At 40.2% G+C, this 143,859-nt stretch overlaps 1 protein-coding gene across 1 annotated transcript; it reads left to right on the top strand.

Moving 5' to 3' along the window:
• The first annotated feature begins 45,197 nt into the window (after window positions 1–45,197).
• Window positions 45,198–136,804, top strand: bmt2 (base methyltransferase of 25S rRNA 2 homolog). Its single transcript, XM_048549446.2, has 5 exons — window positions 45,198–45,395; window positions 65,511–65,652; window positions 91,600–91,779; window positions 125,980–126,094; window positions 131,563–136,804. The coding sequence occupies exons 1-5, from the start codon at window positions 45,215–45,217 to the stop codon at window positions 132,190–132,192; spliced, it is 1,248 nt and encodes a 415-aa protein (XP_048405403.2). The 5' UTR covers window positions 45,198–45,214; the 3' UTR covers window positions 132,193–136,804.
• The last annotated feature ends 7,055 nt before the right edge of the window (window positions 136,805–143,859 follow it).

Below are 143,859 nucleotides of genomic sequence, written 5' to 3'. Positions count from 1 at the left end.
GTTGAACTTATATGCCAGTTTTTGTGATTTATGCATGAGGATTCCCAAATCCCTCTATCTTTCTCCGTTTAAATAATTTCAGCTTCCCTATTCTTCCTGCCAAAGTGCACAACATCACATTTCCTTATTTTACATTCCATCTGCTAGGTGTTTGCGGACTCACTTATCCTTTCTATATCCCTCAATGTGTCATTCTGATTATTTGCCTTCCCACTCATTTTTGTGTCATCAACAAACTTGGAGATAGTACATTCAATTCCCTCATCCAAGTCATTATTATATATTATAAATAATTGTGGCCCCAGTGTGATCAGCTAGGGGCAGATTGCCATTCTGAAAATGCCTGCTTTATCCCAACTTTCTGTCTCCTATTAGTTAGACAATCATCTATCCATGCTAACACACTACCTCCATCACCATAGATACTTTTTAAGTATAACAGAAGTTGTTGGAAAAGCTGTGCAGAACTGAGGCAGGGTGACCGGACCCAAAACGTTAACTCTGATTTTTTTCTGCACAGATGCTTCCAGACATGCCGAGCTTTTCCAGCAACTTCTGTTTTTATTCCGGACTTACAACATCCACAGTTCTTTCAGTTTCTACTTATTAAATAAGCTAATATATCATGGCTGCGGGGAATAGTATTTATTCCCCTCACTAAACTGTGTCCTACCACTGCTGCATTCCTATTTCAACCTCTTCTTGTATTGCTCACTGTGCCACATTTATCCTGTCTGCAGTCCCTGATTTCATCCACTCAGCTTTAAGAACTTCTTAACTATTGATCAATTGCGGGAGTCAAGAACCCTCAAATATTATTCTGTAGGTCCTCATATCTGACTGACCTGCAGTTGTACCTTCTGTCATGGATCACATTGTGGATCAAATATTAATTTATATTACACTAGTTTGGGAGTTATTACCACCACCTGGACCAATCTGACCAAGTAAATTTTCCACTTCCTTGGATCCAAAGTTCCTTGAGCTGCAAATACCTAATATAGTTGTGGTCACCTTGAATCAGCTTGGTGTCCAGCAGCTCCCACATGATGCAGCAGCAACTCAACACCCATTGTGCCATTGCTGTCATGTTTTATTTATTTATTTATTTATTTGATTACTCTAGAATCACTGCTTGTTGCACTTTATTGTAATTACTCTTTTATAAGAACACAAGTATCAATCTTGTACTTGGCAAACCATTTTTAATAAATGAGAGAAGAAAAAGAAGAGAGATCTAACACAAACTGAAGATCTTACTTTTATTTTAGAGGCTATAAATAATGGCCAATTTTCCATACCAATCCGTTGCTTTCCCTGCACGTGTAGCATGCTATATTTTCTGATGTCATTCAGCTGCTGGTCTCAATGTAGATAGGTCTCTCAATCTACACCCTTTATCCTTTTCTACTCAACTCCCCACTCTGGAGACTTTAATTCTCATAGTAAACTTTACTTAAAGCATTTCTTTCCCCCTCTACACCAAATTCTCACCTTGAACCAAATTTCCGTATATATTCACTTTGCCTTTGTCTCACTGAGGAGAAATCTCCAGTTGCACTGATCAGGCACCCTCCCTGACCTACATTCATCTGAGGCATAAACAGCCAATGGGAAGATGTATCACGTGGTTAATTAAATAAATTAGAGATTGCATAGAGCAAAGGAAGTGATTTGTAGGGATACTAGAAGTGATAAGCTTGAAGGTTTGGGGAAAAGTAGAATGCAGAAAAGGAAGACCAAGAAACTAATAAAGAATGAGAAAAGAAAAAATTAATGCCAGGTAATGAGAAACATAAAACAGATGGTAAAAGCTTCTTTAGGCATACAAAAGGGAAAGAAAAATACTGTGAGAAATGTGTATGTAATACAGATTAGGACAGGAGAATCATAGGGAACACAAAAATGGTGTAGAAACTAAAGTTATTTTTCATCTGAGTTCATTGAAAAAGTTACAGAAAATCTCCCAAAAATACTGGACAATGAAAAGAATTGTAAACTGAGCAACTGAAACAAATTATCGATATTAGCAGATAAGCAGTACTTGAAAAGTTAACAGGATTTGCAGTTGATAAATCCTCTGAACCAGATGAGCTACAACTTTAGGGATTTGAAAGAGTTGGCTGGAGAGACATTGGATGCAGTGGCAGTTACTTTTCAACATTCTAGAAAGTAATAAATGTAACCTTACTCTTAAAGAAGAGACAAAGAGGAAGAATTGAGAACTACAGATCTATTAGTTTGACATAAATATTGGAAAGACACAATAAAAGATGTGATAGCTTCATATTTAGAAATGAATGGCTAAGACTGGGCAGAGTCAAAATGGGATATCATATTTGACAAACATTTTGGAGTTTTTTTGAGAATCCTATTTGTAACATTGATAAAGGTGAACCAGTGGATGTGATATTTGTAGATTTTCAGAAGGCTTTTGATAAGGTTCCATTTAAGAGGCTAATAAGTAAAATTAGAGCACATGGAACTGGTGGTAATATATCAATGTGGATTGAGAATTGATTGACAGACGGAAGGCAAAGGTTGTGAATCATGCTCAGAGTGATTGGCTCTTTCTAGTGCATGCCACAGAGAGCTGCACAAGATCCACAATTGTTCTTGATCCATAAAAATGATCCACATATGGAGATCAATTGTAAGATTTCGACATTTGCTGATGATTCCAATTGGTTAATAAATATAAGTTATGAACAGGATGTAAGGAGGCTTTAAGAGGACTTAGATAGGCAACGAGAGGGGGTAGAATGTGGGAGATTGATTGATTAGTTATGAAATTATTCAGCTTGGCGTAAAAATAAAACAGAAAAGTAGTGTAGTTCTTAGAGGTTGAGAGGTTCAGTTATCCAAAAGGGACCTGTGAGTCATTATTCATGAGTCACAAAAAAACTAGCATGTAGGCAACCAAACAATTAAGATGACATGTGCTTGTAAACCATCACAGAAAAATTTGAGTAGAGAAGAAAAGATGTCCTTGTGTAATTGGATAGAAGCTTATTGAGACCAAACCCGGGAATATTTTATAGAGCTTTAGTCTCCTTCTTTAAGGAAGGATAAGTTTGATATAGAGAGAATGCAATGGAGGTTCACCAGATAAATCATTGACAGAGCAGGAATGTTGCACAAGGATAATGTGAGGGCACTGTCTTTGTATTCCCTAGAGTTTTGAAGAATAAAAATTACAAAATTCTCCAGGGCATGACAAGGTAGATGTAAGTAAATATTCCCTCATTAGTGAGTCTAGAACCAGAAAACATAATCTCAGGATGTGGGGTAGACTAGTTCAGGTTCAGATCAGGAGAAATTTCTTCACTCTGATGGTAGGGAATCTTACTTATTCTCCACTCAAAAAGGCTGTGAAAGCACAATCATTGAGCATGTAAAGACAGATATCACTCGCATTCTGGAGGCTAATGACATCAAGAGAGATAGTGTGGGAAAGTAGCATTGAGGTGCATGATTAGTCTTGATATAACTAAATGACGGAGCAGGCATGAGGGGCTGAATGGCTAACTTCTGTTTCTGTACTATGTTATCTAAGATCAGTTGAAGGCAATTAAACTGAAACACTAACTCTGTTACAAATAGACCAACTATAATCTTATTGAATGATAAGCTTGATGGGCTGAATGGCCTATTCCTGCTCCTGATTCAAATATTCATTTGTTCCTTTCTTCACAAGTGCTGTCAGACTTCCTGAATTATTCCAGCATTTCTGTTTTATTTCAAACTCTCACATTTAGCAGAGTTTTTATTATCAAGGAAATTAGAAAGCATCTAATATTATTTATTTTTAACCTGTTTACACATGGCTGTAAAGATTGGGATATACAGATGGATTAAGGTAGAGGTTGAAATATTAAAACAAACCTTTAATTTTTTTACTATATTCAAAGCTTTTTAATGGTGCTTTTTAATCACTGGTTAGAAATTTGACATTCCATGAATGTGAAATTAGTTTCCACTGCCAGTGAAGTTTTCCAGCAGTGCAAATTGACTTAATCCACCATTTAAAAATCCAGTTACACCTTATTCACTAAGGTATAGCTTTGTCTTACAACAAAATTAGAGCAGAGAAAGTGGAAATTTGCATCAGTTCAAGACATTTCTAAAGAGTTCGATCAGCAAGGACTTCAACACAGCATTGAGTTGAGGAGCAGAGAATCTGTGATAGTACCTTTTAAATTTCTGTGTGTTTGTGTTGTCAGTTCAAATTGTTATTGATGAGTGCTGTTGTTTTGCCATCATTACAGCCACAAAATTAGGGCTTTCTTGTTGTCATTGCATAAAGGCATTAGAGATTTTTAGAGTAAGCAGCCTATTCTGGAATAATTAAACCAATCAATGCAACCATGTTCAAATGTGCATATAAGTGATGAAATGCTTACCATGATTATTTCACAGTTTCACATCTTGGTGAGTGATAATGTTTGTGCTACTGTAAATTTGGTGGCCATCAATTCTTCAGGGAATAAATCAAGTTTTCAGGTGTGGTGGTCTCTTTTGAATTTATTAAATGCATTTACTTTCACTGACGTTTTCTTCATTTCATGAAATAAGAGTTCAATGAAGGTTGTATACTACCTTTATTCACACAAACTAATCATGCAAATATGATAACTGCAGTACTTTTAACTTTAAGCATTAAGTTCGCTAAAATTTCAGCGTTGAAGACAAAATCCACATTATTCAGTGTTTTAACATGCACCAAATTTTAATACTTAAGTTTCTTATGGTAAGTAAAGAACATTTAGTTACTGCCATGACTTTATCATTGTACCTAATGAAGTGCCACTCATTCATTGGGACCGACAATGGGACAGAGGCTTCCCAGCTCTTGAATAACATGGGGACCATGAAGAGAAATTTGGGAAAATGGTATGAGATGTCCAATGAGAACCTTAATATCAATATCAAAAAGTTGCATCTTCCAACTACAGTGGACATGCGATTTTCATATCACCCTCAGTGCTATCTAACCTCACATCATGAATGTGCAATTTCACATTTCCCCATCCACCAAGAATTCTTAACATGAATGTCAGAATGAATAACTGGTAACTCCAGGTCACTTCTTACTCCACCTGATCTCTGTCTTTGACATATGGCACCAACATCTTTGGGTACAAACTATTGATAGCAGCTGCATGCTCCCCATGTCCATGGGTATTGGCATCTAACACATACCAGCTGCAATTCAGTTATGTAGTTAGACCAACACCAGCAACCAGGTTGTACCAAAGTGATGCTTTGCCACTCTCTTAGCAATCAATCTCTCACTTTGTGCCTATTTTAATGCCCACAACATCTCTGCCTTGCATTGCCATTTGGCACTTTTCCCCCTTCAGCTTTCCCTTAAGTTACAATTCATTTGGCTTGCCTTACCATTTGGTGCAGAGATAAATCCAGTCAGCTATAAATCCAGTCAGCTTGTCTGGTTGTCAGTGATCATCAGCCATTAGGTAGACATGTTGCTGTACAGTACCTGCCTATGTTAGTCTTGCACCTGCAACAGCGTTAACAAACCTCCACAGCAAACACAGTTCGTGTGCTTCAACCAAATGGCCATGTCCCAATGTTGACAGGGAGTAGTTGTCACTCAAGTCAAGGGACATGTGCTGCCATCATTCAGGAAATCCAGGTACAGTCACTCAAGGGCACAATCTGCAATCATTTCAGAAGCTTAGGTGCAGTGAGTCATCTGCTTGGGAAAGTCAGGGTCAAGGGTCCTTTCTCATTGCAGTCTGAGGAGTGGAACACAGTCAATGCTGCAGTGCCAGTTCAAGCTGTCAAGGATTTCATGCTTCATCAATCAGGAGCTGTATGGGGACCAATCAGGGGTCTGTTCAGTCATCAATCAGGGCATGTCAGTAAGAGGGGTGGCCACAGTCAGTCGTAGGGCTCAGCAGAATGAAAGTTAGGAGGTTTACCAGATGACACTGCGGCAGTAAAGGAGTAGAGGAACACAATGCTGGGGATTGGAGGCAGCAGCCTGGGATACAGAAAGGAAGAGAATGGTGAAGGTGAGATATTCAGCATACAAAGTGGAGTTGACACTAATACATGGGAGGACATGGCAAATGGTAGGAGGGGGTTGTTGGCAGACACTACTAGTATGGCTTTGACAGGGGTGATCAGTCTAAACTCTAGAGACGGCTTAGGAGGTAAGGATGAGATTTACCGTTGTAGTTACAGATGGTGGGTGAGATCAGGTGGTGGGAACAATGCACTGACTAGGAGCCTCAGCTACATCCAGCGTGGACACAGTCACTGTTTGTTTTCTGTCCCAACAAATGGATTTTACTTCTTATGCTTCAAGGGGCATAGCTCCAATCATACACTTACCTGGTACAGGTTGAAATGTGATGCAATCTTATTTTCATGCACATGAAAGGAGTGCAGTGTACAAGGTCACAAACTGTCTTGACTGTATCATTTATCTTTGCAGATTGCAGGTAATCATAAGCAGAAGTACTCACAGGTGACCTTAAAATTGGCACCAGGACCACAAAGCACATAACTAATGTAAGACCACATAAGTTGTAGAAGGGCACAAAAATGTTATTCAATCACCTTGAATTCTAAGTATAACACAATCTGATACTCAATGATGCCTTTCTTCGATGATGTGGAGCTGGGAGCTCAAGGTTACAGTATTTATGCAGCACTTATGATCCCTAACGTCTCTTTACAGCATGACTGCTGATCCCATTCTGCAGAATAAGGTGCAATGTCAAAGTACATTATCAAGGAACTCCATGGGCCTCCTAGTTGAAGAGCTGCAATCCCACTGTGTAAAGGAATATAGGAAACTGCCCTTTGAGATAGATGCAAATGCCAACTGCTCGGATTACTAAGGAACTTCTATTTCTTAATGTTTCCCCATACATGGTTATTGCTGCAATGCAACAAAGATCCAGAGAAATTGAGGAACAGCAGGTGCACTAGCATGCCCAGGACAACAGCAACCTCCAGCTGATGCTGAATAGCCTCTACATGAGGCAGTTGCAGCTGAATGTCCACTCAGGATATACAGAAGTTACAGGGAGATGCCACTTCCTGCAGATAAGTGAAGCGCAGTCTCAACACAGACTGTGGATTTTCCGAGACACTGTCACAGAATGATGCCAGTTGCTAGAGGGATATCTGTGACATGAAGGATAAGGGTGGCCATCCTATCCCAGCGGGATTGGATCTATGCTCAGCCTCAGTTAGGGAATTTTGTGACAGAATTTCAGCCATGGTTGCAGATGGAAGCCCTTTTCTTCCAGTAACTGTCCCTGAAAGGTCTCTGATCATCATTGAATCATAGAATACCAACAGTGTGGAAGCAGGCCATTTGGCCCATCAAGTCCCTCTGAAGAGCATCCCACCCAGACCCACCCACCCCATCCTGTCCTTGTAACCCTGCATTTAACATCCCTGAACACTACGGCAAATCCAACTAACCTGCACATCTTTGGACTGTGGGAGGAAACTGGAGTATCCAGTAAAAACCCACACAGACCTAGGGAGAATGTGCAAAATCCACACAGACATTCATCTGAGCTGGAGTCAAACCCGGCTCCCGAGTGCTGGGAGGCAGCAGTGCTAACCATCGAGCCGCTGTGCTGTCCCATTAGAATTGTGTTGAATGTTTATTTCGTTTTAAAGAAGCCAGTGGGGACATGTGTGGGATCTCTCAATCATCTCCCCACAAATGTATCAAGGCTGTTATCAATGCTATTTATGCAAAGTCACACTGCTTCTCTACGATAAGGCCTATACTTTTATAATATAGCTACTTTTCCTCAGATGCAGAATGCGATAGGCTTTTGAACATCATGTTGAGAGGGCCATATCATGACACAGCCAATATCAATAGAAAAGGACTGCATTTCATCAATGTGCAAATCATTTGTGACAGTCAAGTACCACATCTTAGAAGTCTGCACCAGATACATTGGAAGTTACTACGATGCCTACATCCATGTTCCTACTGCACTTAAGGGGCCAGAGACCTTTCAGGGACAGTTACTGGAAGAAAAGGGCTTCCATCTGCAACCATGGCTGAAATTCTGTCACATATTCCCTATTTGAGGCTGAGCATAGATACAATAAAGCCCTTTCTTCAACCAGACCCATCAAGGAGCAGACAATGGACCTCCTGAAGAAGAGGTTCCAATGCTTGGATCAACATGAGAAAAGCCTTACTGTACACTCCAGACAGAGTATACTACACAATATTAGCAGATAGTGCTGCACAATTGGAAAGAGGAGATGTTATGGAGTCTGAAGCACTGAGACAGCAGCAGCAGTCTTCTGAGGAGGAAGATAAGGATAGTGAGCAGGAAGAAAAATACTGCCTACATGACTGAGAGCAACATCATTAAGCACCACAAGGTAGACAAGACTTAACTGGCTCCCAGCTCCAACTGAGGTGCTGAAGACAGTGATCATTCATTGTCTGTAAAACTGTTGCTGCTCGTCCTAGGTTTTGGTACCTAATTAATGAAACAAGTTTTGGACAATGGTGTGAGAAAACTTAGAAGACCCCTCAGAGAAAAATCCTCCCTGAAACTCAATGAAAATGACAGAGCCAATATTTGACATGATTCAGCATACAATTTCAGCCTTTATAAGAATTTCTATGAGTCTAATTTACAAAGAATGCTGCAATGTATTTTTTTCTCGATAGGAAAATTTCAGCAGACCCATGTTGATGACTTGCAAGCTGTTCCTGCATGTCATTGGGTCATGGCCTGGCTCTCTCAATGATTGATGATTATGCATATCTGGTACTTTCTTGTGTTAACGTTCTAGAAGATGGGCATGAAAATGCAAAGGAAGGATATGAAAATATTGCCGACACTCAATAAAGACAGGATGATTTTGCTCATTTTTTAATTTTATGTTAATGTGAATGGCACTATGCATGGCAACAGTACACTTCACTGTATTGTATTTTGAATATACATGACAATAAATGATTCAAAAGCTCTGGTTTCATGTACATTGCCTTGAGAAACTATTTCCACAGAGACCTTGTATGCATTTTATAAAGATTGTTGCCTTTCAAAAAAACCATAACTGCTTTCGGCAAGCACTGATTTTACTTATTTAAAAGTGCGATTTCTCAAACCAAACTCACCGCATTAATGACATACATATGTAATTAATGTGGAAAGGTTGGTTTGAGATATCTCCTTATTGTGTCTATCACATCCAATTTTCACCCCATCTAACCACACTCCCTTTCATAAAACTTAGAACATAGAACATTGAACACAGAAATTTGTAGGAACAGGCTTTTCAGCCCACCATTTCTGAGATGACCATGATGCCATTATAAACTAATTCCATTTGCCTGCACATGATCTGTAGCCCTCTATTCTATTCACATGACTATCCAAATACTTCTTAGCCATTGCTATTCTATCTACTTCTACCATCTCCCTTGGCAACACGTTCCAGTCACCCTCACTTCTCTGGCACATCTCCTTTAAACTTGCCCCCTTTCCCCTTACACCTATGGCCTTTAGTATTTGATACTTCCATCCTCAGAAAAAGACTCCAACTATCCACCCTATCTATGCCTCTCATAATTTTAGGTACTTCAATCATGTCACCCCTCAACTTCTGATGCTCTAATGAAAACAAATTTGTCCAACCTCTCCTTACAGCTAATGCACTCCAATCCAGCCAAAATCCTGGTAAGCCTCTTTTGCACCCTCTCCAAAGCCTCCACATCCTTCTTAGAGTGTGGCAACTGGAACTGCACACAATACTTCACATGTAGCCAAACTAAAATTTTCTTGCCAACATCACTTGCCAAATTCATATTCAGTGCCCCAACTGATGAAGGCAAGCATGCTGTCTGCTTTCTTTAAAGCCTTATCCACTTCTGTTACCACTTTCAGGGTGCTATGGACTTCCACTCCGAGATCTCTCTGTATGTCAATGCTTCCATGAGTCCTGCCATTTACTGTAAATTTTCTGCTTTTGAATTTACTGCATTTGAATCCGGCCTCACAATTGTCCAGATTAAACTCTTATCTGCCATTTCTCCACCCAACTTTCCAACTGATCTATATTCTGCTTTATCCTTTGATAACATTCTTACTATCCACAAATCCACCCAGTTTTACGTAATTTGCAAACTTATTAATTACACCATCTATATTTTCATCTAAATCATTTACACATATTACAAAAATCAGAGGTCCCAGCACTGATTCTCATCAAATGTTTTTGAAGTCCATGTAGACAACATCCCCTGCCCTACCCTCATCAATCAACACTGTCACATCTTCAAAAAAACTCAATAAATTTCTGAGACCAGACCTTCCCTGCACAAATGCTGACTATCCCTAGTAAGTCTATTCTTTTCCAAGTGCAAATTCCTTGCCACAATAACTTGTCATTCATTGGATATACAACCAAAGACCAGCATCTTTTGCACCTGCACCATCTTTAAAAGGCCACTGTGTTTCTGGACAAGCATTGGCAATCTGACATTAGCCATCACCAGCAACATCGTGGTGCATCAGCCACAAAGTCATGCTGCTCAATAACATGCTCCAGAATATGAATCCCAGATCACCTGAACATGAATCAAATGGAATGCCTGCTATGCATGAATTTTGCAGTGCTGTGATATGGCCCTCTCGGTGCCACACGTGCAGTCGAGGGCGCTTGAGGGAAGCTAGCTATGTTTCTGAATCCAACTGCCAGCCTCAACACTGACCTTGTCACCAATGTAATGGTGGGATCTTGTGCACTTTGCCAAGATGGCGGCAGGGTAGGTCATTCCATTCAGAGCTCCACTCTGCTCACCGTTTCCCTTTCCTTTTCCTTCCTATTTCCTTCTTCTGTCTCATCTCTCCTCGCTGTGGTAATTCTATTCACCCACAACTGTCCACAATTTTAACTTAACAAAGGATCGAGAAGACGTCGGGTCACACCTTAGAACAACATGACGTAAACTGAACGCTCGGGCCATGAACTGCAGCGATGGTGGATTGAGCATGGGCTGGAACAATGTCAGCAGCTCGAGCAGTCAGTGAGACAGCAACAGCGAGAACTGTCAGTGAGACAGTGACGGTGAGAGCAGTCGGTGAGATAGCAACAGTGAGAACAGTCGGTGAGACAGCGACGGTGCGAACAGTTGGTGAGATGGCGACAGCGAGAACTGTCGGTGAGATGGCGACGGTGAGAGCAGTCGGTGAGACAGTGACAGAGAGAGCAGTCGATGAGGCAGTGACAGAGCAGTCAGTGAGTCAGTGACAGGGCAGTCGGTGAGACAGTGACAGAGCAGTCAGTGAGTCAGTGACAGAGCAGTCGGTGAGAGTGACAAAGAGAGCAGTCAGTGAGACAGCAACGGCGAGAGCAGTCGGTGAGACAGTGACAGCAAGAGCACAGTGATGGTGAGAGCAGTTGGTGAGACAGTGATGGTGAGAGCAGTCGGTGAGACAGTGACAGAGAGAGCGGTCGGTGAGAAGTGACAGAGAGAGCACAGTGATGGTGAGAGCAGTCGGTGAGACAGTGACGGTGAGAGCAGTTGGTGAGACAGTGACGGAGAGGACAGTTGGTGAGACAGTGACAGAGAGAGCTCAGTGACGGTGAGAGCAGGCCGGTGGCAGCTACATCACAATCTCCGAGGACTCCGAAATAAAGTTTCAGGGACACAAGATGGCACCGGCAAGCAAGAAGTTGGTTTGAAGTGTGTCTACTTCAATGCCAGGAGCATCCGGAATAAAGTGGGTGAACTTGCAGCATGGGTTAGTACCTGGTACTTCGATGTTGTGGCCATTTCGGAGACATAGAGCAGGGACAGGAATGGTTGTTGCAGGTTCCGGGATTTAGATGTTTCAGTAAGAACAGAGAAGATGGTAAAATGGGGAGAGGTGTGGCATTGTTGGTCAAGGACAGTATTACAGTTGCAGAAAGGATGTCTGGGGACTCGTCAACTGAGGTAGTATGGGCTGAGGTTAGAAACAGGAAAGGAGAGGTCACCCTGTTGGGAGTTTTCTACAGGCCTCCGAATAGTTCCAGAGATGTAGAGGAAAGGATAGCATAGATGATTCTCGATACGAGTGAGAGAGACAGGGTAGTTGTCATGGGGGACTCCAACTTTCCAAATATTGACTGGGAACGCTATAGTTCAAGTACTGTAGGTGGGTCAGTTTTTGTATAGTGTGTGCAGCAGGGCTTCCTGACACAGCATGTAGATAGGCCAACAAGGGGCGAAGCCATATTAGATTTGATACTGGGTAATGAGCCCGGCCAGGTGTTAGATTTTGAAGTAGGTGAGCACTTTGGTGATAGCAATCACAATTCTGTTATGTTTACTTTAGTGATGGAAAGGGATAGGTGTATACCACTGGGCAAGAGTTATAGCTGGGGGAAAGGCAATTACGATGAGATTAGGCAAGATTTAGGGAGCATAGGATGGGAAAGGAAACTGCAGGGGATGGGCACATTAGAAATGTGGAGCCTATTCAAGGAAAAGCTCCTGTGTGTCCTAGATAAGTATGTACCTGTCAGGCAGGGAGGAAGCTGTAGAGTGCGGGAGCTGTGGTTTACGAAGGGGGTGGAATCTCTGGTCGAGAGGAAGAAGAAGGCTTATGTTAGGATGAGATGTGAAGGCTCAGTTAGGGCGCTTGAGGGCTACGAGGTAGCCAGGAAAGACCTAAAGAGAGAGCTCAGAAGAGCCAGGAGGAGACATGAGAAGTTGTTGGCGGATAGGATCAGGGTAAACCCTAAGGCTTTCTATAGGTATTTAAGGAATAAAAGAATGACGAAAGTAAGATTAGGGCCAATCAAGGATAGTAGTGGGAAGTTGTGTGTAGAGTCAGAGGAGATGGGGGAAGCACTAAATGAAATTTTTTCGACAGTATTCACTCTAGAAAACGACAATATTGTCGAGGAGAATACTGAGATACAGGCTACTAGACTAGGTGGGATTGAGGTTCACAAGGAAGAGGTATTAGAAATCCTACAGAGGGTGAAGATAGATAAGTCCCCTGGGCTGGATGGGATTTATCCTAGGATCCTCTGGGAAGCCAGGGAGGAGATTGCCGAGCCTTTGGCATTGATCTTTAACTCGTCATTGTCTACAGGAATAGTGCCAGATGACTGGAGAATAGCAAATGTGGTTCCCCTGTTCAAGAAGGGGAGTAGAGACACCCCTGGTAATTATAGACCAGTGAGCCTTACCTCAGTTGTTGGTAAAGTGTTGGAAAAGGTTATAAGGGATACGATTTATAACCATCTAGAAAAGAATAAATTGATTAGGGATAGTCAGCATGGTTTTGTGAAGGGAAGGTCGTGCCTCACAAACCTTATTGAGTTCTTTGAGAAGGTGACCAAACAGGTAGATGAGAGTAAACCAGTTGATGTGGTGTATGTGGATTTCAGCAAGGCGTTCGATAAGGTTCCCCACAGTAGGCTATTGTACAAAATGTGGAGGAATGGAATTGTGGGCGATATAGCAATTTGGATCAGAAATTGGCTTGCTGAAAGAAGACAGAGGGTGGTAGTTGATGGGAAATGTTCATCCTGGAGACCAGTTACTAGTGGTGTACCGCAAGGGTCGGTGTTGGGTCCACTGCTGTTTGTCATTTTTATAAATGACCTGGATGAGGGCGTAGAAGGATGGGTTAGTAAATTTGCAGACAACACTAAGGTCAGTGGAGCTGTGGATAGTGACGAAGGATGCTGTAGTTTGCAGAGAGACATAGATAAGCTGCAGAGCTGGGCTGAGAGGTGGCAAATGGAGTTTAATGCAGACAAGATTGAGGTGATGCACTTTGGTAGGAGTAACCGGAAGGCAAAGTACTGGGCTAATGATAAGATTCTTGGTAGTGTAGATGAGCAGAGAGATCTCGGTGTCCATGCACACAGATCCTTGAAAGTTGCAACCCAGGTTGAACAGGACTGTTAAGAAGGCATACAGTGTTTTAGCTTTTATTAATAGAGGGATCGAGTTCTGGAACCAAGAGGTTATGCTGCAGCTGAACAAAACTCTGGTGCGGCCGCACTTGGAGTATTGCGTACAGTTCTGGTCACCACATTAGCAGAAAGATGTGGAAGCTTTGGAAAAAGGGTGCAGAAGAGATTTACTACAATGTTGCCTGGTGTGGAGGGAAGGTCTTACGAGGAAAGGCTGAGGGACTTGAGGCTGTTTTTGTTAGAGAGAAGAAGGTTGAGAGGTGACTTAATTGAAACATATAAGATAATCAGAGGGTTAGACAGGGTGGATAGGGAGAGCCTTTTTCCTAGGATGGTGACAGTGAGCATGAGGGGGCATAGCTTCAAACTGAGGGGTGAAAGATATAGCACAGATGTCAGAGGTGGTTTCTTTACTCAGAGAGTAGTGAGGGAATGGAACGCTTTGCCTGCAACGGTAGTAGATTTGCCAACTTTAGGTACATTTAAGTCGTCATTGGACAAGCATATGGACGTACATGGAACAGTGTAGGTTAGATGGGCTTGAGATCAGTATGACAGGTCGGCACAACATCGAGGGCCGAAGGGCCTGTACTGTGCTGTAATGTTCTATGTTCTATGTTCTATGTTCTATGATTTACAGAAGCTACACTGGTACTGAGCCTACCTCATGGTCAGGAAGTGGAGTCAGGTCCTGAAGCTCTGGGACTGCTGTGCCTCCCAAACTTCCTAAAGGGCATTGCAGCTGTGAATTCTCCCTGAGCTGGGTGCTCCTCATCCTCTGTGGGGACTTGCTGCTGTGTCTTGGCTTGATATCGGTCCTGCTCCTTCTACATCCATCTTCCTCTTCTTAAGTAGATATTCTCAGCAACTGACATGCCACCAGCTGCAGGTCCTGTCACTTTCAGTGGAAAGGTCCGAAATAAAGAAGAAATGAAAGAGCTTCTTAAACATGAGAACACTAACAGGTGGTGAAACCTGTAGGTGAGGGCTCAGCACATTTTGCCACACAGAGACGCATGTCTAATGCTGGATATCGGGGGACATGTCTGGATGGGACATCTACATTCCACTTCAGCATGCGCAGTAACCTGCTGAAAGAACTACACTGGCTAAGGGACCACCACATGCAGTGAAAAGTGGCCACCTGCAACACAACATCAACCTCCCAACACTGCATCCTCATCAATCGCTAAACTTGCATTCAGCACACACCTCCACGACACTTGCATGATGGAGGAGAATTCAAACTTTAATGGCTCACACAGAACCCTGTAAGAGTCTGAATATTTGTTTGCCTATGGCCAGCACTGGCCTTTTATATCATTACTGCTGATAACATCAACATTGTTTATATGCCCAAGATTAACTTGCCAGCACCAATGACAAGTATCCAATCGCCTTTAACCAGCATCTGACCTCTAAGCAGCTTCAAACTTAATCCATATGAAATGGTCAATGCGATGATTGCAAATCCAAAGTAGGTGCACGTTGCAAATGGCAGCTTCATATTGTGCTCACTGTAATAAATGGGCAGACTCCCAAACCAGCAACTCCCAGACTAACAGGGACACAATTCCTCTCAGTGCTTTAGCTGGCCCTGCAGGACTGACTGTTAAACACCTCTTGAACTCTCATGGAACAGACCCCCAAACAAGTGAATATGACTGAACCAAAGGTCTGTGTGCGTGCGGACTATGGTATCAGCACCCTCTGACAGACAGTGTCACCCCCATTGATTTCACTGACAATTAGCCCCTAGCAGTTTCTGCCATGTAAATTTGGTTGAATGAACGTGCATGTGCAGTGTGTTTCTCCTGTCGGCATCTGGCACATACTGTGGATGTTACATTGCCGCCTCAACATGCTGTACAGCAAGATGTTCCCACCACCACCACCAAACCGTCCCCCACCAAGTTCTTCCAATGCTGACAAACAACCTAAATTTGTTTGTACTAGTCAACCCTTTAGAATGGCAATCCTTAGCTCTGGCTGAAACATCAATGCACTAACAGGCATGACAAGGAATGGTAAGGCAAGTCAAGACAATGGGGTGCAAAGGAAGGCATGGATGGCATGCATGCAAATAGATGCTAAATGAATGAGCTCTAAAAGAGCAAAGAAGTTGAACCCAGATGCTGTCTGCTCCATTCTGTGAGCTGGGTTCCTTTGCATGCACAGAAACCATCCCTGCCATCTTAATGCTGGTTGCCGTTGGAACCTGTTTTGCCCATTTGTGCCTCACAAACAGCCTGCCACTATATCTCAGAGGTATCCTGATGGCTGAGATAGCTTAACAGATGCCAGATTCTATTATCCATTCACAATGGAGTTTGTGTAATCGGTGCCAGTGGCTAATGCCCTGAGCAGTTACTGCTTCTTGTCCAAGGTTCAAATAAAGTGGCATACTGAAACAGCTCAGATACATGCTTTGGTTTCCTTGTTAAATGTTCCTGATGTTGGGCTTATTGGGTGAATTTGATACAATGAGAGACCAGGTATTAATGAGGTGAGTACAGGGATAGACAATAGCCTGGTGGTATTATTAATCCAGAGGCCCAGATAATGTTCTGGGCATCCAGGTTCAAACCCCACCATGGCAGATGGTGGAATTTGAATTTAATAAAAATTTGGATTTAAGAGTACAATGATGACCATGTTGCTGATTCTCAGTTAAATGCATCTGATTCACTAATGTCCTTTAAAGAAGGAAATCTGCCATCCTTATCCCGTTTGGCTTACATGCAACTCCAAACCCATAGTGCTCTCTGGGAAAATTAGGAATGGACGATAAATACTGACCTGGCCAGTGATGTCAATGTCCCATGAATGAATTTTAAAAATTTGTGGTGTTAACAAAGAGTTTAACAAGCAGTAATGACCATTATTGGTATCCTGACACTGCCCAGCGAGAATCTTGTCCAGCCAGTTGTGGAAAGCTGAAATAATGGATCGAGATGATTTTCACATCACTACACATGTTGCCTGATTCTGCCACCAATCTCACCACAACCCACATCGCTCACTCCTCTGGTTGATACCACCATAAATATCATCAGTGTCCTGGATTCCATAATCATTGGTGAAAAGGCAATGTTTGCCAAGAACCTCAAAGAAAGCTACACACAAAGCTCTAGAGATTTTTGTGACAGCAATTTATTTTTTTCCAGATGTGAATTTGAATCTGTTACCAAGTGGATCAGCATGCACCCTGCAACAGTTATGCCATCATAGCACAAACAGCTTATTATATTGAAAATTTGTCACAGGCTGATTATCTTTCAGACATTTTGCAGTATCAAAATAAAGATTTATACTGTCACATTATAAATTGAAATATATTGTACTTAAAATAAATATATTAGTAAACAATGGATTTTTTTTTATTACAGTAGACCAAATGGGGGAGACATGGGGATCAATGAGGAAATTAGCTTCCTTTGTTGCCATCATTTGCAGGTCACCTTTGAGTAAGTTGCAGTGTTTCCTGAAGTCAGGATTCCAAGCAAATCAACTGGAAACAAGTGAGAGATCTTTTTCATGCAATGGGTTGTGCATAATTGAATGCACTATCATAAAGGGTGATGAAAACAAAATGGTAGTAACTGTAAAAAGGAATTTGATAAATGTGCAAGCGAAGAAAATCTGCAAGGCCTTTTGGCAAAAGCAAGAAAATCACCACTATTCACTTAGTGCCTACACAAAGAGCCAGCGTCAATAGGTTAGATAAGTGGCCTTCGCCTGCGCAGCTCTGATTCTAACCTGTCTGGTAACTGCGATTATTATAATAGCTCACCATTTAGATAAACCCCAACATCAACCTATTATTTAAAGCCTTGATTAAAAAAAATGAACAAATTTGAAATTTTGCTTTTAACAAACAGTGACTTGTTGAATAATAAAATGTGAGGCTGGATGAACACAGCAGGCCAAGCAGCATCTCAGGAGCACTGTGCTCCTGAGATGCTGCTTGGCCTGCTGTGTTCATCCAGCCTCACATTTTATTATCTTGGAATCTCCAGCATCTGCAGTTCCCATTATCTCTGTGACTTGTTGAATATTGCTTTCAGTCCTGGTCTCCCTGCTGTCGGAAAGATAATATGAAACTTGAAAGGGATCAGAAAAGGTTTTCAAGGATGTTGCCACAGTTAGAGGGTTTAAGCTGTTGGGACAGGCTGAATGGGCTGGAACTATTTTCCCTGGAGCATCAGAGGCTGAGGGGTGACCTATTAGAAATTTGTAAAATCATGAGGGGCATAGATAGGGTGAATAGTCAAGATACTGACCCCAGGATAGGGGAGTCCAAAACTAGAGAGCTAAGGTTTAAGGTGAGAGGGGAAAGATTTTAATGGGACCTAAGGAGCAGCTTTTTCATGCAGAGGGTGGTCCGTGGAAGGACTGAGCTGCCAGAAGAAGTGATGGAGACTGGTACAATTACAACATTTAAAATGCATCTGGATGGGTGCATGAATAGGAAGCGCGTAGAGTGATATGTGCCAAATGCTGGCAAATGGTACTAGATTAATTTAGGTTATCACCACAGATTTGGTGAAAATATGGTTCTAAGATTATCCTGGCAAAGTCAACAGACATTGTATAACATAATAGCATGAAAGATACCAACTAGGGTGTCAAAGATGTTTCACTCAGTGTGTACTGGTATGTGCTGCATGTATCATCCATTTGTCAAGAGGCTGGCTGATGTCAAATACTATAAAAGTTGGAAAGCCATGATTCCTGACCTTGGATGACATGGTACCTGCAGAAGAAGAAAGAAAAAATTGACATTGAACGTGAAAACTCATCTGTGCATTATAACATGGTTATAACGTTTCCGTAAGCTTTTTTAACGACAATTTTGCAATTTAAAATGATAACATTTCACCTCAGTTCAGTAATTTTTCTAAAGTTACTATTTGCCAGAACTTCAATGGTACACCCTGTGAAGGTGGAGGATATCTCCGAAAGTTTCTGCATTTCCACATTTAACTGTGCATGTGTGGATGCCAGATGTTGCTGTCAGTCTCACAGTTGTACTGATGTTAATTGTAACAGTCTTGTTGTCATTACAACCACAAAATCCTGGTTATAGCCATCGTTAACACTTGAAACTGCGCGGAGTCTGTTTTGGAGGAGCAAATTCCCACACCACAGGAATAACTGATGGAGCTATCCACAAAACACATGTTGGGAAGAAAATGGCAAACTTGATGTAATTATTTATCATGATTATTTATTATTATTTATGCCATAGAGTAGCTCAAGATAGCTGTATATTTAATTCGAGTCTAAATTGGATTCAAGTGTAGAATTCCAGTGCACAAAACCACATTCCTTTCATTCACATGACATAAAATTTTGGCAATTCTCAGCAAGACTAATATTGTTGCCCGTTTCAAACTCAGAATGGTAAATGCAATCAGTCCCACTTATGGTGTAAAGAATTACATGTTTTGGAAATCTGGTCCTTCTTACACAAATACATTTTTGCTCAGTATTTTCTGTAGGGTTTACTTAAAGTAAATTGCTGAACCAATCATTAATTGGGTTGCACAATTTATACAAACGCTGATGCAGAGGTAATGTTGACATAAACATGTCTTTTCTTGAAAATGTTTATGTTATTGTCCTTTTTAGTTTTTGATTTTCGAAAACTTCTTCATGACCTGTTAGTACCATCCAACAAATAAAATACAATTTGGTTTCACTCATTTACAGTTTTGTTTGCTCAAAGCATGCAACAAAGAAAATGTGAGTAAGAACGCTAATTCATTACATGATGTGCTGTAAGAAAGTCTGTCAACAAAGTATGTCTAAAACACAAAAGATTTTAAGGCATCATATGAATGGTCCTCCCGGATTCCTGTACGCAATGAGAATTGCCATCTTTTTACTCACTAAATTTGGTAAATAAGGGCAAATATTATAATAAAGACCTTTCTAGAAGAACATAAAAATATAGCAGGTTTACTGCATAGAGGCAGACATCCCCAGTCGATCTTCATTGCTAAAGTTTGGTCCTGGCAACATCCTTCTGAATCTCCTCTGTAACCTCTCTAGTACAATCACATTTTTCCTGTAAGCACTGAAGAAACCTGTATTCAGTCCTCTGGCAGCAGTCTAACCAGTGTTTTGTACAACTCAAGCATCCTCCTTTATTCTACAGTCTAGTTATTGCCCCTTGACATTCTATGGCATTACCATTGCTGAATCCACCACTATACCTGCATCAGGGTTTGTACAATTTATACAGCCTGGGGTTAGCAGTGACCAGAAACTGAACTGGTCTACCCATATGAATACAGTCGCTGCAAGAGCAGGTGCAAGGCTAGGAATCCTGCAGTGAGTAACTCACCTTGTGATTCATCAAGGCCTGTCCACCATCTGAAGGCAGAACTCAGAAGTGTAATGGGATATTCCCTACCTACCTGGATGAGTGTAGCTCCAAAAAGACTCAAGAACCTTGACAACATCGAGGGTAGAGCAGTCCACTTGATTGGCACCACAGGTACAAACGTTCACATTTTCAAACACCACGTCCAGTATCAGTTTTCCACTTACACAGTACACTGCAGATATTCATCAAGGCTCCTTAAACACAGCATCCAAACTGACAATCACTACTGTCCAAAGGACAAGGGCAGCAGATAAATGGGAACACCACTAAATTCCTTTCTGAGACACTCACCATTCTGTTTTGGAAATATATCACCGATATCACTGGATCAAATCTGAAATACCCTTACTAGAGTATTGTGGGTCTTCCTTCACTAAATGGACTGCAGTGATTCAGAAAGACAGCTCACCATCATCTTCTTAAGAATAACCAGGGATAAAATAAAATGCTGACCTTGCTGGGGAAGCCAATATCCCATGAATCAAGAAAAATAAATACTTCTTGCCTCAGCTAATAAATGGAATTATCTACATACCTTCTTAAATGACATTACTGGACTCTGCTACTACCTTCTGGAATCAGCCGACATGTACTCCAAGGTTTCCTTGTTACTCCACACTTCTCAGTACCTTACCATTTATTGTATGCCCGCTACCTTACTTGCCCTCCTAAATGCATTATATCACCCTTCACCCATTGAATTCCAGTTCACACTTTATTTTGCCAATTTGACCAGTTCAATGATACTTTCTTGAAATGTCAGGTTTCATCCTCACTAGCAATCAAGTAGTCAATTGTCACATCATCTGCAAACACATGCTTCCCATACTTAAGTCTGAATTATTAACGTTTACCATGAGCAGCAAAGGAGCTTGCAATGAGCCCTTCAGAAACCATTGAAAAGAGCCTTCAAGTCAAAAAAGTGTTCTACCAACGATTACTCTTTGCTTCCTGTCATGGAGTCGATAGGAAAGATGCAATATATGTCTCTCTTTTGCAGAAGTTAATACGTCCACAGAGACTTCCTCAGCACCATCTTGCTGACATCATCTGAAAGCAAAGTGAAGCAAGGATTTAAATAGAACAAATATAAAATAGGCTTTTACAGTGCCTTGTAGGTCAGCAGGATTTTTAAAGCAATTATTTTTATTTTTCATTGTATTATCCTTCTCATTGCTGTGGTTCAAACCAAATGTTCACAATGGGTGTATCAGGATAAAATGGGAAAATAACACAAATGTTTTTCATATGTATCATTCATGTGACTAACTCAGCATTCAAGCATTAATGTGATTTATCGCTAAATCAGTTTAAAAGACAATGGGAAATGAGCAAAAAAGCAAACCGACATCGAGACAGCTCATCATATGTATTACATATATATCTATTCATACTGTGCAGTGAATTTTTAAAAATTGAAGTTAAAAATTAGAAGAACACATTTTCAAAGTTTGTTTATTACACTTAAATCTCAATGAACTTGAGCAACAAATAGGTCGTGTTGCAATAAATGAGATTTGCTTCTTATACATTTTCTTGAAAGTCGTGAACACAGCTGCAGGCGTCTGTTCTAGTGAAAGAAATTGCCATTTTTTAAAATTGGTAGCGTTTGAGGATGGGTCTCTTATGAGTTGTTTCTCAAAATAATCAGGTTCATATCATTTCATGTCAGACATTCTCAGATTTATTATGCATACAATAGTAACTGTAATTGAGAACAATTAATTATGCATACAACAGCTATGAGTAAGACAAAACCATAAGTGTTTTAGCTGGGAAATTCAAAATGTTACAGTTCCAATGTCAGGATATCTTATTAGCCGAACTTTTGAATTCTAAAATACACAGACAAGAAATTAGTCTGCACTTATTTTTGGAAGTGGTGTTTGCATTTTGCAATTTGCTATACCTGTTACCACAGAGGCAGGTAACATGCAAATTTCACGCTGCCTCCACTTTTGAATGATTTCAGCATGATTCACTGAGTAGCTGCACACTCAAAAAGGGGTTTAATAATATGAGGCTAGCAGCTGCACTCCCACCCTTGAAGGCAGGTCTGCCTCTTTTAAAGGGAAGCTCTACTGGATCAAGGCATGCTATTACTGTTAATGCAATTTTGAACAAGGCAGATGGAAGATGAGGGCAGGCAGAGGGCTTCCAAGTTCACCAGGAGGTCTCAGTCATGGATATTGTCAAAAGTAAAATAACAATGATGTTGTTGGGGTGGGTGGGGGGGGTGGGCGGCAAGAGGTTCTCCCAGACAGACGCTCCAGTGGAAGTGGAAACAGATAGCAAAGGATACCGATAGCCTGAGTCCAGCCCTAAGGATCTGGCTACTGTGCTGAAAGAAGTTCAACTACCTAATGTGGGTAGGTCACTGACTGCATCTTCACTTGACATCTCACAGTAACCAAGCAATAGCCTCTCACGGTATTCAGCTCAATGCACCATGTCACTGTCACTCTACCAGCAGAAGTCCATAGTAATCAGAATTCATACCTGGCATTCATATACAAACACTTTGCAATAATGTCAAAATCAGCTCATCCCTTCTGCTTTCATATGCCCTTAATTATTCAGGCATTGGCAGGAAAATCAGCCAATACACATTAAAACACCATCATTGGCATTCTTCCATCTTACAGGGCAAGGCCATCAAAAAAAGAGTGAGCAGCAGAGAAGCAGTGAGGGGAACTGACATTATTTCATTGACTTAGCTGAAGGGAGGAAATAGACTTCACACATAGGATGCGCTTCAACGGGGCCCAGTACCTTCAAAGTCACAGAGACAATACCGAATGAAGTTAGGTTGTTGCTTTGTCCCCTTCCCAATTATAGCCTTACTATCATCCTCCTATTTATCACATACAATTTGTCCGATGGTGTGAACATGGATCTTATTTTCTTCCCTCTCACCCTCCAATCTGACTCACCCCAGTCCTCTTGTATTGTTTTTTTTCAGATTTTGATCCACAAAAATGCCATCCACCCAACCTTAGCCTGCTCATATGGAAGACAGAGAGTTAAATACAGCTTCACACCAGTGTTAAGGAAGCTGTCGTTTTTGACCTGACACTTGGAGCCATCAGCTCAGATATTGCCATTGCCTATACCTTAAACAATAGTACAAAGTTGGGACCTGCAAATACTTTTCACCAAGCATGAGTGGCCTGCAGAAAGGGTAACACAAGTGCGAGGGTCCTGGAAAGCAAGGACACAAGTGGGTTCTAGTGCAGGGACTCAGGTGAAAACATTGTTGGGGAACACACAGGAGAATGCAGATTAGATTGTACCTGAACATGCATCGTGCATTGGCAGGTCTGCCCAACAGTCTGTTGTCACTGGTGGGAACATGGAAGTGTCTGTTTCCAATGTAGCAGAGGTTAGAGCCTCTGCTCACCAGCATAGAAGTGGTGGTCAGCTCCATGGCAACACGAACAGAACATTGCAAATTTACATGCTGACATAATCCAAAGTGTGAATGCTGCAGTGGAAGTTCAGACTGAGATTATTCCAAAATAAAAATGAAGTGCTGGACAATCTAATCAGCTCTAGCACTTTCTATGGAAGGAGAATCATGGTTAATATTTCATGCTGAATATGACTATTTTTCAGATGTATGAGGTTCTTACTCGCTCATAGGCAGGATCAGGTTCCTGTCATTAATAACTGGGGATCTCAAAGGGGGCTTTCATAATAGTTCAGCAGTCTGCCATTCCAATAGATTGCTAGGATTGGTGAGTGGCCATTCCATGGGAGTGGCAATATCACTGTGGAACAGATGTCTGCTACCTTTTGACAAGATGACACTCTTTGTGGTCTCACCATTGCCATCTGCCAGTGCCTTTGCTTTCTCCTCTCATCTATTCAGCCCAGTTCACTGCTGCTTATTTAAAGGTAGTTGAAATTGGGGCCATGTGGTCAGAGCTCCTTACGCCTCTGGGGGCAGTTTTTTAAGAGTCCCCAGTATCAGATTAAGAGGGCAGCATGCTGATAAAATGTTAAAGGCTCTAATAGGGCAGGTCTCCTAACTACTCCTGCCATTGACATGGTTTACAGTCGTGTGAGTGGCAGCAGCTCAAACAAACGGCATGTGGCCAATTCAATCTAAAAGTCTTCCTAGAGTGTCTTCATCTCAGCTCCAGGCCAATAGAGATCAAAGCTGAATGGGCACAGCCTCCTTGTGGCCTCTCAGAAACTGTAAGACTCATGAAGGGTCCTATTACCTGCAATAATTGGTGTGACTTTCCCGATTCCATGAATGAAGGAGGTTCCCATCTGAACGTGTGTTCAACTGGCTTGGCAGCTGCAGAAAAATGAATTGTCCTCTCCCCTTGCAAGGATGCCTCAAATGAGGGGTATTTTCATTATCCTTTTCCTTCAGCAGTGCCCACCTTATTCAATGAGGTGCTAACCTAATGGCATGGAGAGGAGGCCTGGAGGTGGCCATTTAAGAGCCTATCTCCAGGAAGATTATCACTGCAGTCACATAAGGCCTGCTTATCATCTCAGAATCTATACTTACCTCTGTTCTGAGAAAACTCAGGCGTGGAATCTGACTATTCTAGCAAACCAACCTGCCCACTCAATCTGCTCGTTCTTGTGGAGGGGAAGGATGATAGACTCCCCAATACTGGAGTAGATGACCTCAATAGCCTCTTGATGGATATGTACTCAGATATGTTGAAGATGTATCTATGCTCTCCTTGAGGTAAATGTTCAATCCTACCATGATCTTGGCATTTATTTCATGTATTGTCCTCGCCTGGTGTAAAGCTTCAGGTTGGATTGTAGAAAGTGGCCATTTCCTTGTTGTAACTAAGTCACCTCAGGCACTTTTTTGGTCAAGTGGAGACAGGAGAATTGCCACCTAAGGTAGGTAGGGCCTTCTAGGAGCACCTGTTGTCTTGCTTTCCCTGCTGTTTCTCCTTGCTGTGTCCCCTGCTCCATCTGCTGGTCATGTTGCAGACCAAGAGGTACTGCCGCCGCAGTGCCTTTTCTGCAGTCGTTAAATCTTGTGCCCTCCCTGATTCTAAAGGATCAGCTGTCCAAGGCATTTACAAGAATAAATCATAGTACTTTCACAGCTTTCACAGAACGAAGCCAAAAATGCCTAGCCTACAAACTGGTATCCAGATTTTTAAATGCTGCTGCTGAACACCTAATCATTTCTTTTTTGTTGTTTGATTTAACCTCATGTCTAAAATCGTCAGTTCTAAATAACTGTTTTATAAAATGTATACGTGCAAAGGTAGAATTCTCGTGACTAAAACTTTACACTCCTTTTGTAGCTTCAGAAAGAGACTGTCAGAAGGATCAAAAACTAGCTTGAGGCTAAGATACATGGGTCTTAGTATAATATTAACAGTTCTACGGCCTTTGTAAGTAGTAGTGTATATCCACGCAAGTGCTACTATAATAATGGCTTATAATATAGTGGGTGTAAATTCCTACTCCCAGAGGTGATGACCATAGTGGTAAGCATCATAAGTTAATTGGGGAAGAGTCCAAAGCCAGGTCATCGCCATCAAGATAAACTTCCCCATTTAAGTCCTCCCTCCTTAGATAGTAAGACACTTGTCTCACCATCCAGTGATGAGAAGCTTAAATACAAACATTTATATTTTATTAATTATCCTACAGTCTCAAATTAACTTCCTCTTCTCAATTAAGTGCTGCCTGATCAAAACACTCAACGATTCAGAAACTCAATTGCTTAAACCAAGTATGTGTCTGTCTGTTTTGTTTTTCAGTCTCCATCCCAGGTATTTAGCTTCAGCTGCCTCTACCATAATGTCCTCAATCATCCTGGTCTTCAATTTCACTGTAATCTCTGCAACTGCAATAGGCATATCTATGGGGACTGAGACATGATGTGTCCTTGGCCCCTTGCTCCACCCAACTCAAAAACAGCAACACAACAGCTTTAGCATCATAGTCGGCATTTTAGCAGACAAGGTCAGGTAGCAGCTCTTGTCTCTGAAGCACAAAAGGCAAGCAGGCAGATTATGACTGAAAGGGACACTTGAATGCAGATGACATTGGGGGAATATGAGCCTGCAGAAAACCATGAAGCACCAATGGAAAGTTGAGGTGTTTACATGCTGCTATACAGAAGAGTATTACATCAGTATCAGAGGTGATGTATGTGCCAGCTGCCCTCACAGCAAATACATGTGCATGAACAGTATGAAAGGTGAAGGAGAGGCATGCTTGATGGGGTGAGGGCAGGCTTCAGTCAGTCAGGGTTTACTGCCACAGTCACTTTTAGTTCAGGACGTTGGCCAATGGTCAGTATAGTAGGTCGTCCACTGCAAGTCTTCATGTTTGACATCTTTTCCGTCAGCAGATTGGGTCAAGCAAAACCAAATAAGGTATGGCTGGTCAGTCAGTTGGGGGTTTTGTGCACTTTCACTCCAGGAGGTGGGCTGTGGTTAGTTATGGGGTGTGGATCATATATATTCCAAGGGTTCTAGGGATAATGCCTTTGTCAAAGTTACATACACCCACTTGAAATAGGGGCAGAGTAGGCCAGGAGGCCCCTCGATCCTACTCCCCTATTCAGCAAGATCATGGCTGATTCATTGCTACTTTAAATTCACATTTCCATCTAATCTCAGTAACCTTTGATTTCTTTGCCTAACAAAAATGTATCGACTTCTGCTTTAAAATGTTTAAATGATCCTGCTTCCATCACTTTCTAAGAGAGAGCATTCTAAAGTCATACAACCATCTGAGAGAAAATAATTTCTCCTCATTCCTGTCCTAGAAGGTTGATCCTTAATTTTGAAACAATGCCCCCTAATTCTGGACTGTCCACAAGACGAAACATCCTTTCCACATCCAGGTACATTCTGGGTTACTCACGTCGACCAACAGCATGGTGGCTCAGTGGCTAGTAAGGTGCTTCACAGCACCAAGAACCACAGCACCAATTCCACCCTTGGCAACTGTCTGTGTGGAGTTTGCACATTCTCCATGTGTCTATGTGGATTTCCTCCGGGTTCCCCGGTTTCCTCCCACAGTCTAAAGATGTGCAGGCTCGGAGAAATGGCCATGCTAAATTGCCCGTAGTGTTCAGGGGTGTGTGGATTAGGTGGATTATAGGGGGATAGGTCAGAGCGTGTGCTCTGAGGGTTGGTGTGGACTTGTTTCCACACTGTAGGGATTCAATGATTAAAAAATTAGGGGAAGCAATGGCCTAGTGGTAGCACTGGGCTGTTACTCCAGAGGCCCAGATAAAGTTCTTGGGATCTGGGTTCGAATCCCGCCTCGGCAGATGGTGGAATTTGAATTCAATAAATATCTGGAACTAAAGTCTAATGATTGCCATGAATCCATTGTTGATTGTTGGAAAAACCCATCTGGTTCACTAATCTCCTTCAGGGAAGCAAACTTCTATCCTTACCTGGTCTGGTCAACATGTGACTCCAGACCCAAGCAAAATGGTTGACTCTTAACTGCCCTCTGGGCAATTAGGGATGGGCAATAAATGCTGCCTTGCCAGTAATGCCCTCATCCCATGAATGAATAAAGGAATCTCGTGCCATTTGCCAGCGTTTGGCCCATATCCCTCTGAACCCTTCCTATTCATATACCTATCCAGATGAATTTAAATGTTATAATTGTACCGGCCTCCACCACTTCCTCTGGCAGCCCATTCCATTCATGCACCATCTTCTGCAAGAAAAAGTTGCCGCTTAGGTTCTTTTTAAGTCTTTTCCCTCTCACCTCAAACTTTTACTCTCCAGTTTTGGACTCCCCCACCCCAGGTAAAAGACCTTATCTAATTACCCTATCCATGCTGCTCATGATTTTATAAACCTCTAAGGTTATCCCATAGCCTCTGATGCTTCAGGGAAAATAGCCCCGGCCTACTCAGCCTCTCCCTATAGCTCAAACCTTCCAACCCTGGCAACTCCTTGTAAATCTTTGCTGAACCCTTTCAAGTTTCATAACATCCTTCCTATAGCAGGGAGAGTATAATTGCACATAGTATTCCATAGGTGGCTGAACCAATGTCCTGTATAGCCACAACATGACCTCTCAACTCCTATACTTAATGTACTGACCAATAATAAAGGCAAGTGTACCAAACGTCTTCTTCACTACCGTCTCAACCTGCAACTCCATAATTGTACCCATGATTGTGCAGTGGCGGAGTTAGACTGTGTGATGGCCCTGTCAGTGTGAAGTGTGATGCCGCTTACCCTTGAGGAGCACAGGAGATACTTTATTTTCTTGTGGAACTGTATGGACGAGTGGCACTGACACATGCAGCAATTTCCTCCCAGGCTAGAAATGGTCAGATCAGATCACTTCTTGGTGCCATCCCCTAGAAACAGGATGGGCCACTTCTCAATGACTCAGTCCGGTAGCATTCACAATGCAGCATCATTAAACCTCCGAAACAGCTTTGACTTCTTGGCAAGCATTTCTGAGTTTCTGGAGCAACCACCTTATTACAGAGAATGACATATTGCCTTGTTGACCTTTAAATATGGCACAAAAACTTTCGAAACCAGAATGTCCAGTTCACTCACCAAAACTGATTCATGATCTAACTCATGCAACAGTTAGCAGGGAAGCATGCAATCATCTGAGTTAACACACCCTGGTCATTGGAAAACTTCATGCCATCAGAGATTCATACTTTAATCTTCAAAATCAAAAATCCTGATGACTGCGGTCTCGAAAAAACTCCAGAAGTTGTAACTGTCTTTAAATTTCAATTTTCAGATGTGGTTGTTTTTGCAAACATTTTGTTCAGAGCAATTAACAGTTACTTCCAAGTGGGTCGAAGAATTCCTAGATGGATCCCGTTGCAAATTAAATCCTTTTTCATAGCACCCTTGCATTCAAATTAAAGGATCTCTCCAGTCCTGTAACAAGAGATGACAAGGTGCAGAGCTGGGTGAACACAGCAGGCCAAGCAGCATCAGAGGACAGGAAAGCTGATATTTCAGGCCTAGACCCTTCAGAAATCCTGGAAATCATTTTCACTCTTTCACTGGCTCATGTTACCATTTAATTTACACAACACACAACACTAACAATGGGCCTGGGAAAGAATAGCAAATTTTGAGCAAGATAATAAAATGTGAGGCTGGATGAAGACAGCAGGCCCAGCAGCATCTCAGGCGCACAAAAGCTGATGTTTCGGGCCTACACCCTTCATCATTGAAAGTTTTCCCATTAATCATTCCATTCTGATTTATTTTCATCTACAGAGATTTGAAAGGCTGTAATTATCAAAGTCATTCCATTGAACTTAAAGAATTTCTGAGTTTTTAAAGACAGCAGTAAACAATTGCTCAGATAAATCCTGATCCAAATGAGAAATATTTCATTTTGTTTCATTTTGAAAGAAGTTGTTTTCTGGAATTATTTTCTGATTTGGACATAAATTGATGTTTTTAAACAATTCAATTACAAGCAATCTTTTGAAAAGATGTTTAAATGTCACACCACAATTCTGCTGTGATTCTCACAGATATCAACATACACATGAACTGTTGAAGCTTTGCAAAGATCCGTCCAAAAATAGAAGTCAACTTATGTGCGGAGTATGAAAGTCAACCACCAGCATTGGTGTGGGTGAACACTTTGAAAATGTCATCAGTAGCTGACTCAAGGAGTGGTCTTGTCTTAAACACCCATGCATCTTTGAAACATAGCCCACATTACCTGCTTGATCCCTTGTGCCTCGGAACAAGCTACAAGAATACAGAATGCATTTGGCAGGTAGATTGAGGCTGACAACTGATTTGAGTGTAGCACAGTTTTCTAACCGAAAAGTGGGATCAACTTATCTGCTGAGTGTATGCAAAAACATGATTTCTGACAGTGAAAAATTGGAGAAATTGTGTACACTATGTTGACCTATGCACTGCAATTGATGGTGTGTGAATTGCAGAGATGAATAGAAGAATAATGCAAATAAGAAGTTGGGAAACAGTGTGTAAAATACATTTCCTGTCAAAATCTTGTCAGCGGTCTGGGATAGAACTTTCTCTGTTACATGTGTCCTTTTGTGATGTCAGGTGAACAGACAATGTTAAGACTTCTCACTGTCCTTCGAGACCAGTCTGCTGACATCAGTGAAAGGCTGAATAAATTATTTTAGAGCAGATCACAGAGGGCATTTTTCACTGAACAAATCCAGCATGAAAGCTGCTTAAACAAGGCTGTTACAGAAGTTTCATTAAACCATTAAACAAATAATTTAAATTAATGCAATATCCTCAAATATTCTGCATTCCGTTTACTGCAGAACTTATGGTACAATGGATACCAGTGTCAAAGACAAATCAGTGTAAAACTCCATCAGTAAGATTTATGCAGAAGCTAGCATAACATTTGGTACAATAGCCTGGATACATACCCTGCCTCCTGAAGAATCAACAGGGAATGTATCCCCGCTTATACTGACCATCCAAGGTACTTAACACTCCAAGGTGCACTCATCGGCTAGAGTTGGGACTTCCACCCCTCACCTCAGCCGGCTACCGGCCATTGACTGTTGACTCTCCAGTCCCAGAAGTGTCAGCAGTTGCAATAAGCAGAGGTGGGTCCTCCAAAACCAAATTCTGGGGAGTCCAGGATTAGGTTGGGGTCTTAGGGTGGAAGAGCAAGTGAGGGCCCAGGGGAATGGTCATTAAATACGTTTATGAATCATGGCCGGTACTGGTAATGAAGGCTGACTGTCATGTGGTGTGGAGGACGAGTGAGCTCGGCTTTGGGATGGGACCCCTTGTGACTTGCACAGTGCTTCTGAGCAATGGGCTACATCTCTCTCCCTGTGCTATTTAAATTTCTTAAACATTTACAGCTGCTTTGGGTCCATCTTTTTTTTCAATCCAGACACCATTACTGCCCTCCAACCCCACCACACCCGGCACCTTCCCCTGCAACTGCAGGAAATGCTACACCTGCCCCCACACCTCCTCCCTCACCCCTATCCCAGACCCCAAGATGACTTTCCATATTAAGCAGAGGTTCACCCGCACATCTGCCAATGTGGTATACTGCATCCATTGTACCCGGTGTGGCTTCCTCTACATTGGGGAAACCAAGCGGAGGCTTGGGGACTGCTTTGCAGAACACCTCTGCTCGGTTCGCAATGAACAACTACACCTCCCAGTCGCAAACCATTTCCACTCCCCCACCCATTCTTTAGATGACATGTCCATCATGGGCCTCCTGCAGTGCCACAATGATGCCACCCGAAGGTTGCAGGAACAGCAACTCATATTCCACTTGGGAACCCTGCAGCCCAATGGTATCAATGTGGACTTCACCAGTTTCAAAATCTCCCCTTCCCCAACTGCATCCCAAAACCAGCCCAGTTCTTCCCCTCCCCCCACTGCACCACACAACAAGCCCAGCTCTTCCCCTCCACCCGCTGCATCCCAAAACCAGTCCAACCTGCCTCGGCTTCCCTAACTTGTTCTTCCTCTCACCCATCCCTTCCTCCCACCCCAAGCCGCACCTCCATCTCCCACCTACAAACCTCATCCCACCTCCTTGACCTGTCCGTCTTCCCTGGACTGACCTATCCCCTCCCCACTTCCCCACCTATACTCTCCTCCCCACCTATCTTCTTTTCTCTCTACCTTCGGTCCGCCTCCCCCTCTCCCTATTTATTCCAGAACCCTCACCCCATCCCCCTCTCTGATGAAGGGTCTAGGCCCGAAACATCAGCTTTTGTGCTTCTGAGATGCTGCTGGGCCTGCTGTGTTCATCCAGCCTTACATTTTATTGTCTTGGATTCTCCAGCATCTGCAGTTCCCATTATCACTCATCACCATTACTGCCTCGTTTGCCTAATATTATTATCCGCTTTCATTTAATTATTCTAATCTCCAACATAATAGGTTGGCACAACATTGTGGGCCAAAGGGCCTGTACTGTGCTGTACTGTTCTATGTTCTATATTCTACATATTACAGACCCATCCGTTATGTTTTTTCCTTTCTCTTATCCCTGCATCCAAAATTCCCAGACCCTACCTAACACCTACCATCATTCCCACTTACTATTTTTTCCCTGACTCTGTATTTCCTGAAGTCTGTTTTTTACAGTTTGAAATATTACCTCTATTTCATCTTCTGCTTCTACTGCCTGATCTACTGAGATATTTTCGGCATTTTCTTTTTTAAATTCGGATCACCAGTATATGCAGTATTTTCCTTTTCCTATCATTAAAACTGCTCTTTTTTCCAGTGGCTGAGATGTAAAAACACAGGAAAAATGGTGCCTGTTCGTATAAAAGCTATATACAAATATCCATAAAATCAGTAAACTCTGCATGCTTGAAAAAGACAGCACTATGCATAATACTATGGCAACCTTCTTGACAAATTCAAAGATACTAGCACTTTACATGTTACAGTAACGTTACGAAATTAATGTAGTAGAACACGTAAGCATTCAATGAATATGCATCCAGAGTATGAGTGGCATTTTGTATATTTATGTGCACAGTAAATAACTAACTCCTTAGATTAGATGTATTATCACGGTATGCAAAACTGCGTTAAATCAACTGAAGTGATTGATAGAAATGGGCCAGCCACAGAACTGTATTCAAGTAAACCTTCTAAAATTACTGCAATAGTACTATGTTGCACTTAAAGTTGCTGTGACACAATACAACATTTTAAACATACTATGTTTTCAAAATAATAATATGGCACTCACCATTATATACATGCGTATGGTACAACTTCAGATGTTAATCAGACATGTGGTTAAACACACAAATGCAAAGTTCCTATACAAGTTATTCTGCTTATTGAGTTTTGTTCACAGGGAATTCTTTTGTTGCTGCAACATTGAAATTCATCGAATTACCTAAGATTCCTGACAGATATGAATAAAATCTATCACAGAAAGTTAAGCCTTAATTTAAGCCTAAGTAATCATTTGACAAACTTAAACTGTTAATTACAATTAATCTGTCACAGAAAAATCATTATTAACAGCACAGAATCACATTCCTTCAAGTTTTAATTGTTGTAAGAGACTTTAAAATGTAAAATCCACTTGCATTAGCTTTTTTTAAAATTTCCTTTCTCATGTCCTGATCTTTCCTTCTCACTTATTTTTGGTACAATATTTAATAATGAATTCACATACTCTAATTAATACTTTGTCCTTGGTCTTTGAGCAATTATTTTAATGCTTTTGATCTGTTTGGAGAAGGAAGTATACAGTTGCTTGCCCTGTTTGCTTCGATTCCCAAGCCTTTCTTTTATCTCACAGCCAGGTTATCAGCTTACTCTTCCAGTAAATTGACAAAAAAGGCTTTTTTATACCTATGATAACAAGGTGTAGAGCTGGATGAACACAGCAGGCCAAGCAGCATCAGAGGAGCAGGAAAGTTGACGTTTCGGACCTAGACCCTTTGGACTAAGCCCAAAACATCAGCTTTCCTGCTCCTCTGATGCTGCTTAGCCAGCTGTGTTCATCCAGCTCTACACCTTGTTATCTCAAATGCTCTAGCATCTGCAGTTCCTACTATTTCTTGTACCTAACTGGGCGTATTTAACAGCTGATGCCAGCACAAATTCTAGCAACTCCCTTCCGAAACCTTCACTTCTTTCTTTATTATAGAGATTAAAATCAATGTCTATGATAAAGCTTTTGGCCCTAACCTAACAGTTTCCTTATGTGGTTCCTGTCAAATTTAGTTTTAATGAGGCTATGTTAAACTTTGGGTGTTTTGCTGTGTTAAAAGTGCCTATACAAATGCAAGTGGTTGTTATCAAAAACAATGTACTCAGGATGGAGAATATGAACCGATTTTATGGAATCGATACTCTGTATAAAGAATAGTCTGAGATCCTGTGTACTCAGGTCCAGATCATCTTGTCTGACATCATCATGACAGAGATTAACACCTTACACAACACTGCAGTTGTGGTCTAATGACAGGACTGTATATCTGAAGCATAATCTCCTGACTTTTGCATTCAAATCCCTTTACACTAAATGATGTTCTATTAGCTTTTCTCATTCTTTTCTGTACTGCATACCTTTGCAATTCATACATTTGGACACAAACATCCCTCCACATCTCAAAACTCTACAAATCTCTAAAAATTTGGAGAATTTCTTCAGGTTTTCTTTTCATTTCTCATGCCAGACAGACATTTTCCAACTTTATACTTGCTTTGCTACACCTTTTCCTGCTCACTTAACATATCTTTTTAGCCTCCTTATGGCCTCTTTACAACCCAATTTACAATCTGTCTTTGTGTCATCTGCAAGTTTAGCAATCATATCATCAGTCCCTTCTTGCAAGATATTTATAAAAATTATAAATACTTGAGGTCCCAGCACTGATTCCTGTGGCACACCATTTGTTACATCTCTCTACTATTAGCTAGTCAATCTTCTATCCGTGGTAATATATCACACACCCAACACCAACAGTTTTTATTTTCTGCAGTAATGTTCGATGTGGTACCTTATCAAAAGCATTTTGAAAATCTATGTACAGTACATCCAATGGTTCTCCTTTAAACACAGCAGGGGTTACTTCCTTAAAGGATTCCAATAATTTTGTCACCCTTTCATAAAACCATGTTGATTACCTTGAATATTTCTACGTACCCCACTATAAGATCTTAAATAATAGCTTCTACAATGTTCCTATGCCAGATGGCTAACTGGTCTGTAGCGTTCAGCTTTCTTTCTGTCTCCTTTTATTCATTCATGGGATGTGAGCATCACTGACTGGGCTAAAATTTATTGCTTACCTCTAACTGCCATTTGAACTTATTCACTTGTGGGATGTGGGCATCACTGGTTGGTCAGCATTTGTTGCCCATCCCTAGTTGCCCTTGAGCAGGTGGTACAAAGCTGCCTTCTTGTACCACTGCAGTCCATGCTCTGCTGGTAGATCCACAATGCCCTTAGGTAGGGAATTTCAGAATTTTGACCCAGCGACAGCAAATAACCAGCAATATACTTCCATGCCAGAATTGTGGGTGGCTTCAAGGGAAACTTGCAGGTGGTGGTGTTCCAACAAATTTGCTGCCCTTGTCCTTCTAGATGGAAATGGTCTTTATTTTGGAAGATGCTATGTAGGGATCCTTGATGAATTTCTGCAGTGTATGTGGTAAATAATAAACTTATGAGTGAGCATAGGTGGTAGAGGGAGTGGATTCTTATGGATGTGGCACCAATCAGGTGAGCTGCTTTGCCCTGGATGTGCCAAGGTTCTTAAGTATTGTTGAAGCTGCACCCATTCAGGTATGTGAGGAGTATTCTATCATAATCCTGATTTGGACTTTGTAGATGATGGACCAGCTTTAGGACGTCAGGAGATGACTTACTCGCCTAGCTGCCTAGTTTCTGACCTACTCTTGCAGCCATTGTATTTATATAGTGAGTCTAGTTGAGTTTCTGGTCAATGGTAAACCCCAGGATGTTCATAGTGTGAGACTTAGTGATTGTAATGCCATTGACTATCAAGGGGGAGCGGTTAGATTGCCTCGTGTTAGAAATGGTCATTGTCTGTATTTGTGTGGCACAAATGTTAGTTCCCACTTATCAGCCCAACACTGGATATTGTCCAGATTTTGTGGCACATAAACATGGACTGACTGGGGTAAAATTTATTGCTTACCTATAACTGCCATTTGAACTTATTCACTTGTGGGATGTGGGCATCACTGGTTGGTCAGCATTTGTTGCCCATCCCTAGTTGCCCTTGAGAAGGTGGTGCTAATCTGCCTTCTTGTACCACTGCAGTCCATGCTCTGCTGGTAGATCCACAATGAGGTGAGGTAGGGAATTCCTCAGTAACTGAGGAATTGTGAATGGTGTTGAACATTGTGCAATCATTGGCAAACATCCCCATTTCTGGCTTTATGATGAATGGAAAGTCACTGATGAAGCAGCTGAAGATGGTTGGGCCTAGGACATTACACTGAAGAATTCCTGCAGAGATGTCCTGGAACTGAAACAACCACAACCTTGTGGCCTTGATGTCATGGACTGTCACTCTCAACTCACCTCTGGAACGTAACACTTTAGTCCATGTTTGAGCCAAGGCTGGAATGAGGTTAGGAGCTGAGTAGTACTTGCAGAACTGAAACTGAACTGACTGGCTAGAGCCATTTTAGAGGGCAGTTAAGAGTCTGGCACATTGCTGTGGGTCTGGAGTCGTATGGAGGCCAGACTAGCTCGTGATGATAGATTTTCTTCTCTTAAGGTCATCGGTGAACTAGATAGGTAATTTTTACAACAATGGTTTTAAATTTGTCATTAAGCAAATTTCATTGATTCAAGTTTCATCATCTGCCATGCTGGGATTTAAAACAATGGCCCAGAGCATTAGCCTGAATCTCTGGATTACTAGCTCAGTGGCAATGCCATCTTGCCACTGCCTCCCTTAGTGCAGATACAATGTTAGAGACGCAGAAAAGGTGCAGAGACAGAGAGGTCCAAATTAGCATTTGAGATGTCCATTCAAAAGTCCAATAAAGCTGGGGAAGAAGCCGTTCTTGGATCTATTTGTATTTGTGTTCAAACGTTTATATCTTCTGCCTGATGGAAGAGGGTTAAAGAGTACAAGTGGAGTGGGAGCGTCTTTGATAATGTTGGTTGCTTTCCCGAGAAGTGTAGATGCAGTCAATGGATGGAAAACTGGTTGACATAATGGACTGGGCTGCGTTCATGACTCACTATAGTTTCCTGGGAAGACCAGTTACCATACTACACTGTGATGCATCTGGATAGAATGCTTTCAACAGTACTTCTATAAAACTTGGTAAGAATCTTTGTGGACGTGCCAAATTTCCTTAGCTTCCCAAGAAGTAGAGATATTGTTGTGCTTTCTTGACTGTTGTGACAACATGGGTGTACCAGGACAGATTGTTGATGATCCTCACTCTCAAGTACTTGATGGTCTTGATCACCTCCACCGCAGCATCATTGATGCAGACAGGAGCATGCCCTCCACTCCGCTTCCTGAAGTCAATGACCAACTCCTTCATTTTGCTGATGTTGATAGAGAGATTGTTGTCGTTACACCATGCCGCTAAGCACTCTATCACTTTCCTGTATTCTGTCTCTGATGTTTGAGATTCAACGTACAATGCTGGTGTTGCCAGCAAACTTGTAAATGGGGTTGGAATGGAATTTGGCCTCACAGTTGCAAGTATGTAAGGAGTACAGTGGAGGGTCAAACACGCAGCCTTGTGGGGCACCGGTGTTGAGGATTATCATGGATTAGGTGTCACCTATTCTTACTGATTGTGGTCTATGCATCAGGAAGTTGAGGATCAGGTTACAAAGTGGAGGACCCAAGACCGAGGTCTTGGAGTTTAGAGATGAGTTTGTGGCGCGTGGGTTTGTGGGGTGACTGATTTTGGAAGTCCTCTACCTGTTGTGGGCTATTCCCCAGAGAATTCCTTCACTGACTATCTCCAGATTCATTTTTTCATTTTTTTTTTCATTTATTCGTTAACGGGATAAGGATGTCGCATTGCTGTAGGTCTGGAATCACATGTAGGCCAGACCAGGTAAGAATGGCAGTTTTCTTCCCTAAAGGACATTAGTGAACCAGATGGGTTTTTATGAGAATCAGCAATGGATTCATGGTCATCATTAGATTCTTAATTCCAGATATTTTATTGAATTCTAATTTCGCCAACTGCCATGGTAGAATTTGAACCTGGGTCCCCAGAATGTTGTCCACGTTTCTGGATAACAGTCCAGCAATTAATACTACTGGGCCATTGCCTCCCCAGATTGTTCTCTGCAATCCTGAAGCGAATTTGTTGTTGTTACTGCTGGTGTTTCTTCCCTTTCAAATCAAAATTTCTTTCTGAGTTTGCTGTGGACCCTTCTTTAAGAATTGTTTTTTGGTTTCTGACTATTGCCTGGTGTCCCCAAGTCCTTACAATGCTGCTACCATATAGTAAACACATATTTGTATAGAGTGTGAAAATTAACAGATTTCATGCAACATAACTATAGTCAAAGGATTGAGCCTGTCTCAGATACTTCATATGCATGCCCTGGCAACACCTTGCTCTGTTTCATCATGACTGAACTCTTTTTGTACATGCTCAGCAGATTTCATTTAATTAACATTCAATACCCCACCAATATTAAAGAATGCTGAGATGTATTTGTCACTGTTGAGGGCCACAAAAGCTCAATGAGTACTGGGAATGGCATCTCAGGAGCACAAAAGCTGACATTTCGGGCCTAGACCCTTCTGATGAAAGGTCTAGGCCCGAAAAGTCAGCTTTGGTGCTCCTGAGATGCTGCTTGGCCTGCTGTGTTCATCCAGCCTCACATTTTATTATCTTGGAATTCTCCAGCATCTGCAGTTCCCATCATCTATGAGTACTGGGAAGTCAGCTTTATCTGGAAAACAGAGCATGTGGTTTGTCAAAAATAGCTTTGTGGGAGCCCACACTCATGGTCTATTACTGTTAGCTGGGCTGTTTGTCCTGTACTTAACCTGTTACTAACACTTTTTTTTAGAGCTGGTTGTCATAGGCATAAAGTTTGCGAGAAGCACAGTTCACTAAATTAGCAAGAGTATCAAAACACACTCCAGTTCTCGCTGCACCTGCACTGGGGCTTGCCTAGTCCCACCTACCTCCAAATTTGCACACCCATCTGTTCACAACAACCCTAGCTCTGGCTCAGTAAACTTGGAACTGCTCACCGTCTACTCCTGGAAGTGCTGTCTCTTCTCCTCACCAATATTCAGCTTTACTCACCACCTTACGCTTTAGGCTCCGTAGTAACATCAATGTCACAGAAAAGTCAGGAATGCAAGGGTGAACGGGAGAGAAGAGCTGGGGGCTGGTGGGAGAAGCTAACAGTGCTGAGAGGTAGTGATGAAATTAAAAGTTGGCGGTCACCTTGTAAAAACTGAAGACTAAGGATGGACTTCAGAAGAAATGTTTTCAACTTATGACACCAAAGAGGGAGTATGGATTTTCAGATTTATGCCTTATCACTAGGCCTCTTGGTTCACCTCACAAGGCACCATGAGAGCAAGTTCCCACTAAGCTGGCAGAAAAGTCAGAACCTAATTTAAAGTGCAGTCACTGACATAGATTTCACCATTGATCGGAAGATCCTGGCCATTAGTTTATATGTAATAAAATGATATATAGACTTAGGAACTCTATTAATGTGTGAAAACCACACAACAGGCATATCCTTAGATTGGTCCAGGAACAATAAATTTAAATAATCTTATAGGTAGATCCTTTTTATCCATCAAGGGTTTCAATTTAAAAATAAACAGCAGCATATCTATAGAAGAGGTTAGTTTCTTATAAAAATATTGCACACAATTACACATGTAAAATGTGATAAAATTTTAAGTTAAATGACAGACTTCAGTAAGGATAAAAGTTACAAATGAAGGTGGAAGGGAGATCAACTTCTGCCATAATTTCAGCCTGGTAGATTTGAAGATTTTCTAAAGTATCGGCGTTGAAATTTTGAAGTCAGGTTTGTACCATCAGAAAGTTTGCATTGGTTAGAATGTGAATAACATCTCCCATTAAGATGGTGTCAGACGTCATACGGTAAAAACCTCTTATGAAACTTTTTGAGACACACATATCTCAAGTACCTCATATAAATAGTTATCGATTGGAAATAGAATAATTACTGTATAAAACATGGAAGTTTTCACTATCCCTATTGGTTAGATCAGATGAATTAATATGAAGACCAACCTTATACCTAGATCCTACAACAAGTTCTAGCAGCCATGATTGCTTCTGTAATTGAATACTCTGTGTTTTCCTTTGTAGATGGACTTGGTAGCTGAGCAGCTTCAGGAAGCAAATGATGCCTCATTTCCACACTGGTTCTGCCTTAATCATTTTCACTCGAACAAAGAGGAGCATGGCTGCCAACTTCTTTAACACGCAGTGTCAGAAAGAAAACACAACTCCCACGTGTTGATCAGAGTTGATTCATTTGAGCGTAGTGGCAGTTTTTCATGTGATCTCTGCATAAACTGGCTGTTCACAGCAAAGGTTTTACACAATTCAATACTTAAATAACTGCTATCCAATGCTGTTGGATCATGCTTCAATATTAGACATTGATTTACTCCAGAAATGGAGCACAGACCCATCCATTACCTTTTAGCTGAGGTAATTAACATTTTTTGTTCTGAACAAGGGCATACCAGACTCAAAATGTTAACTCTTATTTTTCAGCATGGATGCTGCCAGGCCTGCTGATTTTCTCCAGCATTCATTGTATTTGTTTCAGATTTCCAGCAGCCACAGAATTTTATTTTAGTTATTTTGCTTTAATTAAATTATAACTGCCTCAGCTATTAACTTGAATGCTCTCATTCTTCTATGTTTTAGGAACAACTATTCTTATCTCCAAGGAAGCCACTGTCAATGAGTTTCTGTTTTGCCTTGAAAATGTTCATTGAATTTCAGAGGTCTTGTATGACTCTTCAGACATATGTCCAGTCTGGTGCCAATCACCATTAAATTGATAAGGGAAGTCAGATGTCTTCTGGGAGCATTACGTAAGACATGTCCATTAAAGACAAATATATAACATTGCAACTACAAATTCATACAAATGGAATTTGCCGGCATTCTGCACCGTTCACCTGTCAAGTGTATGTTCGAATGCATTATATATCATGGAATCCCTACAGTGTAGAAGCAGGCCATTTAGCCCATTGAGCCCACACCTCCAAAAATCATCCCACCCAGGTGCACCTCAACCCTGTGACTCTGCATTTCCCATGGCTAACCCCATCTAGCCTGCACATCCCTGGACACTATGGGCAATTTTGCATGGCCAGCCCACCTAACCTGCAGGTCTTTTGACTGTTGGAGGAAATCAGAGTACCCAGAGGAAACCCAAACAGACACTGGGAGAATGTGCAATCTCCACACAGATAGTCACCCAAGGCTTGATTCAAACCTGGGTCCCTGGTTCTGTGAGGTGGCAGTGCTAAACACTGAAGCACCATGCCACCTTGTACATTTGAGTACCCAATATTAGAATAGCAAAATTTTAAAAGCCTCTCTGCCTTAATTACTATAGGGTATTGAGGTTTCCTAACATTTGTGTAGCCAGGACAGTTTATGGAGCTGTAAATGTGAAACTATAAATATCTTTAAATATTACAGGAATCCGTATTTCCAGTGTAGCAAGTACATAAATTGTAAATGGATTATGCATTTGGCACATCTACTCATCTTTACATTCCAATTTGTCTCTTACTCAGTCTCAACTCACAAATTATTAGATCATCATTAACCCACAATGTGATTTCCTTGGGGCTGCTCAATCATTTTGTCATGAAAACAGATTAATAAATGTAAATTAGGTTCACTAACATGATTCAATTAGCTTTTTCTGTACTTCTGCACAATATCACCCATTAACTGCATTCTGTTTAGCATGGGATGAGTATAAAAGGATTGTGTGTTGTTCGACCTGTATGTTGCATTATATCAGTAAATATATCCAGGAGTATTTCAATCACAGAACTGACTTGATTTTTTATTGTTGAAATTAAACTTTTATTTTCTCCGAATGGAAGAACTTTTGGGTATTGATTGATACTCAAGATAGTATACACAGTTTGTCAGTAAATAGTGGCTATAAATGTCAAATTTGCCTGAGCACATGACATGTACAGTTGTTTGATGTTCTGTCAAGACATTAGGTGGGACTTCTATTACTGTTACGGAAAATACGGTGAATTTAAGTCAGAGATAATGGGAACTGCAGATGCTAGAGAATCCAAGATAACAAAGTGTGTAGCTGGATGAACACAGCAGGCCAAGCAGCATCTCAGGAGCACAAGAGCTGACATTTCGGGCCTAGACCCTTCATCAGAGAGGGGGATCGGGAGTGGGTTCTGAAATAAATAGGGAGAGAGGGGGAGGCAGACCGAAGATGGAGAGAAAGGAAGATAGGTGGAGAGGAGAGTATAGGTGGGGAGGCAGGGAGGATATAGGTCAGTCCAGGGAGGACGGACAGATCAAGGAGGCGGGATGAGGTTAGTAGGCAGGAAATGGAGGTGCGGCTTGAGGTGGGAGGAGGGGATAGGTGAGAGGAAGAACAGGTTAGGGAGGCAGGGATGAGCTGGGCTGGTTTTGGGATGCAGTGGGGGAAGGGGAGACTTTGAAGCTTGTGAAGTCCACATTGATACCATTGGGCTGCAGAGTTCCCAAGTGGAATATGAGTTGCTGTTCCTGCAACCTTCGCATGGCATCATTGTGGCGCATGATGGACATGTCATCTAAGGAATGGGAGGGGGAGTTAAAATGGTTCGCGACTGGGAGGTGCAGTTGTTTATTGCAAACCGAGTGGAGGTGTTCTGCAAAGCGGTCCCCAAGCCTCCTTTCTCTCCATCTTCGATCCGCCTCCCCCTCCCTCCCTATTTATTTCAGAACCCACTCCCCATCCCCCTCTCTGATGAACGATGAATTTAAGTATTGCTCTTCCCTTTTAATACTCATCCCTTGCTGAGATAGGTCAAAGAATGCTCTTAATATACTGGTTTTCAATTTTTTAATTTTAATATTAACCCCACGAAAAATCATTTAAAGTGAAAACAAAAATAAACTTTACGAACAAAACAAACAAATTACCAAGGGAAATGCTCCACTACACCACCCATACACACAAGTGCTCAGGAAATTACAGAATACAGGAGAGGAGGGAAGATAAGTTATAAATGGCAAGCTTTGGTAACTCCAATGATGTTAAGAAAACAGTTTATTTAGTTTACAACTTTTCAGTGTTTCGTGCCTTGTTACAGTTTCCTTGCTCAGCTGTCCCGTAGTATTCCTTCTGGCAGGCAAAGGTGTAAGCTTCTTTAATCAAGAAACTTGGAGGCAAAGATGAAGAGACCCATCACAGCTGGAGTCCCAATTTCCTTCTGGAGGTTGCATAGCAACTGATCTGCAATTCTAGAATTGCATATTTAAGAAATTCAACCAGCTCTAATTTCAGACATGTGGCGAGGACAGAATTTCGGGTGCACGATGGTCCATCTCATTGGGCAGTCTTCCATTTCTGCAACGACAGAGAGATCTTAATTGCAGTTAAAATCTAAGCTGAATGTTATTTTGTTTCCTGTATTACTTAAAACATCACAAGCAGCTTTCTTCCTCCATACTATCCAAACACTCACAATCAGCTACATCATAAGTGACATTCAGACTATATTTATTGGCAAAGCATGCCATGACAATTTTCATTGAGTCAAATCAAATGCAAAATAGTACTTTGTGCCTGGCATCTGACAAATTGACAACAAAACTTGTTGAGTTCCTGTAAAAAATGAACTTGACTATAGTCCTTCAGGAAATACGACCACTACACTCCCAACTCGCTCAATTTGGATATTGAAGAGGTTTACAGGAATTAAAGGGCAAGCCACTCACAGCTGAATACCCAGCCTCTGACACAGCACATACACAGCTGGTTCAGTTTGAATTGAAGATAATGAACTGAAACCAAACTGTACCTTCCTGCATAGCCAAAATGTAGTTCGTGGTTGCAACTACCCATTCTGATTAATGCTAACAGTGCAAAATCAATGGAGACAATAAGGACTGCAGTTACTGGGGGCTAGAGTCTATAGGCGAGAGTCTGGAAAAGCACAGCAGGTCAGACTACATCAGAGGAGTGGGAAAGTCAACGTTTTGGGCCAAAACCCTTCATCAGGACTTCATCAGTGCAAGATCAATTCCTCTTCTTGCTGAGTAGGCTTGGGACCTCAATCCTTGTTTTTGTCACTGAGGCTTGGAAGATAGCAGCAAATCGGACCATACCAGGACACCATCTTGAGGATGATGCATCAGAATGAGTAGGAACCCCAAAAGCTGCCTTGAAAGCAGAGCCCATTCTCTCTGCTAACCCAGTCAATTGCATCCAGTGCTCCTGATGCAGTCTTCTCTACGTTGGTGAGACAAAACATATACTAGACGACCGTTTGGCCAAGTTTCTCATCTTTGCCTGGCCCGTAACAGCCAACCTAACCTTCCGGTCACCGCCCATTTCAACTCCCCACCCCACTTGCCCTCCAGCATGTCTGTGCTTGGCCCGCTCCCGTGTCGCATCGACTCGCAATGCAAATTTGAAGAACAACACTCTGTCTTCCTCCTGGGTGCCCTGCAGCCCAGAGACTCAACATTGGAGTTCTCCAATTTCAAATAACCTTCGCAACCATCCCTGGGCTACCCTTCCAGCTCCACCTCCTCCCATTCCACCTTATGACCCCTCCCGTCCAGCCACCAACCCTATCATCGACCAACTTGGTCATACCCTGTAGCAGTGTTCACCTATCACCACCATTCCGCCTCCACCCCCTCTTTTTATCTGCAGCCACACCCCACCCCGAAATCCAAGTCCTGAAGAAGGGTAATACCCAAATCATTGACAGCCCCTTTCCTCCAGATGCTGCCTAGTTTGCAGTGCTCTTCCAACTCAAGATAACAGAGTGTGAAGCTGGATGAACACAGCAGGCCTAGCAGCATCTCAGGTGCACAAAAGCTGATGAAACGGGCCTAGACCCTTCATCAGAGAGCTCTCTGATGTGCTCTCTGATGAAGGGTCTAGGCCCGAAACGTCAGCTTTTGTGCTCCTGAGATGCTGCTTGGCCTGCTGTGTTCATCCAGCTTCACACTTTATTATCTTGGATTCTCCAGCACCCGCAGTTCCCATTATCTCTTCCAAATGCAGTCGGTCTACCCTGACACCAGCGCAGTTCAGCCTCTCTGACGTCACCGCCAGTCAGGGCGTCTCAGCCAATGGACTACGTTTGGGCGGGGCCTGAACCGAGCATTGCCGATTGTTGCCGAGCGGAGCCGATCAGGTACTATCATGGAGGAGGCCGATGGCTACCTTGGTGTTCGGCTTGTACAGAGGGCGACAGGGCCAGGGCTCGTCGGAAAACAGGAGGCGGCGGCCTCGGCCTCGGAAGGTGACCGGAAGAGGGAGCAGGAGAAACTCTCCGGTGTAGTGAAGAATGTCCACAGGAAACTGCGCAAGAAATATCGAGAAGGTGATAATGAAGAGGAAGGTGGGGGGGGGTGGTTGTGGAGTGGAGGAATGGAGTGAGCCCTCTCCCGGCTGAAGAGTTTGGGGGGGCGGGGTGTGGGTTGAGCTGGTGAGTGGGTTATTCCCACCCCCCCGTCCTACTGCTTCTCTGCAGAGTACAACAACCCGTAGCTCGACAGATCACCGATTACTAATTCGGTTTGCTGACAATCGGTTATCTTCCAGTCTGTGTATTAATCCTCCTATTTGTGTTATACAGACAAAAACAAGTGCTCGCTTTTTCAGCGAGTGTTATCCTGGACTCTACCTTTGTTTTTCCTGTCTCTGCCGAGGCTGCCAGGCATGCTAAGCTTCCCCAGCACTCCTTTTTATTTCACACCCTGGCGTCCGTGGTATTTCGCTTTCACAATTTATTTTTGTATTTTTGGAGGCGATCTGCTTTTTTAAAAAAATTTTGTGACCCTTAGGAGAGTAATGATTACCATTAGTTTCCTTGCCTGGTAAATATTTTTTCTGTGCATATGCTGATGTAATTTTTTTGTATAAAGTGAGTTATGGGCATTTACAAGTTTTTGTTATTTTTTACCCTCTCCATTTATTCTAATCGCATTTATAGACATTCGCGGTGTGCTCCAGAAGTTTGAATTATTTTGATGTCTGTATCCGTTAGTTGAATCTGTGTTTGCGCTGTGTGAATTTCTGACTCACTGTATTGAGGTTGCAAAACACCAAACAATGATAGTGGTAAGTTTTGAACACTGCCTGAACTTTTAATCCACATCTACCTGATGGTCATATGAATAGAATAGAATCCCTACAGTGTGGAAACAGGCCCTTTGGCCCAAAAAGTTCACACCAAACCTCACAGCAGCCCACCCAGACTTATCTCCTTGTAACCCACCTAACCTACACATCCCTATGGGCAATTTAGCATGGCCAGTTCACCCAGCCTGCTCATCTTTGGACTGTTTGAGGGAACCAGAGCACTCAGAGGAAACCGATGCAGACACAGGAAGAATGTACAAACTCCACACAGACAGTCTCCCAGGGCTGGAATCGAACCTGGGTTCCCGGCGCTGTGAGACAACAGTGCTAACCACTAAGCCACCATGCTGCCCTAATTTGGTTGTGTTGTTATTTATGCTGGAGAGACCCAAAAAATTGTTATCTGATATCATAATATATCGTAAATATACTTCAGTTGTGAAATGCATTTGATGGTGGTATGCTACACAATACGTGTCCTCGGGGCTAATAGGAAAAGGTGTATTGGTTCAAAAGTAGCAGTGACCTCTACTCCCTGGGGTGGAGTACAAGTTGATATAAGCAGTATTGTGAAAGCTTTTAAATAGAAGGCACTTCTGGCTCCCAGGATCCCTACCTGGATGTTGTGTAGAGCTAATGACACATGGGCTGGTAAAATTGTGGAGAGCTTGCATGCATCTGGATCTTTTGAGCAGGTTAGCTGCACACTAAGCTATACTAGCTATTTATAAAGAAAGCACACAGTTGTGTGGACCGATTATGAAATAAAGTCATTAGATAAAAATTTGAAACACAGCATGCTAATTGTATTTGTATTTGTAAACATGAAACATTGCTGACTGCTAGTATGTGTTGAATTTGCTTTTTGAGAACAACAGTTGTAAATCTAATAATGGTTCTGTTGAAACACTTTGTATTTGTGAGAGGGCCCAGGCAAGTCTTTTATGCAGAAACACTTCTTGTATTGGAAGTAGGCTATTTGACCCCTTGTCAATTAATAAGAATGTAGCTGATCTGAATGTAAGCCTTAACTTCACCTTCCAGCCTGACCCTTTTTAAAACACAATATCTGATGCGGTCTTGAATGTATTTAGGACAGTCTCCATTGCTGCCTAGATTAGTAAATTCCAAAGATTAATAATTCTCGAAGAATTTCCTATTTCTTTCATTCTGAACAGGAGACTGCTTATTTTGAAAATGTGCCACTTGGTTCTAGATTGCTCATTCAAAGGGAAACGTTCTCTCAGTAGCTACCTTGTTAAGCTTGTTTGCAACTTGTTATGTTTCAATGGTATCACCGTTCAATCTTCGAAACTCCAGTGAGTATGGACTTGAACTTCTCTGCCTTTCCTCATAAAACAAACTGTTCATCCTAGGGATCAGTACAGCAAACCTTCTCACTTCCATGGAATAGTCTAATTGTAATCTCACCATAGCCCTATGCAACTGTAACAAAACTTCATAACTTTCATACTTCATTCCTTTGCAAAGTATAGACTGTTCTATTTGCCTTCCTAATTCTTACTGTACCGAATGCCAGTGTTTGATGTTTTGTGTACGACAATGCCCCGATCTTTCTGTACCACGCTATTCTCTGTCTGTTTAAATAATATTCTCTTCCTTCCACTGTGGAAAAGCTCACATTGTGTAATACACATGGTTCTTTCATCCAAGTCAATAACAAGTTTGTCAGTACTTGAGGCTCCAGTATTGATCCCTGTCCCATAGAAACTGTTACAGTTTGCCATCTGAAAATGATCTATTTAGCCTAGCTCTCTGTTAATTTATCAACCTTGTAAATGTGTTAATATCTTGCCCCAAATTCCATAAACATTTAACTTATGTGGTAACATTTTATGTGGCACCATATTTGATGCCTTCTGGAAGTCTAATACACTACATCTACTAGTTCCCTTTTATGCAACCCGCTTGTTTTATTTTGGCGTACATCAGTAATTTCTCAATAAATTGCTGCATGTGGCAGAGGCATAATTGGTTTGTTGAAAAATCATGTCAGCAGGTGTTGATTTGATAGTGGAATTAAAACAAGTAATCACAATTCCTAGCAGTTAAAGATGATAAATAAGATTTAACTGCCCTGTACATTTTTGTGTTAAAGTTCATAGATCGTACTTTCTTAGGTTGTTAATTAAATGCTCAGTCACAAAGATATGATTGAGTTTTATGAAGTGATGAACTGGGCTTCTTATGGTCTCTTTGTTTGATATCTAATTTGTGGGATGTTCTCTTTGTTTTTAATTCCATTGCGCATTTACTTTTGTGTGGTTGTCACCGACTCTTGCTACAATGAGAGGTGGAATTCAAGAATATGCTGAGGATGTCAAGACAGTTCCCTTGCTGAAGGGCAGATGCACACACGTTCAGTTGTTTGTCTGTCAAAACAGTTTTAGTGTACATTACAGAAGGCAAATTTCATTGCTCATTTCTTGTGCACGTGCTATTTGGTAATTCCTGCATTCTAAACAGACACTGCATCTTCAGCACAAGGTTTTAGTTACTATTAAACATAGTGAGTAGGTCAATTTGAGATTCTTTGTGATACTTGAAAAGCTGTAGCATTGAAGTATTGCATTTGCTGCCTTAAGGTTTACACATATTTGGTAATCCCATTTTGAGATCACTTTGAGCAACAAATGTGCAAACCTGCAATCTTAACATGGTCCAAATTTGAGGGGATCAGGAGGGTTGCTCAGCAATAAACGAACAGCATGTTTTGTTGCACTGAATGATGGAAATAACTTACTTGGATTAAAACAACCAATTAATTTGACTGCATTTTTAGCAGTTCAATTTTGACTTGTTAGAAAGGAGAACAGTGTTATTTTAACAATCATTGTTGTGATGGAATTGAAAGATATTTCATTGTAAAATTGAAGTCAGTCAAAAATGGAAAATTCCAACAGTGATGATTATGTTAATTATGCTGTAGTCATGTTTTGCAAGTGGTTTGGAATAGACAACTGACATCTCTTTAGTCAGCTACTCTTTGAATAATTAGTTGTCTAGTTCATCTATCTTCAAGGAACTGTATCCTTGGAACTAGAATGAAGGATTACACAAAAACTGTGGAGGTATTAGTAATGTTGCTTTTTCATAGGACAAGGTCTTTGTTTTTCCAAAGTGCCAGTCATTGTTCAGTGGGAGCACCCTTCTCTAATCAGATTGCAGATTCAAGACCTGCTCCAGAAACGTTTATATAAAATCTAGATGGATACTCCGGTGCACTGCTTAAGAAGTGCAATCTTTTAGATAAGGTATGAAATCAAAGTAGTTTTTACCTGTGAGATAGATGTGAAAGATTCTATGACATTATTTTGAAGATTAGTAAAGGGGTTTTCTCAGGGTTCTAAAACATGTTTATCCTGAACCAGTAGCATGAATATAGATTATCAGAATGTTATCCTATTGCTGTTGCATTGGATACTTCTGCACTGTATTTACTTGCCAAACTTTTGAAATTATGAGAAAATCTTTTTAGGCAGTCCCTTGGGATAGCAACATGAGAAATAGAAGCAAGAGCAGACCATTCTGCACAGAAAGCTTGCCTGAACATTCAGTCAGCTCTTCATAGCCCACATCTGCCCAACTATTTCGAAAATCTATCTGCCTTCTCTTTTAATCATTTTCAGCAAACTAGCCTCCACAGTTCCCTGTGAGTAGAGAATGCTAGTATTCACTACTTCTGCCTTACTCTGTAAGATCCCTTTGACTCAGTCATGTGGACTGATTTGTGTTTTTCCCCAATGTTAGTGGTGGTGCATGTGTTTTACCACTAACTGCAAAGGATAGTCCCATTGTGAATTTCCTGATGTGTGCAGTGCATCTTTGTCAGTAGCTTTTAGCGTTTGTCTCACTAATATCAACCTAACTGGTATATGGTTAGATAATAAAATGCGAGGCTGGATGAACACAGCAGGCCAAGCAGCATCCCAGGAGCACAAAAGCTGACGTTTCGGGCCTAGACCCTTCATCAGAGGGTCATCTGATGAAGGGTCTAGGCCCGAAACGTCAGCTTTTGTGCTCCTGGGATGCTGCTTGGCCTGCTGTGTTCATCCAGCCTCACATTTTATTATCTTGGATTCTCCAGCATCTGCAGTTCCCATTATCACTGGTATATGGTTAGAATTTTTTTCCTCACTTTCTTTACTTAACTATCATTTTTGCCTTCTAATGGGAACATTCTAGAATATGGGAAATTCTGGAAGATCAAAACACATGGATATGCACTTTTGAAACCCTGAAGCGTAGGCTGAGAGATCCTATGGGTAGTCTGACATTTGGTCCTGTTAATTTCTAAAGAACTTTAATATCAGTTATAATTTTCTCAGTTTCATCAGACTCTTGTTTCTCTATAACCTTCAGTGATGCATTTTCTTTCATGACTCTACTGTTTCCTCATTCACCATTATAATTTCTCCAATCTCTGCCTCTACTTTTGTTAATTTCTTCCTGCTAAATGCCTGGTAAAACTGTTATTGTCTGTTTTTGTGCCTTGTGCATTTACTCTCATTTTCACACCTTAAATCACTTTCTTGATCATCCTTTGATTATTAAATTTTTTTAAAAACGCCTTTTCAATTCTAGATGACACTCTTAGCCATAGCTGTACTAATGTTTTAGTGGGCTTTTTGTTCATAGAGGAAATGTGTCATTCATAATTTTGAATTAATTCACTAAACAACTATTCACTTCGGTGCCAAGCAATACAGCATGTTACTTGAATGGTTATTGAAATGTTGTTTGTTTGCAGAACTCTTTCTTCAGATAGCTGAATTAGCATTTTAAAAAATGTCTTCCCTTCACACAATTTTTTTTCATCTTGTCTACTTGCTGATCAACTACTTCATAGCCTGTCGTGTAGTCAAAGCATCTAGGAGAAGACCAGGAGACGATAACTTCTAATGTAGACTTTTCAGGTTGAAATTGTTAGGTTTAAGTATAGAAAAAAGTCAACGCAATTTGATTTGTAGTACTGGAAAGGAGATGTGTGTATTGTACAGTAAAACACCAATTACATTTTATTTGCACATGACACACACACTTGGGTCTTGTAATTAGGGCAAAATCAGAGGAAAAGAAGCTGTACTATTCTGTTTGTTTACCACAGCACAACAGTTGCAGGGAGCTTAAATTGAAGAGCCAGGATTTTTGCAAGTTTCCTGCTGAAATGTTGTTATTCAACTATACTTTCACAAGTTTTTTTTTTCCATGCACATCTCTCAATTCAACTTTTACAGTTGTTTTGGCTGAGGATTGTAGAATGAACTGTCACACTTACTCACATTACTCCATGGGTCACAACACAAATGAAGAATCTATTTCCCAGTTACCACAATTGCTAATTAAATATCTTATCTGTATCAAGTTTTTGAAATGAAAAAAATCTATCAATGAGGTTTCTTTAAATGCAATTATTGGTTTATTGTCAAAACAAGACTTCATCATGAAGATGTAATCACTAGTTAATGTACACAGTTGATGATGTGGAAGTTTAAATGGTTACCCTGTTAAATAACCCAAAGTGTGTAAACGAATATATATCCAATCACACAAAGTGAAAATTTGCTGTCTGCAGAAGTTCATTTTTTCTAAAAAAACAAACATCTGGCCATTCAAGAAAGCAATGGAGGATAAAGCGTAGGATGTTCCGAATTCTGTCTCGACGATGCTGTGTCACATGGTCAAGTCACTCACCTGTCAAAATTAGAACATAGAACATTTACAGGCCCTTCAGCCCTCGATGGTTCCATAGGTCGGCACAACAATCTGAAGTCCATCTAACCTACACTATTCCATTATCATCCATATGTTTATTCAATGACCATTTAAATGCCCTTCAAGTTGGTGAGTCTACTAATGTTGCAAGCAGGGCATTCTACGCCCTTACTACTCTCTGAGTAAAGACCCTACCTCTGACTTCTGTCCTATATTTATCGCCCCTCAATTTAAATTTATGTCCCCTCATGCTAGCCATCACCATCCGAGGAAAAAGGCTCTCACTGTCCACCCTATCTAATCCTCTGATCATCTTGTATGTCTCTATTAGGTCGCCTCTTAACCACCTTCTCTCTAACGAAAACAGCCTCAATTCCCTCAGTCTTTCTTCGTAAGACCTTCCCTCCATAGCAGGCAACATCCTGGTAAATCTCCTCTGCGCCCTTTCTAACGCTTCCACATCCTTCCTGTAATGCGGCGACCAGAACTGTATGCAATACTTCAAGTGTGGCCGCACCAGAGTTTTGTGCAGCTGAAACATGACCTCATGGTTCCGAAGCTCAATCCCTCTACCAATAAAACCTAACGCACCGTATGCATTCTTAACAACCCTACCAACCTAGGTGACAACTTTCAGCGATCTATGCACATGGACACCGAGATCTCTCTGCTCATCCACACTACCAAGAATCTTACCATTAGTCCAATACTCTGTACTCCTGTTAATCCTTCTAAAGTGAATCACCTCACAATCTTCCGCATTAAACTCCATTTGCCACCTCTTAGCCCAGCTCTGCAGCTTACTTATTTCTCTTTGTAACCTGTAACATCCTTCCGTGCTATCCACAACTCCACCGACTTTAGTGTCATCCGTGTTGTCTAAGGAGTCTTGGCAGACACAGTTGGCTCAGGAAATATGACATTGAGAAGTTCTTTCAGTCACTCAAAGCAGCAGGTAGTTTCACTCTGAATTCAACAAAAGCTTTTTTTTTTCCCAGTCATAGGAGAGATCAGCTGGGCAGCCTTTCCTCTAAGGCTCCTTGTCCCCAACTAATACCCGTTACCACCCAGGTTGCTAGGCCTGTAAGAAGGTGTACTCCATCCAGTAATTGAACCAGTAGTGGTCTACAGCAGAACAACTAGTTATCACCAGTTGTGCAATTTTTTTTTTGTTTGGTTTTGAGTAAAAAGTGCTCTATCCACAGTGATGCTTCAGTGTTTTTCATAAATTAAGAACACTGGTTATTTCCACAAAACTTGAAATAAATCACTTTTTCATAAATCCTTCAAAACTTTAATTTATCAAAATATAAAGTGTCTTCATAAAGTTATAAATCAGCTTATGCATACCTGATAAGCATTGTGACAGTTATGTTAGTCATTCAGTGTTATAACTTTAACGATGATCTCTTGAGCTCCAGATATGAGGTTACTAGAGGTTGTATGGCAGAGTTACTTCTTCATCCTGTTTCCATGAAGGCTATTCATGTATCATGATCAAAGAAACAGTAGAGACCCTTAAATTTGTTATAAGATTGTTGGATCGTATGGCATATATCCCACTGGATAACAAAATTTAATCAGTCTCAGGTTAAAATTAACAATTAGTATAGCATAAATTGCCACTTCTGGAATACTGTTCCAAACATTGTGTGCTGAAATCCTTTCCTGTGAGAGCTCTCATTCTATCTTCTTGTCCTGGACACTGAAACTAGGAAATTTGTTTGTTTACATCAACTTGGTTATTTGTTATCCTGCATATCTTGGAAAATTTAATCATATTACCCCTTTAAGCTACTAAATTTCAGAGAATACACTCTTAGTTTGTGCAATCTTTCTTTGTAGTTTAAGTTCTAATCCATGTATCGTTCTGCTAAACCTACACGACACTATCTCTAGAAGTGTATTTCTTTCCTAAAGTGTGTTGCATGTGTAAAGCTAGACAGTTGCCTTTAGAGATAGAAGGTCATTGGGAGGACATTGTGTGACACTACTGTGACTTTGAGGTGTGTTCTGTTCTGTGTTTTTGCTTTGAAGAGAAGGTTTTGAAACCAAGGTACTAAGCTGTCTGGTCCAATCCCATAGGTTAAACAGTTTGTGAAGTCCCTGGGTATTTGTTTTACAGTTAGACAATTGAAGCATGAAAGGGTGTCAGAGCCAGGGTTTTAGTTGAACTTTCAGTAGCTGTTGGGGTTTTTGAAGTTGGCTGTAGAAGCAGTTTCATCTCTGTCAACCACAACATAAAGGTGAAGTTACAAAAACAAAGTTGCTGGAAAAGCTCAGCAGGTCTGGCAGCATCTGTGGAAGAGAAAACAGAGTTAACGTTTTGGGTCCAGTGATCCTTCCTCAATGGTTGCTCCTGTTCTGCTTGACCACCTTCCTTTCCTGGGTTCTTGTTCTTGGACTCTGAAAGTTGCCCACCGGCACTTGTTTGCTGTTCTGAGTAAAGGTCACTGGACCTAGTAACCCTCAGATGAAAGCTGACGCTCCCTCTCTTCGTCAGAATTTTCTCTTGGCATTCTTTTCTCCTGAATCGGAGAAACATCGCATGTGAGACAACCTATTTTACCGAATTTGCCTTTAAGAGTGTGTCTATGGGATGTTGCAATTTTGGAACAATTTGTTGTGTCGTTAAATCTCTATTATTCTATCAAGTTTGGCAATAGAGTTAAAGTTAAATCGATTCTTCTTTCCTTTTATTTGTATTTTAACTGGGTGTACAAATAAAGTGTGGTTTGCTTAAAGTTGAGTAGTTTGACCAATTGAATTACCTCTGGAACACAAGGCCATATAGTTCTTATAAATAAGATAAAAGTTAGGATCCAGGCTACCACCTCATTATATTTCAAGAGGGTTTGGTCTGGTCCATAAAAATTGTCATCACCTACAATCAACAATGCCAAACACATGAATGAGGATTTCAGTGGCAAGTGGATTGATGTATGGGGTAAATGGATCACATCATGCACATGGATGTTTGTCATCTGCTTGTAGGATCAAAAGCTTAGCTTGATGGTGAATGTGTTTCTGAGGTTGTGAAAGGTCTGATTTTAGCTAGAGACAGTGACTGAAGAGGGATATGAAAACATTAGTGATGGCACAGTTAGTTAGGGCCAGAAGCTTACAGCTCAGATCTCTCCAACAGAAAGCTGGAGGGAAAGGAAAAGCAGCTTATCCAGGCTATCAAACAGTCCTACTACATGAAGTTGTAAGAGATAGTTATGATGATCCCAGACCAGGTCACCAACTTGGTTGTGATCCTGGACGAGACTACCAAATCATTGCTATTAACATGTTTGGGGAACCAGTAACTCTTAGTTTTCAAATAGACAAAGGTGAGTTCCAGAGAATAAAGCCACAAGTTTCCACTATTTTGAGCAAATAACGGTAAGCTTATAAGCTAGAACAATATTACAATTTCCAATATATATAAAACTTTCTCACCATGACAGATCCCACAGATTTGTTAGTAACCCTCAGATTTACTTGACATGATGAGTCATCAAATTTTAATAAACTTTTACAAGGGTTTTCAATTCTTCAGTTTTGATCTGACCAGAAATTATCTCGCTGGAGCCATTCCACCATGGTCTGCCTCAATGGTTGCTCCTGTTCTGCTTGATCACCTTCCTTTCCTGGGTTCTCGCTCTCTGGACTCTGAAAAGTTGCCCACCAGCACTTGTTTGCTCTGAGGAAAGATCACTGGACCTGAAATGTTAACTCTCATTTTTTCTTCACAGATGCTGCCAGACTGCTGAGCTTTTCCAGCAACATCTGTGTTTGTTCCTGATTTACAGCATCCTCAGTTACTTTGGTTTTTTAGTACTTGTTTGCTGACTCCTGACTCGACCAAGTTAACGTTTGCCCCCAGTGACTCATCTAGCTCCATTGTACCAAACAATTGCTGCATGTGACTCTGAACTTTCACTGTCAGATGCATTTAAGAATTAATGCTTGCAGGCTTCCTCAATGCCTCACAAGCTAGCCACAGCAAGCTTGATCTTGTGCCTTTACCTGGGACTTAGCTACACCAAATTGATCAACTCCACTTGACTCCATCCTTGTCAGACAGCTAAAACTCATGAAGTATGCTCCGTCTTTGTCTTGTTCATCAATTATCTGTGACCTGAGAACTGCTTTTTCCATGACACCTTAGCAGTGTTGAGTGAGCTGTTGAAAACATTGCTCTAAACTGCAGCCCTATTACAATCTAGAATTGAATGTTGCCACTTAACCACTCTTTGAACGCTGTATCATTTAATGATACAACGCTCCCATTTTCACAGTGCTGGCTTTCAGCACTAAGAATGCTTACTTACCACTGCTGCTGTTTTCAAGGGCAACTCGGACCAGGCAATAAATGTTGGCCCAACCAGTGATGCCCGCATTGCTTGAATGAATTAATAAAACAGAAGGAATCATCTCAGTTCAAAACCACCACAGATCTAAAAGCTGATCCCTTTGTTTTCGGTAGCAGTATTTAAAACAAGAAAGAGAACATATATCTCTGACGATTGCTGAATTTACGGTTTATAAAGATTGGTAGAGCAAAACAGTCATGATTGGGAAGCTAGGAGTGCAATTAAATGAGAGGGTATGACTGAAAGCGATCACAGGTTCACAACAATGGCAGGGGGTTGTCACCTGCCTCATTTGCAGAAATCAGGCAAAAGAGGTCAGTTCAACTTTAGCAGAGCATGATGGTAATGACTGATGAGAGCTGTTTTGCTACTCGCGGTGACTGTTAACTAAGTATTGATTTTTAGAATATTTCAGAAATAAATATTGATGTTCAAGGACTTTGTGGTTAAAAAGGTAGTGTGAGTGCATTGGAATTTTAAAATTACAGTGCAAGTTTTTGAAATTTCATTTACAAATCACCTTGGATTAAAGAAAAGAATGTTCAGAATATTTTGAGTGTAATTGAAGTAAAAAGGAGCATAAATATATTTAACTTGAAGTGACTGTGCCAGAGAAATCGGCTGCAGAATGTACAGACACTACTTGGGTTGCAAACAGGTTCTGTTGTGGAGTCTGTTCAGAAGTTGATTTTTGTACAAGTCAGAACACAATGCAGGACAATGTAAAACAACTGCTCTTAAGTACAGTAAATGATCATGTAAACTTATAATCTTGTGTGGAATTGCAATTTAAGTTTGAGCCGAGGAAGTTGGAAGTTTGTGAAATGAGGACTCACCAGTGTGTGTCTACATAATTCCTCCAGGATCTAGCTTTAAGTTGACTACAAATTGTGGTTGTTATATGCAAACTATGCTTGAACAATCATAATTTAGGTCAGGTGGGAGATCTCTCTGATCAAGGCACAAAGATGATATTTTCTTGATGTTTATTAATTCAAAAGTTACCGATTGGCAATTCTCTTAAAAAATTGTTTCCAAACCATCCATAGATAGGGACATACTTACAAGCAATATTTAATACAAAACAGGATGAAAATTACTTGGCATTGCATTACATCCATAAAGAGAAATTATTGTAAAATACTTACACAGTGGTGTAAACATGCCTTTTTCAATGGACTTGGTCTCAAGTTGTATAAACTTCTTAACTCTCAATTGTTTCAGGTAACTTTTTTGTCTTTAACAATAATAATTACAAAAACTGTCAAGCACTGCACAACATAACAGCATTAACTGGCAATCTGCATAATGCTGTGACAAATACAAAGAAAGGGAAAATTTTCACTTGCCTAACACCTTTGGCTGAGGCACATTCTAATTGTTTTGTGAGCAATTGCTTCTGCATTTTATTGTAGGCTAATGTTTGGTGTATAATATGTGGACGCACTGAGTTCTGACAAATAGCATATAAATGATTTGTTAATTTAGTTGCGTGCTATTAACAGCATTAAAAGTAGTAAAATGGTCCAGATATTGTGGATCTATTAGGTGACCTTTTCCAAATTATGCTAGATTCAAGAACTAGATGTACAATTTGAATATAGTAAATGCTGCATTTTTATTCAAAAAGGATGAAAGGACACAACAAGAATTGTTAGCATCAGAGTTTAAGGTCAGTGATTGGAAAGTTGTGAGCATTCATCAGGGTCAAAATAAATAGGCATCAGATTTACAGAAAGTCATTATGAATGAAGGGCCAGGTAAAACCCAATCGAATCTCAACAGTCATATGGGGAGGAACAGAGCAAGTTAAGTACATAGAGTTTGAGAAATTTATTAGAGCCTACCCAAGAGATCTAGCTAAATCTGAAGTATCTGGAATTGAGAGAGGTTTGTGACATGGGAAGGAAAAGGTGAGAGTGAAAGCACTAAGTTATAACGGGCTTTCTGAGATTGGTGGGTGGTGACAAATAATGTTCTTGGGGATTATTTTTGGAGTTGGGGAAGAGGGGTAGGTGTTTTCACATACGTAGATATGATCTAACTTTAAGAATTCAGGTAAGCATATCGGGTTTGCAAAGATGCCAAACTAGACAAAATTCTAAAAAGAACAAATTTACTTCATTAAACTGATTGTGAAATGATTGCTGAAGCAGTTAAGCAACTCCAGTGTGATGCAGTGTATTTTGAAGGAGCTAATTAAATCTGAACAAGTCACCATGAGATGTACTAGCTTTGTATCCTCATTGCCAAAACTGGCTTTTCTGAAGAAGGGTCACTGCTCCCAAAATATTAACTCTGATTTCTGTCCACAGATACTGCCGGACTTGTTGAAATTTCCAGTAATTTCTATTTTTGTTTTATTGGAAATTTCTTGATTTGAACACGAGCAAACTGTACAATTTTCCATCTGTTTCATTGGAGAAAGGATGACAAAGCTACTCAACTCTGTTTCACAAGCAGAGTAACGTTAAAAATGCTTAACCTATTTGTTTTTGTATTAATACTACAAATTTATTTGACCATTTTACTTGTGGGCAGTTAAAATCCTGTCACTGACAAAGGGGAAATGAGGGTGTATTTAAATAATTTAAATAAACACACTGAACACCCAGTTTTACTCAGCTTTACTGGACACCAAAAATCGTAAGTACAACAAACTCACTGGCTCCTGCCACCCACAAGAGGATTCCTGCACCTCTCAAATCCCCAGCATGTCCATACCCCTCCCCCACCATGCACCCACCGCCATTGACCATGAGGGCACGGCCGGAGACCCCACCGATGACGTCACATCCGCCACCGCCGGGCACACCACTTACGGGACCGCTGCTGCAGTCACCGCCTCCACTTCCAGTTACACCACCACACACACCACCCTCATCGCTGCTGCTGCCGCCCACGGCCGACGGAACCCCGCCCACGGCCGACAATCTCATCGCTCCGCCCACAACCTCCACAGCCAGCAACCCCAGAGAAGACAACCACACTGAGCCCCGCTGCATCTGCATCTTCATCTTCACCTTCCCCCCCAGACCTCCCACTGACTGAGGACGAACGGTCAGTCCGAAGCATGGGGCTCACCTTTGTTCCCCTACAACCACACATCAACGAATACCAGTCACGGTTGGACATAGAGTAGTTTTTCCGCCTCCTTCGCCTCCACGCTTACTTCTTCATCCGGGAACCTAACCCTCCCTCCACTGACCCCTTCACCCGCTTCCAACACAAGTCGTCCTCCTCCTGGACACCACCTCCAGGCCTCCTACCCTCCCTCGACCTCTTCATCTCCAACTGATGTCGAGACATTAACCGCCTCAACCTCTCCACCCCTCTCACCCACTCCAACCTCTCCCCCGCAGAACGGGCAGCCTTCCGCTCCAACCCCAACCTCACTATCAAACCCGCAGACAAGGGTGGCGCAGTGGTAGTATGGCGCACTGACCTCTACATCGCCGAGGCCCAACGCCAACTCTCTGACACCACCTCCTGCCGCCCCCTCAATCATGACCCCACCCCCGAGCACCAAACCATCATCTCCAACACCATTCATGACCTGATCACCTCAGGAGACCTCCAACCTTATCATTCCCCAACCCCGCACGGCCCGTTTCTATCTCCTTCCCAAAATCCACAAACCTGCCTGCCCCGGTCGACCCATTGTCTCAGCCTGTTCCTGCCCCACCGAACTCATCTCCACCTATCTGGACTCCATTTTCTCCCCTTTGGTCCAGGAGCTCCCTACCTACGTCCGTGACACCACCCACGCCCTCCACCACCTCCAGAACTTCCAATTCCCTGGCCCCCAACACCTCATTTTCACCATGGATGTCCAGTCCCTATACACCTGCATTCCGCATGCAGATGGCCTCAAAGCCCTCCGCTTCTTCCTGTCCGCTAGGCCCGACCAGTCCCCCTCGCCCGACCAGTCCCCCTCCACCGACACCGCCATCCGCCTAGCCAAACTCGTCCTTACCCTCAACAACCTCTCTTTCGATTCCTCCTACTTCCTACAGCCAAAGTGGGTGGCCACGGGCACCCGCATGGGCCCCAGCTATGCCTGCCTCTTTGTAGGTTACGTGGAACAGTCCCTCTTCCGCACCTACACAGGCCCCAAACCCCACCTCTTCCTCCGTTACATTGATGACTGTATCGGCGCTACCTCTTGCTCCCCAGAGGAGCTCGAACAGTTCATCTACTTCACCAACACCTTCCACCCCACCCTTCAGTTCACCTGGGCCATCTCCAGACATCCCTCACCTTCCTGGACACCTCAGTCTCCATCTCAGGCAACCAGCTTGTAACTGATGTCCATTTCAAGCCCACCGACTCCCACAGCTACCTAGAATACACCTCCTCCCACCCACCCTCCTGCAAAAATTCCATCCCCTATTCCCAATTCCTCCGCCGCATCTGCTCCCAGGATGAGGCATTCCACTCCCGCACATCCCAGATGCCCAAGTTCTTCAAGGACCGCAACTTTCCCCCCACGGTGGTCGAGAACGCCCTTGACCGCGTCTCCCGCATTTCCCGCAACACATCCCTCACACCCCGACCCCGCCACAACCGCCCAAAGAGGATCCCCCTCGTTCTCACACAACACCGCACCAACCTCCGGATACAACACATCATCCTCCGACACTTCCGCCATCTACAATCCGACCCCACCACCCAAGACATTTTTCCATCCCCACTCTTGTCTGCTTTTCGGAGAGACCACTCTCTCCGTGACTACCTTGTTTGCTCCACACTGCCCTCCAACCCCACCACACCCGGCACCTTCCCCCGCAACCGCAGGAAGTGTTATACTTGCCCCCACACCACCTCCCTCACCCCCATCCCAGGCCCCAAGATGACTTTCCATATTAAGCAGAGGTTCACCTGCACATCTGCCAATGTGGTATACTGTATCCATAGTACCCGGTGTGGCTTCCTCTACATTGGGGAAACCAAGCGGAGGCTTGTGGACCGCTTTGCGGACACCTCCGTTCGGTTCGCAATAAACAACTGCACCTCCCAGTCGCAAACCATTTCCACTCCCCCTCCCATTCTTCAGATGACATGCCCATCATGGGCCACCTGCATGCCACAGTGATGCCACCCGAAGGTTGCAAGAACAGCAACTCATATTCCGCTTGGGAACCCTGCAGCCCAATGGTATCAATGTGGACTTCACCAGCTTCAAAATCTCCCCTCCCCCCACTGCATCCCAGAACCAGCCCAGCCTGTCTCTGCCTCCCTAACCTGTTCTTCCTCTCACCCATCCCTTCCTCCCACCCCAAGCCGCACCTCCATTTCCTACCTACTAACCTCATCCCACCTCCTTGACCCGTCCATCTTCCCTGGACTGACCTATCCCCTCCCTACCTCCCCACCTATACTCTCCTCTGCACGTATCTTCTTTTCTCTCCATCTTCGGTCCGCCTACCCCTCTCTCCCTATTTATTCCAGAACTCTCACCCCATCCCCCTCTCTAATGATGGGTCTAGGCCCGAAACGTCAGCTTTTGTGCTCCTGAGATGCTGCTTGGCCTGCTGTGTTCATCCAGCTTCACACTTTATTATCCTTTATTTAAATAATGATTGTTTATCCCTCTAAAGCCTGAAACGAAGAGGTATTATTTGACTTCTTCCTTCCTTATTTTGCTCATGACTCTTACTGAGGAAGGCTGAAGGCTGTTGCTGAAATCTGGCTTTTGAATTCCATTTTAAATAAAAATAAACTCAGTAAAATCCAGTGAGACAAGATCAAAGCTGGGGTTTATTGTGAACACACTTGAAGCGCATGAAAGTGCTTTGCTACTCTAATTACACATAGAGTACTCAGAAAATTGAGCAAAACTGGAGAGGTGATAGCTTGTAAAGTACACATTTGGTAATCCAAAGATAGTAAAAATCTGTTTACAAAAGACACAACTTCCTGGAGTTTGCTATCCAATAATTTGTTCCCTCTGAGTTAGGTTCAGTAGTTTTCCATCTTGCAGGCCAAGTGTTTGCTTCTTTCCAGCCAACAATGAGGAGATAGAGATTGAAGATCCAAGGTAGGCTGACAACTCCGCCTGACCTCTGCTGTGACTCTGGAGGTCAAACTGCAACTGATTTTAGAATCCCAGAATCGTATACTTGGAAAAAGCTTCTGATTTCGGTTATCTAAAATAGGCAGGCCTTTCAGCATGAAGTCGTCTTTGGCATTTCAAATGATTATGTCATGGAAAGAGAAATTTTATAAATGATCTCTTAATAAGAGGTTTGATGTTTGTTATTGTGAACAAGCAATAATGGTTTTAGTAAACCTAGACTCACTTCAACATTTGTTAATTTCAGAGTTGAAACCTGTATTTGTCAATTTTGGTTCTTTGTTGGCTTCCAGCTTCCTCTTGGAATGCTATAGAAGTTCCTGTTTTCTGTCTCTTTTATGCACGTGGTTTGGACTAATTTGAATTTGGTTATTGTGATTGTGTGTATTGCGCTACTGTTGGGCTGTTTTTATTTTTTTCCTTGGACATTAATCTTCTTTAGTTCAGCTAGTAGAATTAACAAATAAACAGCCTCTGAAGAAAATAGGACCTGGCTTTGTCGTAAAGAATGGCAGCCAAATGTCAACTTTGCATTCAGGATGATGATAGAAGAGTGAGTAGTTTTAATAGATGAAAACAGGACCTGAGTGTTTTTGTTGTCCAGCCAGATCTGGCAATGAATGGCTAAATCAGTTGTCAACATATCCTTTCAAATCCATTGTTTAAGTGATTTTATTGAAGCAGATGTTCAGTTTCTGCCATTAAATAATTTCTTAAATAGTCAATCATTTAAAAACTGTAAAGCTTTCTCATGAAACAATTTTAGAACTTGGAGAAAATTTTATTATTTTCTTCAGAGTCCTACACAATAGTGGGAAGCTCAAAAACATTTTCCAGTACTCCCTTGCATTGTATTCTCTCACTTCTTCATACTCTCCTTGCATTCTCTGCCATCTTTGCAGTATCTACCCTCACCCTGTGTAAAAAAAAAATTATGCAACTGCAGCAAACATCTGAATAACAGCTCTTTTAAAGTAAATATCCTGGAATCACTTTTTGGTAAATGGAGCCATTGTGTGTCTTCCATTGGACTATTCACTCATGTCAGTGCATCAGACTTTACCAAATTCCCCAAGATCCTAGGAAGCCTCGGCTTTCAACACACTTTCAGGCTGAGGAAATGACCTCTCCAGTGATTGAGGTTGTTGACATTTTCCCAGATGATGTTGCTTTGCATGGTTAAGCAAGTGATGAGTCAAGTATGTGACATCTTTATTTTCCTTCTGATCTCACCCTGCTGTAATATTCCCTTTACTGGGAACTGATGAATGTGGTCTGCTGAGAAAATGAGTTTGCTTGATTATTTCTCCTTGTCTTCAACTGGTTATGTCTATAAGGGGTTAGAATATTCACTTTCTATATCAACAGAATACTCAAAAATTTTTAGTTTAATTCACCATTTACTGCAGAATGAAGCAGTACTGAATTGAGTAGTATTTATGCCATGTCATTGCTTACGGTGAGGTGACAAAAATGTTTATTTGACGTTTCCAGTCCACAGCATTGTTAGCAGAATATTGGTGAAATTACAGCTACATTTTTTCTTCTTTTATACACAAGAAGCAATTATGAAAAGATATTTTGTTTCTTTGAGAGATGTCTTCTCTTTTATTCATACTTGGGAGGTAGGTGTTGCTGACCAAGCTGGCATTTATTCCCCACCCACACCAAGGCCACGTGAGAAACTAAAGAATATGCTGACCAAGGTTGTGAACAACAAGGTAGCAAAGGATAAAATAAAACTTGATTCATGTATTGCCTGGAGAATCATTCTTTTCTAAAGCTGCAAAATGCTTTTCAGCACCAGGGTGGTGTACAGTCCTTTGATTTTACAGCTCATCTGAGCTCTAAGTATTATGTTGAACAAAATTCTTAGCACTTAGAAAATGTCAAACGTTTAATTGTTCAGCCTGCAAATAGTTTCTGATTATACTCAGTAGAGCACCAGTGAGTGGGCTTTAAAAGAAGTATAATCTGAAGAAAGTCATACTAGTGATAGCGGCTTGTTCAGTTGGTTTCTGGGTGAGATGTAAGAAATCAACAAGTAAGAATGTGTATTGCTGAAAGAATAAATGTAAAGGCAATGATCTTGTCAAAGATTTCAATTTTACACGTCAATTTGGTTTAAAAGGGAAAATGATTTTGTGCTTTGATACTTACCTCTATCTCTAAATAATTTACAGATTTTAGAATTTTAGCCAAAATTCCTAATGTTATTTGTATCCATTTCTTTATCATTAAAGATGTCAATGTTTGAATGATGATTCATCATACTTTGTTTGCCAGGGCAACTAAAAATAGCAAAGCTGTGTCTTAAGAAAAGATGGCGTAACAGTTAAGCCACAACCAATCCATGACTTATTGGTGATAAAATCAAGTAATTAGCTGAAAGAAACAAGTTGAGTAATTATACTTTCATAAGTTTAAAATTTAGTGATGGCAGATCAGTTTATGCTACAGTATTGTACTGGCAAGTACCGTTAGAAATCACGATCCAGGTGGTTAGATTGAGAGACATTTCTTGTTTTCTGATGCCTTAAACCACCACCACTCCCCCTTTTAAAAATAAAATGTCAAGTAACAGTTTTGAAGGAGTCTATTTAAAATGTTAACCTTGTGAGATGTTGAATGCTAATCTTTTATCTCTACACTTTAATTCCTTGCATCTCTGCATCTTTAATATGGGTTTAGCTCTCTGTTGAAATGAAAGACCATAAGAAAGTCTTCTGTACTTGCTGGTTGCAAGCAATTATAATGATCCTGTGCAGACCTGACCCACACTTTAGTGGACATTGGCTTGTCACTCATAACTGATTCAACTGGAATTGGTAATTTCTACAAAAGGGTCATACCTTATCTGTTGGCTATACAAAAGGTCCAGTGGAGGTGCTGAGCTGAGGCACAACGTTACTGGGGCAGAATAAGGGGATTTTATTGCGTAGTTTATTCATTGCCTTTGCACTGCTTAAAGATTAATTTTCAAACCTAAGCATAGGATGTTGAGATAGAATAACAGCTTAAAAAAAATGTGAGACTTAAGCACAACATGCTATTGTGTAGTATTTACCTGAAGATATGCTGACCTTTTGGAAAATCTATTAATCAAACATGGCTTACTGTTCCCTCGGAGACTTTTTTCATCTTCAAATGGAACTTAACTTCTTTTTGTCCCCCTCCACAGTGGGAGACTTTGACAAGATCTGGCGTGAGCACTGTGAAGATGAGGAGACTTTAAGTGAATATGCAGTTGCAATGAAGAATTTGGCAGATAATTATTGGGCCAAAAACAATGAGGGTGAAGGACGGATTGAGTGGTGTCGAAGGTATGGCTTTTTAAAGAAAAACTTAATTTATTTTAACGTCAGTCAAATTTGATAAAGCCAGTATTTTAACAAAGTAAAATACATTTTCCACCATTCCTCGTTCAGCATGACTTGCAAATGCAAAATTGTTTCCCTATGGGAAAAAAAAATTAGTACTCCTGACCCTTGCTATGACGGTATGAGCAGGAGTGAGTCAACCCGTACAGCTTGGTAAACAGAATTTCCATGGCTTTTGAGGACCTGCGCATACACTTGGCATCTTATTCTCTCCTGTTTTCAGATACGAGGCCGAGTCGCGAAACAGGCTCAGCCGGAAATTGTAATTCGGCAGGGTAACTGAAAGGAAAATAAAAAAGACGAACTTTGAGCAAGTTTTTGAAATGAGCATTTTGATTTAGGAATTCCCCTCCCCACACCCCTAGCACCAAAGGAGTGTGAGATAACATAATCAACATGCACAACTGTCTGAAGCTTCCTTTCTGTAGAAGTGTTTTTTGGTGGAACCTCGAGATAATACTTGGAAAGGAACAAGAAGTACTTTTTAAAACTTTGTGTCTACTTGATAATTGGAAGTTCCACCTTGCATTCATCTCAAATAAATTAATCTTGTTTGTTTAATGTTGTATTCCCAGGGTCAGTAGTTTAGATGATTTTCGCAGTTTCTTCTCTAATTCACTGTTTGGAAGTCCACATGGGCAACTTGCGGATCACACTTTTCGCTGTGAACAGGCATCTGAGTCTCTGCTTGGTCATTTGCAAGGTAGCATGTTGACAAGTTACATTCTGTGCTGTGCAGGATTAGTCCTGGACAATAGCACTGTCATGGCTCCAAGTGATGTTGCTCCAATATTTTGATGTCAGTAAAGAGCAGTTTTACAATGGTAATGGTTGGTGGCTTTGGTCGATGTGACGAGGTGGATGTAAAGGTAATTTGTGAAGGGAGTATTTCTGCACAGCTTTAAGATAGATTTTTGTGCGACTTTCAATGCAGCTGTATTGAGAGGAAAACCCAGTGAGTGCAGTGTGTATCATACCATGCACTTTGCAAAGACGTGTCCCTTCTGAAGTTGAGTGAAAGTACTTTTCAGAATGAATGCAACAGGCACGTTGATGAATATTATCATATAAACTATGCAGAACTTCTGTTGCTGCAACAGCTTCCTAATGTAAAAAAAATCCGTTTTCCAGTGGTTATAATCTAAAAATGTGCACTGTTTAAGTGATGGTCGTAGAGTGTTGGTATGTTCACCAGACGTGTTGATTTCATTCCGTTGGAGTTGTATGTCGTATTGAGTTTCAACTGTTTATCATGAGAGTATAAGCAAAGATGCTGGAACTCTGAAATTAAGAAAAAGTGCAGTGAAACTCTGTTATGCTTTTTTAGTGCTAAAAGCACCATTTCCCAACACCCCACAATTCCGATGAAAAGTCACAATCAAGTCAACGCATTTATTCACTTTTTCTTTCTACAGATAGTTAGTTTGTCCAACACTTTGTTTTTAATTCACAATGAGGGTGTCTGTTAAATTTATAATTGATGACCAAATTGGTCTGTTTTGTCTCTGGATCGCTCACTGTAATAAATGCTGTAGTCAGTGGTTAGTACTACATATGGCAAATCTACTTGATGCTTATCCTATCAGAATTGCAACGTTGAAGTCCCTTAAGATTTGTCTGCCTTATTTCAATATGCGGTATACCTTTGTTAATTTGAATTCAGTTAGTTCAAATAACTGATGAATGTGAAGTGCTGTAAAAATCTTCCCCATTTAATATGAAAGTAACTAAGATTCTGTTGACAAGATACTGCTGACTGTACTGCGCATGAACTGCAGTAGGTCAGGAGGTAGCTCACAGCCACCTTCTCAAGGGCAGCTAGGGACAACACTGAATGCTGGCCAGGCAGCAATGCCAACATCCTGCAAACGAACAAAAAATAATGTAGAGCTCTAATAGCATTGGTTAATGAATCATAAAAGACTGATGATCTAGCGTTTGAACCCAGTGATCCGAGAGTGAAGAGCAAATATACATTTATTAGACAGCACATATCTAGTGTATCTTCTAATTTGTGTCAACTGTTATGAGTACTGCTTTGATTGCCTCAGAGCAATTGCTGAGATGGTTGACTTATATGACAGGTACGTCTCGTTACCTTCGCCCTTCATTGCATTGGATAATGCTTGCACTTTGCCGTTGTTGATTGTTCATTTTATTCTAGCTTTGAGCAGTTGTTATAATTGGTTGAGTACAATGCCAGCTTCCGTCTCCATGTGATATTGCTGATGTTTCCATGCTGTTGAAGCCTTCTATTTTCACTAGGCGTTGCATGTTATTCTAACAGTTTGTTAACGGTAATCCAAGAAAGAAAGCGCGCAATGATCAGAAATACTTGTGTTCTGTTTTTTTTGTCTTGCTGTTTTACCAACAAACATGTGCATATGATAAAAGTACGCATGCACAATGATGGTGTCTATTAATCAACTTTTACTTATCAAAAATTTAATTAAGTAACATTGGGATAATGTATTGAATAAGAGTGGAATAAAACACCTATTATAGATCTGTTGAAGTTTTTCTTCTTAAAAATTGTGCCTTTAATTTGCCTACCATAGTGAAAAGTGAGTGAGGTTTAAGAATTCAATATTAGTTGTGAAGATGGATGCTATATCAAATTTTGGTGCGGGCACATGTATCCAGGTTATGCCAATCAAGATAGAATTTGGATATGTGGTGGTAGTGGTTATGCAGTAGTTATTTTAGTTAATTTTTATTTTCAATCTTCTGTTATTACTTTCCCTGTTGAACATTGGGTATACAGTGAGTTGGTGAACTTTAATTTTGATTGGCCATGTCCCACCTTCTCATTGTTGTACAGTTAATATTATGTTTCCCTTTTCTTTAAATCAAATAATGTGGATAAATTATTCTGGAAAGAAATTAGTAATTTCTAAGAAAGACTGTCATTTTATGCAAAGGAGGAAGAAAAAGTATTATATGCAAAAAGAAAATGTTACAAAAATGCAGCAAGCAATTCAAAATCTATAACAGACACAATTATGGTACATTAGTATGTTTCTTCTATTAGAACTCGTGTACATAGCTGGCATTATGTTTCCTAAATGACTAGCACTCAGGGAAATCAATTTTTTTAATGATCTAAATTATTTGTTGCATTTTGCAAATTACCTCATCATTTTGGTGATGTCTGATGATGTTGTGGTGTGACAGTCAAGGGGTGAATGCATCTTAGCTATCAATTAGTTCAGACATTTATTTATTTGATATAGCCTTGTGCTCGTCTTATTATGCCTTATTCTGTATGAAAACGGTTTGTTTAGCATATTGACAAAACAAAGTCAATAATGATTCTGGAATTGAATAAGATTCTTATCAAATTAGGCTTGCTCCCACAAAATAACAAAATTGAAAAATTCATTCCTTTGAAAGAATAGACCAAAGTGAATGGATAATTTAAAATTTTAAATCTATGAACCCAATCACATCCTGTCATAGGCTTGCATTAATGCTAATCTTGGTACAATACTAGAAATAAGATTTTTTTCACCTAGCAGCACATATATAGAATGAACCTGCAACAAAAATGAATGCTATGGTTAAGCAAATTGTAAAGTAGCTTTGCACATGACTGTAAATCTCTGTGATCTTCGTTTCTTTTTATATTCATGCATATGGACAGTTGACTGGAACATCGTGACTGAGCTTTGCCTTCTTGCAATGCTTCCTATGATGACTCAGTTTAGGATTGAATTATGTAGGAAGGATAGCCTTGAATTTTTTAGATGAATGTTTTCAGGAAGAGTTTCAGAACTTTCCTTTTCTTGGAGGTGTTAAATGATGTTATTCTCTAATGGTGTATAAATAAATTAGTTAACAATTGAGAGGCGACCTCAGTGGCTTCATTGCATTCCATGTTTTGTTCCTGTGTTTTGCCTCCATTTGCTCCATCATGTTGATATCTACTGTTTAAAAATCTTTGGATTTTATCCTGGAATATTGCCTTAGAGTTAAAAACTAACTTGTCAAGGGTCTGAAATTCTCGTCTTATGGCCCTTCTCAAGGAACCTGATTTCCTACTTGTCACCCTTTCGCTCTGTTCTCATTTAAAATGCAACAAATGCCTGACTTCTCTGAGAAAAGAGTGTAATTTAGGCAGTGAATTTCATGTCTCTTCCCACAAGGTAGTTTCTTAAAATATCCTACATTTCCTGCCTGTTTTGGGGATGCCAACAATTTTGACCGATTATAATGCACTCAGTATAGAGCATCTCTCAGCTCTGAACTCTGTTCTGTGTCACACATTGAAGTAACATCTTGATCATTTGAAGAAACTTACCTAACATTAACTAAGGATCTGCTTTTGATGGTATTAAGACACAGATTTTTCTTGTGTGGGTGGGAGAACTGATGCTAAATATTTAATGCAGTAGGCAAGTACGGGTAGCCATTTGATTTTCTATTGTTCTGTGCCACAAGCTGAGGAAAGATAAAATATATTCATAATATGTATCTACAGTGCTGAATTTATCGTTTTTTTTGTTTTTTTTAAAAATGCATAGATTCAATAAATATTTAAAACATTTAAGCTTGTAGGAGTTAGAATGCAGACACCCTGGATTTATAATGAATCCAGCTTCTGTTTGTGTTAAATGAATAAAAATATCGCAAGATAATGAAAAATAGAGAGTTCGGTTCTCAATACAATACCTCCTATGGGAGACAAGTTAGATGAGTCTTAGACCAACCCAAGACTTGCTTTCTCATTTAGACCCCATTATACTGTGCACAGTTTTTGCACTTCCTCCAAAGTTTCTTTTTTAGAAGAGTTAATCTCTCATCTTCTCAAACAAATTGGTAGATTTTCTTTTTCATGGTTTTTATTTGCCTCAACTGTCTAGATGCATGATAATAACTAATATCTTTAGACTTAATCAATAGCTAGTGCAAGTAAATTTCTATTGCATTTTCACTTAAGCTAATCTATATCATGAAGTGAATGCGAAGAAGACAAATATAATAATAATAATCACATATTTCCTTCATTTTGAAATTCCAGGATATTGCAATTTAACATGATGTTAACTCTTCTGTCAGCAACATTACAAAATTTCCCCCAGATTAGGTTTTTGCAGCGATTGATAGTAGTGCTTGCAATTGCTGGTGAGTTGTAATAATGAATCCTTTTAGACTTTGTTGGAAAATGATGGCTGACTGCATTTTCTTTTATCTAAGTTGAGGCTTTTTGGTTGGTGGATGATTCAGATATGTATATTCTGCCCTTTATAATAATGGGATTTCCTATGTTGGCAGCTAGTTAAAAGTCTGTTTGAGTTTAGAAAACACATTTTTATAATAGAATTACAACTTTTGCCCCTTTCCTGTTTAGGTTCCCCTATTACTGTCACCTGCCACATGATCTCCTCTAACTGGGAGTGAGCGACGGTCTAGATCCAGGATGTCTCTGTTGCTGCTGTCACTTGCTGCTTTTTGATTAGCCGACAGGAGATGCACTTCTACTGGGTGGGACTGGTGCTGCTAGTTTTCCCTTTCACCCTCCGATGGAGCGCCTTACTGCTACACAACACTTCATGTGGTGAACTGGACAAAATCTGGTGAAGCTCTCGGTGAGGACAAGTGAGTTGGAAGGTCCTTAAAAACTGGAATTTGAGAGCTTGTGACAAACACTTCGGTTAATAATCCAGAGCTGCTGTTTCTCAAACTTGCACTTCAAAATTAATATCTTTTAAAAGGAAGAAAAAGTGTAGCTAGAAAACCAAAAGAAAATCCAGCTAAAATGTTGTATGTGGAAGTTTATCAGTGGCTCCCAACAAAATTTTAAAAATGCAAACTAAAAATACGTTAGAATATCAGATGTGAAAATGACAAAGCACAATACGGTAACAAATAAACAAGAGACTACTATTGAGAAAGACTTTTGGGGGAAAAATTTGCTTTGAGACCTTAATTTTTCTTGGTGTAACTTCTAATTAAAATCTAAAATGAAACCAGTCTGTCTTTAATATACTGTGTTCATCAGAGCAGTGTAGAAGAATATTGTTGAAACATATCTGCCGTTTACAAAATAAAACGCTATGCTAGTCTTCCATCTGGTAATGAAACACTTAGGCTATGTTGGCCTGCGTACTGATACAGTTGAATCCTGACATACAGCTGGTTTATCATGAAATTATATATTTAGATTAGAATTGCTGCAACTGACTGAATTATGTCTTTACGTTATCACCATTTTAAAGAACAAGCAAATGGGAACATCTTTAAGTGTACATTATGCACAATGAAAACAAGTTAAATATGATTTGATATTGTGACATTATAATGTATCTAAATCCTTTTCCTTAAACACATACATGTGCTAAACTGAAATGCTACCATGTAGATCTAAAGTTTACTATTTGTTTAATTTTAGTTTTCCTTAGAATTCATATGAAATCCTAATCCAAAATTTATTTTAAAAAGCACTTGCACTCTAAGCCAATCAACAGAGAATCAGAGAATCAATGCGGAACACGCCACTTAGTCGATCGATGTAGCACAGTGGCTCAATATTTAGCACTGCTGCCTCACAGTTCCAGAGACCCAGGTTCAGTTCCACCCTTGGGTGAGTGAGTGGAGTTTGCACGTTTTGCCCATTGTCTGCATAGGTTTACTCCTGGTGCTCCAGTTTCCTCCCACAATCCAAAGATGTGCAGGCTAGGTGGATTGGCCATGCAAAATTGCCAGCGGTGTTCAGGGATGTGTTATAGGGGCCGGATCTGGGTAGGATGTTCTGAGGGTTGGTTTTGGGCCAAAGGGCCTGTTTTCACTCTAGGGGTTCTATGATTTATGATCTAAGTCTGCTCTGACTGTCCAGCGAGTATCCCGTCCAGACCCAGCCCCCCCCCCACCCTATCCTCATAACTCCATATTTACCACAGGTAATCCACCTAGTCTACATCTCTGGACTCTGTGGGATAATTTTGCATAGCCAATCCATGTAACCTGTGCATCCTTGGACTTGGTAGGAAACTGGAGCAAGGCAGAAACCCATACAGGCACGGGAAGAACATGCAAACTCTACACAGGCAGTCACCCAAGGCTGGGATCAAACCCAGGTCCCCGGCACTGAGGTGGCAGTGCTAACCACTGAACCCACTGTGCTAGCCATGGATTTGCAGCTTCAGTGTCCTGAATTAAAATGTTCTTTCCAGCTAAGTTAACAATGAAGTTGATAAAAGAAGGAACACACTATTACTATGTTAAATGTTTGGTTGAACATGTCTAAGAGTGTCACAATTAATAATTGAAAATTATAATGGAAATTTTCATGGAAGTTCTTAACAGTTTAAGTTGTTAATGGGCACAAATATAATAATGCTAACTCTTCCAATTTATAGTAATGTTCATTTAGTCATTAAAAAGTGAACAACTCTTAAACAAACAGGGATTTCTTGAATTGTGGGCATAGAAATGTATGTGTTTTTAAAGGCAGACTGATGTTGGGTTCTGACTGTCATCATCATCTGGAACTCAAGCAATGACCCACAATCTCTGTTTTGTCATCTTGCCTGATATTTGTGTGTGTTTCTCTGCTGTAATATTGATGTTATTCCATATTGTGCTGGGAGATATTGATGCAGTACAACTGAGGTGTGAGTAGCCTTGTCGTCATGACAATAGACCAGCAACTCAGAAAAATTTATTCGAAGCTACTATGGCTGTTGAATTGAATTCAGTAAATGTGTTCCTATGTGGACTCGCACAAGAAATAAAACTGAATATTAAACGCAAGTAATTCAGTAATCCACTTTAGGGGATGAAAGAAACCAACTCAATATTAGGCAAGTACCATATAGCATCAATTTCATAATGCAAGTTACGATAAAATATTAAGCTTTGTCTATGCTATATATGCCATATGAAAAAACTAAAATATTGCTTTTGCCAAGTTAAGTCCTTTCACATTTAAATCATCTTAAAAAACAAATTTAACTTCTGTCTTTTTTCTACATAACGTTTCTGGGTACTGCTCGAAACTTCCCTCTCTGCTTCTGTTTGCTTCTATCTAAATTGAGTTGCAGTTTCCCCTTCCCTTCCATTTCCTTAGTGGCTTTATTTTGCCTGATTTCGTTCTCTTGGTGAGGAGTACCATTTTATACTTCAAATTCTGTTGGGACTAGTTTTGGTGACTGAATAGAAAAACATTGTTTTACTTTATGACATGGAGACAGACAGCTGAAGTAAATCAGCCTTTCCACCTCTGTATTCACAACATAGTAAAATTAAAACCTTGAAAGATCCTTGAAATTGACCCCAGTGGTTCCTAACCAAACTTATGAATAACCAATCCCAACATCTATGAATAATAAATTCCAAATACCATCGAAACAAAAGACTTAGCAATTTATTAATAATGTTGTAACTTTACTTTGTTGCTTAATTTTACTCAGTAGATCTATTGGTTTGTGGTTTAACTCCAAAATCTTTTCAGCCTCCTTCAGACGAATAAACAGACTGACAAATGAATACAGTTAAGGGATAAATAAAAGAAAATGATAAAACTAGTCAGATTACCTAAGTGGTTTTCACAAGGCTTTTTCTAAACTTGGTGGAACCAATTTCCATGTACTCACTTCATTAATAGGCTACTTCTGCTATCCTTTTAAATGTAATGCTCTTGCCTGGTGACAAAGCATCCGCGGACCTTTTGATCAGGATCCAAAGTGCAATTAACTTCCAGGCCTGGTCTCTCAAATGAATAGAATTCACAATTAGAATAAATTGTTTGGTCCGTTTTTCTTTTAACACCAGCTGTGACCCGCATGCCAAAAGCCATCTTTAGCTCACAATTCCTAGTTCACAGCTCCAAACCAAAATTAATAAAAGATGGTTTTAAAAACACAAAAGTCAGCAAGGGCTCTAACCACATGTATATTTTCCAAATGATCAAGTTTATTTATACTAAAACTGTTTGAATGGACAATTTGTTGTACCAGCTCCCTTCCTAAGCTTGGTGAGCTTATGGACAGAATTGATTAAATACTTGCTGGTTATCTCTCTCCAGATTTCCTTGGAGACTTGATTCAATGTGACTTCTACTTTTAACCTTTTGGTTTTTACTAGGCTTCCAGAGTGTAATCGAACTCCAGAAACATCCTGAATCTGATTCATGGTGGCAGTTGTATTGTGACACTAAAGACAAAAACAACTTCCAATTATTTTGTACCATTGACATAATCAAACATCCTGAGTTGCTTCACAAGAGGTTAATTAAAAATATAGCTTGGAATCGGTCAAATAACACGATATTAGATCAGAAGACCAAAAGAACAGTCAAAGGAGTGAGTTTTCAGAAGTTTCTTAAAGAGGGAACTCTATAGAGGGAATGTTTTCTAGACAACTGTATGAAGAGCTGACTACAGGACAGTCTTTAGATTTAGCATTGTGTGTTAAAACAGGCTAATTAATACCCAATTTGCAAAGAAACCTTTTAAGAATGAATAACCATAGAGATGTCATGATAAAATCAAATTTTACATTATTTTTGCGAGGAGGTGAATTTGTCATGATTGTGGTTCTGCCTGAATCAAGGGTGTTAAAAATATGAAAAAAGGAAATAATGAAGGCATGAGACCAAAACCGGCTGAAGGAAAATACATGAAAGGGCGTGAGTGTACATAAATAACAGTCTTTAAAGAACTATCACATGGCTTGCAGCAACTATATGTTCCTTCAAGGTGTAAAGACTCAAAAAAAGTCAGTCAACCGTGATTGACAATGGATGTTAAGTACTGTATAATATTAAAAGGCTTAAAGTTGCTGAAAATAGTGTATGACAGTTGAGAGGATTTTAAAATACAACCAAAGCGACCAAAATAAAACTAGTAAGGAAAAGGAGAATAGAATATTAATGCATTCTAGCAAAAAACAGTGTGAAAGCTTCTATAGGTACATGAGAAATAAACATTTGGCTAAGATGAATGTTGGTCCATTATAGGCAGAGTCAAGAAATGGCAGAGAAACAAAATGATTGTGTTTTTTTTCACTGAAGAAAGTACAAGAAATTTCTTGAAATTAGAGGTCCAAGTGACTAAGGAGGATACGGAGTTTAGAAAATGTGCATTAGTCAAAAGATCGTAGAGATAGTTGATCTTCCAAAACTTCATAAATTCTATAATGATGCCTATAGTTTGTCACACTAATATTTCAAAAAAAGCAATGGAAATATAGGCCTGTTAACCTTTCATTAGCAGTAGGGAAAAAGTTAGAATTTAATAGAAAATATAATAAATGGGCATTTGGGTAATAATAATTTCACTTGGCACAGTACACATAAATTTGGAAACGGGAAATCTATTGTAATGAATTTGAAATTTTTTGAAGATGTTACGAACAAAACTGGTAGAGTTCATTGACATAGTTTACTTGGATTTTCAGAATGCTTTTGATAAGATCCCCTACAGACGATTGGTCAGTAAAGGTGAAGCTGAAGGGATGAGAGGTAACGTACTGGCATGGATTAAGGATCGGCCATCAGGCAGAAAACAATAGAAATAATAGGCCATTCTTACCTTGGCGGACTGAATAGTGGGGTACCACAAGGATCAGCCCAGGGGCCCCAGATGGTCGTAATAAATATCAACGAATTAGATGTGGAAACCAACTTAAATGTTTCCAAATTTGAAGATGGTACGAAGATCGGTGGAAGTGTGTTGCAAGGGGAAGATGTTAACTGGATTCAGGAGGATTTAGGCAGTATTAATTATTAGGCAATAACACGGCAGATGAAATATAATGTGGAAGAATATGTGGTTATCCACTTTGGTAAGAAGAGCAGATGCTCAGAATATTATTTCGAATAGTGAGAGGATAGAAAGTGTAGATATATGAAGGCATCTAGCTGTCTTTTTGAATAAGTTGCTGAGGACTATCATGCTGCTGTAGGAAGCTATTGGGCAGACTAATGGGAATTTAGCCTTTTTTTGGGGACATTTAAGAGACTGCTGGACATGCATATGGTCTCAGAAATTTGAGGGTGCATACATGATGATCAATGGTCGGCACAACATCGTGGGCTGAAGGGCCTGTTCTGTGCTCTACTGTTCTATGTTCTATTCCAAGAGGATTTGAATACAGACATAGTGAGGCTTTGCTTCATTTGTTTAGATGCTTGGTTTGACCATATCTGGAATAGTATGCTGTTCAGGAAAGAGATTATTACTATGGAGGAAGTGCAATAAATGGTCTATTCCTGTTCCAGAGCTCAGGAACATGGCAATTTTGGACATAGGCATGGCTTCTAGTGGTGGAACAATTTATAGTGTGTCAGGATTAAAAGAGCAAAAGGACAGCGGAATTGAATTGGAGGATGTTGCAGAGATAGCAGGGGGGCAGAACTGAGCAGAATGTGTAATCGAGGATGAGAATTTTGAATTCTGGATTGTTGCATGACCGGCAAGCAAGATTCAGATTTCCTATAACACAGACATTTGTTTTTGTATTTGAAATAAGAAACTACAGACTAAATCTTTGGGATGAAACCTTCTGGAAAGAATCCCACAGAATTCTGAGCAGATTCATAGGTTCATATGGTGCAGAAAAGGCTCTGGCCCATTGAATTTGCACTGACATAACTGCCCCTAAAAATATGTAGTCCCAATTTCTTACATTTTTCCCAGATCCTTGTTTTGATTCTTAATATTGTTCATTTGCATAGCTGTAGTTATCCTTATGTGAGTGGGAATTTCAAGGTTGTGATGGAAAACAATGAAGTACTATTTTTTAAACTAGTGCTTATCACAACTTGAGAACGTCGAAGTACTTCACAGCAGTTGATTTGCCCTTTTTAAGTATAGTCGCTGCTGTAATGTAAGAAAGTAATGCTCAGCAAGGTTTCCCAAAGGCAATGAGTGAAATTACTGATATTTGTTTTGATGATGTTGATTGAAGGTAATGACCAAAACACTGAAAGAACTTACCTGTTCTTTGAATAGCTCTATGATATTGCCATGCATCACTCAGCGAACAGGAAATCCAAGCCCAGCTATTCATGGAATTGTCACCAAAGTTTTATAAAAGTCAACAAACGTTGTGAATTTCCCTGTCTTTTTGGACTCAGGTTAACAAAGTATGGAACAAGGCTTCAGTGTTTCACAAGACTTGCTAATAAATAGATTCTAGGTTCAGTTAAGCAACTATGAACTGTTGATATCTGACCAGTCAAACTTTAATCTGTTATAAAACTCCCCCTACACACAAACACACACAGGCAGAGACAAATGAATAAAACAAAAATGATGTTATGGGTGGAGAGAAAAACTGGAAAGGCAATTCAATTGTCTCTGTCTACAAGCTTCACTGAGATGATCATTTAGGCTTAGTAGGACCTGCTTCTCCTTAATCTCACTCCAGATATTATGACTTGCCCACACAAAGCGCAGAGTGAATGATTCACAGCAAATAAAGTGAATTAATGGTTTAATGTAACAGCTTACAGCAGCTGGTGAGTTGTAAACCCACTTTCTTCAGGTTTCGGGTGTTTTGACTGCAGAGAAAAGGACACCACCTCCCCTTTCAGAGATCCAAAGACTTGGCTATTTTGTCCTTATCTACTAGCACTGTGTAATTGGCTCAGTACTCATGTACTGATATTAATTTTAGTTTTCCAATTAAGAGCTAAATTCTCACTCCATTACGCTACTACTTTCAGTAGTTTCTTTACCCAGTTCTGAAGAAGTACCACTGGACTTGAAACATTAACTCTGCTTTCTCTTGGATGACAGATGCAATTTCTGTTTTTGTATCTCCTTCAATGCTTTCGAAGCTCACTGTGCTTGTCAGACCAACTTTCTTACTCTCCCAATCTGATACCCACTAATCTACAAGTCATGCATTTTTTTCCTTTGGTTCCATGTTTGATTCCTTTTTGATTAAGTTTCTATCTCACGATGGTACCAAAACAGTTTCACTTGACACCACTTACAACTTTGTAACTGTGCCAAAGATAAACGTAAGAAATTAAAGTACAAGTAGGCCATTTGATTCCCCTCATGCCTGCCCTGCCATTCATTAAGTTGATCTGCCCCCAAGCCTCAACTCCTGTGTTGTGCCAGCTCCGCATAGCTCTCAACTCCCTGATATTTCAATAAAAGCTATCTACTTCGTCTTCAAAGACTTTATGATCGAATCTCCACATTCTACAGTATAGAATTCCAAACATTCACTACCCTCTAGTGGAAGGAATTTCTTCACGTCTGTTTTAAATGTGAGTTACAGAACAGGGGGAAAGTATCCCTTTGTTTGAGATGTTCCTACCCCCCAGCAGTGGAAATATCTTCTCAATTGTACTCTGTCAAGCCTCCTCAAAACGTACATGATTCAATAAGATCATCCCTTATTCTCCAAAACTCTAATAATGGTCTAAACTTGTTAAGTCAACGCCTCCATCTCAGGAATCTGCCTAACGAATCTCTTTTGATCTGGCTGTACTGCCAGTATGTCCATTTCTTATATATGGAGACCAAAACTGTACCTGGTACTCCAGGTTTGACCTCACTAAGCCCCTGAACAGTTGAAACAAGGCTTACATAGTTTGGAACTCCAACCTAGGAATAAAGGCTAAAAGTCAATTTGCCTTAATTACTTTGCTGCAACTACATGTTGACTCACTTTTCTGCATAAAACTTATTCTACCAAGATTTTGCCCACTCAGTATCCCCTTTTAAGACTTGTTATAGAAACTAGGAGCAGAGTTATGCCATTTGGATCTCTGAGCCTGCTCGGTCATTGATTGTGATCGTGGCTGATACTTTAGATTAGATTCCCTACAGTGTGGAAACAGGCCCTTCGGCTCAACAAGTCCACACCACCCCTGGGAGCATCCCACCCAGATCCATCCCCCTATAACCCACACACCCCTGAACACTATGGGCAATTTAGCATGGCCGACCCACCTAGCCTGCACATTTTTGGACTATGGGAGGAAACCGGAGGAAACCCATGCAGACACAGGGAGAATGTGCAGAGTGTGCACAGACGGTTGCCCGAGGCTGGAATTGAACCCGGGTCCCTGGTGCTGTGAGGCTGCAGTGCTCACCACTGAGCCACCGTGTTGTCCTTTACTACAATACCATAGTCCTGCTTTTTCTTCATACCTGTTAATCGTTTAGATATTCAAGGCATTACTTAGTGAAGACGTTCATCTACCAGGCCTCAACAGCCTTCTGTGGTAGTGAAAACCACAGGTTGAAGAAATGTTTCGTTATCTCAGCCCCAAATGATCCACCATGTGTCCTAAGATTGTGGCCCCTGATCCTAGACTCCCCAACTGGAGGAAACATTTTTCCTACGTCAAGTCTGTTCAGCCTTGTTGGAATTCTGTAAATTTCAATCAGATTTCCTCATTCTTCTAAACTGGAGTGACTACAGACACAGTCTAACTAATCTCTCCTGGGACAAACCTGCCATTCCTGGTTTTAGCCCAGTGAACCATTGCTGAACTCTGTGTGTAGCAAATTAAGCCTCACTTGGGGTTATGTAACTATCACTGTATGCCTTCTTGCCTACTTTTGTTTTGTCAGCAGATTTGGATGCATTAAACTCTGCCCCTTCTCCAAGCCATTAATGTAGATAGTAAATAATTGGTGCACTAGGACTGATCCCTGAGCACTCCAGTTATCTCTTCAACCTGAGAAAGACCCATTAATTTTAACACCATGTGTTAACTAATCCTCATTCCATGTTAATACAGTAACGCCTTAATCTTGAGCTCCGATCTTTAAATAACTTTTTTTGTGATGCCTTCTCGAATGCTTCTGGAAATTCAAATGCAGTACATCTACCAGTTCCCCTTTTATTAGTTCTACTTGTTATATTCTCAGAACGCTAGCAAATTTTAAAATGTGATTTTCCTTTCACAAAACCATGTTGACTGTACTTGATTATGATCAGGTTTCTGGAATGTTCTGCTTTTTTCTCCTTAACAGGCTGTAGTGTTTCCCCAATGACAGGTGCTTGGCTAATTGGCCAAAGGTTCCTGTTTTGTATTTCCCTCCCTTCATGAACAGAGGCATTCCATTTGCAGTTTTCCAATCACTGCAACTAATCAAAGTTCTGGAATATATTGATGAATGCCTCCGCTATCTTTGTAGCCACATTCCTTTACACCCTTGGATACAGGCATCAGGTCCTGGCAATTTGTCTGCTATTAGACCTATTAGTTTGTCGAATTATTTATCCTTAATGATAGAAATTGTTACAAGATTGTTTGCTCATTAACATCTTGCTTATGTGATCTTTAATATGTTTATAGTGTATTCCACCATGAAGACTGATTTAAATTATCAGCCAATTCCCTGCTCCCTGTCTCTAATTCCCTAGCTGCTTCTTCCAAAGACCCCACAATTACCTTAACTGCTCTTTTTATTTTAAGTTGCAGAAGTTCTTGCTATTTGTTTTCAGTTTCTACAAAAAATTCTCAAATCTTCTGGCCCACTATCTTTCACCACTTGTATGCTTTAGTTTTTGTTTTAGATATTCAAAATTATAGAGATCTGTAGCACTGATAAAGGCCCTTCAGCTCCTTGAATCTGTGCTGGTTAAAAACATGCATCTAACTGTTCTAATCCCGTTTTTCAGCAGTAGGCCCATAGCTGTGTGCCTCAGTGTCACAAGCACTTATCTAAATACTTCTTAAATGTTATGAGGGTTTCTGCCTCTACTACCCTAATGGGTGCTGACGCCCAGATTTCCACCATGCTCTGATTTTTAATAAAATTTTGCTGACATCATCCCTCAACCTCCTTCCCTTACTGTTAAATCCACGCACCCTGTTTATTCATCCTCCAGCAAGGGGCAAAGTTCACTCCTATCTATCCTTTCTCTGCCCCTCACAGAAGGGAATGTAATTGAAATGTGTAAAACTGTCTTCTCTGCTCCAAGGAAAAGGTTCAGCAAACCTTGCCTGCTCTTAAACTCTAGGCTTGGCTGATTAAGATGTGTCCCATTTTCCTCCTTAACCACTTTACCCACCAGTTTCACTACATTAAGGAGCTGGGAGACATACACATCAAGATCATTCTGATCCTTGAAGCCTCCCAGGATCTATCATTCACTTTGTATTCCCTTACTTTCTTTGTTCTGCTCAAGTACATCACCTCATTCTTATCCCAAATTGAATTCCAGAGGATGGTGGGAATCTGAAACTCAAGTTACTAAGTATGGTGGAGGCAGAAACCGTCATAATATTTATCAAGTATTTAGATGTGCACTTGTGATGCTAAGGCAAACAATAATGTGGGCCAAGTGCTGGAAAATGGGATTAAAACAGTTAGGTGATAACGGGAACTGCAGATGCTGGAGAATCCAAGATAATAAAGTGCGAAGCTCTCTGATGAAGGGCCTGGGCCCGAAACGTCAGCTTTTGTGCTCCTGAGATGCTGCTTGGCCTGCTGTGTTCATCCAGCTTCACACTTTATTATCTTGAAACAGTTAGGTGCTTGTTTTTTGTCTGGCTCAGACTTTATGGGTTGAACAGCCTTTTTGCTGTGCTGTAGATCCAATTCTAATTATAATGCTGCTCATACATGCCTCTATTATTCAAGTCATACAGCTTCAAACAGACCCTTCAGCCCAACTCATCTGCGCCAGCTAGACATCCCAATCTGACCAAATCCCATTTGCCAGCATTTGGCCCATATACCTCTAAACCATTCCTATTAATATACCCATCCAAAAGTCTTTTGAATGTCGTTGTTGTACTTGCCTCCATCACTTCCTCTGGCTGCTTATTCCATACACACGCTGCCTTTTGTGTAAAGAAAAAAACAGGTGCTCGGGTCCTTTTTAAAAGTTCCCCTATCACCTTAAATCTGTGCCCTCTAGTTTTGAACTCCCCCTCCCTAGGGGATTGATGTTGGCTGTTCACTGTTCATGCTCCTCATGATTTTATAAACCCTTACAAGGTCACCTCTCGGTCTTTGATGCATGAGGGAAAAATGCCCCTGCCTATTCAGCCTCTTCCCTACAACTCTAAACCTCGAGTGCCAGAAACATCCTTGTAAACTTTTACTGTACCCTGTCAACTTTACCAACTTTCTTCCTATAGAAGGGAGACCAGAATTGTATGTAGCATTCCAAAAGTGACCTCATCAATATCCTGTACAGCTGCAACATGATGTCCCAACTGTTTCACTCACTGTACTGACCAAGGAAGCGTACCAAATGCTGCCTTCACTACCCTCTCTACCAGAGACTGCATTTTCAAGGAACTAAGCACCCCCGGGTCTTTTTGTTCAGCAACACTCCCCAGGACCCTACCATTAATTCTATAAGCCCTGCCCTGGTACATGTAACCCCTCACTTTTATCTAAATTAAACTCCATCTGTCACTCCATAGCCCATTGGCCCATCTGATCAAGATCCCATTGTACTCTGAGATGGTTGTCTTCACTGCCCACTACAGCATCTATTTTGTTTTCTGATTTATACCTTGTCCTACAGTGAAGCAACTCTTTGGCGGCCTATAGACCACTCCCACCTTGTCTGCATTCCCTTGCTATTCCTCTTTGCTCCCAAATTGATCAATTGCACCTACATTATCACTCATCACTATGCTGACACCTTCGTTCAATAACAAAGCCAGTTGGCCTCCTTTTTATTTCTGCCTATTCTTCTGGAGTATTAAATACCCTTGAAAATTGTGTTCCCAGGCTTGGTCAACCTGTAACCATGTCTCTGTAAAGCTATAAAGTCATATCAATACCACCAGCTTACCTATCTTGTTACAAATGCTGTGCACATGCAGATAAAGAAATTGAAGAATTGACTTTTTCCCATTATTACATATTCAGGTTCTCATTTCATTTCTTCTGTTTTATATTTCTAGCTGTCATATATTGATTATCGTTCGGTTCTCCTGTATTCTGCACCTGTGTGCTTTTGTTTTTTTAAAATCTCACCTTTGATTGAACCCCCTTCTCCTCACCCCCCCCCCCCCCCCCCACCCCCCAACTACTTCTTTTATTTACCATAGTAGTTATATGATTTGATAGGACACTGATCCCAGCATGGTTGAACTGAATCCTATCCCTGTGGAACAGTTTTTCCACAGTACTGGTGCCAGTGTCCCATGAATCAGAACCTATTTCTCCCACAGCAATCTTTCAGCCATGCATTTATACGTTTAATCTTATTCTATTTACGCCAATTTGCATGTGGCTCAGCTAGTAACTGGGAGATTATTACCCTTGTAATCCTGCATTTTAAATTTAGTCAGAGTTTCTTATAATACCCCAGCAGAACCTGTTTACAAGTCCAACCTGTGTCATTTGTACCTACATGGATCACGACAACTGGATCCTACTGTTACATTTCTCTCTTTTGCTTTGCCCCAATTTAGTTGGTGCTCTGGATCATTTCAGATCACTCTTCCTTCTGTAGTCTGTACCCTCGTGCATACCAGGAACAAGAACACCATACCTGTTGGACAGGGACATAGGCTGATGCTCTGTCAAAGCTAAATTCTGGATCCCAGTACCTGCCTTGTTGTCTGTCACACCCTATCATTGACCATGGACCAAATTTGATCTAATTGTTTTAGAAGATAGATTAATGTGTTCAGGTAGCTCTTACTCCTCCTTGAGCTATCACAGCAATCACCGTGCAATCTCCAGCTTATCAATTCTGAGCTGAAGTTGCTTAAGCAGCCAACATTTGCTGTAGGTGCAGTTGCATCTACCGGTTCCCACGTACAGCTGGAAAACACCTCCTGCCCATCCATTCTATTTTATTTCTAAAGGTAATATGTATGTGAAGTATTTTAAAAGTGTATTTCTTAACTGTCAGCTCTGTGCACTGGTAGTGTCCCTATCTCTGGACCAGATGGCTTGTGTTGAAGACTTCACCTTCTCCAGAGGTATGTCATAACACGTCTGAACAAATTGTGCATATTTTTCTTAATTCTCCTCTTCAGCTATAGTACGTCTCCTGATTTAAACCACTTGACCAATTGAAAGAGACACAGTAGAAATACCCACTAATCACTTGTTTCGCTATGATGTCACATTTCAGCTCTGAAAAGTAGAAGCAAGTTGAATGTCAGTTTTCAGCTCCCACTCTGGCAGGTTCATTCTCCATTTCCCTCCGCGTCCTTTTGGCATTTGGTATAATGAGTCATACCATCCTCCGATGCTTGTGCACTGTCATCTAGCCTGGACTCCTCCTGGACTGCACTCTCCCGGTTTTGTACTTATTCATCTAACCGTAGTGAGAGAATATTCTGACATGGCTTCACTTTCCACTTTCCACTCCTGTATATTTGCCTCTGGTTTCCCCTAGGATCCTTCTTGAATCCCTCTTCTCTACATGTTGCACATTAATATTGTCATCTGGCAATACGAGTTTCCACATATATGCCAATGACACACAATTCTACTTCACTATCAACTCTTCTGACCCTGCCACTCTAAATTGTCAGTGTCATTAGATATTCAGGACTGGATGAGCAGCTAAATTGCTAAAGCTCAAACCATTGTCATTAGTTTTCAGGATGAATTTTAATACATAGCTGAATTACATTTTGATCCTCACTGAGAACTTTTAAACAGAAATTTGAATGTTCATTTGGTGATTGAAAGCAATACATACAATTTCGCTTTTAGTCATTTGTTAAAGGTTTAAAAAGCACTATTGACTAAAAATTTTTCTTTGTTAGTAGCTTATATTTTTAGCTACTGACTGGAATATTCTCGGTTTAATCTTATTATGCATCGCATTCTTAAATGAAATTGCTGTCACCGTGTCAAAGAGTCCACAGTTGCTGCAAATTTCTTCTGAGTTCGTGTATCAGTTTTATGAGTGCATTAACTTCATTAGCTGTCTCCTGACACTGTTCTCAGATTGTGGAACGTTTCTTAAAACCACCATCAGTGCTAAGATCTGTACCCATGATGCTTCTTCCTCTAGCCACGACAGAGTAAATCTCCCTGAGCCTGTAAAAGGCTGCATAATATGTCTTTTTAAACTGGAAGACATCTCCTTCCTGCACTCGTTTGTGGTATCTCACAAATTGAAGCAGAATTACTGTGACATTCATTGATTTGTAGGGAAGCTTGCAACCTGATCTCAAAAATTAAGTTCTCCTGCCATCTTCATATATTTCCCCCTGCCATGTGGATCTTTTGTCTACTTTGCAATGCTAATGAGCTATTATCCTAGTCCCTTTTCATTTTAGAAGTAAAGGGATAGTTTGCAGCCTTACTGTTTACAACTGAGGGAGTTCGACACCTTTCTGGGGGTTTTGGAGACTATGAACCTGCCGCTATTCAAGGGTTAATAATTTGCATTTAACTTCTCAGAATTATAACCTAACCAGTATTTTAGATATTGCATTATCAAACTATCCAGGTTTATTTGTTGGGCAAACTTCAGAACAGGTCACATGACTCCGAACCCTAAAGCTACAGTGCGGGCAAACAATGTTATAAAATTCAGAGTTGTAACAGCTGTCAGGGACTGAAATTAACAGTTTGAAAATTTAATGTCATATTTGAACTGAGATGTACTTCCAAATAAATATGTATCCTGTGGGAAAATACTATGATCTTTTACAGAGAATGTGATAATTGGGTATGTGGATGATAATGGTTTGATCAGTCACAGTCAACATGAATTTATAAGGAGGAAGCAATGTTTTTAAAACCTGTTAGTTTTTTTGAGGATATTACAAGCATAGTAGTTAAGGGAAATCAAATGAAAGTGGCAAATTTTGGTTTTCAGAAAGCTTTTGATAGCATCCCACACAAGAGGGTAGTGAACTAAATAGAGGATAAGGATTAAATGTAGTATGGATTGAGAATTGGTTGTCAGAGAATGTTAATAATTGGTCATTCTCAATTTGAAAGGCTATAATGAGTAGTGTGGATGTGGGGACTAAGTGCAATATTTCCAAGTATACTGATGACACAAAACTAGGTGGGAATGTCAAATTAAAGCAGAGAAATGGCTGGAAAATCTCAGCAGATCTGGCAGCATATGTGGAGAGAAGGCACAGTTGATGTTTCGGGTCCAGTGACCCTTCATCGGAAGTAGTAGTAGCGAGGAAAAGGTGGTATATATGCTGAAGGAGAGTCAGGGGTAAAGAAGTGAGAGGATTAGGAGAGCCAGAGGACCGAGGGAGAAAAAGCCATTTGATTGAAAAAAGGGATGGATAATGGTCTACTAGGATACTAAAAGTGATAATGGGGACCGTAAGTAGATGTAAATGGATTGTGCTGAAAGCAGCCTGTGTCCTGGGCCTGGACTGTGGGGCATGGAAGAAGTACAATGTGGGGAAAATGTAAAGTTTTTCATTTGAAAGGGAGAACAAAAGAACAGAATATTGTTTACATGGAGACAAACTGCAGAAGGCTGCAACGCAAAGGAACGTGGGGATACTTGTGCATGAAACACGCAACTGGCATGTAAATGCAGCAGGTAATCAGGAAGGCTCATGTTGGCCCTCATTTAGTACTCTTGATTTATGTTGATGTGTGTTACAGTAATTTAAAAACCTACTGCAAGAATTAGGCTTTTCATTTGACCACACAAAGAATGTGCAACTAAAATATTATCCATTATGAAAATTTAAAATAGTACCCAAGTTGACATGTACTATTTGAATTGCTATTTCTCTATAGAATATTTGGTGAACTGATAAAAGTAACCCCTTTTTGACAGACACTCTTTCTGATATGGGTGCATTATTGGAGATACTAATAACAATCTCCTGAGAAGTATTTACCAACATTTGTTAGTCGAATAGTTTCATTTGCTGCCATCGCTAAAATTGTTTTGTTTTTTGTTATTATAGTCTGGCATTTTGGCTATGAATGCTATAAGTCATTAGCTCAGTAATATGAAAGAAAGACTTGTATTTACACAGCACCTTTCACAAACTTGGTAATGTTTCAAAATTTTTTACAGGCAACATAGCACTTTTGAAATGTTGGTCACTATAATGTCGGAACAGCCAGTTTGTGACATCAGAATCCAACAAACAGAAGTGTGAAAGTACTCAGACCATCCGTGTCCATGATTTGATTCAAAACTTGCATGAAATTTTAAGCATCATTTAAAATTCTTTTCTCAAGTATTTCATTTTACATAGTTGTACATTGAGACATACTTCATATTGTATCTATATATATTTAGCATAGTAACTTAAATCATAGAAGCTATGTTCATGTTCCACAAGACCCCTGCAATACACGGCCCCATATATTTGAGTGATAGCTTATCGTAGGATAGTAAATATGACAACTTTTATGAAAGCATATATCTAAAGGTCTAAAAAGTATGCAATCTTGCAGAAAAGCATACTTGATTCTGGAATTTAATGAACTGCAATATAAATAATGCAGTAAATGGCTTTACTTCATTTTGGCATGAAATTGAAGACTTCATGTTCCAATTAGGGATGAGACTGGACGAATCTTCAGAATATTTCTTTTCTTCCATGAAGATCCTGTGATAGAAATTTATCACTGTTAATTTTGGCAAAATTGTACATGTTCAGGTCTACTAAAGTGCTTAACGCAATATCTTGTGTATGTTGTGCTTTGTCAAGTAACTTATAAATCCAAGTGCTTCTATCCTATACTTCCTCTGAGCATAATTTCATCAAACCTGCCGTCTCCCTCAAATAAAAGCAAAATAATGCAGTTGTTGGAAATCTGAAAAAGAAACAAAATGCTGGAGAAACTCGACAGGTGTGTTACCATCTGGGGGAAGAGAGTTAATATTTCAATTCTATAGTGACACTTCAGAACATAAGATGAGAAATATTGAACCTGAAAGGTTGATTCTCTTACTAGGAGCTGAACAAGTTAGAAAAAGCAAAGGAGGCCTTCTTCCCCAATCACCCCAACTCTCCAGCACTCTTTTCAAGCCCACTTCAATGCTGAGTCAAAGTGTGGAGCTGGATGAACACAGCAGGCCAAGCAGCATCTCAGGAGCACAAAAGCTGACGTTTCGGGCCTAGACCCTTCACCTCTCTCTCTGATGAAGGGTCTAGGCCCGAAACATCAGCTTTTGTGCTCCTGAGATGCTGCTTGGCCTGCTCTGTTCATCCAGCTCCACACTTTGTTATCTTGGATTCTCCAGCATCTGCAGTTCTCACATCACTCATCAATGGTGACGTTGCTGTATTTATGTGCTAATGAAACAACAGAGCTAGCTAGAAGAAAAGTGATTCAGCTATCTTCCTTTAATGATCAAACTTCAGCTATTCATCCATTGGAGACCTGATATAACGCTGCCTAAGATGACTCATCTGCTGGACAACCCAGCACATTTCATGACCAAAGATGCCCCAAAGTGTTTGATAACCATGTGTCTGTCTGTTTTATACAACCCCATATACCCTGTGTAACTTCAGTCACAGCTGAAATGCAGGAAAATATGTTGGATATTAGTGAAATAAAGCATAAATCAACCCAGAATTTGTGGTGGATCTAAGTGAGGCTGTGGTATTTATGTTCACCATTTATTAGGGAGTATATTAGACTAACTTCCTATGTTCATACATAGAATTAAATGCAGATGTCAGGAAGTGGCTACTGATTGGCCCTGATCCCCCACACGTTTCATTACGAAGGGTGTTAACTGCTGTGCACATTCACCAAATACCCACTGAGCTTGCCATAAAAAGTCTCATCCACTCAAGTACAATTAATTCTATAGTTAGTTTAATTGCTACCAAATCACATCTCTAGCACTAAAAATGTTTATTTTTTAAGTTTGGAATCACATTCTTTCAGACAGTAATTGTTGGAAATTTTATCAATTTTCTTTACTTAGTTCCTTCTATCTGTAATCTGTGTCTGTCTGTTTTATACAACCCCATATTTTTTCTTTCCCTCTTTCTCATCCTGTGCTTTTATACAAATGTCCTGATTTTAGAATCCATGGGCAGAATTTAAGCAAGCCCAGCTCATCAAGAATCAAGGCAGCCAGGTTCACTTAATTGTGTTACTTACCCGGAGAAGGCATCACATCCCCCTCAACTCATCCACTCCCTGTCACCCTGATCAGAGGAAAGAAGGAGCTGATGCAGAATTTATAGTTGTCAGTGTTGATCTGCCAATTGAGTTTGTTACTCTGTCAACTGACTTTTAACCCTGAGCCCACTACAATTCAGTGATTGCTCAGGGATCACGTGGGAGCCACAGGGCTTTTCAGTACCTTCTGAAGAGTGTCCAGCAAGCCTCATCAGCTTTTCCAGCGGCCTCCTGTGGGGTACCTTACTATCCCGCATTCTCTTCCCAATCAAGGAATCTGGCACAGAAGGAATTGGGGGCGATGGCTGATGCAAACCTGCCCTTGCCTTCAAGTTCCTCACTTCCCTTTCTGTGAACCCCAGTCTGTCATACCCATCTTGCCCTTTGGTCTTCATCAAGCAAACACTGCTGCAAGCCCTGTTCTCATATATGCCCTAGATGCCTTGTACAATCGCCTTTTGGAAAATGGCTTTCTAGTTTACATTGGTTTCCTTGCAGAACCCATTTAAAATTTATGGACAGCTTTCGACATGAATGACAGCAAATTGCATTCATTTGCTCCTGATAGGAAAACAAAAGACACAATTGTTAAGCATTTTTTTGTTAGTTTCCCGAAGAAGCTGATCTCTGAGGCACCTTGAAGACAATTTGTATTTCAAACTTTTCAGCAGAAATGGCTAATGACATTACCTATACTTGTATTTGAGAAACCAGTTATATCAGCTAGCTTGCTCGATTGTAAATGTTCTAATTAATTTTTCAAAATTATTTATTAGCTGCAGCCACAGTATCATATAAATCTTAATATTTTGTTCATTATAGGGCAAATCACTCTATTGTTTAACATAACCATATTCATGATTTACCATGAACAATAGACGTCTTCCATGTATCTATCACAGTTCACACATGTCCTTGTCACAGATTCAAAGCCATCGTATTTAAAAATCATCTTTAATAAGGATAATGAGAAAACTAAATGTTGACTGGGAGGCTTCTGATTGACCCGAATAGTTTGTAAACAGCTATGATTATATGAAAAAAACGTATTTAGATAAATCTTACAGTGGACTTTAGACATAGCATCCACTGCGTTTTTTTAGGGTAAAGAGTCACCTATTCCAATTCCCTTTTATGTGAAACAAGGTGCTTGCTGATTACAGTGTTATAATTTTAACATTCTACCTTTTGGCATTGTTTGATCTTTGTGGACATGCCCCTTACTTTTAGTTTGAACATTTTTGACTCATAACAACAGCTCTAGCATAATTACATACCGCATACAGGTACAGAAGACACTGAGTTGAGTCTTGAATTAAATCAAATTGGTACCTGGAGGAATATGACTACTTATTGAACATTATTGAGTTGTCGAAAAAGAGGTGATATTTTAAGAACAGGAATTATTATTCCAAATTTGGCAGCAAATTGGAAACAGATCTCTACATTTGGAAAATATGGATAACATTGCAGCGTTTGGAGTGGCATAGATGTATGTTTCAACTTTGGTTTCTTTTTTAGTTTTCACTATCATATTTACAACTATTTACCTCATTAAAGGTGAAGGAAGTCAGGTAACAGTGATATGAAGGCATAACTATTAGCAATGAATAATAGGGAACTTTCACTCTCATTTCAAGTCCCAGAACAACATTCACATTTTCACCCTTAAAAATGAAGTAGTACATCCACCTGGAACTACCAGCAGTCAAATTAGGCATGAGATTGAAATTAATTACCAGGAGCATGTACGAAAATTGCGAAATGTTGGATCATTAGTTAGTCTCAATAAACATTGACAGCATTTTGTTTACAGACAAAGTGAAATAGCTTTAATGTGTCAGTGTTTCTATCTTGTTATTTGAGGCTGACCAATTATTCCTCCTTTTTATAGTGTTTGTCAAGCATATTTTCTGAATGGTGGAATGAAGAGGGTACTTGAAAAAGATGAGAAAAGAGCCAGGCTTGCTCTTGCCATGGTTACTCCAGCCTTCAATGTGCAAACACCTGAAAAGAAAGATGATTATTCTGCAACAAATGGTATATTAATGAATCTGGATGCTTCCATTTCAAAGTAGGTAACATAAACAGTCTTCATTTATTCAAAATGCAGTGATATAATGCATTGATATTATGCAGGGTTTCTGGTACTTAGGAACATTGCTGTAATGAAATGGATTAAACATCACTTGGATCTACATTCTCATGTAATTTGTGTTACAGATGGGGCATAAGTGTATAATAGTGTTTTTTAAGGTAAAAGTGAAATCCTTTAGAATGCAGTTGTTGAACATAAGCGTAGTCATTGATTTTGGATAGTACGATAAGTAGGGGGTATATTTTCTATATTATGACAGCGTAGAATTGAGAACAAAGGGTGCTATGCAATCCAATTCATCTGCAATTTTGCAAAAATTAACAAAGTGAAATGATGTGAAATAAGATCCCACAATGAGGGAGGTTGCCTCTGAAATATTTGAAAGAAATGTTCATAATTGGATAAAATATTCGTGCACAAAGACACTTTAAATCCAAAGTTATTGTTATTTTGAATCAAATCGATGCTGCTTTTCAAGAAGAAAAATTAAAATGAAAAGGATGGGATTTAAATCTTCCGTATAGACAGTGTGGAAAATATATATTCCATCTTTTTTTAATTTATATTCTTTTTGCAGAGTATCAAAATTACCCAACAATTGGATTGTTCCATTTAGTAAGTGTAATATAATAATAATTAATGATGTTTTATATTTGTTTCAGTACTAAGATCACTAAACCCTCCATGTTTGGCTAAACCAATTCATTGCAAATATTTGTATCCTAGTGGTACTATCACCGGACTATCCATCCAGAACCTCAGGGTAATGTTCTGTAGTCATGCATTCTAATGCCATCATGGCAAATGGTGAGATCTGAATTTAGTAAAAGAAAAACTATTATAAAATGTTAGCCTTATGCTAACCTTGTAACCACTGTTGATTGTCATAAAATCTCATCTGGTTCACTGATGTCCTTTACGGAAGGAAATCTGCCATCCTTACATTTGACTCCAGAACCACTATACTTGAGACTTAACCTCCCTCTGGGCAATTCAAGATAGCTTTGCCTGCAATGCCCACTTCCCATGAGCGAATTTAAGAAGTACGGGTATGAATTGCAATAATTTCAGTTTATTAGACATATTTCCTCAGGGTATCCATGTCGGACATAAAATACATATCTATAGAAGCATTTAATGGGATAGTTGGAATTTTGAAAACTGAAATTGGCAATTTATTTTGAATGATTGACCTTAATTTCAGTCAATTTTATTTTTGAATTAAGTGCACAGAAACATGTCAGAAAAGGAATATGTACTTTGGATGCTTTGTATATCTAGTTTGAACTGTGCTTGATAGCAGGAAAGTCTAATAATTAAAGCGATTAAACCCATTATTCTCTACTTACTCGATCTACATGTACAAACTCAACTTGCATATATGAATTGTTTGTACAAATATTTTATTAGTCAAACTGTTATAAATGCTTCAGACATGAAGGTGGGGAATGCGTGAGCTTTAGTAATTTATGAAGTGAAGGCAGATGGTTTGAATTGATCTAGCGTTTTCTGCTTATGTTGTAAATTGTAAGTGACTTGATTATAATTTTGCATGTGAACACATTCCTTATAGCCACACAAGTGCAAACTAAAACATTTTTTAAAAATTATTTTTAATAAACATGGTATGACACACTTATGGGAGAGGTGGGACTAGAGATCCATAAGACCATTGCAACATATTTTCAGAAAATTGACTTTGGAGAGAGAGAGTTTGGAAGAAGTTACAGGAATAAATAGTGATTCGTTTTTTAGATACAAATAAAATATATCCAAATATTCTTTTGTCGAAATGGAACCCACTTTTTAAAAAAAAAATTTTCTTATTTTTGTTTTAAATGGACAAGGTCTATAATTCTATTGTGATATATTTTAAGCTGAATGAGTTCAATGGTAACCTTTCATCATGGTTCTACTTAATCAGTTTGCAGCTCTAATAATGTTTTTTTTTGATCTGTATACTGATCTATTTTATGTTGCACTCAATGCAACACCTTCACTGCTACACAAAGAGAAAACTGCTGATCTGACAAAAATCAGAAAGACAAGGGATAAAAGTGAATAGAAAATAAAGTAAGAGAGCAGAGACATGAGAATGAAGGACGAGGCATAAATGGAAGAGACGCACTGTGTTAGAGAATCAGAAATGGAAGAGAAAAACACAAGTGTAGCAAAGGTAAACAGTACAAAAAAGGGAGCAAAAATACAAAGGAATAAAGATGGAGAGGAAAAGCAGAGAGAGAAAACTTAATGAAAGAATAGAGAAACATTTCGTGACTCACCAGTGCCAGTGCAATTAACCAACATGTTTCAAAGGGTTGAAGTTTTGGTAGCTCCAACCTGAAAATTTTCCAAGCCACGAAACTGACAATTTAATTGAAATTTCATATCAATAATTCTAATTGGCTGACTGCAGTCTTGAGGCTCTTAAAGGTTTCATTGAGCAGATATTGATTTGTGATATTTGTTGTGTAAGTGTATTTTTTAGCGATCATCTCTGAGCCTTTTGTTTCTCTCGCCTCAACATATTCACTGTCAGTCTGAGACAAGTAAGTTAGACTATAAGATCATAATGTGTAGGAGCAGAATTAACCTATTCGGCCCATCAAGTCTGCAGTACCAGTCGATTGTTGCTGATATGTTTCTCAACCCCATTCCCCTGTTTTCTCCCCATAACCTTTGATCCCTTTCCTAATCCAGAACCAGTCTACCTCTGAAACCTAACTACAATGCGGCTTGCTGTGTTGGCACTTAAACATTGGTATGAATAATCATGAGTAATAATTCATCATGACAGGCAAAAAGACATTGTAATAAGACACACTGAAAGGAGCTGCCAGAATATGAATGCTATTTATCAGCCTAAATATGATGGTGCACCATACAGATATACTGGTAATTGTGCACATTAAGTGCTCTGTAGGAATGTAACTTTGTTTATTACTGAGGAGTGGAATTCACTGACAAGTACAAAATCCAATCAGTTGAGATTCTAATAACATGCTGAATCACAGAAAGATCACAAGATTGAACCACTGCACTCTTCGTCAGCTAAACTAGACATGGTTGACAAAAAAAAACTGGAAACCACATGATGAGTTTCTTGTCTATCAACCATGTTATGATTTCGAAAGCAAAGCATAAAAGGGCAATGGAAGCAGATTCAACAGATCTTTTAAAAGAGAACTAGATAACTACTTCAAGAAAAAAAAATATGGCTGTGGTCAAAGAGAAAGGTAGTGGGATTAAATAGTTTACTATACCGAAGAAGACGACAATGGCTAAGTAACCATCTTCTGTGCTATTATTATTCCAGGGTTCTGTTAAATCAAGAGCACTGTGCTGTTATCCACACACTGTTTCTCAAAACTATTTAGCTGGTGTTTTGGTAGCATTTACTTTTCATTGCATATCACCTCTACAAATGTTATCTATTGCACAGCGATCTTAGGTCATTGTTTACTGTCAGTTTTGTTCTTTTTTCAAACGTCCTCATTAGTGGCACCCCCTCTAATTAGAATAAAAACCACATTAAAAATCATTGATTTTCAAAAAGTCATGACTATTGGGTACATACGATATGGTTTGGAGAAATAGAGTGGAGCAGCTAACTGAGAGAAAGTAGTAACACATCGGTAAGAGTGAGCGCAACATAGTCTCAGTGTGAGAATATATAAGGGGAATTAAGATTCATAGGTAGGTGAGTTGGACTGGGGAAAAAAAACATGGCTTAGTGAAAAAGAAAAAATGCCTTCAAATTAACTTGGTTAAAAACTTAGTAGATAGATTAACAATTGTGGCAAACCACCCTTAAATTGGTGGGACGTGCAGAGAAAGTGTTTAAAAAGGCATGTGGGATACTTACCTTTATTAACTGAGGTACAGAGCTTAAGAGCAGGGTGGCTATGCTAGAAATGTAGAAAAAGTTGGTTTGGCCACAACTAGAATATTTTGCGCAGTTCTGAAATTCACATTATAGTAGGGGTGTGATTGCACTGGAGAAGGTATAGGGGAGACTTGCCAGGATGTTGCCTGGGCTGGAGAGTTTTAGTTATGACGAGGGATGGATACACTGAAGCTGTTTTCCTTGGAACAGGGAAGACTGAAGGAGATATATATGATTTGAGGTGTAAAAAATCATGAGGGGGTTAGATAAGGTAGACCCTCCTAGTGGAGGGATCAAAGACTGGTGTAATAGACTTAAAGTAAGGAGCAGCAGGTTTGGAGAGGATGTAAGGAAACTTTTTTTTTATTAATTGGAGAGTAGAGAGAATCTGAAACTCACTGCCTGTATGGTTGTCAGAGGTAGAAACTTTCATAACGTTTAAGAGGTATTTAAATTAACACTTGTAATGCCAAGATGTACAAGACTATTAAGGAGTGTTGGAGAATGGGATGAGAATAATTAGGTGATTGTTTTTGACTGGCACAATATTTTTCTGTGCTGTAGACCTCTACGACTCTATGCAATAGATAATTTAATAAAATATCTATCCTTTTCCCAGACACACAGGTTACAAATAAAGTGAAGCTTGAAAAGGAGGCTACTTATACAACTAGATGAACAGTATGCAAGAAAATTGTGAGGAATGTACAAAATGAGGTGAAAAGGGGACGTATAAGAGCCAAAAAGGAATATAGAATAAATAGTAAGCAATATAGGGGAAATTAATAAGGGTTTTCATAGATTATAATTAAATGACAATCCATCAAAGATGGAAAGCCAGGATAAAGGCATAATAGAGATTTCAATTAAGTCTTCACTGATAATTGTTTAAATAAAAGCATGGTGGAAGTGAAAATCAATGAATAATAGAAGACAGCGAAAGATGGATAAAAATAACAGGGCGGAAATTGGTTATGAAAATATTGTACAAAATGCGGAGGAATGGAATTGTGGGAGATATAGCAGTGTGGATCGGAAATTGGCTTACTGAAAGAAGACAGAGGGTGGTAGTTGATGGGAAATGTTCATCCTGGAGACCAGTTACTAGTGGTGTACCGCAAGGGTCGGTGTTGGGTCCACTGCTGTTTGTCATTTTTATAAATGACCTGGATGAGGGCATAGAAGGATTAGTTAGTAAATTTGCAGACGACACTAAGGTCGGTGGAGTCGTGGATAGTGACAAAGGATGCTTTAGGTTGCAGAGAGACATAGATAAGCTGCAGAGCTGGGCTGAGAGATGGCAAACGGAGTTTAATGCAGACAAGATTGAGGTGATGCACTTTGGTAGGAGTAACCGGAAGGCAAAGTACTGGGCTAATGGTAAGATTCTTGGTAGTGTAGATGAGCAGAGAGATCTCGGTGTCCATGTACACAGATCCTTGAAAGTTGCCACCCAGGTTGACAGGACGGTTAAGAAGGCAATACAGTGTTTTAGCTTTTATTAATAAAGGGATCAAGTTCCGGAACCAAGAAGTTATGCTGCAGCTGTACAAAACTCTGGTGCGGCCGCACTTGAAGTATTGCGTACAGCTCTGGTCACCGCATTATAAGAAGGATGTGGAAGCTTTGGAAAGGGTGCAGAGGAGATTTACTATGATGTTGCCTGGTGTGGTGGGAAGGTCTTACAAGGAAAGGCTGAGGGACTTGAGGCTGTTTCTGTTAGAGAGAAGAAGGTTGAGAGGTGACTTAATTGAAATATATAAGATAATCAGAGGGTTAGATAGGGTGGAGAGGGAGAGCCTTTTTCCTAGGATGGTGATGGCGAGCACGAGGGGGCATAGCTTTAAATTGAAGTGTGAAAGATATAGGACAGATGTCAGAGGTGGTTTCTTTACTCAGAGTAATAAGGGAATGGAACGCTTTGCCTGCAACGGTAGTAGATTCGCCAACTTTAGCTACATTTAAGTCGTCGTTGGATAAGAATTTGGACGTACATGGAATAGTGTAGGTTAGATGGGCTTGAGATCGGTATGACAGGTCAGCACAACGTCGAGGGCCGAAGGGCCTGTACTGTGCTATTATGTTCTATTGGATTTCCAGGTGATTTTGTGCTGGGCTGTAATTAGATGAACTATAGGATTTTTGAAAGAATTTAGAGAAGCTAACAGAAACTGTGAGATTTAAATTTTAAGTTCTTTTATAAATGCAAATTTATAATTTTTTTGATTAATGGCAAACAGTGTACAGCTTCTGATGAAGGGTCCTGACCCAAAATGTCGACTTTTCTGTTCCTCTGATGCTGCCTGACCTGCAGTGTTCCTCCAGCTCCACACTGTATTGACTCTGACTCCTGCATCTGCAGACTTAGACCAGCCACATCCTTTAAAACACACAGCACAAAATTATATTAGTGTATATTTGGGTGTGTGTCAGATGTTGAAGAATAACTAGAGACTTTTAATGGTTTTGCAAAGTTTGGCAAATGTAATCATGTTTGTTTTGGAAGGCAATTTTGTAATGTGTGTAAATTTTCAGAAGATTTTTGCTAAACAGGAAGCTTGCGACAAAGTCTGGAGTTTGGTGTTAGAGGAAATGTCACACAGTGGATCAAAGGTTGACTGGTATTAATTGGTACTGCTTAAATTGAAAGAGTTGGAAATGGTGTACCAGAGGTAAATATTGAAAGTGCTAGATTTTTTTCTTATTTACATACATGTACATTATATTTGTAATTTTTGTTTGTATATGGTCAGCGCAGTGTTAAAATTTACTACTTCATTTATTAATTCATGGGATGTGTAAATTATTTGCCTGACCAACATTTGGTACCATTCCTGTTTGCCTTGAACTGTTGCAGTCCAAATGCTATAGGTACATCTGAAGTGCTTCTAGGAAGGAAATTGTAAAATTTTGACCCATTGACAGTGAAGGAATAGCTTCCTATATAGTTTCAATTCAGGATGAAATGTAGGTTGGCAAAGAACTTGCAGGTGATGCTGTTCCTATGGCATTGTTGCCTTTTTGATAGAAGGATTGGTTTGGAATGCATTATCTGAGGGTCCTTGATGAGTTGGTGCAGTGCATCTTGTGGATGGCACACTTTACTGTCACTGTGCTTTGCTGGTGGAAGGACTGTATGTTTAAAGTAGTGAATAAGATGCTAATCGAGTGGATTACTTCATCCTGTTGATGCAAAGTTCCTTGAGAGGTATTAGATTTTCAGTAATCCAGAAAAGAGAAGCGTATTTCATGACACTGCTGATTTTTGCTTTGTAGATGGCAGGCTGGCTTTGGAGACGCTGGAAGTGAGCTATTCACCACAGAATACCCATCGACATTGTCTCATGTACTCTTCTAGCCACCGTACTTAGATGGCTGATCAATGGTAACACCCCCACCCTGAAAGTGATGAAGAAACTTAGCAGGTTTGTCAGCCTCTGTAAAGAGAAAATCAGAGTTAATGTTTTGAGATCAGCGACCCTTATGACTGAAAGCAGCTGGGAAAGGATTGTATTTATACTGAAGATGGGGTTTGAGTTGGGAATTCACTGATTGGTCGTGGTAAGGAGCGAATAGAATACATTGAGATAGTGTGAGAAATAAAAAATATAGAGACAATCAAGAGATTGCTGATAAATTGAGAGGGAGATAAATGCTTAGTAGGGTGCTATTGAGAAGTGTGAATGTTTGAAAAAGGGTTTGCTGGAAAATACCCAATCAAAACAGATGTGGGGGGGACACAAAAAACACATTTACATTGTGAAATTGTTAAACTCACCGCTGAGTCCTGAAGGCTGTGAGATACTTAGTCTGAAAATGGAGTGTCGTTCCTCCATCTTCCAGTGAGCTTTGCTGGAGCCCTGCAGCAGGCCTGAGAGAGAAATGTTAGCATGGGAACATAGTTACATATTGAAGTAGCAGGCAACTGGAAGTTCAGGTCATTTTTTGCTGACAGAGCATGATGCTCCACAAAGCAGTCTTTCAGACTGTGTTTTGTCTCTTCTTCTCTTCCCCCCCCGCCCCCACTACTTTGTATCAAAGAGACTACATTGTTCGCAGGGAATACCGTAAACTAGATTGAGGATCATAAGCCACCACTTTTACTGTCTCCAGTTAGATGCTACTACCAGATACACATTTCTCCCTTCTCTCCCCAGTCAGCATTCTGCAGGGATCATTCCCTCTGAGACATCCTGGTTCACACCACCTCTACTCCAGTAACCCCCCTGACACCATCACGGCATCTTCCCATGCAATCACAGAAGGTGCAACACCTCCCTATTTACCTCCACTACTCCACACTAACCTAAGCCCCATATACACCTTCCAGGTGAAACAGCAGTGTACCTCCACTTCATTCAATCTAGTTTACTGCATGTTTTCATTCAAAAGTTTGTTCAGTTTAGTTGATACATTGGCTTAATATAGAGAACCACATGGTTTATGATAGGTTTCAAACGGATTAATTCAGTGAATATTTTCATCCTGCATGAGTCACTTAGATCTCCTGTGCTCTTGATTAGACTCTTAGAAAATGTTCTTCACTTGTTGCCATACAAAATTTTAACAACTTTAATGCAGTGCTTGTCAAGGAAGCTTGCTTTAAAAAGGGCAGCTTCATAAATAGGTTATGATGATTTAGAATCCTAAGGCTGTCAGGAAATATAATGAATGTTTCAGTACTGTGCTACAGTGCTGGCTAAAATATCTTCTGAAACTGGAATATCCCATCTTAAGGAAGGAGAGAGATTGGAGGGGCTAATTATCTTAGTATTTTTACAAGTGCATTTCATGTCATTTGATAATTGAGCATTGGCATTGGTTGCCTGAACAATCCCTTGCCTAAGAGAATAGACAAGCATAACTTTGTGCTTTACTGGTGTGATATGGAAAATAACATGTGGCATTTGACAACACTTTATAACATTTCATGATATAATTGAAACATGAAAATATTAAGAAAAAGAGTGTGACTCCTTGCAGTATTAAGAAGGAGGCCATCTGATTGTTCAGCTGTTGAACATTTTGGGTACTATGCCCAGACCAAAACGCATTTCAAACGGTTAATAGCAGCCGATGATTGATGTTTTGCCAGGAAAACAGTGTGCATGTTGTCTTTTACATTTAGGCTGCCATTATAATCTGATCTGAAGGATTAGTCACAACAAAGCCAAAAATGTTGACATTTTTGAGTCATTTGTGGCAAATAGATTGTAAGTGGAAAAAATATATGTCGTGATTTCTACTTGTGTAGTAGAACTCAACTAATATCTGGAAAATGAATTTTTTTTAAACACTTGTCAACACGATAAAGAATGCTGCACTGTTAGAGTGCCCATAATGTGGCTTGGCTAGTAGGAGATATTTAGGTTTGCTACTATATTGACTTGTGTGATAGGGCATTATTTCAGCGTGATTTTGGAAGTAAATTGAAGCGCAGATTTAATACCAGGTGCAGGGAAAAGGTTTGATTATACCATGCCATATTTGGAACAGAGGATGAAAGAAAGAACATCTAGATTAGTACTACTTACTTGAAAATTGATTTCAAATGGGGTCAAGAATGTTTATCATGGAGAAAGTTGATTGAAGCTAGCAATGAGAGATTTCCTGTTGAATAGCGAGCTGTTGCTAGAGTTAGAAAAAAGTTGTTGATTTTTTTTATGCTCATATATCCTGGAAAGTTGATATTAATTTAACAAGAGGCCATGTTACTGTGAATAAAGCAAAGCATTGGGTTGTGGTGCTTCAACTTTATTGTACCATTTTGCCAAATATGAACCCAATGCAGCTGTTAAGCTATAATTCATGCAAAGAGATTTTAATCACTAACCTTCAAGTAGGCTTGATTATGACAAAAATGCTGCACTGACTATGCTTTATAGCTCTCATTATTTCTTTAGCTTCTCTTCAGTCATTATTACTTGTTCAGCTTTACTTCTGCCCTGGTCTGCGATCAATCATCCCCTCATCTGCTTATCCCAGTCACGTGTCTCTGTTTGCCTCTGGGCTCTCTCTTCACTTATTTGCTCACCTCTAACCCTAGCCCATAACCTTGTCTTCAACATAAATGTCACTTTTTCCTTGTTGGTTGTTTTCCACTGGACTTGAAATGCCTTCTTTTTCCGCACAGATGTTACCAGACCTGCTGAGTTTCGCCAGCAGTTTCTGTTTTTGTTTCAGATCTCCAGAATCCACAGTTCTTTGTTTTATCTTATAGCTTTTTGGTCGTGTATGAGAAAGTGAGTCAGTTGATATGTAAGAAGTTACATATTGCAGCATAGTATATAATCTGAAAGGCTTATCTTAAAATGTTGAATGTACAGGAGCTGTTATTAGCAGAATAACATTTTGGTATTTCATATTTTTACATGAATGGTGTTGAATGAAAAATTATTTAGCACTTGGTCTCAGCTAAGATGGGGGACATGCTTGCAGTTAGAGACTATTGATAATCCAGCTTGATGTCTTTTGGGACTTATAATACAATAAGAATACTATTTCCTTTTGAAAAATGGCAATGTAATTTATATACACACCGTAGTTATAAACCTGATGAGCCAGTAAATTATCCAAAAAGAATTAGAAAATGCAGGCCTGAATTTACTGATGGTAATGATAGTGAAACCATCAACATTCACCATCATTATTCCTCTGAAACTGACTGCAACTTCTGGAGCAGTATGTGTGAATCCAGAAATTACTGCCAGCATGTGCTTTTGAAGGCCACATGTTTAACATTCCAAGAAGCAATCAATTGGCAATCTGTGAGCAGGTTAGAGCTTCTACTCTATGAACTTAATATCCCTACAAAATTCATTGCCTCAGTCATGCTGTGTTGAATGTGGAATGCTTGGGTTTTTAAGCAGTGAAGCAAGTTCATAATTACTGAAACTGTTTTAATGGCATTGAAAGTGTAGTTCTCAATTTCATAATGTCAGCTTTATCCATAATAAAAAATGTGCAATTTTTGCATGTACCTGCTTTTAGCTATACATTTGAAGTGGTAACTAATAACTAATGTCTGTCTGCTTTGTGAAAGTTTTTTTTTTGACCGGTGTCCCCTCCTGCTCTTTCTGTTGGACATTATTCTCTAGTTACGTACTGAGAACTCCCTTCCTTGGAAAATAATGTTTCTGAGGGATTGTATTGCAGTGTGGGTGAGTACAAATTGTGAAGTTCCATGTACCACAGCTAAAGTGTTTCAGTTACCAGTCCTTTTGTTGCAGTTAGAATCGTGGGGCTGCTTATCATTCAAAATTGAATGCCATTTCTCTCAATATGTGTGTTGCAATCCAGAACTCATCCCACTGCCTTTCCTCATTATATGCGTGTCCTGGTATCTTACTCTGCTTCCAATATTTGTCCATTTCTCCCTGACTAATCAATTTGGTTAATTCCGCATGAGCAGTCATTTCTGTCTTTGTACACTGAACTATGATTTTAGCCAGTTAGGAAGAAACTTCCCCTTGTTTTTAAACACAACATTTTCTCTAAGTGGTACTACTTATTACAATTGGGCTTGCTACTTGTGGGTGATTTGAACAGGAATTTTCTATAAATTCAAAGCCCAAAAAGTGCATATTATCTACTGAGTACTTGGGATCTATGTGAATTAGCCAAGCAACTGTGCATCTTCTCAGCCATTTAGCATGAAGAATCTTCAGTAAGTAGCACAGATTGAATGAGAAAATGTAAGCTAAAGTATTGACTTCATTGTCAAATTGTGTACAGGAAATGATATTGACAGGCAAAAAAAGAATTGGATTCAGAGAGAGAAAAAGGAATTGGAAGGAAAAGGAAAGAGATTTAAAAAGTTTAACATTTTCAGTTCTGCTCTGAAGGAAGACCATTAATTTTCAAAATAAATTGAATTAAGTAAAATAAAATCGCTGCAAGATTTAGCATTTTAAACAAATACGTTACTGTACAAGAGTTGAATAAAACAGGTATTATTGAATTATCATTGTATCTCATAAATAAATACTCTAAACTCAAAATTCTCCTTGAACCAAGCCGAACGGTGTCACACCTTTCAGGAATTCACTTTGATTCTAATCTGTAGCCTCACGATTGAATAAATTATGACATTTCTTGGGATCCTTCCACTAACATTCGGCTAAAAGATCCTTGAACTTTTCTTAAACACACCATAACTGGGCTTCATGCCGAGCTGAAACATGGGCCTCACTGCAGACTTGTTTCAGAAATACCTCTTGTTTTTGATAGCACGGCTTCTCAACCATACGTCCTTTACAGTATCTAACAGATTCGCTGGTTCTAAATTGCACAGTTCAAAGCTGACTATGTGTTTGTGTGTGAATATTCACAGATAAACCTAAAACCAATAAGTACTTTGCATATCCTACTTCCATAGTAATGGAACGTTCCAGAAATTGATCCAAATCAATTAATTTTACTCTTTTAACTCTGGGACCCATGTGAACAAGTTAAGTCCTTTATGGAGGCAGCTGTAGCTATTTCGGCTTCTCCAAGACACTCAAAGGAGTCGACCTTTTGTTTAGTGTTATCCCATTTCTGCTGCTGACCTTATTAACTTAAAAATACTTTTGAATGACAATTATCTTCTATCTGCCTGCCATCCCTTATATATATTAAATTTAAACATTTCTACCACCTAAAAATGAATGTGCCACTAAAATGTACAAACCATGAAATTAGAAAATTTTGGTACATAATCTCCAAAACTAATTTAATGTTTTTTTTCTGAAGAAGGGTCCTGACCCAAAACGTCAAACTTTCCTGCTTTTCTGATGCTGCTTGGCCTGCTGTGTTCATCCAGCTTCACACCATGTTATCTTAAATCTGAAAGAATGAGATTCCTTATAAAGTTTTATTTTCAAAGAGAATGGATAACAGCTGTAATAACAACAATTTATATCTAAATAATACCTTTAACATAGTGAAATACCTAAAACATATCGCAAGAGAATTATCTTACAAAATGTGACCCTGATGCTCAGTAGACCTGTTAATAAGACTTTCCATGAAGTTGAAAAAATACTTAAACTGTAGTGGACAAGCCCTTGGTTCGGTGTGCTTAGTCCAAATACGTCTTGAACGTTCAGCAACTTGGCACTCATCAATGCATTTGGTTCGTGAGTCAGATGATAAGATATTATCATCACGCTATTTTTTTGGAGGAACAGGGCATCATGGACAGTAACTTCTGGATTTCCATGTTTAACTCGCTGCCCAATTTCCACAAAAATAACATTGTTATTTCTATTAAAAGTAAGATCCAACAAGATTATTGCCTTTTCCATTATTTGTAACTGACAGAGTAGAAATTGTTCAGTGACAGTTGGTTCCAATAACAGGTTTTCTAATGATCAAAAATTGGTAATGTCATGTTTGTTGAGTAGTCTGTGTCAACTTGGTTCTGTCAGAAGGGTTTCTTATTGGGATGCCAGTCACTCGCGTTCCAACTTCCTTCATGAAGTGATTGATTGTGTTTTCTTCTCGAGAGCTGCCACATTCTAATGTGACAAGTTTATTTGTTCTGCCTTGGATGTAAGCTTTGGTTTCAGACTCTATGAGCTACTACTCTGTATGATTTATATCCTTGCCTGTCATGTCAATTACCAGGTCACCATCAAAGTGAGTGGAGATGAAGTAACTGAACTAGACTTAATCTTTACACACAGAGTCAACAACCATTTTTAATGAAAAAAACTTCAATTTTGCCAATGTGCTGTAATGCTATCTATTGCAAACTTTTTTTTTAGTTTTACAAAGCAGGATACAATGAATTTGATTCAGAGACAGTAGGAACTGCAGATGCTGGAGAATCTGAGATAATTGATAATCTGATTCTCCCTGTGACTCCTGAAACACATAGTCACAGCAATGCGCCAGCATTTCCTGGCACTACAGTGAAATCTACCCCAGCCCAGAGCCTCCCTCTCCCAGACCTGCAAAGGACCTCTCCTGTTTATTTTTATTCTTCATAAGATCCACAACCTGAACTCTCAATTCTACTCAGCTTTATTGGGCACTAAAAATCATAAGTACAATAAACTTACCAGTGCCTACCACCCAAAATGGGCTTCTTCCACCTCCCAAATCCCCAACCCTAACCAGGACCTTCCCCACAATGTGCCCGCCACTATTGGCCACGTGGCCATTGTCGGAGAACCCATGGATGACGTCACATCCTTCACCACTGGGTCCACCACTTCCGCGACAGCGAACGCCATTGACACTGCTGCTGATGCCACCACCTCCATTTCCGAGGCCAGCACCACAGACACTGAAGACGCGCCTACGATCACCGCTGCTGCTGCTGCTGCTGCCTACCCCGCTCCGCCCATCACCGCAACTCCACCCACAGCCGACGCTGCACGGCCCACAACCGATGCCAATGTCGCCCCACCCACTGCTTCACAGCCAGCAGCTCCAGAGGAGACAGTAGCACCCAGCCCTGCTGAGTGTCCACCATCCCCCCCAGACCTCCCCCTTACTGAGGATGAATGGCCAGCCCTCGGTAAAGGGCTCAGCTTTGTCCCCCTCCACCCACACATCAACGAATACTGGAAAATGAACAGTTTTTCCGCTGCTGCCTCCATCTCCGTGCTTGCTTGCTTCAACCATGAGCCTAACCCTCCCTCTACTTCTCCCGCCTCCAACACATTCCCTCCTCCTGGACACCACCCCAAGGCCTCCTACCCTCCCTCAACTTCTTGATCTCCAACTGCCGTCGAGACGTCAATTGCCTCAACCTCTCCACCCATTTCACCCACTCCAACCTCTCTCCCACAGAAGATGCAGCCCTCCACTCCAATCCCAACCTCACCATAATCCCTGCGGACAAGGGAGGCACAGTTGTAGTATGGGGCACTGACCTCTACATCACTGAAGCCAGGCGCCAACTCTCCACCTCCTACTGCCCCCTTGATCATTACCCTATCCCTGATGACCAAACCATCCACAACCTCATCACCTCAGGTGACCTTCCACTCAGAGCCTCAAACCTCATTGTTCCCCAACCTCGCACTGCCTGCTTCTGTCTCTTTCCCAAAATCCACAAGCCTGACTGCCCTGGTCAACCCATTGTATCCGCCTGCTCCTGCCCCACCGAACTTATCTCCACCTATCTCGACTCCATTTTCTCCCCCTTGGCCCAAGAACACCCTACCTCCGTCTGTGACACCACCCACACCCTCCACCTCCTCCAGAACTTCCAGTTCCCTGGTCCCCAACACCTCATCTTTACCTTGGACATTCGGTCCTTATATACCTGCATTCCCCATGCAGATGGCCTAAAGGCCCCTGCTTCTTCCTGTGCAGCAGGCCCGACCAGTCCCCCTCCACCAACACCATCAACCATTTAGTCGAACTCATCCTCACCCTCAACAACTTCTCTTTCAATTCCTCCCATTTCCTACAGACAAAGTGCGTGGCCATGGGTACCCGCATGGGCCTAAGCTATGCCTGCCTCTTTTTGTAGGTTACATGGAACAATCCCTCTTCCCTCGCTACAATGGCCTTAAACCCCGCCTCTTCCTCCGTTACATTGATAACTGTATCGGCGCCGCCTCATGCTCCCATGAGGAGCTGGAACATTTCATTCATTTCCACCCCAACCTTAAGTTCAACTGGACCATCTCTAATATTTCTCTCTCCTTCCTGGACCTCTCTGCTTCCATCTCTGGCAACCACCTAGAAACCGATATCCATTTCAAGCCCACCGACTCCCACAGCTACCTAGAATACACCACCTCCCAACCACCTTCCCGCAAAAATGCCATCCTCGATTCCCAATTCCTTCGCCTCTGCTGCATCTGCTCCCAGGATGAGGCATTCCACTCCCATATACATCTCAGATGTCCTCGTTTTTCATGGACCCCACCTCCGGGGTCAAGAACGCCCTCGATTGTGTCTCCCGCATTCTCCGCAACTCATCCCTCACATCCCCTACCTGCAATAACAACCAAAACAGAAATCCCCTCGTCCTCACCTACCACCCCACGAATCTCCGAATCCAATGCGTCATTCTCCGACACTTCCGCCATCTGCAATCCAACCACACCACCAAAGACATTTTCCCTCCCCACACTTATCTGCTTTCCGGAGGGACCACTCTCTCCGTGACTCCCTTGTCCGCTCCACATTTCCCTCCAATCCCACCACTCCCAGCACTTTCCCTGCAACTGCAGGAAGTGCTACACCTGCCCCTACACCTCCCCCCTCACACCCATCCCAGGCCCCAAGAAGACGTTCCACATAAAGCAGATGGTCACCTGCACATCTGCTAATGTGGTACACTGCATCCGCTATACCCATTGTGGCCTCCTCAACATGGGGGAAACCAGGCGGAGGCTTGGGGACAGCTTTGCAGAACACCTACGCTTGGTTCGCACTAAACAACTGCACCTGCCAGTCATGAACCATTTCAATTCCCCCTCCCATTCCTGAGACGACATGTCCATCCTGGCCTCCTGCAGTGCCACACTGATGCCACCCGAAGGTTGCAGGAACAGCAGCTCGTATTCCGCTTGGGAACCCTGCAGCCCAATGGTATCAATGTGGACTTCACAAGCTTCTCAATCTTCCTCCCTCTACTGCATCCCAAAACCAGCCCAGATCATCCCTACCTCCCTAACCTATCCCCTCCTCCTCCCTCAATCCCCACCCCCTATCTCCTACCTACTAACCTCATCCCGCCCCCTTGACCTGTCCATCCTCCCTGTACTGAACTATCTCCTCCCTACCTCCTCACCTACACTCACCTTTACTGGCTCCATCCCTGCCTCTTTGATCTGTCTGTCTGCTCTCCACCTATTTTCTCCTCTATCCGTCTTCTCTGTACCTCACCCTCTCTCCCTATTTATTTCAGCACCCCCTTCCTCTCCCCCATTTCTGAAGAAGGGTCTCGGCCCGAAACATCAGTTTTCCTGCTCCTATGATGCTGCTTGGCCTGTTGTGTTCATCCAGCTCTACACCTTGTTATCCCAGATTCTCCAGCATCGGCAGTTCCTGCTACCTAGAAATGAAGTATGTTATCACTAATAATCTCTCATTCTTTGTCCAGACAAAGAGGTGACAGTGCCACTGTTCAGAAATCTTTGAATCCCTATGAAATTTTATTTTTATCTTTTTGTCACCTGCTGTGTTACTGATACTACAGAGCTATTGTAGTGGAACCATTGCAAGCAATTCCTTTTGATCCAGCTTATGTGTAGATTTTTTCTAAGGAAAAGGGTTACGTGTAAACTGTTTTGTAACCAGAGTTAAAAATGGCATTAACGGCACGGTTCAATTAGTGCTTATAAATCTGATTGATACTTGTGTATAGATATCTCTTAGTCGAAGTACTTTCTAACTATATAATTACTTATCCATTCTATGTTTCAATGGCTAAAATAAATATTTGAAATGTCTTAATAAAAGTCAAAAGAACTGTGGATGCTGTAAATCAGGAAGAGAAACAGAAGTTGCTGGAAAAGCTCAGCAGGCCTGGCAGCACCTGTGAAGAAAAAATCAAAGTTAATGTTTTGCGTCTGGTGACCCTTCCTCAGAACTGTCTTCATTAGAAATGTCTTCTTTTGTTTATGAAAATCTGAAAATGAATCAGTAGCATTTTACATTTCATGAGACACATTTCACTAAATGACATTGACCTGCTTTGTGTGCTCATTGCTAGTATTATTTCTTTGTAAATGTTATTTTGCTGAGTTGGTTATTCAAATAGGTGTGTAGGCTAGATAAAAAAGCTGGTGATGTACTGCAATCTCCAGTTTTAAAATTAATTTCAAATAGGGCAAGGACAGCCAGAAATAACCAAATTATATTTTATTGGTAAGTTCTAAAGTTAATTTTCTCATTGCAGCTCTGAAGGACAAGACTTGCACAATTGATACAAAGTCAGCTGATGTACTATGCTGACAGCTGTGTAGAAGTCTAGGTTCATTGGTTTTGATCTAAATTGCCAAAATAAATTATGATTTATATGCACTTTTAAATTACAATTACTTTGAGCCAAGGAGAGAGAAAGATAAGGTTGGGTGAGAAAATGCAGCATAAATTGTCAAGTAGTTACATTGTTTTGGGTTGTCAGTGAAAATGATTTGTCTATTCAAGATGTTCAAACTACATTGATACCTGCCCTTCTGACTTCTATTCAGAAATCAATTATTTGCACTTGTTTCCTTGCAATGGGGAAATGGACTACTTAAACTTTACAATGCCACACGATCATCGTTGTAGCACATGAGCTTTCCAGTGATGTGTAAGTTACAGAAAAAGGTTTTGAGAAAGCATCTGGTGTTACTTATGCAAGCGCTGGCGAAGCTTAAATTGATTAAGTGCAATTTTTATGAAGTTTTTTTATAAAAGTAATTTCCTCTAAGCTTAATTTTACCTTTCTGTAAATTTATTATTGACTTTACACATCTAATTAAGCTGGACTACTCACTTTCCTTTCACTTGGTATCTTTGCCCAAAAGGCCAAAGTGCATGGTGTGAAGCATGATTCCAGCAAATACCCATATGGTTGATTGCTAAAAGACGCAGAATGTGGAATTGAATTTAGAATAAAAGTTCTCACCTGCAAGCTCAAGTTTTTGTATGTAAATTGAGCTTAGACAACATCAATTAATTTTCTTCAGGGACTTTCATCAGTAGCACAAAGCAGTTCATAATTTAGTACTCTGGAAATCTTGTTGAAAGAGCCATAAATATAACATGCTGCAGATGTCAATGTAGCACAGAAGTGTTACCCTTCTGAAGTTGGAGTCAAAAGTACAATGTTGGAACAATTCAGAGTTCTGACCTAGTAGTGTTAAATAATAATTCTAGATACAAAAGAAAGCTGTTCCACTACACTGTACGAACATCCCTCACGTTGGTGTAAACTAAAATGCCACTGAAAGTTTTCTCAGTCTCCTAGATTTTTAACAGAATCCAGTAGTCTATCGCAATGATCATAGCTGCCCCTCCAACCTCTGTAACATTTGTCTATGCCCTATTCTATTCTCCTACACACCAGCATTCCCCCTTCTAATTCTCCGAAATGCCATGATTCTTTGTTTTATATGTTTGTGGGATGTGGGCACCATTGGCTGGCCAACAGTTAGTGCCTGTTCCTAGTTGCCCTTGAGAAAGTAATGGTGAGCTACCTTCTTGAACTGCTGCAGTCCACCTGCTGAGAGTTGACCCACAATACCATTAGGGAGAGAATTCCTGGATTTTAACCCAATGACAGTGAGAAAAACAGTGATGTATTTCCAAGTCAGGATGGTGAATGACCTGGAGAGGAACTTGCAGGTTCCCACGTATTTGCTGCCCTTGTCCTTCCAGATGGAAGTAGTCACCGGACCTGAAATGTTAACTCTGATTTTTTTTTACAGATGCTGACACACCTGCTGAGCTTTTCCAGCAACTTCTGCTTTTGTTCGAGGTTTGAAAGGTCTGAGGATCTTTGAATTTCTGCAGTGTACCTTGTAGATAGCACACACTGCTGCTACTGAGATTCGGTGGTGAAGAGACCAGATGCTTGTGGATGTAGTGCTAATCAAGCTCGCTGCTTTGTCCTGGATGATATCAAGCTGCTTGAATGATGTTGGAGCTACACTCAAACAGGCAAATGAGGAGTATTTCATCACACTCCTGACTTATGCCTTGTAGATGGTGGACATGAATATTACTTGCCACTTACCATCCCAAGCCTGGATATTCTCCAGATTTTGTTACATGAGAACATGGACTGCTTCAGTATCTGAGGAGTCACGAATTGTGAACATTGTGCAATCATCAGCAAACATCTCCACTTCTGACCTTATGATGGGGGGGGAGGGCGCGCGCGGGGAAGGGTCATTGATGAAGCAGCTGAGATGGCTGGGCCAAGGACATTACCCTGAGGAACTCCTGCAGAGATATCCTGGAGCAGAGATGGTTGACAACAGCTATAACCATCTTCCTGTGTTCTAGGTATGACTCCAATCACCCTATTGGAGATTTCACCCTGATACATAGTGATTCCAGTTTTGCCAGGGCTCCTCGATGCCACACCTGGTCGAATGCAGCCTTGATGTCAAGGGCTGTCACTCTCACCTCACCTCTGGAATTCAGCTGTTTTTCCATATTTGAACCAAGGCTGTGATGAGGTCCAGAACTGATGGCCCAGCCAGAACCCAAGCTGGGTGTCAACAAACAGGCAGAGCAGCTGCCACTTGATAGAACTGGTGATGACACCTTTCATCGCTTTACTGATGATGGAGAGTAGACCGATGGGGCGGTAATTGGCTGGGTTGCATTTACCCTGCTTTTTATGTGCAGGATGTATCTGGGCATTTTTCCATATGTTGGGTATATGCCAGTATTATAACTATTGGAACAGCTTGGCTAGGGGAATGACATACTCTAGAGCTTGAGTCCTCATTATTATTGCCAGAAAGTTGTCAGGACCCATTGCCTTTTCAGTACTCGGTATCTCCAACAATTTCTTGATATTTTGTGGAGTGAATTGAATTGGCTGAAGACTGGTATCTGTAATGCTGTGGACCACTGGAAAGGTCGAAATGGATCATCCACTCGGCACTACTGGCTGAAGATTGATGCAAATGCTTCAGTCTTATCTTTTACATTGATGTTCTCAGCTCTTCTATCATTGAGGATGGGGATATTTGTGGAGGCTTCTCCGCCAGTGAGGCTACATTTATCTGTCAGTGTTTAACTATCCACCACCATTCATGGCTGGATGTGGCAGGATTGCAGAGCTTAGATATGATCTGTTGGTTGTGGAATCATTTAGCTTTGTCTTTGAAACTTCTGAAAAACTGTCCTCAGCCTACCTTTTAATGGTTCTACCAACTTTTCACTTGTTCCATACATTTCCTGCCACATCCATCACAAGTATTTGGAACATGTTCCCAGAAATATTCCTTTGTTTACTGTACTTCTGCAAGAAAGGTAAAAGACAAAATTGCACATGTAATTTTCAGATGCCAGATAAAATTCCAACAAAGAGCTTGAAAGAGCCACTGGCATTCCTAGAATTTCCTGTCATTAGAATATAATTTGAGCTATTTAAGTTTACCAGACTGATTCCATGGATGGCAGGACTGAAGTACGAAGAGATGCTGGATTGTCCCGAAGAATTGGGGTGGGAGGATGCGGGGGATGATCTCATAGAAACCTCTAACATTACTAGATGGCCACAGAGTTCAGAACCAAAGGTCACAGTTGAAGGATGCAGGCTAGGGCATTTAAAACTGAAGTGAAGAGAAATTTCTTCACCCAGAGATTGGTGAGTGTATAGAATTCTCTGCTACAGAAAACCGTTGAGACCAAAACACACTGTTTTTAAGAAGTACTTAGATGTCATTTTTTGGGCTAAAGGGATCAAAGGGTATGGGGAGAATGCGGGAACAGTCCATTGAGTCGGATGATCAGCCCTGATGATATTGAATGGCAGGGCAACCTCAAAGGGGTAAATGTCCTATACCTGTTCCCTTTTTCTATGTTTTCATGTTTCTGTTCTGCCATGGTCTGTTAGTGGTTTTGATGTCCTGTAGATGGGATGTATTCACCAATTCACTTAAGTAGCACCAGAAAATATCATTTATGTTTTGAATCTGGGATTTTTCTGTTAAAAGCACAAGTCACACGTCAGAAATTCTTCATATTTTGTTACAGATACAATTATTTTATTTAGAAAAAGAAAATTCATGATTAACCCGATCCTTTGAATTTAGAAACAATTTGCTGACTTCTAAATGGTCTAAGCATGACCATTACATAAACTCTCACAGGAACTAAATAAGCATTGCTTAGTAATGTTCCATTCCTAATATGCTTTATATAGGTGCTCTCTATAAATGGTGAAAAGGGAACAGATAGAGGACATAGGATGACATGGTGGCTCAGTGGTTAGCACTGATGCCTCATGGCATCAGGGACCCGGGTTCAGTTCCACTGCCGGGCAGCTGTCTGTGTGGAGTTTGCACGTTATCCCCGTGTCTGTGTGGGTTTCCTCTGAGTGCTCCGGTTTCCTCCTACAGTCCAATTATATGCAGGCTAAGTGAATTGGCTATGCTAAATTGCCCATAACGTTTAGGAAGGTGGGCTATAGGGGAATGGGTAGGCGTGGACTTGTTGGGCCAAAGAGCCTGTTTCCACACAAGGGATGCTATGATCTGAACGTCACTGATTTTTTTTAAAACCAACTGCATTGCTGCTTGTTGCATTTTATTTTGAGAAAGTTCTACCAAGCTTTCCAACCTGATAACAGTGGCTAGGCTTCAGCAATCTAATTTAGTTTGCTGTGAAGTACTTTGAATTGACAAATTTGTTTACACACTGTTGTTAACCAACCAACTATTATTATGAGGCCACTCACTGGCCCAGGTCTTGTGGTTAGCTGCAATGTGACAATGCTAAATGCTGACTTCAAAAAATGTCCATCAAAATTGAGTGATCTCTCTCGTGAGGATTTCACCTTTCTTGATCATTTTCATTCTGATGTCAGCAACAGAAGTTAACCATCGTCCAGCAAAAGTGGTATCACCACGTTAAAGAAATCTCTGACAGTGAACAAGGTGATTATCCTTTAGTAACTACTTTGCAGTTTACACTTTTTTAAAAAATCCTACATGGAATGGAGGCAAAGACTGAAGTATCATAAACTTATTTAGAAAATCTTCAGAATTTTTTTTATCTATGTGGAGAAATTTGACATTCTACAGTTACAGAATTTTTTCCAAATTGGAGAGGTTGTTTACACATGTATTATGACTTAATAGACCATTTAAAAGTCTTTACGCTTTATTCAGTGAGACATAGGTTCGTTGTAAAAATAAATTGAAAAAAATACTTTACAGCATAAAAAGTGACTTTCTCATTACATCGTGATTTCTAAGGTTTCCTTTTGTGAGGACTTCATCGACGCATCCAGTGGAGAGGAATGTGGAATCACTAACAGCAGCATCTGGATTTTGAATTTAATTGTACATGAGTTTCAAAGAATTTCATAGAATCTTTACCATGCAGAAGAAAGCCATTCAGCCCACTGAATCCACACTGAACCTCTAAAGAGCATCCCGCCTCCCCCACCCTATTCTTGAAACCCTGCATTCCTCATGGCAAACCCACTTAGTCATCACATTCGACACTTCGGGCAATTTATCATGACAGTTGCACTTAACCTGCACATCTTTGGACTATGGGAGAACTCCCAGCATCTGGAGGAAGCCCATACACGTGGGAAGAATGTGCAAACTCCACACAGACAGATATCCAAGGGTGGAATTGAACCTTGGTCCCAGGCACTATGAGGCAGCAGTGCTAACTACTGAGCCACCTTGCTACCCTTTCATACTGCAAAGATGGCAAGTTTTAATAGTTTTGCTTTCAGTACAGTTGCAACAACCAGCCCATTGTTTCCCTGAAATAAGTTGCTTTGGGCAAACAAACAATTTTCTTTAAACAAAAAAAAATGCTTTTTAAATGAAAGTTATAATTGCTTATGAAAATATTAACATCTTATTGTTGCAATTGCAGTTTTTTGTTCATTTTAGCCTGAATGCTGGTGGTATCTTTGGAGACATTACTCAAAAAATGTCACTAATTCAATACTGTTGGGGAAAGTTAAATGGATATTTTAGCAGAATGCAAGTGATTTAGTATCTGCTATGTGTGTTAATTCATCTCCATCATCTCGTAGAGCTCAGTAAGCATTCCACGCCTCCAAACTTGTGCACATTAAGGTATCTAGCAATAATAGTATAAATATACATATGAACAAAAAGGGCTGAGATCTGCACGTCTGTTCCAAGCAAAATGAATAGCCCTGAATGCAAAATATGTTGAGGTGATCATGATTCTCTGTACTCAGTTTTTGAAAGCGCTTTTAATTCTGTCATACTGCTGATTTGTCAGACTAGTGCAAAATTTGACATTGTTTTATTTAGTTAGAAGTGTTAAACCGGTACTTGTGTTTGTGCAGTTTTCATAATCAGATTTGGAATTAGTATCTAATCAATGGTGCCAATAAACGATTGCTATATCATCTTTTCAGTAATACCTTCAGCAGGCCTGCAGTTTCTTTATGTATTTACAGCTTCTTATTTTCATCTTCAGGAACTTAATGGGAGAAAACCATTCATCCTGTCTCCATGTTTACTGTGGCTAATCAAACACTTCAGTGCCTCTCATCCACACTGTGCCCAAAACCCTTTCTGCTATTGGTGGTAATGAACCTGTCAAACTCTGCTTTAAACATTCTCAAATACAGAGCTTTCACACCCCTCTGGGGGAGCAAGTTCCAAGCATTCTAGACTCCCCAGTTTCGAGGAATTGTAAATATGTAAAGGGATAGACATAATATCTATATATCTATATATACTATGTCTATCCCTTTACATATTTTGCGGGTTTCCAAGAGATCACCACTCATACTTCGAAACTCAAGAGAATAGGCCAGATGGAGAATCTCTTAGCCCAATTTGACCATGCTCTGTTCAGAGAACAGTCCTGGGAACAAGTCTGATGAAACTTTTGTTGCACTTCCTCGATCATAATAATATCTTTCCTGAGGCCAAGAGACCAAAGCTGCATATAGGACTGATGTCGGTGCAGTTTAACCAAATTTCTATACAATTAAAACAAGACTTCACTACTCCTGTATTCTCATCCTCTTTTATGTTAGACTCCAGTCCTTTGCCCACAAGGCCACTCAGGTCCTTTTCAACATTGATATTGTCCATCCACATGCCCTTTAAGAGGTGCTTTGCATATCTGTTAGTCTAACCAAAATGATAACCCAACATTATATTCCATCTATAATCTTTTTGCCCACTCACTAAGCCTGTCCAAATCCTTCTCAAGCCACTTAACATCTTCCTCACAGTACATGTTCCTGCTTAGTTTCCTATCATTTGCAAATTTGGAAATCCTTACATTTGGACCCACATCTAAATTGTAGATATAGAACATAGAACAGTACAGCACAGAACAGGCCCTTCAGCCTATGATGTTGTGCCGACCATTGATCCTCATGTATGCACCCTCAAATTTCTGTGACCATATGCATGTCCAGCAGTCTCTTAAATGACCCCAATGACCTTGCTTCCAAAACTGCTGCTGGCAACGCATTCCATGCTCTCACAACTGTCTGTGTAAAGAACCCGCCTCTGACATCCCCTGTATACTTTCCTCCAACCAGCTTAAAACTATGACCCCTCGTGCTAGCCATTTCTGCCCTGCTCTAGAAAGGTCATGGCTGCAGACACACAAAAACGTCACCAGCTGCAAATTTCCCTGCCAGCCATTCACCAACCTGATGTAGAAACATTACCCTGTTCTATCACTGTTGCTGGGTCAAAATTCTGGAATTCCCCCTAATAGTAGAGAACATACTTATACCAAATAGAGTCATAGATTCATACAGCATGGAAACAGACTCTTCATCCAAGTAATTCATGCCAACCATGTTCCCAAAATAGACTGTAGAGATTCAGGAAGACAGCTCATAGCCACCTTCTCAACAGCAACTAAGGATGAGCAATAAATGCTGGCCCTGTTAGCAAAGTTCACATCTCCTGAATAAAACTTGATAACTTACAGAGACTACAGTAAAAGATGCTTTTGTTTCTGAACCCAAGTATTTTGTATCTTCATCCTAGTAAAATAATCGGACTCCTCTATTGATGTCCAACAATCAAACCATCCAGATTTAAGGCAACAAAAACAGAAATTGCTGGAGAGGTATACATCCTTTGGATGTATATATCGTGAACAGCTGGGCCCCAAGCACTGGGTCTTGTGGTCACATGCTAGCAGTGCCAAAATGAATCATTCGTTCCTCCTCTCAGTTTCTGTCTATTAGCCAATCATTATCTTCTACCCCATGTGCTTTAATTTTGTTAACAAACCTCCAGTGGGGGAACCTCATCAAAAGCTTTTTGAAAATCCAAGGATATCTCATCCAGTCACGCTTTATCAATTTGTTAGCAGTATCATCAGAAAACTCCCAGGTTCATCAAAAACAATTTCCCATTTGCAAATTCATGCTGACAAATCAGATACAAAAACTGAAATGGCTGGAAAAACTCAGCAGGTCTGGCAGCATCTGTGGAGAGAAATCAGAGTTAATGTTTTAAGTCCAGTGACACTTTGAAACTAAGGGTAACTAGGAAAGGAGATAACAAGGTGTAGAGCTGGATGAACACAGCAGGCCAAGCAGCACCAGAGGAGCAGGAAAGCTGATGTTTTGGGTCTAGATCCTTGTTCAGAGAAGAACGAAAAGAAAGGCCCTTTCTGAAGAAGGATGGAGACCCGAAACGTCAACTTTCCTGCTCCTCTGATGCTGCTTGGCCTGCTGTGTTCATCCAACTCTACACCTTGTTATCTCAGATTCTCCAGCATCGGCAGCTCGTACTATCTCTGTAACGAGGAAAAGGTTGGTATTTATGCAGGAGGAGGAGAGGGGGACTGAAAACAATAGGTGGAGATAGAACCCAAAGAAGGTGAAAAACAGTTAGACAGACAAAAGAATAAGTAAACACTGAAAGAACCGCAGATGCTGTAAATCAAAACAAGAACAGAAATTGCTGGAAAAGCTCAGCAGGTCTGGCAGCATCTCTGAAAAGAAATCAGAGTTACCATTTTGAGTCCTGCCCCTTGAAGGGTCACCGAAACGTTAACTCTGATTTCTTTTCACAGATACTGCCAGTCTTGCTAACCTCTTCCAGCAACTTCTGTTTGTGTTAAAGGAATGAGTAAAGCTCAGTCTGGGAAGAGTGAATAACTACTCGTGGGGGCTGTTAGTAGCTGACAAAGGCTTGTATATGGTTGCTAGCATGTGACCACAAGACCCAGTGCTTGGACCCCACTCCAACCTCTCCCCTGCAGAACAGGCTGCCCTCCGCGCCCTCCGCTCCAACCCCAACCTCACCATCAAACCCGCAAGTGATGAGGTCATGAATGGTGTTGGAGATGATGGTTTGGTGCTCGGGGGTGGGGGTGTCAGAGAGTCGGCGATGTAGAGGTCAGTGCGCCATACTACCACTGCGCCACCCTTGTCTCAGGGGACCTCCCACCCACAGCCTCCAACCTTATTATTCCCCAACCCCGCATGGCCCGTTTCTATCTCCTTCCCGAAATCCACAAGCCTGCCCTGATCGACCCATTGTCTCAGCCTGTTCCAGCCCCACCGAACTCATCTCCACCTATCTGGACTCCATTTTCTCCCCTTTGGTCCAGGAACTCCCTACCTACGTCCGTGACACCACCCACGCCCTCCACCTCCTCCAGAACTTCCAATTCCCTGGCCCCCAACACCTCATTTTCACCATGGATGTCCAGTCCCTATACACCTGCATTCCGCATGCAGATGGCCTCAAAGCCCTCCGCTTCTTCCTGTCCCCCAGGCCCGACCAGTCCCCCTCCACCAACACCCTCATCCGCCTAGCCGAACTCGTCCTCACCCTCAACAACTTCTCTTTCGATTCCTCCCACTTCCTACAGACAAAGGGGGTGGCTTTGGGCCCCAGCTATGCCTGCCTCTTTGTAGGTTACGTGGAACAGCCCCTCTTCCACACCTACACAGGCCCCAAACCCCACCTCTTCCTCTGTTACATTGATGACGGTATCGGCGCCACCTCTTGCTCCCCAGAGGAGCTCGAACAGTTCATCCACTTCACCAACACCTTCCACCCCAACCTCAAGTTCACCTGGGCCATTTCCAACACATCCCTCACCTTGCTGGACCTCTCAGTCTCCATCTCAGGCAACCAGCTTGTAACTGATGTCCATTTCAAACCCACCGACTCCCACAGCTACCTAGAATACACCTCCTCCCACCCACCCTCCTGCAAAAATTCCATCCCCTATTCCCAATTCCTCCAACTCCGCCACATCTGCTGCCAGGATGAGGCATTCCACTCCCGCACATCACAGATGTCCAAGTTCTTCAAGGACCGCAACTTTCCCCCCACAGTGGCCGACAACGCCCTTGACCGCGTCTCCAGCATTTCTCGCAACACATCCCTCACACCCCGCCCCCGCCACAACCGCCCAAAGAGGATCCCCCTCGTTCTCACATACCACCCCACCAACCTCTGGATACAACGCATCATCCTCCGACACTTCCGCCATCTACAATCTGACCCCACCACCCAAGACATTTTTCGATCCCCACCCTTGTCTGCTTTTCGTAGAGACCACTCTCTCCGTGACTCCCTTGTTCGCTTCACACTACCCTCCAACCCTACCACACCCGGCACCTTCCCCTGCAACCGCAGGAAGTGTGACACTTGCCCCCACACCTCCTCCCTCACCCCCATCCCAGGCCCCAAGATGACTTTCCACATTTAAGCAGAGGTTCACCTGCACATCTGCCAATGTGGTATACTATATTCATTGTACCCGGTGTGGCTTCCTCTACATTGGGGAAACCCAGCGAAGGCTTGGGGACCGCTTTGCAGAACACCTCCGCTCGGTTCGCAATAAACAACTGCACCTCCCAGTCACGAACCATTTCAACTCCCCCTCCCATTCTTTAGATGACGTGTCCATCACGGGCCTCCTGCAGTGCCACAATGATGCCACCCAAAGGTTGCAGGAACAGCAACTCATATTCCGCTTGGGAACCCTGCAGCTCAATGGTATCAATGTGGACTTCACCAGTTTCAAAATCTCCCCTTCCCCCACCGCATCACACAACCAGCCCAGCTCTTCCCCCCCCCCCCTCCACTGCATTCCAAAACCAGCCCAGCCTGTCTCTGCTTCCCTAACCTGTTCTTCCTCTCACCCGTCCCTTCCTCCCACCTCAAGCCACACCTCCATTTCCTACCTACTAACCTCATCCCACCTCCTTGACCTGTCCATCTTCCCTGGACTGACCTATCCCCTCCCTACCTCCCCACCTATACTCTCATCTCCACCTATCTTCTTTTCTTTCCATCTTCGGTCCGCTTCCCCCTCTCTCCCTATTTATTTCAGAACCCTCACCCCCATCCCCCTCTCTGATGAAGGGTCTAGGCCTGAAACGTCAGCTTTTGTGCTCCTGAGATGCTGCTTGGCCTGCTGTATTCATCCAGCTTCGCACTTTGTTATCTTGGATTCTCCAGCATCTGCAGTTCCCATTATCTCTGAAGCTTTTACAGTCCATTTCTATATTTCATTGCTTGATTCCTTTCATATTCATAATCCATTTCCTTAATATTTTATTGACCATTGTCTTAAAAACTTCACAATCCTCCCAATTATTACTTTTTCTCATCGTTTTATAAGCCTTTTCTTTAATGTTATACAGCCCTTCACTTACTTTGTCAGCTGTAGTTGACTGAGCTTTTTTGAGTTTTTGTAGCTTAGCGAATGCACAGTTGCTGTAAGCCACGTGGTCATTCTTTGAAGATTATCTATTGCTTTTCTACATGCCAAGCCTTTTAATGTATTTTCCCAATCCAACTCAATCAATTTATGCCATATACCTTGATAGTTTCCCTTTTCAAATTAGAATATATTTGCTTCAGATTAAACTGCTTCACTTTCAAACAGAATATCTATCTCTACCGTATTGTGGTCACTTATCCCTAATGGTTCTTTTATAACAAAATTATTAATTAAACATTTTTATTGTATAACGCTAGATATAAAATAACCTATCCTCTAATCAGGTCAACACACTGTTCAAGATGCCATCCCTAATACACACCAGAAACGTCTGCTCCGCAAATTTCATACACAATCAGTTTAACCAGTCCATGTGCAGATTGAAGTCATCCCTGACTGTTAGATGGCTGTGGTTCGTTCTCTTCTGATTGTTTCTTGGAGGTTAGCCGAAGAAAGACATTCAGTATTTTACTGCTTTGTCCTTTTCTTCCTTCATGAAGAAACTGTTCATTGGCTGCCAAATAAGATCTTATTCTACGAACTGCTACCCTGCTGTGTTCTGCATTGTAATAATTGTCCTTTAACAGCTGCAGCTGCTTCTCAATTTCGCTCAGGATAGAAGATAAAACAGAATTGGAAAGCTCTCATGGTGCTGCATCCTGGACTACTACTATTTCACCCCCAGCTTCTAGTAAAGCGAAAAGTTGTTGATGATCAGTTGTAGAGAGGTCTTTGCAGTGGGAAGCAGTCCTTACTGACATCACCCCAGGCCTCCACAATAATATCAGTTGCATTCTTGATGTTAAAGCTCTTCCAGGAGTGAAGAATACATTGCGCGTGCTCAGGACAAAGCCTGCAAATCGATCATGTGGTGTCGACACATACTCCTCCATGTACCAGTGGAATGGCATTATAGCCAACACAAGTGTGTGTTTTAAAAATTGCATTCCCCTTTCCATCAGTCGCATTATAGCCAATCTGCATTGCCGGATAGCAGAACACTGACTGTACTTGACCCCACAATTTTCTCTGACCCAGAGCGGTGAGTGTTGACACGTGCCTTGACTATGAACTGATGAAATGGTTCCTGAAAATATATTACAATTATTTAATACAACTTGAAAAAAAGAACAAGTGCCAAGCACTATATGAAACATTTTAAATTATGCCATAGTGTTGCATTTTTCTTCAGAACCTGCATTACATGATTAATCAAAATGTTGTAGTTGCTAAAGGAAGGAGAGTAAAATAAGTTTTCTCATTTCAGTTGCACACGTTCTGAAGTATCAGTCTTAATTATGGTATTATCAGTCCCTTTTAACAATGTCCGTGATTCTGTAATTATTTTCAGAAGGTATTGAGCTTAGTGGTGGACCAATAGAAGGATATTTCTCTAAACGTGGATTGCCATTGGAAAGCACAATTGTTATAATGAGAACAATAGGTTAATTTTGTTCCACCCAAAGCTGTCTTTCTATCCTCTTTTCTGTTAATTTATTTTGAACTCAGTTTTCTAGCATATTGTACTGTAGCATGTATGCATGATATTAAATTTTACATGCACCTGTTTGTTCCATTTACTGCTGAGAGACAAGCAATTGAAATGCAGCTTTCAGTTAATCTAGCATTTCAAATAAAAGGCTAATAGTCGTGTTGCTCTTCAGTGACAGCTGTTTCCACAACTTTGTCACGTACTGTAGTTTGTAGCTAACTAGAAATATCCTTTTCTTTACATAAATTTGTTCACAAGGGAACAAACCTCACTAAGTTAATTATCTTGTTTTTTATCTGGCTCATCGATGTTACAAGTTGCTTAAAATTCACACTGATTCTTCATCCATTTATTGCACAGTACACCATTACTGTCAACCTGTTCAACAAAGTTGAAAATGTGCTAGCTCATAGAGACATTTTTGTAAATTCTCAAACTTCAATATGCAGTTTTAATCTTGTAATACATTTTCTTGGTTTGGAAACAGACTGTTATTACTTTGGCAGTGCAAAATGCAAACTGATGCATAAAACATCTCCTAACAAGGCTTCAAATATTGTTCAGCCGAAAGATATACTTTATGCAAAGAATGAACTTGTAGCAGGGGCAGGGTAGAATTGTTTTCCAATTGTAGCTGTGACAAATGAGGATTATCACATTTGCTTCTGATTTTAAGAATTGTAATTGCAAGATGTTATTGTAAACAAAGAATATATGGTATTGCAAAATTCTCACCTGTATAAAGAAAAGGCTTCATTATATTGTAATACCAGTATTGGTACAGTTATTTCATCTGTTGTTCTGATAGTATTTGATCAACAGCAACTGAGATTGTTTAAAACAAAATCCACCAAATTTCACTCATTAGGCTTAGCGGTCTCTTAATGGAGTAATTGGTTATTGATTTCAATTCACTGAATGACACATTTAATTTTAAAATATTAACATTGATCCATATGTCCATTTGAGTTTGCAGTCTGCATTCTGCATACTGATTGTAAATACTACTCCTCAAGCTCCTCTAATTTTGATTCTGCTTTAAAGTTGCTCTAACCTTTAATTAATAAACTGCCTAATTTTTTTTATTCACCACAATGTTATACCACTTGTATATCATCAGTTTGCCAAAAATCCTTTATTAAAATGATCACCAGTTTCTTGCAACAAGCAACATAGCAACAGGAAAAAGCCATACAACCACTTGAGCTAATTCCATCATTCAGTGAAATTATGACTGATCTGTATTCTAAATTCATCCATATTCTTACCATTGCTAACAAAAGTCCATCAATCCCACCTTTAAAATGTACTGCCTTTTGTGTGAGTGCCATACTTTTGCCAGTTTTGTGTAAAAGAAATCTATCACTATACCTCCTGGTATGGCTCTGAATTTAAGGTTATGTCTCCTTGTTTTATACTCCTTCCACTAGGGAAAAAAGCTTAACCTACATCAATTCCTTCCATAATCCAGAAATCAAAATCATACTATCCCTCAATCTTCTATAATGCAAGGAATACAAGCCTAGTTTGTATAAGAAGCATATAAACAGCAAGTGATAGACAGCTAAGCAAATCCACAACCAATGAATCATATCTAAGCTATGCAGTCCTGCCATATCTAGTCATGAATGAACATGGACAATTGAACAACTCACTGGAGGAGGAGGTAGCTCCACAAACATCCCAATCATTAAAAATGGGGATGCCTAAAACATCAGTGCCAAAGCTAATCCTGAAGCACTCACAACAACCTTCCGACAGAAGTGTCGAGTGAATGATCCATTTCTGCCTCCTCCAGTGAACTTCACCATCTCAATTGCCAGTCTTCAGCCTGTTCAGTTCACTCCATGTGACAGTGAGGAGCAGCTGGAAGAACTGGATAATGCGAAGTTTTGCACCCTGACGACATTCTGGCAATATTACCGAAGGCATGTATTTCAGAACTTGACTCTTTGCCAAGCTGCTCCAGTACAGCCACTACACTTGGATCTACCTACCAATGCAGAAAATGGCTCAGCTTTGTCACCAAAAGGCAGGTCAATATTACCTGGCCAAATACCAGTCCATAGTGTACTCTGTGTCATCATTATAGTGATGGAAGGTGTCATCAATAGTGCTATCAAGCAGCAATAAGCTGCTGAGTGACCCCCAGTTTGGGTTTCACTGGAGCTGGAGCCACATAGCTCCTGACCTCGTTGCAATTTTGGTTTAAGTATGAACAAAAGAGCTGAATTCCAGGGATGAGGTGAGAGTGTCAGCCCCTGACAGCATGGCAGCATTGGACTGAGCGTGCCGACAAGGAGCCCTAGCAGACGCTGGTGATTATCTTTGGAACAGTTCCAGAGAGGAGTCATGTCAGACTCAAATTTTAATTGCTTCACTCTCCACAGATGTTGTCAGGCCTGTTAAGTTTCTCCAATACTTTCTTTTTTTGTTATAACAAAATCAGTTCTTGTTTTTCATTTGCAGTAGTGTTTCTTTCATTTATTTACTGGATGTAGGTGTTGCTGGCCAGGCCAATATTTATTGCCCATCCCCATCCCACTAATTCCAACTATCACTGTGAGTGTCTGTTTGCAATGAGAAAGCTGTGCCATTTGCCCTTGCAACGTACAGAAAATTGTTTATCATCATCTTGCACTGAACTGTGATCTTTCAAGCAGGATACTGCCATTGACCTGTACTGTGAACTGATTCCATACTTGCCAGGTCTGATGGGAAAGTTTGTTGCTGACATTCCTGTGGAAGAGGATTTTCCTTCTTTCATGGCCTGGATCAGAACCTTTAGCCGAGTATTACTGAACTCTGTGGCCAGCTGCTCACTGAGCTGGGACATCGCCAGGACACAGGGCAACCAACTATATGCTTACAGCAAGTGAAATGCTGTCTAGCAGACCTCTACGTTTGGTGGTCAGACCTTCAAATCCAGAAGGTCCTACTGCACTTGAAATGTTCTCCATGCCCATCCCATAAGATTCACCATTCCACTCACATGTATAAATAATAAGCTGAAAATTATGAGATCATGGAAGTGACAATACCTAATACACTCGAGGCCATAATTAGGATCCAAAACCGAAGATCCTTCCATTAGCTTAGTTTGTCTCTCCATAAATGACGTCTGATCTGCTGAGTATTTCCAGCATTTTCTGTTTTGTTTTCATTAACCAATTGACAATGCCTAACATCATACACACAGAATAATGCACTTCTTTAGAAACCTGACGCTTTCTTGCAAATGTAGAGCTCCGATTTTGGATTTTATATTGATAGACAAAGAAAATATTTTTAAAATCTGTTTGAAATATTTGATGTCTGAGTTTGTACTTTCTTTTTGATAACGCATTCAATTAGTGTGTCCATGTGACTTGATGTAGCCTAACATAATGACGTGCGGTCTTACTGGCTTTAATCATTTGACTGTAACCATTTTCTTTCCCAGGTTGTTATGTTTTTCAGGAAAGATCAGATTACTGGATGTCGGAAGCTGCTTTAATCCATTTTTGAAGTTTGATGAATTTCTAGCTGTTGGTATTGACATTGTGCCTGCAGTGGAGGTACGTTATATAAATATACAAATAAACGGTATTGTAGAAATGAACGTGGGTTAGAATGAGCAATTATTTGGAAGAACAGGACCTGATTGGAGCAGACTAACGTAGATGTTCAAAAGATAGGGATTGATTTTGATCAACCAGTTGTCTTTTCTGCAGATCTGATTGATAGGGATAAGACAGTGGATGTTCATTAGCTGGATTTCAGAAAGATATTTGATCCTGTCCCAAAGAACCTAATTCACAACAAGAGTGCTCAGAGAGGATAGTGGTAAAGCATTAAGCTAAATTTACAGGCTGGAAAGTACACAGCCAAGACCGATGGCGTGCAGATAATTTTCAAAATGGAAGTGCTGGCTGTGAAGTTCCATACAGATTAGAGTCATAATTAATCTTGTCTATAAACCTTGGGAATCACAGAGAGGATAGAATCTGATCCAAGAGACTTAAATTAGTAGATCAGTGCAAAATGAGTGCTGTCGCAAATAATACTAATTACTCAATGTACAGTAATCCAAATGACACGCTAGGTCAATGAGCAGTAGTTTTGGTTGACATTCAGACAAAGGTAAAGCCTGTAATCCAAAGAATTATCTTGGCAGAGTTTCTGATTTGGCTATAATCAAATTGCTCTCATAATTGTAATAATTTTCTCAAGGTTTTTTTGCCCAAATTTCCATTCGAACTCTTATGCTTGTTACTAAACGCAAGATCTTCTTTATACCATGACAGCGTGTTATCAACATATTCTACAGTTGAAAATTTTCCTTTATGTTTAAGCACAGTAATCTTTTGCAATTTTATTAAATAAATCTGCATTTTTAATTCTTTCTATGACATGTTGAGTCCCATTTTAAATAACTGAAGATAATTTTATTGAACTTTGGTTACCCGTTTCGTAATGTACTTGATGTATAGTAACTCTTCCTTAGTAGATTATCTTGTAAAACTACTTAAAAATGCCTATAGCATCCATGCAGTAAAAAGAAAGGGTGTCATTTTTTAAGTGACCTTGTGATGATCTTTAAATGAATGCAATTAGTGGAAAGGACCATGGAATTCAATTCAGTCCAGAAATGCAGCCAGCATTGTGGGCAGGGCCAGCTACAAGTGAAATGTTTTTAAAGTAGGGCTAAAAGATTTTTTTTAAATGTAGTTTGTGCAGGATACAATTTGAGTTTGAAGTTCAACAATTTGAGTTTGAAGTTTGTCCATCCTTTATACTGATTCAGGTGATATTGAACGTGTATCCTGGCAGGAACATTCTTTTACAATTTTTTTGTAAATTTTGTACAATTTTCTTTTACAATTGGATCCAGACATTTTGATAGTCAAAGTTAGAAAGCAGCAGCATGGCTTTGAAACATCCTTTATAGTTGGGCATTACTCATTTCAAATGCTTGCTTCTGGATCAGATTATTTTCTTAAAAAAAGACAGAGGTTTGACATCATGGCTTTGGGGCCTTCCATTTGGTGTAATCTTTGTAAAACATCAATGAAACTTCCTCACATTTCACCTTCCCCACCCAACTTTGCATCGTCCACAAACTTGGAGGTTCTGTAATATATTTAATTCCCCTCTCTAAATTGTTAATATATATTATGACTAGCTGGGGTCCAAGCGTTGATCCCTGCGGTACCCTATCAGTCTCTGGCTGCACTCAGAAAATAACCTGTTTATTTCTAATGTCAGTTTCCTCTCTACCAGTTAGTTTTCTATCGATTTTCTGCCCCTAATCTCATACCTTTTCATTTTACATCCTATCGCTTGTGTGGGACCTTTTCAAATGCCTTCTGAAATTCCAAATAAATCACATCTACTGGTTCCGCTTTATCAACTTCACTAGTTTGATCCTCAAAAAGTTTGAGTAGATTTGTCTAGCACGATTTCCGTTTCGTATATCCATGCTGACTCTATCCAATCCTGTCACTATTTTCCGAGTATGCTATTAAATCTTTTGTAATAGACTCTAGTATTTTCCCAACAACACAGTAGTCAAACTAATTAGTCCATAATTCCTTGTTTTCTCTCTACCTCCCCTTTTAAATAAAGGGGTTACATTAGCACCTTCCAATCCATAGGAACTGTTCCCCTGTCTTGAAAGATGACCAACTGTATATCTAGGGTCACCTCTTTAAGTGCTGTGGAATGTATGTTATCAAGCTCCGGGGATTTATCGGCCCTCATTAAAGACTCGTATTCAAGACTGTAATAATAGAAGTAAATGGCTGACTTGTTAAAGAGCGCTTCATATCTGTTTGCGTAGCAGAGGTACAGGGCAAAATACTAGCAATAAAAGGAAGCTTAAACATCCATTAAGACAATGAACTTAATAGGTTTAAGCTAAGAAGAGCAATGATGCTATGGAATAATCTCCAGAACGTGATCATTTGCACCTCAGAATATTAAAAGAAGTGGGTAGGGAAGTTGCACAAGTGTCAACTAGAATTTTCCAGTTTCCTCCTGATGCAGAAATAGTAATTTGAGGTCGGAAATTTGAAAATTTAACTCCGTTTGGTTAACATGAAGGGCAGTAGAGAAATCGGGTAAGAGGCCCATCGGTTCATCATTTATTTTGAGAAGGTCGGTTCACTTCACACCAAATATTAATGACAACGCTACATCTCTTAGAATTAAATGTAATTTTATGACACAGGTTAGTAATTGGCTTGGAGGTAAAAGACAGGATTTAGGTATAATGGAGGTGTTTTCTGATTGGAGGGATGTAACAAGTTCCCCGAGAAACTCAGATTTTCACCACATATGTTAATGGAGACTAATGAATTGGATATATGTAAGTTTATAGTTCATCTGAATTTATGATGTACTGTAAATTATGTAGATTAGATTCACATTTTATTATCTTGGATTCCCCAGCATCTGCAGTTCCCATTATCTATGAAGTAAATGTCTCTTGTCTTTGTTGACATGGCCATATTTAGATTTAGAACTGGGATAGTAAAGGAGATGAACTTGGAAGGAGGAGGGGGTGGTGATACTAAGGCAGGCAATTTTTTTGAATTGAGGTGCACAAACAAAAAATTCAGTGTCCTTCAACTGTCAGGTAATTAAACAGTGGTAAACATACTCCATTCAAATGGCTATTTCCATTTTACTGAATTTCTATCAAATATGCTATGGGATTTTCTGTACTTTGTCTACTGTTTACAGTCATGATTACCAATTTATTTGGGCATTTTCAGGCTGAAACTGCACCATTCTCAGGGGCAAAAGCTAGCTCCAAATATTTTTAGATTGAAAATTTTGGAATAGTAACATTCTTCAATCTTAACTTGAGCACATTATTTATTTTATTTGCATTTACATTTCCCAGTAGTTCGGAATACGCAGCCAAATAAAGTTTGATGTTTCACCGTATACGTTTAAAGTGTCATAACACTTGGCATCTTTTGACAATCATTTCACAACTGCATGATCTCCATGTTTTATCTTGATGGTGTGGATCCTTGATATCTTTGTTCATAAGAAAATAATTTCCTACTTATTATCCTTTCGAAGAATCAGAATTTCAAGAACTTCAACTCTGCTTATCAACATATTTGATAATACATTCTGCAGAGATTACATTCAGAATATTAAAATATTCATGCATTGTGCTGTTACAATTAGAATAGTAACTGCAAGAAAAACACAAGCATCTTAATGGAATTTCACCCTGAAAATGCTTTGACTTGTTGACTTCAGAGTGTATATTTATTGGGTAATATGAAGAAATGCTGGGAATTTTTGACACTTGTTGACACCAAATGAATTGTAGCAGTTCAAGAAGGCAGTTCATCATCTTAAGGACAATTAAGTATTTGCAATAATTGCTGGTCCAACCAGTGAAGCTCACATCCCTGAAATTTTAAAAAATGCTAGCCAATCATCCCTGCATTGCATGAACAAATAAATTTTTTAAAATGTCCTCAGTCAGTTTCACCATACCAGGATTCAATCTCATGAACCTCTACTCTTTCAATGGCAAGTATGTCCTTTATTAGACAAAGGAACCAGCGCTGCACATAATAACCCAGTTGTGGTTTCATCAATGTTCTATACAAATGAAGCAATATTTATTTGCTGCTCTGCTCAAATCCTTTCACGATGAAAGCTAACATACTCTTTGCCTTCTGAATTGCTTGCAGAACTATCATTCTAGCTTCCTACCAAAGTGGATAACATCAGACTTATTCACAATGTATTACATCTGCTATGCACTTGCCCATCATCTCAGGCTGCAGAAATATCCTTGAAGCCTTTTTGCTTCTTCCCCACAACTCTCATGCCTACAGAGAGGCAGATGAAACCCACCCTTTAAAAATGATGCCAGCACTTTGTGTTTTCTGATTTGGGAGATGGACCAAATGATCCAGGAGGAATGAAGGTGACTGCTAATTCTTGAAGCAGGTTAGGCAAAACGCCTTCCGAGAGACTCCCGCAATCTGTTCAAAGTTTAAAGATAAAGACTGAAATATGAGACATTCTTCCTTTTTCCACCTACTCACTTCACTCACTTTTCTCATCCCATCCATGCCATCAAATACCTTCTACCTACCTCTCCATGACCCCAACATAGTACATGCCAACCTATACCCATCTACACATATCCCCTCCATGATGTCTCATACCTGCTATCTTGCCAGTGAACCCCACGATTCCTCATAGTCTCTATGTCAAATCAGCGAATCCATCTGCCCACCTGAACCATTCAGAGGGACTTGGGCAACTAGGGATGGGAAGTAGGCCATGTACTATAACGTAGGAACGTATCGTTGATGAAGTACTCCACAGCCAGGCGTGGACAACGATAGGGGCGGAAGTTGATATGCATCTTGTGGCACATAAGTGCCAGGCAATGACCATCCCCAGCAGGAGATGGAACTGACTTGAAACTATATGTAAGCATACCCCATGAATGAATTTTAAAAATATACTTTCTAAGCACAATCGTGCTACTTTTCATGATCCACGATAATGCTTTACCCACGCCAAAGGGAAGCTTACCTCCATCGAAGTTGTTCAGACCCTTGACTTTCTAAAAGAAATGGACTGAAAACAAACCTGCTTTTACCTCGTCTAATCTCCATACACAGGTACCACACTTCAGGGACTCAAAAAAACTCATTCTATTGGAGGCAGCTGAACATTTAAATGCCTGTAGAAACTTGTGTGAACAATGGACCACGCCCACAAAAATGGGAGATGAGGTGTTTGTGGTGGGACTTGGCATTTCCAACTTCTGGCATTTTCAGCACAGCACATTCTCCTTCACAGTGAACATCTGACCTGAATTTCTCCATTCGGTCAGACTATACTAAAATGTTAGTATAAAATATATATTGCAAACTGTGCCACATTACCTGAGAATTACATTGTATTGTGCCATGCCTTGGTAAGATTTTATGAACAATATCTAAGTTGCCATGAAATAATCTTCCAAATAATAATCTTTGTTTTTGTTTTTCAGAGTGTATACAAATGTGACTTCCTCAACCTTCAGCTGCAACAACCCCTCCAGCTTGCTCAAGATGCAATAGATGCCTTTCTCAAGCAGCTAAAAAATCCAATTGATTCTCTTCCAGGAGAGCTGTTTCATGTTGTTGTGTTTTCACTTTTGTTGTCTTACTTTCCTGCCCCTTACCAACGCTGGATCTGCTGTAAAAAAGCTCATGAACTTCTTGCACTCCATGGTCTACTTCTTATTATCACCCCTGATTCTTCTCACCAAAATCGCCATGCTTATATGATTAAGAGCTGGAAAACTGCCATTGAATCATTAGGATTCAAAAGGTACAAATATGTGAAGTTCTCCCACATGCATCTCTTAGCTTTTCGAAAAATTTCTCTGCAGACGACAAGTGACTTAGTCAGCAGAAATTATCCAGAGATGCTATTTATTCCACAGGATTTCAATCACGTAGATGAAGAGGAACACCCAGAGACCAGTTGCCAAGATAGATCAGAAATGGAAGATGACCAGATAGCTTACAGTTTCTTGGAGCTACCCGATGCCCCATATGACTCAGACTCTGGAGAGAGCCAAGCCAGCTCTATTCCATTCCATGAAATGGACGATCCAGTTTTGCTTTTAAGCTAACCTTGGACTTGTCATTTGCTACCAGAGCTGCTGTGTTGCCAAAATAATTCTGCTGCATTATAAAACTTGTATAGTATGCAAAATATGCAATACAGTTTGCACATAGATAATGTGAAAAGTTTACAAAGTGGAATACTCTTTCTATTATCTGTTAGAAGATGGAAGTGTTTGAGGGATAAACAAAACATACACCTGGTAATATACTTCAAAAGCCAGAACATCAGTGTAAATCAACAAAAGAAGCTGACTCTTTAAATGTCAAAGTAAATGTCTGATTCAGCAGTGTCTTTTTGTCAACTTTGAGAATTGGAAGTTATCCTAGTACCTTAAATTCAAAAGTTTTACAAGTGACCATGCCACTCTATTGATAATTGCAGGGGAAAAAAATAAAATTTTTACTAAACAATTAGTTAATAGAACTAAAAATTAGGAAAATGTATGCCAAAGCAAAAATGTATTTAAGATTTCAGACATAATGGGCATTTTCTGTATTTTATCTTTGTGTTTCTAAATTTCACTTAAATGATTGCATTGTTGCATGTTACCAACTAGTTTGCAGCCAGGACCTTGACTTGTATGGGATATCAATTCTGAAACAAGCGTTGTTTACCCCTAATTTTGTTGCTTGACAAATTTGAAAGGAAAAGGCAAGACAGACTTCTTTTAAGAAGTTACATTTGTGCTGGCTGCCTATAGTTAGGCTAAAATTCACACTAATTCTGTTTGTAACTTTGCAGTTAGTCTCTCAGAATTCAATGTTAAATTTTCTAGGCAAGCAACTTATTGTGTTCAGTTTTTGAACAAACTCGAATTGGTCTTTTTGAAAAGTATATGCCATCTTGTCCTTGTGATCTTTGGCTGATGATCTTTCAAGAAAGGAAAATCATTGTAGTGAGGAGAGTAATTAGCATCTGTTGTAAAGCTATGGTAAGTAAATTGAGGAACAAAGCAAGAACCTCTTTGCAAATTATATGCCACAAAAGAGAATGGTTGCCTGAAATTTGTGTGTTGTATACATCTGTGCATAGACAGTAGATTTTTCTTGTTAGTGTTCTCTTCTAGCATGTTAAACAGACAGGTAAATGCATGCATATTATCCTGTTATTAGCAGATATACTTGTCTGAAAAAAAATGCATTTATACAGTCAAAGGAAATGAAGCAAAAAGTGTGATTATTTTTCCTGATTGGATTATTAATGGAACATTTAAGCTGACAGTTGCCAGTGAAACCTAGAGAATATGATGGCTTTTTAAATGTTTATTGCAATTGTGCTGGAATGGATTACATTCAAATTTCAAACTTATATATGCAACGCTCTTTTTAACTAACCATATTTTATTTTAAAAAAGCAAAGTTTTGGCACTTCAAGACAATTGATCTTATGACATCACGATGCAAGGGAACTTAGATTCACATTGTAGTTTTTAGCTGTGGATATCTATTTCCCTCTCAGCTTGCGAAGAATCATCTACGTTTATACCATATATGTGACGGAGTGGATACACGTTCCAAAATTATAGTTACCTGCTTCAGAATAGCTTGTTTGCCTTTTCTGTATGAAGTACCATGACAAAATCATTTGATGCATGGAGCCTATACATGCAACCTTTCCAACCGGAACAATTTACTCGAAACTCATTCTCCAGCCCTTTTCTTGTATTCCCCTACATTTATCATTTCAAATACATAATCAGCTGACTTTAAAAGATTTATACATTTTGTAAAAGCCATTTATGATAAAAAGCATTCCATGCTCTCAGGACTCAATGAAGGCAGAAAAGTTCTAATTTATCCTCTTTGTTCTACTGGTGATAATTCAAATCGGTGGCCTTTGTACTAACTTTTGCAAAGGTTCCCATTAGCAATATCCTAATATTTCCTCAACTACATTTAGGTCCTGCCAGCAACCAGGACTGTTACCTGCTCAATATTGAAGTATATTCTTGTCCTATAGTAGGTATTCCAAGATCACATTTAAATAGGTACAATAAACTGCTGGTACTTTTAAAATGGATTTCGAATGAGATGACAATTGTGCAAAAGGCTATGGAAAGAATATGTTTTCCTGGAATTTCTAGTTTGCTGCCCCAAGTGTAAGGTAAAAAAATCAAATAGTGTTCAAAAGACGATTTTCACAATGCTGATAGTAGTAAGGAAAACAGTCTCCCTTTCTTTAATGGCTGAACCAAACAACGATTTTTAAAATTTCTTTCTAACTTCTTAGCGCTGAACTGTTGACTAGCTAAGCAGTGTGTAGCATCCTGAAGGACGGAATCGCACTCTGCTTTGCTGTGATGATTTGGGTCTTTCTTTTGAGCTATCCTACGCAAATTTTGAATTGATGCAGTTAAAATCATTTTTCTTGAAGGGTTCATTTGTAACATAACATATATTTAGTTCATTTGGTAACAGTATGTAATCATTAAATGCAATCACTTATATAACATGTCTGAAAATTGACCTTGAAGTACGTAGTATATTTTTCAATTTGCATGTTTGTAAGTGCCAAGCTACTGATCTCTACAACTGTTAAGCACATTAACAACACTAACTATGATAGATGTATGCATTTTTGCATGCTGTTTGTTTTTCAAAAGAATAAGATATTGTTGCTATTACCATCAGCTTAAACAAGTCCCAAAACCCATACATTCCAGTTTTTACAAGTGCACTGTATGTAAAGAAATTAAAATACTGTAGTTCATAAATAATGCAAAGATAATTCAATAACTAATTGATACTGAAAAATGTTTTAATATATCACACTCAATTTCAATTTCTGTTTTCACTCATTAATCATTTATGAATTTTATAAATGATCAAAGCCAGCAGGTGAGAACAAATTGAACAGGATTATGTGTTTACTTTTTAAAGCAAATATTTCAGTGGCAAATTTATAGATGCAGAAGAATGCCATGATTCCCTGTGGCCTAGATTTTTAAATAGGTTCATAGCATTTATATGGAGCTTTGATAATTGCAGCTACAGGGGGTTAAATCTGGTGGTAGATCAAAGCTATATATTTTGATCCCATTGAAATACAAGGATTTATCACATTTTCAAAAGTTTGCATTTCTTGTATACATAGTTTTAAGTTTAAGAAACACTAAACAAATAGTTAATAAGACAAGTATGTGGGTTAGATGTAGGCTTGATGTTTTTATATGATAAACTAAAAAAGTCTTTTTTATTCAAATCTTTCATAGCACAATTCTGCATAACAATTTCTGTAGTATAGATGTGCAAAAGATGAATATATTATTGAAACTTAAAAGGATGTTACTTGGCTCGGTATTTCAACATGCACAAGTATCCTGTTCACCAGCCACAGGTTAGCAGGTAAAGTGGCATTTCAGAAATGCCACTGTGTGGAATTGTGTTTCAATATTGCATTTTGTGAAAAGTTTTACCTCATAATGAGGTTTTGCACTTAAACCTTGTGATCTCGGTTACAACAATTTTGCTTTACATTTCAGCTGATACTCTATCTGCTCTGGTTTAGACTTTAATAGCTTAAATTGTTTTGATGTAGTTAATTTCTATAGTGTTAGAACAAAAACTTGGCATTCCAATGAAGATTTCAACATTTTTTTTTGTTTGCCATTCAGATTTATTCGAGTTGGTTTACTTATTTTTAAACTGTTCATGTTGTGAATATTCACCATTGTAGATGCCAAAGACTGAAATGGCATTTTGGTTGGGGGCCATTATAGTGTGATTAGCTCAGAGCTTAACAATTTGAAAAGTGTCAAATTGTATTAATACCTTTCTGATTTGGACAGGAAAAAAAACACCTTAATTTATTTTGAAAACAGTGATCTGAAAGTTTTTTATTTCAAAGAAATCCACATTTTCAGAAAGCAATTGCAAGTAACTATAAACTTTGTAAATATTTGTTCTCCTTAGATTTTGCATTATAGCAACAGCTAACTTATTAGAATTGGATTTGTTGAATTTTCATTTTATCTATTGACTTGAGAAAGATAAATAGGCTACTTAACAAGCAGTTATAAAAATCTTCATCTGAATTTACCAATTATAACTTCTTAGTTAACCTTCTTATAATAATGTTTAACAAAATGAAGAAAATATTCAAGTTGTGATTTCTGAAAAGTTGGCAAGTTAAAATTGTATCAGTAACCAAATTGAGAGTCTAATACAATATGATCAAACGTAAGCTCAATTCATGCCACCTAATATTGTTTAATTTGTATAATTTAAAAAAAGAAACTGTAAATTGTAATTTGACACTAACCTCCTGCCTTGGCATTAGTGCCCAAGTGTTGATTACCTGAATGGTATGGTTGATACTAATAAATATAAAAACCTTTAAACTTGTTTGCTGAGTTTATCATTTCTTTATTTGCATATTTCTACATCTGTATCGGTTGGACAAAGTGATAAAAAATTCAACTTATGCCAAATGGTACCTTTCTAGTTATTTCATCAATATCAGATCTTACTAAAATGAATGTGATCTGTATGTATGTATGTAAAATTCATTTTTCTTACTGCAAGTTCTTCAAACTATGCCTGTTGACAATGGTCACTTAATATGGTGAAACTGCATTGTAATATATCTGGTTTTCTGAGTGTCAGCTGTGTAGTTGCTAAAGCAATAAATTTTCATGGTACATTATTGTGCATTTTTCTGACTAAAATATAGTGTTGCACTATGTAGTACTTTTTAGCATGCAAACTACATATACTGACTATTCTGACGAGCTGAGAATTGATGATTTTTGTCTTTAAAAACGTGTCAAAATATACAGTTTTCATGACAGCTGTTATAACTCAGTAAAAGTGAAACATGAAAATTTAATCAGGCTTTGAAAGGATGTGATGAATCTCTGTTGGAAATCGTTTTTAATGTGCCAATCTTAGTTTGAGAAAATCGTTCCAATTTTGAAACAAAAAAGGATATCACTATTCAAACGGAAAGTTCTCTACTAGAGTATGACGGAACTTGCCCTGAAACTTGCATCATTTCTTTCCTGTTCACTTTGAAACATCTTCCAACGGTATTATTTAGTTCAGAATTTGTTTGTCGGAAATGGTTCCACAATATTTTGCTTTTATAACACCTTTCACAAAGTAAAGGTACTCCTAAATATCTTACTGCCATTAAGTAATTTTGGCCCATGTGACTGAATTTTACCTTGCCTAACGTGCCAGGACTAGGGGCCTTGTGAAAGCATGAGAAAACTGGTAGCTGGGGTTGTCCCACATGCTTTGCAATTTTACCTCCACTGTGTGACATCACAAGTAAGCCCTTTGCACAGGAGCCGGACTGACAGCTTCCAGTCAGACTGGAGAAATCCAAAGGAGGCTGCAGACTGAGGCTGGGTTGTGGCTCAGAGTTGAGGTTAGAATAGGGCTAAATGCCTCAGTGGGTTTGGGGTCTGTGGGCAGGTGGAGTTATCAGACACCTGAATGAGAGGGCCCCAAAGCTCTGGAATGAGCTACCTACACTTTTCTACCACTCTGCTATCTCCTTAATCACAGTCCTTAAAAATCTATTCCTTCGAGCTGACTTTCATCATCTTATTTCATGAAGCTATGATCCCCATAGAGGACAACAACTTTCAGAAAGAATTTAATTTCCCAGCAACCAGTGACAAATGGAAACACTAGTGCACAATTTCACATCTTGAGACTTTTACTGAAACAGACTAAAATGAACATATATTTAATATTACTTAATAGACAAATAATAAACCAAACTACAGGAAAAGTAATTCCCCATTGAGTAATAAGCTCAACCAAAATATTTTATGCAGCGATGCCAAAAGACATGAAGCCATGAAGATTCAATTCAAAGACTATCCTCATTTCAGGAGCTTTCCTACTACCAAGGCAAGTCTTTCTGTGTTATTTGAACATCATTCCACTCGGTCTTCTGAGTATTTCCACACTGACTTCTGGCAGCAAACCCCATAAATGCACAAGTTCCATCTCTTCCAAAAAATAACCAGTTCCCATTTTCATCCTGCCCACTGCTATCATTTAAAAAAATGTGTCTTCTACTTTTCATAGGAGCAGCTGTTTCCGTTACCCTCTCACTGGTTTCAATTTGTGCATAACTGATTAAAAAAAAAGATGCTCCTGTTTTGAGGCAAAATGTGAAAACTGGTTTTGATTCTCCAGAAGTTCCATTTAGAAATTATATGGGCCTGTGAAGAGAGGTTATAATTTAAGCCACTGTTCCCTTGAATTTAGGAGTATGAGAGAGAATGTCATTGAAAAATATGTGATTCTGAAGTGGTTTCATGGCCTAGACAATAAAAGATTGACTCCAGTGATCAGAGAATATAAAACATAGACCTACATTCTCAAGATAAGGGGTTGGTCACTTGGGAATGAGATGGGGAGAAATTATTTCATTCATTGTGTTGTCAGTTCTAGAATTCTGTTTTCCAACGGGTTGTGGGTGCACATATGTTGAATAAAATTAGGACTGGGGGCATTAGATTTTTTGTGTCTCAGAGAATCTGGAGATGTGTTGTGGGCACAGGAAAGTGCAGTTGAACCTCACAATCAGCCATGAATGACTGAGCAGATTTGATCGGCCACTTGATCTACTCTTATTTCTTGTGTTCTGTCTCCAGCGACATCACTCCCCATTCAGAACATTCTGCACCACAGTAACAATTTTTCTACAACACAATTAAAATTGTAAACATTTTAACAATTAATTTACTACATGCAGTGCAGGTACTTTTCCCTTCTGTGAGAGTTCACTATTAAATATTTGTCTTGGCAGCATTGTATGGCTTACCCTTACATGTGTGATGATTTAATTTTTTTGTCTGGCTTGTGAGAGTAATGCGAGTCCCAACTCCCTTGAAAATTAGAAGTTCTTTTACTACTATCAATTCTTCCAACCCTGCACAAAATGTGACATTTTCATTTTGCAAAGATTGTGCAGCATTCCCACGTGCTTGGTGAAACACAGAAACATAGGAGCAGGAGGAGGCCCTTTAGCTCTTTGAACCTGCTCCGCCATTCTTCACAATCCTAGCTGAGCGCCCAACTCAGTAGTCTAATCCTGCTTTCTCCCTATAACCTTTCATCCCATTCATCCCAAGTGCTGTATCTAGTCACCTCTTGAATACATTCAATGTTTTGACATCAACTACTTTTTATGGTAATGAATTTCACAGGCTCACCACTCTGGGGTGAAGAAATGTCTCCTCATCTCTGTCCTAAATTGTCTACCCCAAATCCTCAAACTGTGATCCCTGGTTCTGGACAGACCCACCATTGAGAACGTCCTCCCTGCATCTACCCTGTCCAGGTCTGTTAGAATTTTAAGTATCTATGACATCACCGCCTCATTCATTTAAACTATAGCAAAAACAATCCCAACCTAGTCAATCTCTCCTCATATGTCATACCCGCCATCTCCAGAATCAGCCTGGTAAGCCTTTGCTGCACTCCCTCTAGAGCAAAAGCATCCTTCCTCAGGAAAGATTACTAAAATTACACACAGAATTCCAGGTGTGTCTCACCATGGCACTGTGCAACTGCAGGAACACATCCCATGCCCCTGCACTCAAAACCTCTTGCAATGAAGGCCAAAATACCATTGGCGTTCTTTACTGCCTGCTGCACGTGTATGCTTACCTTCAACAACTGCTGCACAACGATGCCCAGGTCCTGCTGTACACTCACCTCTCCCAATTTACAGCCATTCAGGTAGTTTGTACCATGGCTTTGCCCTCAGCTCTTTGTAAATTCACTAGATTTTCATCCCTTGCGCTTCTTAAATCCATACTCCATTTCTTTTAGCATTGCCTCATTCAATTCTGTATGTATACAATTAATTGAGGATCAATTAGCTCAGTTGGCTAGATGGCTGGTGAATGATGTCAGTAGAGTGAGTTTAATTCCTGTACTGGCTGAGGTTACTATGAAGGACTTTCCTTCTCAACCTCTCCCTTTGACTGACTCAGTGACCCTCAGGTTAAACCACAACCAGTTATATCTCTAATGAGAGAGCAGTCTCATAAAACTATGGCAACTTGATCTTTTTACAATTCAGTAAATTGAAAAACAACATTCTGTAATTTGCACATTACTAGATGCCTGTTATTTGGTCCTTCTCATTATTTCCAAATTTTTTTGCTTCACCCCAAGCTAGTTGGCATGAGTTCTTGCCCTTTATCAGAAGTCCACAGTTCAAACATCTGCCACAGTTGATGAAAGTAAATATATTTACCTTGTTGCAGTACTTCTTTCCTGTTCAGATGTGGGCAACGCTGGCTGGCCAGCATTTCTTGCCTGGTTTGTTGCCCATGAGAAGTTGGTGGTGAGCTGCCTTCTTGAACTGCTACAGTCCTCCTGCTGTGGGTTGACCCACAATGCTATTAGGGAGGGAATTCCAGGATTTTGACCCAGTGACAATGAATGAATGGCAATATATTTTCAAATCAGGATGATGAGTGACTTGAAGGGGAACCTGGAGGTGGTGGTGTTCCCGTATGTCTGCTGTCCTTGATCTTCTTGATGGAAGTGGTCATGGGTTTGGAAGGTGCTGTCTGAGGATCTTTGGTGAATTTCTGCAGTGCATCTTGTACATAGTACACACTGCTGCTACTGACTGTTGGTGGTGGAGGGAGTGGATGCTTGTGGATGTAGTGCCAATCAAGCGGGCTGCTTTTTCCTGGATGGTGTCAAGCTTATGGAGTGTTGATGGGGCTGCACTCATCCAGGCAAGTGGGGAGTATTCCATCACACTCCTGACTTGTGCCTTGTAGATGGTGGATAGGATTTGAGGAGTCAGGAGGTGAGTTACTTGCCACAGTATTCCCATCTTCTGGCCGGCTCTTGTACCCACTGTGTTAATATGATGAGTCTAGTTGAATTTCTGGTCAATGGTAACCACCAGAATGCTGATAGCAGTGATGGTAACAGCATTGAATGTCAAGGGACGGTGGTTGCATTTTCTCTTATTGGTGATAGTCATAGCCTGTCACTTGCCACTTATCAGTCCAAGCCTGGATATTGTCCAGATCTTGTTGCATGTGAACATGGACTGCTTCAGTATTTGAGGAGTCATGAATGGTGCTGAACATTGTGGAATCATCAGCGAACATCCCCATTTCTGATCTTATGATGGAGGGAAGGCCATTGATGAAGCAGCTGAAGATGGTTGGACTTAGCACACTACCCTGAGGAACTCGTGCAGACATTTCCTGGAGCTGAGATGATTGACCTCCCAGAACCAGGACCATCTTCCTATGTGTCAGGTATGGCTCCAACCACCAGAGCGTTTGCCCCCTGATAGTCATTGATTCCAATTTTGCAAGGGGTCCTTGATGCCACGCTTGGTCGAATACAGCCTTGATATCACAGTGTGTCATTCTCACCTCACCTCTGGAATTCGGCTTTTTTGTCCATGTTTGAACTGAGGCTGTCATGAGATTGGGAGCTGAGAGGCTGTGGCGAGACCCAAACTGGGTGACACCGAGCAGCTTATTTCTGAGCAGGTGCTGCTCAATAGCACTGTTGATGACACCTTCCATCACTTTACCGATGGGGCAGTAATTGGCCAAGTTGGATTTGTCCTGCTTTTTGTGTACAGGACATGCGTGGGCAATTTTCCACATTTTTGGGTCAATACCAGTGTTGTAACTGTACTGAAACAGCTTGGCTAGGAGAATGGCAAGTTCTGGGGCATTAGTCTTCCGTACTATTGCCGGAATATTGTCATTTGCAGTATCCATTGTCTCCAATCGTTTCTCACTATCATGTGGAATTAATCAAATAGGCTAAAGACTGGCATCTGTAAAGCTGGGGACCACTGAAGGAGGTTGAGATAGATCATCCGCTCAGCACTTCTGACTGAAAATTGCTGCAGATCATCTTTTGCACTGATGTGCTGGGCTCTTCCATCATTGAAGGTGGGGATATTTGTGGAGCCTTCTCCTCTGGTGAGTTGTTTAATTGTCCACCACCATTCACAACTGGATGTGGCCGGACCGCAAAACTTAGATCCGATCTGTTGGTTGTGGGATTGCTCAGCTCTGTCTATCACTTGCTGCTTTCACTGTTTGGTGTGGAAATGGTCCTGTTTGGTGGCTTCACCAGATTGACACCTCATCTTCAGGTATGCCTGCTGCTGCTCCTGGCATGCCCTCCTACACTCTCCATTGAACCAGGGTTGATCCCCTTGATCCCCTGGTTTGATGGCAATGGTTGAATGGGGAATATGCTGTGCCATGAAGTTATAGATTGTGCTGGATTACAATTCTGCTGTTGATGGCACACAGTACCTCATGGATGTCCATGATTTCCATGTATTTGATTAAAACAGTATATTATGGTTTTGATATTTAAATTTTGAGAGAGTATGGTCCCTGAGAACATTTGTGATGGGTCTCAAACATATCAGAGTCTGTTGGGTCTGGTTAATTTCATTGAGAAAAGCATTGCTGGCAAGCCAACTGGATCATGGTCTTGCGGCTATGAACTGAAATCCAAAGAGAAAAGCCCTGACCTAACACTTCCTAGTCTCTGTATTTAGTGGTTTGTTTTATTCTTTTCTACAGCCAGACATTAAATTGTCACCAGGGTTGTCACTTTGTAAAACAGATTCAGAGCCTTTCTAAAACAGTATTTCTTTCCTGATCTTCACTTACTTCCACATCTACAGATTCTGACTATGACTGAAGCTTCCATCAGTCAAATATCCAAATTGTCCCGCATCATAACTGTGTTCACTTCACCCTGTTTAAGTTCATGATCGCTTCTGGATTTAAGCATTTTCATGGGCTGAATTTTCTTAGTTTCAATATTCGTGTTTTTTTTGAGTAAGATTCCTGGTGTCATGCAATCTTCCACTCTTCACCTCATTAGTGATGCATCTAGGCTCTGCAGTGTTTTATGGAATGCCATGATATAAGATGCAGAAGTGCTCACCACCGTTGGGACCTTTCATTGTTTGTGCTGCTGGAGCCATTTTACGGCCTTCCAAAAGAAGGTATTGAGTATGATAGAAGAGCAGTTAGTGGTAAATACAGGAGCAGGAGAGATTGTCAGGTATCCCCAGTGAGAAGGAAGAGATTAAGGGTTGGCAGTTTGTGAGGATGAGATATGTGAGAGCCAGGGTAGACAATAATGCATGCCAAAGTGAGTTGTAGTCCATGAACCTTGCTAAGAGGCATGTGCAGAGGCACAGCTTAGATTGAGTGGTTGTCCTATCAAGAAACACATCAAGAAAATGTCTTCTGAAAAAGTAAATTAAAAGGTGTATTTCAAAACATAAGCTTATGATAAAGCACCACATCTGTAACATTGAAGATCTGTGGAACATTTCCATACGTTAAAGGCACCATACAACTATAAATTGTTATGACTTAAATTGGGTACATTATCATTTGATTATAAAAACATCATTAGCTTTATAAGAGTCATTCCCTTACGTATGCAGATATTCATTTTGAGCATCTATAGTGGCACTTGAAACGTTTCAATAAAACCTTGACTTTGTCAATGGTGTGATAAATGAGGTAGTTGCTGTATTGTTGAGGAGCAAATTTTATACATTTAATTTTTCAGTATACCTTTTCTTGATAATATCTTAATTTGAATATTTGACAGTTGAATCGTGGTTTAAATGTGGGTTTAATAACACATTAATAAAGTACTTAGACAGACCACTT

Source organism: Stegostoma tigrinum, chromosome 18 (assembly GCF_030684315.1).
Source record: "Stegostoma tigrinum isolate sSteTig4 chromosome 18, sSteTig4.hap1, whole genome shotgun sequence".
NCBI classification, from domain to species: Eukaryota; Metazoa; Chordata; class Chondrichthyes; order Orectolobiformes; family Stegostomatidae; genus Stegostoma; species Stegostoma tigrinum.
Note: the sequence above shows the minus strand (reverse complement) of the source record. Positions and strands in the feature narration are given on the sequence as shown.

Bases quoted from the DNA above. Each gene is read 5' to 3' on its own strand.
- bmt2 (XM_048549446.2), top strand. From the start codon at position 45,215: ATGGAGGAGGCCGATGGCTACCTTGGTGTTCGGCTTGTACAGAGGGCG. The intron at 45,396-65,510 runs GTGATAATGAAG...CCCCCTCCACAG, and splicing joins GCGCAAGAAATATCGAGAAG to TGGGAGACTTTGACAAGATC. The intron at 91,780-125,979 runs GTAGGTAACATA...TTTCTTTCCCAG, and splicing joins CTGGATGCTTCCATTTCAAA to GTTGTTATGTTTTTCAGGAA.